The sequence below is a fragment of the Bos indicus genome, chromosome 11 (assembly GCF_029378745.1).
Source record: "Bos indicus isolate NIAB-ARS_2022 breed Sahiwal x Tharparkar chromosome 11, NIAB-ARS_B.indTharparkar_mat_pri_1.0, whole genome shotgun sequence".
Lineage (NCBI taxonomy): Eukaryota > Metazoa > Chordata > Mammalia > Artiodactyla > Bovidae > Bos > Bos indicus.
The window spans coordinates 48,640,542-48,784,720 of NC_091770.1; the positions used below are offsets into that span (position 1 = coordinate 48,640,542).

Sequence of the window (144,179 nt, forward strand, 5' to 3'; positions counted from 1 at the left end):
CTTCAACACAGGAGACCAGGGTTCTATCCCTGGGTTGGGGAGATCCCTGGAGAAGGAAATGGCAACCCACTCCAGTATTCTTGCCTGGATAATTCCATGGACAGAGGAGCCTGGCAGGCTACAATCCATGGGGTCTCAAGAGTTGGACATAACTTAGTGACTAAACCTAAACCACCACCCATCAATAGTGTATAGATGTCCATCCCAATCTCCCAGTTCATCCCACCACCACCACCCCTTACTTCATCTTTAAAGACACTATCTCTAAACAGAGTCACATTCTGAGGCACTGGGCTTAGGACGTCAACATATGAATTTGGGCAGGGGGGTTTAGCAAAGTTCAATCCATAATCAGAGCCAAAGGATATTTGAACACCACCCTGCATCCTCCCAACCTTGTCTTCCTGTGAAAATCTTCACTAGCTACTTTGTGTGAGTGGAATCTTTTGTAGAAGTCAAATAAAAGGTAAGCCTTGTGTCTGGGGCCATGTGGAGGGGAGGTAGAGCTTGTGGGATCAAGAGCCATGAGAAAGGAGGCTCCAGGGAAACAGAAGGAAACTTGGGACACGCTGTGGACTTCCTAGGGCCTGGAGACCTGGACTAGTATCTGTTTGTATCACTGATCATCTTTCCTTCTGGTTTTCATTGTCAGGAAACTCAGAGTTGTATTGGAGGTCCCTTATAAGAAATGTTCAGGAACTCATGCGGGATTACTCCCCAAGCCTCATCCTACCCTTTGGCCTTGGTTTTCTCTTGCCCCTCTATTGTGAACTTTTATTGTCTTTGTCTATTCAGCACCCCTTCCTTGACAGCACTTTACTCACCTTCATATAGTCCCTACAGAGCTGTCAATCATAGTTTCAGGGCCCCTTTCCTACCCTCGTTACATGCTGACCCAAGTGCCCTAGTCATATGGTCACCAGGATGGTCATGTGACTCAAGATAAACCAATCAGAGAATTACCTGAAATGGATATAGGGAGACAGATGTTCTCTTAGCTATTGGCTAATTTGAAAGGGTAGGAATCTCAGGCTTCTGGGAACTATTTTCCCCACCATCTGGACACAGACTGATTTAGCGTCAGGCCAAGAAGAAGCAAGCAGAACTGAGAGATGGAAGATAAGAGTCTGGACATCATTTGAGCTTCAGGATCTAGCTCGGCTTATAATCAGGTCTGGGGCTTCTCAGGTGGTGCTAGTGGTAAAGAACCCCCCCTGCCAATGCAGGAGGAATAAGAGACATGGGTTTGATCCCTGGTTGGAAATATCCCTTGGAGGAGTGCATGGAAACACAGTCCAGTATTCTTGCCTGGAGAATCCCATGGACAGAGGAGCCTGGCTGTCTACAGTCCATAGGGTTTCAAAGAGTCGGACATGACTGAAACAACTTAGCACACACTCATACACAGCCAGGTCTATCCCTGAATCTACCTGTAATTGGAGTTAATAAATTGTCTCTTTCCCCAACATGCACTGGGATTCAGACTGGAGGTAAAAGTCAGAGTAGCTCTGTTTCTTCTTTCAAGTTCCCGAGACAGCCCTCAGTTAGAGCATGAGACCAAAGGGGCAATGCTTATCTCTGAGTCAGAAACCATAAGGGCAAGTCCAGTTCCAGATCTATGGTCTGGATAGACCTCTGGAGTTAGTTATTAGTTAACAGAGTTTGTGAACTCAAATAGAATACATGCCCACTAGGACTGCAGGGATGTATTTCCAGAAAATCCCCAAGTTTGGCGAACAGTGATCTGTGATTGCTCAAACCCCAGGGCAGTCCAAGCCCTGCAAGGACGCTGAGAAGCATCTAAAGCAGCTTCTGATGGGGAATCCTCCCCTACACTGTACTCAGCAATGGCCTTGGAAAAATCCCTAGACAAGGGGTGTCCTTACAGTTAGTAGGAAGGGGGGCAGTTGGGTTGGCTGGCCTAGATGCTGACTGCTTTGCCTGGGCTGTCCCTGCTTCTGCCCTTTAGAACATGGAGCATTCTAGGAGCTGCTCTGCATGGTTTTGCCTTCTTTTCACCTAATGGAGTGAACACTATATCAGTTAGTGCAGAATACTATGCAAGTCAAGCATTTTTGCATTGTGCAAATCATCAATAGTCCTACTGATTTTTAATTTTTATCTACTTGGCCTGTAAATTACAGAGAAATGTATTAAAATCTCCTACTATAATGACAGATAAGTCAATTTCTTCTTATTATTCTAATTTTTGCTTTTCATTTTTTAATCTTTTTTTTTTTTTTGGCCACTCCTCAAGGCATGTGGGATCTTAGTTCTCCAACCACGGATTGAACTTGCACTCCCTGCATTGATAGCACAAAGTTTTAGTCACCTGGATCATCCAGGAAGTCCCTTGCTTTCCATTTTTTAAAAACAACTACTTTTTAAGAGCAGTTTTAAGTTCACAGCTAAATTGAGCAGAAGGCAATTTATAGAGATTTCCCATATAGCCACTGTCTGCACACATGCACAGTCTCCCCACCATCAATATATCCCACCAGGGTGGTACATTTGTTACAACTGATAAATTTACATTGATGCATCATCATGCAAAGTCCATAGTTTACATTAGTGCAGCTTGGTGTCATATATTCTATGAGTTTGGACTAATGTATGCTATGTATCCACCATTAGAGTCTCATACAGGATTGTTTCACTGTCCTGAAAACCCTCCTTTTATCTCATCACTCCACTGCTTTATAACCCATGGTTCCCTTACTCAAGGTCCAAGTTGGCTTCTGGAGCTCCAGCCCTCACATCTCTATTCCAGTCAGTTGGATGGTGTAAGGGAGGGAGAGACTCTATATCACATAAAGATCCTTTGTGTTCACAGCTCTGCCTTCTCAGCTTCTTCCCTGTCTCTCATCCTCCATGTCCACATCTGGGTGGGCACTGGAAGGTCTGCTTCTTGGAGCTTCATTGCCTTCACGGTTTGCTTCTGCTGGTACAGACTTGAGGTTTAAAGTGTACTTTGGAAGGGAGTGGATTAACTCTCAGAGGTTGTACCAGGCCAGTCTTGGGATTTTTTTTTTTTTTTTGCAATAAAATTCCCTTGAAAAATTAGTAGGCTTCCAGGCTCTTTTAGCTTTCTCTAGGAACCAAGATTGTTTCTTTTAAACCTCAAGACCATCATCTTTCAGTTACTGTCTCTGTTCTCTCCATATTTCTCCCCTTGAAAGACTCCATTTCATTGCCTCCCAGGAACAACTTTCTTGAACTTTTCACTGGAAGGTAATATATGTATATAAAAGCATACAAGTTAGAGTAAACATTTTGACAAATTTTCACAAACTGATCACACCTGTGTGACTGATACTCAACTCAAGAAACAGAACATTATCCATAGTATAAATCTTCCAGTCAGTACGCCCCTCAAGGGCAACCACTATGCTGACTTCTAACATCATAGATTTGTTTGTTTTGCCTATTTTAAAATTATATAAGATTATGTATAAATAGAATAATCCATGTACATTCTTTTTGTGTCTGGGTTCTGTTGTTCAAAGCCCTAAATGTTTGTGGATATCATGTATGTTGTTGTCTGTGGCCATGATTTGTTTATTCTTCTTGTCATATAGCATTCCTCTGTGTGAATATACTGCAAATTATGTATTCCACTGTTGATGGGCATTTTGAGGGTCACCAGCTTGGAGCTAGTACAAATAGTGTTTCTATTCTCATATTTATCTTTTAATGAATTTATGTACATGTTTGTGTTGGGTGTTGTTTCAGTTATCTATTGCTGCGTGACAGTCTGATTTTATTTTATTCTATTTTTGTGGCCATGCTCTGTGGCTTTTTACAGAATTCAACATTCATTTATGATAAAAAAAACTTTCAACAAAGTGGGTATAGAGGGAACCTACCTACACATAAAGGCCATATTTAACAAATCCACAGCCAACATAATGTTAATAATGAAAAGTTGAAAGCATCCTTGCATCCCTGGGATAAATTCCACTTGATCATGGTGTGCTGTGCCACACTAAGTTGCTTTAGTCGTGTCTGACTGTTCGTGACCTGTGGACTGTAGCCAGCCAGGCTCCTCTGTCCATGGGATTCTCCAGGCTAGAATACTGGAGTGGGTTGCCATTCCCTCCTCCAGGGTGATCACGGTGTATGGAACCTTTAATGTTTTGTTGAATTCAGTTGTCTATTATTTTACTGAGGATTTTTGCATCTATATTCACCAGTATATTGGCTAGTAATTTTCCTTTTGTGTGTCTTTTCTGGTTTTGGTATCAGGGTGATGTGGTCCTCATGGAATGAGTTTGGACGAATTCCTTCCTCTACAATTTTCTGAAATAGTTGTAGAAGGATAGAGGTTAATTCTTCTTAAGAAGAATCACAATGTTTTGTAGAATTCACCTGTGAGGTCATCTGGTCTTGGACTTTTGTTTGCTTAGAGATTTTTAAATTGCTGACTCAATTTAATTACTGGTGGAAGAACTGATACTAAAGCTGAAACTCCAGTACTTTGGCCACCTCATGCGAAGAGTTGACTCATTGGAAAAGACCCTGATGCTGGGAGGGATTGGGGGCAGGCAGAGAAGGGGACGACAGAGGATGAGATGGCTGGATGGCATCACCAACTCGATGGACATGAGTTTGAGTGAACTCCAGGAGTTGGTGATGGACAGGGAGGCCTGGCGTGCTACAATTCATGGGGTCACAAAGAGTCAGACACGACTGAGCAACTGAACTGAACTGAACTGAACCTGTCTGTTTATATTTTCTATTTCTTCCAGACTCAGTCTTAGGAGACTGCATATTTCCAAGAATTTATCCATTTCTTATAGTTTGTTCATTTATTGGCATATAATTGTTTATAGTCATCTCACTATATTTTGTATTTCTATACTGTCAGTTTTAACTTCTCCTCTTTTGCTTCTTTATTTTTATTCTCCAGAGACATAAATGGGTTAATGGACAGGGGAACTTACACATCTGACACAAGGCCCTGGAGTGACACCCTACCGTGTGCAACAGACAGAGGTAGCAGTCTTTGTTCTCATTCCAGATTTTATTTATTTGGGCCCTCTCTTTTTTCTTGATAGCTACCTTTTCTTTTTTTTCCCTTGATAGCTACTGTTGGTGGCTCAGGTGGTAAAGAATCTGACTGCAATGTGGGAGATCGGGGTTTGATCCCTGGGTTGGGAAGATAACCTGGAGAAGGGAATGACAACCCACTCCGGTATTCTTCCTTGGAGAATCCCATGGACAGGGGAGCCTGGTGGGTTATAGATAGTCCATAGGATTACAAAGAGTTAGACATGACTGAGTGACTTACACTTTTTTGTTTTATTCTTGATGAGTCTGGCTAAAGGTTTTGCATTTTTTTTCAAAGAAGCAGCTCTTAGTTGCATTGATGCTTTCTATTGTTTTTCAGTCTCTATTTCATTTATTAAGATTTATGCTCTGATATTTATTATTATCTATTTTCTTCTATTCATTTTGGGTGTTGTTTGTTTTTCTTTTTCTAATTCTTTAAGCTGTAAGAGTAGATGATTTAATTGAGGTTTTTCTTGTTTCTTGAGGTAGGGTTGTATGATTATAAAATTCTCTCGTAGAAATGATTTTGCTGCACCCCATAGATTTTGTATTGTTCTGTTTTCATTTTCATTTGTCTCTGTGTATTTTTAAAATGTTCTCTTTGATTTTCTTTAGTGGTTTTCAATTTCTCTTTTTATATTGTTACATTTGCTTTGTGTATTTAAGTGTTCCTATTTAAGGTGCATATATATTTTCCAGTGCTATCTTCTTTTTGTATTAATCCATTTATCATTATATAATGTTTTTCTTTGTCTCTTGTTTTAAATTCTATTTTTTTCTGATGTAAGTATTGTTCCTTCAGTTTTCTTTCTCTTTTTTTTTTTGGCCATGCAGCTTGCAGGATCTTAGTTCCCTGACCAGAGACTGAACCTGGGCCATGGCGGTGGAAGCCCAGAATCCTAACTACTATCATCAGGGAACTCCCTCCCCGGTTTCTTTTCATTTCTGTTTACATGAAATACCCTTTTCCAAACCCTAACTTTGATTCTCTATGTATCTTTAGATCTGAAGTGAGTCTCTTGTAGACAGCACATATGTGGGTCTTGTTTTTGTATCCATCCAGCCTCTCTATGTGATTAGAACATTTACATTTAAGCAATTATTGAAATTTACATTTAAAGCAATTATTGATAGCTATTTACGTAGTGCCATTTTGCTAATTGCTTTGGTGGTGTTTTCATAATTCTTTTTTTCTTCTTCTTTTGCTCTCTTTATTTGTGATTTGATAATTTTCTTTTTAAATGGCCTCACAGCTTCTTAGTTCCCCAACCAGGAATCAAACCTGCCTGTTTTTCTAGTTCACCCACCAAGAGTTTTACCTTTCAGAGGTACTGGTTTGACGAAAGAGTCTCTAATCCTACTGTCCAGACCACACAGATTCCAGAACTTGCTCCTACTGCCAGTACACAAGACCTAGGACAATGACACAGCTCTAGGCCCTCAAGGATTGGCAGGTGTCTTCTGGATGAGTTCTAACTTTAGCATTTGCTTAGCCCTGTATTTTGGTTTTCTTATCTTGAACCTCTGTAGATTTCTCTTACTTTCCCTCTACTTTAACTCTATATCTTAAAAGATGTTTGTGAAAATATTGTATCCAGCATTTCTGGGTGGTCTAATTGTCAAGATTTCTCTAGCACTTCTCCTGGGAATGATCACTTTTGATGGCTGCCTGATGACAAATCCAGCTCCAAGTTGACCTGAGCATGTCTAAATCTATCAGGTGATCAGAGCTGAACCAAAAGGCCTATTGCATAACAGATTTTCTTCTTTATAAGGCAGTTGTGGTTGACCATAGAATTTTTTCCCCTGCTGTTACAGCTCATACAAATGATTTGACAATGATGAGTTGCTCACAGAGGGGGGTAATTTTGTACCTTCTTTCCCTACAGGAGACATTTGGCAGCATCCAAAGACATTTTTGGTTGTCACAGTTAAGAAGGGGGTGCTGTTGGCATCCAGTTGTTGCTAAACAACCTATGTTGGCATAAGGTTGTTGCTAAACAACCTATGATATACAGCTCCTAGGCAACAAAGATGATCTGGCCCCAAATGTCAAAAGAAATTTTGGAAAATAACTATAGTGTCTCTTAAAAATCTTCCTATCTCAAGTACAGGATATGACTGCTATTTCTTCTAACTCCTCTGACTTAGATATAAACTTTGAAAATGTTTATTTGTCAAAAAAGGATGAAGGAAAATGAACATTGCTACCATTGACAGACCATCTTTTCTGCTTCAGGCATGGTGTTAAATGTGTTAGATGAAGATAGTACCATTCATTTCATCATTTTCTCCAGTATTCTGGGTCAAAAGTTGACATAAAACTTTCAGATAAAACCATAAGTAGACTGCAATTTTCAAGTAAATTATGCAACTCAAAGCAGAAACAACTTTAGTTAAATTTCTAGGTATGAAAACATGTGGCATTTCTTTTGTAAAATTTTTATTTATTTTTGGCTGTGCTGGGTCTTCATTGCTGCTTGTGGACTTCCTCTAGTTGTGATGAGTGGGGGCTATTCTTCATTGTGGTACTCAGGCTTCTCATTGCAGTGGCTTCTCTTGTCCCCAAGCACAGGCTCTAGGGTGCTCAGGCTTCAGTAGTTGTGGCACATGGGTTTAGTTGCCTCTTGGCATGTGGAATCTTCCCGAACCAGGGATCAAACCCATGTCCTCTGCACTGGCAAGTGGATTCTTAACCACTGGATTGATCACCAGAGAAATCCTACTTGTGGCATTTTAAAGTTTAACTTTGCAAGGTCAACGTATCAGAGTGTGATCAATGTAACCAAATAACTTTCTTCTGACTTTCGGAAAAGCTAGAGATGCAAACACAAGCCTGACTTTGCAGCACTGTGGGTCAGGCTGTGGGTAAGAAACGCTCCTAGGATCACTCTCTGGGCTCCATCTTAGACTCTACCTGTGTCAGCCTGTAAGGTCGTCCTTGCAGGGTCTCCCTTCCGGGGAAGGGAAAATTGAATAATGACTTGAAAATCTGATCGGCAGCATTAAGCCCACTTGACTGGTTAGAAAGAAAATAAGAGAGGGCTTCCCTGGTGGCTCAGTGGTAAAGAATCAGCCTGCCAATGCAGGGACATGGGTTTGATTCCTGGTCCAGAAAGATCCCACATGTCCCGCAGCAACTAAGACCATGTGCTGTGACTACTGAGCCCATGCTCTGGAGCCCAAGAGCCCTAACTACTGAAGCCGTAACTACTGAAGCCTGTGCTCTACAGCAAGAGAAGCCACCACAATGAGAAGCCTGAACACTACAATTAGAAAGCAGCCCCTGTTCGCCACAACTAGAGAAAACCCAGTGCAAACAGCAAAGAAGACCCAGTGTAGCCAAAAATAAATAATCTTTTTTAAAAAAGAAAAAAGAGAATAAATATCCTCACAAATATAGTGCCATTTGACTTGAGGAATCCCACAGGGTTGTCCAGAGAGCAGGGCAGGGGACAGGGATGGAGCAAGCAGGTATGAATAAAAAATGGAATAAAAGTTGTATCTTGATTAGGAAGGACTGTGTAGGTTATACTGAGAATGATTCTGAGAAAGAGTACAGTTACTAACTCAGGATAGTTGGTTTATGTCTTATTTGCTTTGTCTGCTCTCATGTCCTGCTTTCGTTTGAGAAAGGCACAATTAATCAGGAAAAGTTATTGATGGTCTCCGTTATGCTATTGATATGGGGTTAGGAGAGGAGTCATTACACAGTAGAAAGGGTATAAATGCTTCTGAGTGCTGGCTCATGTCATCAAAGTCATCCACACGTCCTCATTGTCTTATAACACTTGGTGGCTTTCATCTTTCCTGGACCTAGAATTGGTGGGATTCATATTTATGTTCTTGGTAGAGACTGCCAGATAGCCTACAGCAGTATCACTCCATTTGATTTTTACTCCCATCAGCAGTAGATGACTGTGCTTGTTCACTCACAACCTGTCAAACTTGGGTGTTGTCACTTTTTTTTAATATTTTTGTCAATTTGATGGTTGAAGATAGCTGCTGATTTTGATCCAGTCTTGTTGGCTCACTTTCCAAGCTTGTGTTCCCACGGTCCTGCCCCTAAAATTACTCCATAGTCTAACTTTTACCTAGTCAAAGGTAAACGTTTGACTCAATCACTGTGTAATTGACTGATTGAGTCTCTATCACTAGAAACTGATCTCAGAGATCAGGACTCTTCTACTTCAAAATTTTCTCTCTTCTTCCAGGGCCTTAAATATTTTGTGGGGGGTAGAGGAAAGTGAAAGTGAGAGTTGTTCAGTCATGTCCGACTCTTGGCGACCCCATGGACTATACAGTCCATGGAATTCTCCAGGCCAGAATACTAGAGTGGGTAGCCCATTCCCTTCTCCAGGGGAGCTTCCCAACCCAGGGATCAAACCCAGGTCCCCCACATTGCAGGTGGATTTCATGCCAGCTGAGCCACAAGGGAAGCCCAAGAATACTGGAGTGGGTAGCCTTTCCCTTCTCCAGCGGATCTTCCTGACCCAGGAACTGAACCAAGGTCTTCTGCATTGCAGGCAGATTCTTTACCAATTGAGCTATCAGGGAAGCCCTATGTGGGCAGCCCCCCAAATCCTTCTTAAAATGAACAACCTTGGGCCAATGTACATGTGGAGGAAGAGTTTACTGTTGGCTCTCGCACGATTGGGAATTCGGTGTGTTCAGCAGATTTGGGATGTGTAACCCCCAAAGACCTTTTAATTGGGAGGTACTCTGCACCCTTCCAGAAAGGTGGGGGCAGCCTGAGTGACCATATTTTCCTGGGAGACCCACCTTTGGCCATAACCAATTAGATCACAAGGAAGAGCTGATCCAAGCTGAGCCAATTAGATTCTCAGGCATTCACAGTAAGAGACACAGAAACAATCTATTGTGTTATATTGTGGGCCACAGGAGTTGTAAGATCATCCAGGGTTGAAGCGGTTCGGGGTAGCATGGTAACCCCAAAACAATGAGTTATTGCAAAGCAGGAGATATCCAAAGCCTGCAGAAAAAATTCTTAACTTTGAAGCAGAGACGAAAGAACTCAGGGAGAGATGGGTTGTGGAGGGGTGGGGGATGGGATTCGAGTCACCAGATTTGAATTCTGACTCCAGCAGGTGTGCTCCCTGAGGTTACTGTGAAAGTGAAAGTGTTAGTCAGTCCTGTGGACTCTCTGTAACCCCATGGACTGTAGCCCACCAGGCTCCACTGTCCATGGGATTCTCCAGCCAAGAATACTGGAGTGGGTGGCTATTCCCTTCTCCAGGGGATCTTCCCAATCCAGGGATTGAACCCAGGTCCCGTACAATGAAGGCAAATTCTTTACCACTGAACCACCAAGGAAGCCTTACAATAAATCCTCTTTGTATGGACCCATCCTGACCAAGACTATGAAACAACTGCCCAAGTCCAGCTCTTTTTGCTCATTTTTCACAGTACTCAAACAACCTTCTGAGAACTGCCCTTGACATCATGACATAGGAATACACACCTACCTAGGTATGTTTGCTCATCATAGGTGTATGATTACTAAGGGGTTACTGAGTAACCTCAAGTGTCTAGCACTATGCTGGGGAAGCTGTTAGGTCAGGGCAGCCCTAACAAGGAGACGTCAGGTTGTAGCTGGAGAGACCATCCTTCGTGCATCCACCCAATACCCAGCCGCGTCCTGGTGACTTGGGGACCTCCCAGGAGGTTGATGAGCCCTCTGGGGAGCAGCCCTAAGGGCCAGTAGGTGTGCCTACAGTCAGGTTGCTCAAAAAACTGTCCTTTGAAAGGGAGGAGTTATTATTCTCGTACTTGGCCGGGCACAGTGACAGGGGGCATCAAGCTTACGGGCCCAGGTAGGATGGAGGAAACAGAGAAACTGACCCACTCTGGGCCATGGACTCTCCAGGTGAAGTCTTTTTTCTCTAAAAAGGAGGACATTGTGCTTCCTTCACAGGAAAAGTTTTAAGACTTTGGCAAGCCAAACTGTGGAAATTAATTTGCCGCTCTCAAAATGCTACTTGAAAGAGCATTGTACCTATCCTGGTGATTGTGTTGAATGTAGTCTTAATTTATTTATTTATGTTTGGACTGGCTGCACAGCTTGTGGGATCTTAATTCCTGAGCCAGGGATCGAACCCAGGCCCCCAGAAATCCTAACCACTGGACTGCCAGTATTTTTCATTTGTGTTATTTGTTTTATTTGTTTCAAGTGCTTCCTTGAAGGTAGAAGCCTGTTGACTAGCTGCAAGTCCAGGCCTACAGGCCCAGCCTGTTCCCCCTTTCTGGAACCACTCCTGACCTGGGATTTAGGGGCCCAGTAATGGCTGATATGAATGGACACATCACATGCCATTAAGTTCTAGATGTGCTACATGCATTATCTGTCTCCATCCTGCAGAAGTCAGCATTACACCCATTCTACTAAGGTAGAGGAGGTCAAATGACCTTCCAAACGTCACACAGCTAGGAGGCTTATCCCTCAGTCCTTGCACTTGACTCACTCACTCTGTTGCCTTGGGAAACCTGCCTGCCCATGTGCTTCCCTCCTGATCCACGACTGCCTCGTGGGCTACCACGGCTGTCATGTGCTCCAAGCATTCAGATTTGAGAAATTCCTTTCCACTCTCTGAATAAACCCATTTGTCTCTTGCCTCCAGGTCTTTGCACATACTGTTCCTTCCTCTTCATTAAGAGTTCACCTGAGGGGCTTCTCTGGTGGCTCAGTGGTAAAAAATCTGCCTGCCAGTGCAGGAGACACAGGTTTGATCACTGATCGGGGGGATCTCACATACCATGGAGCAGCTGAGCCCATGCGTGGGCCACAACTATCGAGCCTGTGCTTGAGCCTGGGAGCTACAATTACTGAAGCCTGTGTGCTCTAGAGCCTGTGGTCTGCAGTGAGAAGCCACCACAATGAGAAGCCCGTGTACAGCAAACAGAGAGTAGCCCCCGCTCTCTGAAACTAGAGAAGAGCTCTCATAGCAACAGACTCAGCACAGCCATAAATAAATAAAGTTATATGTAAGAAAAGAATTTGTTTGAACAACTTTCCCAATTGTCAGGGTCTCAGCTTAGACCATATGCCCTCTGGAGAAGCACTTCTTGAACACTCTGGGTCTGACTTAGTTTACCTACTCTGGGCTCTGCAGCACTTCCCCTATTGTGGGGCTCATTGCTTTGGACTGGAATTGCCTTTTTTTCCCTTAGGCCATACCGGGCAGCATAAGGCATCTTAGTTCGCCAGCCAGGGGGTGGAACCAGGCCCCCTGCATTGGAAGCATGGAATGTTAACCACTGGACAGCCAGGGAAGTCCCTGGAATTGCCTTGTTACATTTCTGTCTACCCTGCAGTTAGCATGAGTGCTGCCTACATTTCCCCCAGGGGTTAGTCTTGCTCTCTAAGTATACTGAGTGGTTAGTACAGTGCCTGGCACATAGGCATCCCATAGGTACTTGCTGGAGAAGGAAATAACCGATGACGGCCTGGCCCTGCCTCCCTTCACCTTCGACCACCTGCAGGCTCTCTGGGTTCCCGCGCGATGAGGATGAGCAATGTTCATTGCTCAACATGGCAATGGGGCCCACTGTTGTTTGGTGCTGACTGCTGACCCAGAGCCTGCCTGCTGCTGTCCAGCCACCCCCGCCCTCAGACCCATCGTTTGTCTGCTGGACTGGATGCGCTTTCTGTGCCCCGCGTCTGCCCCACCTGGAGAGTAGGTCTGGCAGGTAAAAGTCCCTCCTGGGACTCTGGGCGGTATCCGACTGAGTATCCACCTATGGCACCATTCACAGAGATGGACTTAATCCATACATAAACAATCTATATTTGACAATCACAAGAGACTGAAAAGAGGGCAAAGCTACTTTTCACCCATTCTTTGAGAACGGGAATGACAAATAACGGAAATACGAATAACCGATACATTGTGAACTCCCAGCTGAACACAACCCAGGACCAGAGTTTGGGGCTCTCTTGTTAGGCAAAGCTATAACCCTTTAGTTGCTGAGTGTGGGGAGCCCAGGAGAGGGGCCAGAGCTGAGCGAGTGTGGTCTTAAAGTGGAACAGGACAGCAGGTGTATGGCAACCAGTATAGAATAATTTCAATAACTTCACAACCCATAATAGCACCTTGGTGTGTTCTAGCTGAATGTATGTTTCTTCTACCAGTGACCGTGGTCATCAGCAGGATGATACAGAACTGTAGTGATTGGGTTGAATGATTGAAAGGACAGCTTGTCTACTATTGTCTAAAATAGCATCATCCGTGTGCCTCAGCAAATTATTTGTGGTTCAGATGGGGAAATGAACAATCCACTCTGGTGATGTTTCCCTGTGACTTGGGGATTGAGAAACACACTGTGGGAATACAAAAGCTAGTACCGACTCAGCTTCTGCCCAGAACAAGAGTTGACAAGAACTGAGTGTGTGTGTTTGTCTAGATATGTGTCTAGAGATATGTGTCTAGATATGTGTCTAGAGTGTGTGTGTTTGTATGTGTGTGATGTGTGGTCTCTGTGTGTGTGATGTGGGGAGTAATATAAAAGTTTCTAAACTGCCATGGTTGTGGTATGAAGGTGTGGTTGTGTGTACATGGTCCTGCATTCTGGATGGGACTGCGAAGATGGAGTCTGTGGGAAGAAAAGAATGGAGGGAGCCATCTCTTAGCCAAGTGCTTAGAGTGAGTTGTACACCATCATCCCAGGAGGCCGATTGAACAGGAGTCTGGCTGGGACCACCTAGCAACTGACAGCACTCAGTGATGGTCCTCCTGCTTGGGTGGGCTCCCTACCTCTGCAAGAACATTTTGACAAAAAAGGAGAGAAAGGACATCCCAGTTTCCTTTGTAGCTTCTCTACTGTTTCTTGTTAGTATGCTGTTTGTTTGTTTTTTTTTTTTTTCAGTATAGCTTTTTGCCAAAAGAACTTGCCCTAGAGAGCTTATGAGGAAAACTTAAGGCCTTAGTCAGTCTCAGACCACATCAGACAAAGCAAAGCCTTCAGCCCAGAGGAGATTTTCTCCTTTCCCAGCAGTGACAGTAGCACAGGGATTAAAAAGGATTTTGGTCATGGGAGTATCATAATGAACAACCTGTTCTAGGAGCCTGAGGACTCTGATAGATCCGAGGAGAGGCAACAAACACCTTGTCCAAGGTCACTGCACAGCTTCTCTCTGATTGAGTATTGGCAGGGCTGGGGTGGAATTACTGGTCAGCATAGATGATTGGGAGCTTCCCAGGTGGCCCTAGTGGTAAAGAACCTGCCTGCGAAATCAGGAGATACAAGAGACATCAGTTAGATCCCAGGGTGGGGACGATCCCATAGAGGAAGAAATGACAACCTACTCCAGTATTCTCGCCGGGAGAATCCAAGGTAGATTGTTGGAAGAGCAGAGTCTCACTCCGGGCTCCCTGACCCCCAGCTAACAGGATCCTCTAATTCTCTGGCACCTTTAGAATCTCATGGATCATGTGGGGCTGTGACCCAATTGTCATGGTCTCTCCGAGCCCCAGGTGTGAGGGCTTGGACTGTCTTGGTCCTCAGCAAGGGAGCACCATGGGGCCTTGACATAAAAGTCACCAGTAATGACATTTGAGCTTACTGAGGTCCACTTGTAAAATTAGGGGCTTCCCTGGTGGCTCAGACGGTAAAGGATCTGCCCACAATTCAAGAAACCTGGGTGCAATCCCTGGGTTGGGAAGACCCCATGGAGAAGGGAATGGCTACCCACTCCATTACTCTTCTTGCCTGGAGAATTCCATGGACAGAGGAGGCTGGCAGGCTGCAGTCCATGGGGTCACAAAGAGTTGGACACAACTGAGTAACTAACACTTTCACTTGTAGAATTATTTTAAGAAACTAATTGAATGGGCCTCATTCTCCATTTTTGGAAAACCCTTTCCTAAATGATTAACTGATGATATAAAATGAAAATGTTTCCAGCTGGTTGCCGACCACGTTCTCAACCATCTCTCCAGCTCAAAGGTCTTTGATGTCTCCGTAAATGTTCAGGACACAGTTCTCCCAAGTTCACTCTTAGACCATTTGAGGAATAGCCTGATTTTTTAAAAAAATCTTTTTTATCAAGATATAATTTACACACAGTGAAATGCTCAGATCTAACCTATAGAGTTTGATGAGTTTTGACGTATATTTACAGAGTGGAACCATTACACCAATGAAGACATAAAACATTTCTATTTCCTGGAAAATTCCTTCTTGTTCTTTTCCAGTCAATCCAATTCTTCTAACTTCTATCACCATAAACTGTTTTTTTCTTTTTTCTAGTGTCTATTACAGACTGAATGTTTATGTCCCTCCAAAATTAATCTGTTGATGGTATTAGGAGATGAGGTCTTTGGGAAATGATCAGGTCATGAGGGTAGAGCCCTCATGAATGGTCGTGCCCGTATAGAAGGGATCCTGGAGAAATTCCCTCACCCATCCTACTATGTAAGACAGTGAGAGCATGGGAACTCTATGAACCAGGAAGAAAGCCCTCACCAGACACCAAAACTGCTGGTGTTTTGACCTTGGACTTCCCAGCCTCCAAACTATAAGAGATAAAGTTCTGCTGTTTTTAAGTCACCCAGTCTGTGGTATTCTGTTATAGCAGCCCAGACGAATCAAGATTGTCATATAAGTGAAATCAAACAGTACCTAATCTTCTGTGTCTTGTTTCCTTCACTCAGCATAATGTCTATGAGATTCATCTATGTTGTTTAATATATTGGTAATCCTTTTCTTTATATTGCAGAAGAGTTTCCCATTGTGTGTATAGTCCGCAATTTGTTTATCCATTCATCCATTGATGAATCATTGGGTTTTTCCAGCATTTGGCTACCAAGAATAAAGTTGCTATAAACATTTACACAGATTTCTTTGTGTGGGCTGGATATAAGTTTTGTTTATCTAAGGTAAAAGTATCTAGGAGTAGAACTACTGGGCCATAAAGCAGGTGGATATTTAACTTTACAATAAAAATATGGCTTGTTTTTTAGATAACTTTTGTGAAGGGACGTTTAGAAATCAGCTTGCAAAAACCACATCAAAAAAGTCTCTACAAGGAGAAGGTGGTAAGAGAGAGGTCACAGCCTTTATGGAAAATGGCTGTTTTAACCAACTCCCGAATATGCACTAACTTTGGGCTGTACTCAAGAAAATGCTGTTCACATTACTAATGGAAATGGACTAAGTAGAGTGGCAATACTGAGATACACAGAAGGTTATTTGTGCCAAAATGTTGACCAAACCTTTCAGAATTTTGCCTTAAGCCCAACCAATTACAATTTAGCAGGTTGATTTATTGAGAATGTAAACTCTGGAAAGGTCACACTTTGAAAAGCTCATCTGAGTTCTAAATTTTCACTTCTGTAGATTCCGTCTTACTCCAGGAAAGATAAACAAGCTTTTCTGTGATTTGAGGGTTTGGATAACTGGGCCTTCACTGTCTGCCAGATGTACTGTCAACCCTTATTCTATGAGACAGCAGCTCTAGGAAGCTTTTGCATTTGGGGGACTAAACAGGAGAAATGGATCTGACGTTGGCTGGCCCCTTGGGAACTGGAGTAAGGGAAAATGATGGCATCCCACACAGGGGAGTCCTGAACCCCGTGGAGACCCTGCTTCTCTTGCAAGACCTCCAAGCAAACAACTACAGGGTAGCTGGTGAGGTGGGGAGCCAGGAAGTGTGGCCAGAAAAGCTTATACGAGAGGCTGGACTTGTTCTCCCACCTGCAAAGCGGGGCCGTCAGAAGTAGGAAAGTAGAGCATGAAACCACAGTTAGAGAAACCGCAGCATCAGTAGGCTCCTGGGAGGTCTCAGGGGACCAAAACCACGGATACTGCCTTTCCTGGCAATGTTAGTTGTTCTCTGTCATGGGATGAATCATTGTTTACTGTGTTTCAGACCCTTCACGTATTAGAGTTTTATACTTGCATCCTAACTCGTGACTCTGCGGTGGTACACATTAGCATGAAGGAAATATACTTCTGCCTTTGATGTTGGCATAGCCACGTGACCAGTTTTAATCAATGAAGTGTGGGCAAGAGGTACTCACGAGGCCTCAGGAGGCATCAAGGGTCTCTGCTCAACTTCCTGGGCTCCTGCCACTTGCCATGAAAGGAACGTGCCCTGGCAGGGCTAGTCCAAGGAAAATGAGGAAGGTGGATGTAAGCCAATTTGAAGGCTTAATCCGCGCCAGGGAGGTTTGTGGCTTCAAGCAGAGCTTTCCCAGCCAAACTACAGATCTGAGAGAAAAAAATCAATGTTTGTTGTTGTATGCCATTGAGTTTTGTGTGATTTGTTATGCAGAATTATTATAGCATTTGCCGACTGATGCATAACACTAATATTGCTCTCCTCTTCTTTCACAGTAAGGCAAATCCCAGTTTTCATTTGGGCTTCCCTGATGGCTCACACTGTAAAGAAAATGCCTGTGATGCAGGAGACCTAGGTTTGATTCCTGAGTTGGGAAGATTCCCAAGAGAAGGAAATGGCTATCCACTCCAGTATTCTTGTCTGGGGAATCCCATGGACAGACGAGCCTGACAGGCTACAATCTGTGGGGTCACAAAGTTTTCACTGGCTCTTTGGAATAAAGCTAAATACCCCAGCCTTCCTTGCAACTAGATATGGTCATGTAATTGAGTTATGGTCGATGAGATGCTAGTAGAAGTGTTGTGTGGTAGCTTCTGAGACTTTTCTTTGAAGGCCAACGGCATGCAATGGTTATCCCTTTCTGCATCCTGCTCTCTGGAACAAGGATATAATGGCTGGAGCTCCAGCTGATATTTTGGATCCTGAGGAATAAGACCATATCCTTTCTCCTCTGGCACTTTCTTCCCTCTGGCCACCCTCTCTTCTGTCAACTGTCCTAGTTGTTCAGCATCCCTGCCCACTCTATTTTACAAGCATTCTTGTCAAGAAATATAAGAAGATATTTGGCTGATATAAATTAACATATGACATAATTGCAAATAGTTTTCCCCACATTGCCAGGTAGCCAACTCCCAAGTGTGCCTCCCCCACCACTAAGGTGGAAAGCCCCTCCATCATCTGCGGGGTTTTCAGTTGGCAGCAACACACATGTATGGGTGTTTTCCTACAAACTGGTAAATTTGATGAATGCTTAGATGCATCTAACAAATTTCCCCACAATCCATAGAATATGTGCATTAATGAGCCCACTTTATAGATAAGGAAACTGAAGCTCAGTGAGGTTAGGAAACCTACCCAATTCTTATAGAGTGTGAGTGACCCTGGGGCCAGGGTCCCAGCCCAGGTCTCCCAATTCAAAGTCCCACATCCTTTTCCTTATTTTACACACCCATTTATTTCTCAGTATCCCCATGGGGTCTACCGCAGACCTGGAGCAGCGATGTTCAGAAAGGGGGTGAAAAGGAAATGAATGAAAGCTTATCTTTGCCAGGTCACTCAGAGGTCTTTTTTTCTTTAAAAATTTTTTTCCACTTTCTCGTTTATTTATTTAATTTACTTGTGGTTGTGCTGGGTCTTCGTTGCAGCACACGGGGCTCTTCATAGCTGCATCAGGGTTTTCTCTCATTGTGGTGAACGGGGGCTACTCTCCAGTTGTAGAACTCGGGCTTCTCATTGCAGTGGCTTCTCTTGTTGTGGAGCACGGGCTCAAAAGTGTGCGAGCTTCAGTAGTTGAGGCTCCTGGGCTCTAGAGCACAGGCTCAGTAGTTGTGGCACGAGGGCTTTGTTGTCCTGCAGCATGTGGAATCTTCCCGGACCAGGGATCGAACCCATGTCCCCTACATTGCCAGGCAGATTTTTAACCACTGGACCACCAGGGAGGTCCCACGCCTTTTTTCTTCATGTAAGATGAATCAGTCTTCACCACCAGCACACACATGTGTGACAAGAAGGCTCACTCTGGGAGATTCATTTGCAAGATAAGAGTACCCACTGCTCTGTATGGGCACAGTTGGGGGCATAAAATGGGCAGTAGAAAGATGCAGGTGGGGAGAAAGGCACAAGAGGTGTTGCTTGCTCTTCTGAGAGGCAACAAGAGCTGCCTAAACATCTGCTGAGAAGATGGAGAGAAGAGCCTGAGAGGGGAATCCCTTGGGAGAGTTTGAAGGAGATTGAATGTCAAGGAAACTCAGAAACCACAGAAAGAAGGGGAATGTTGGAAAAGGCACAGGCTGGCAAGATGCAGAAACTCTGGAAAAACTAACATCCCTTCACATCATCTGTAACATCTGGCCTCTTTCAAAACGGACTGTAGGTAACTGGATGCTAGACCCTCTGCTTGCACTGTGGCCGCTGCTAGCCCGGGTACTACCAATGCCACCAGACACTGAATGCCTTAGCCATCAGTCCCATCAGAAGGAATTTCCATTACATCGTTCAGCCTGGATTGAAAATATCAAGTGAGGTTCTGATGGGTTGTTCTTAGTTCATGTGTCTTTGCTCCCCCTACCAGAGTTCAAGGGGAGCTTTTTCACCCCTTTGGGCTCCAGAGCCAGACCCTCATGCAAGAGCAGATTCCCCATAATCAGGAAGCAGGCTCAGATGCTACACGAACTATTAATCACCGCACTATAATCCTCTCCAGCACCACATGTCTGGGACAAACCACCGAGGGAGTGCCAGCTTCCACTGCTGTGGACCATGCCTTTGCAAACCTCGGCAGCCAGTTCATTTAAAGCTGCCATCTTTTCCACATTTGCGTTTGCTGGGCTGGTTTGCATTTTATGCAATTGGTTTTAAATCAGTTTTTTCCCCCTTTGCCTAGGAATATTGGCAGAAGTAAACAAGAAGTAAGTGAGAAGATGCCAAAGATGGATGGGATGGGAGCAAGCCATTTACAGGGTCATGGTCGATTTGCCATGACACAGCCTGGCAGGAGATGGGCCTTTAACCATCAGTTTTCCATTAATTCTTGGAACCAGACCCTCTGTGGCACAGTGGTGAGGAAGGAAAGGTTGATTTTTATGCTCAAAAATGTTGGGACTGGGAATTCCCTGGCAGTCCAGTGGTTAGAACTCTGCTTTCACTACTGAGGGAAGGATTCAATCCCTGGTTGGAAAACTAAGATCCCACAAGCTGCATGACATGACTGAAAAAAAAATGTTGAGACTGGAAGGAATCTTAGAGTTATCTAGCCCACTTTTTTTGTCAAGCATTTTTAAAGCCTTGGAATTCACGCTTTAAAATGGTGGTCCCCAGCCTTTTTGGCACCAGGGACAGATTTCGTGAAAGACAATTTTTCCATGGACCAGGGCTGGGTAGGGGGATGGTTTTGGGATGATTCAACCATGTTACATTTATTGTGTACTTTATTTCTAATCTAAAGCTGCCGCTGATCTGAGTGGATGTAGCAGTCCGAGGCCTGGAGGTTGGGGACCCCTGCTTTAAAGGAAATCTTCATGAAAGCCCAAATTCTAAAAATAGATCAAACAGGAAACACTCTGGCTAAAGTGATATTGAAGGCCCAAGGCAGCTAAAGAATCACTGAGTCCACATAGACACAGAAAACAAATATGTGATTACCAAAGAGGAAAACAGTTAGGGTAGGGAATAAATCAACAGTTTGGGATCATCAGATATCAGTCAATTCAGTTGCTCAGTCAGGTCCAACTCTTTGCAATCCCATGGACTGCAGCACACCAGGCTTCCCTGTCCATCACCAACTCCTGGAACCTGCTAAAACTCATTTCTGTTGAGTCGGTGATGCCATCCAACTGTCTCATCCTTTGTCGTCTCCTTTCCTCCTGCCTTCAATCTTTCCCAGCGTCAGGGTCTTTTCCAATGAGTCACTTCTTCCCATCAGGTGGCCAAAGTATTGGAGCTTCAGCTTCAGCATCAGTCCTTCCAATGAACATTCACGATTGATTTCCATTAGGATTGACTGGTTTGATCCCCTTACAGTCCAAGGGACTCTTAAGAGTCTTCTCCAACACCACAGTTCAAAAGCATCAGTTCTTCAGAGCTCAGCTTTCTTCATGGTCCAACTCTCACATCCATACATGGTTACTGGAAAAACCAGAGCTTTGACTAGATGGACCTTTGTTGGCAAAGTAATGTTTCTGCTTTTTAATACATTGTCTAGGTTGGTCATAGCTTTTCTTCCAAGGAGCAAGCATCTTTTAATTTCATCAGATATAAACTATTATATATATAAAACAGATAAGCAACAAGTTCCTACTGTATAGCACAGGGAACTATATTCAATATCTTATAATAACCTATAATGAAAAAATATGTATGTTCATATTCATATATGAATTACTTTGCCATACATCAGATACGAACACAGCTTCATTGCAATTAAAAACCAAAAAATGAATAAATGAAAATGACCATGACCAGGGGCTTCCCTGGTGGTCCTGTAGTTAAGAATCTGCCTACCAATGCAAGGGGCACAGGTTTGATCCCTGCTCAAGATCATGTGAGATCAAATTAAGATCCCACATGCCTCAAAGCAACTGAGACCATGTGCCACAACTACAGAGCCTGCGTCCTGAAACTACTTAAGCCCTTGTGCTCTACAGCCCGTGCTCTGCAACTAGAGAAAGCCTCTACACAGCAACAAAAACCCAACACAGCCAAAAATAAATTTTAAAATTAATAAATAAAATTTTTTAAAAAGAGAGAAAATGAGCAATGCAAAAAAAAAAAAAAAGAACACTAAGTCCAACTCTTGTATTACAGATGAGGAAACTGAGAGCTAAATATGAGAGTGACATTCGTAAGGACACAGAGCCATTTAGTAGCAGACCCAGCTCCCAGACTCAGACCTCTCAGGACTCCTCCTCCAGCCTCATGCAGGTCAAAAAAGAGCTATTTCAACTTAAAATTCTAGAAGACATTGGAGTGCAAGAGGTACATTGCTCAGACCCACTTTAACAGAGGGACAGAGTAGGGCACAGCCTCTCTCCCGTGCTGCTGTAGGCACTAGACTGGGCAGGACTGGGTAGAATTGTTGGTGATGCCCATAGGGAGGTGGGGTGGTTCTGAGGACGTATATCCAGTGGAAACAGCAGTGGTCAGGGTTCTAACAGGAAGCAAATGCATCTCAAACTGAGGAGAGTTTGAAGAAGGACCACATACAAAGATGTGGGCAGTGTGAGGGGCTTCCCAAGTGGCACAGTGGTAAGGAATCTGCCTGCCAATGCAGGAGACATGGGTTTGATCCCTGGGTTGGGAAGATCCCCTGGAGGAGGAAATGGCAATCCACTTCAGTATTCTTGCCTGGGAAATTCCCTGGAAGGAGGAGTCTGGGAGGCCACCGTCCATGGGGTCGCAAAAAAGTCAGACACGACTGAGCAACTAAGCGCACATGGGCAGTATGAAGGGAAACTTACAAGTGGTGAGGAATCCCAGGGTGAGCAGGCTTCATCTCTCCTAGACCTGAAGGCACAAGTGCTGAAGTGGTTAGAATACGGCCACCTGGTCAGAGCTGCAGCCTTTGTTAGGAGAATTAGACAACTCACTGCAAGTTCGAGGAAGCAATAACTTCCTGCTCCCAGTGCCTTCCATTGGCTGAACCTGACCAGAAGGCAGGGCAAAGTAGCCTTGGATGAGCCCATTCACAAAGGTCAGCATTGCAGGACACTGGGCATGGCCGGAGGGTGGGGAGGTGGTCTGGAGGGGCAAGTGGAAGACATCTACCACAGTGTGGTCCGGTGGAAGCACAGCATCCAGTAGACCTTTGCGTGTTCATGAGTACACCCCCCAGGCGCTCCCAGAAATTCTCATGGGGCACAGGCACTTTGCAGGGGAGGATGCTGGCAAGAACTTGAGAAACAAGGTCATGAATGTGACCTCATTTGTACCTACAGGGCCTGAGGAAATTTGCATACTTCATTATGCGAATTTGAGCTGAAGCCCAGCTCCTCTCACGTTGGCAGTAGAGGAACATGTCCTGCTTGCAAGATCAGGTGAGGTCTGTAAAGGTGCATTTTGCCCTTGGAGATTTCCTCATCTCCAGCGCTTGCTACCATGGCAGCCTCAGGGGAGTGTGGCTTCCTCTTTGCTTTTCACATCTGCATTCCTGCAATGTAACTCCCATCCCAGAATATGGGATCTGGGTTAGCTCAGACTCTGCAGGCTAGGGGCACAGTCTCCGATGAGACTGCCTTTGTACCACAAGCAAGCCACAGATTTGCATTGGGATGGGGGTGGAGGCGGTCCTCAAGCCACCCAGATTTCTGAATAACCAGCTAGGTATTTGGGGGATCCCATTACCCGCTCAGGTTGATAATTCACTAGAGTGACTCAGAACTCAGGCAAGTACTAGACTTAACGATTTCAATTTTATTATAAAGGATACAAATCAGGCGGCATTAGTGGTAAAGAACCTGCCTGCCAATGTAGGAGACATATAAGAGATGCAGGTTCAATTCCTGGGTTTGGAATATTCCTTGGAGGAGGGCATGGCAACCCACTCCAGTATTCTTGCCTGGAGAATCCCATGGACAGAGGAGCCTGACCGGCTACAGTCCATGGGGTTGCAAAGAGTTAGACAGGACTGAAGTGACTTAGCGTGCACACACACAAAAATCAGGACCAGCCAACTGAAAAGGCACATAGGGAAAAGTCCAGGAGGGTCCCACACTAGGAGCTCCTGTTTCCTTTCCAGAGTACATCGCCCACCCAGCACATGTATGTGTTCACTAGACAGGACTTCACTCGAGCCTCAGTGTCCTGAGTTTTTCTTGGGGTTTCATTACACAGGCTTGATAAATGGAATCACAAGCCACATAATTAACTCAATCTTTCAGCCCCCCCAACCCCTCTGAACCAATATCACCTGACTCAAGCCCCAGCTCTGTAATCACACAGTTGGTCTCTCTGGCTTGGCCAGAAGCTGAAGCTCTTGGCCAGCCTGAAGCTCTATAGGGCCAATCAGAAGTCACCTCATCAGCATGAACTCAGGTGTGGCCCCAGTGCCCCCTGCAAATAACAAAGATACTCCAATCAGTCAGGAAATGCCAAGAGTTTAGAAACAGCATTCCAGGAGTCCAGGACAAAGACCAGATAAATTATTATACAATGATATCCTATAACATGGTTGTCACAGGCTGAAACATTTACTTTGGGCCTGACTAAAGGCGAGCAGTGAGATGGTTAGGATTTTCCTTGGGTCCCTACCTACCATGATTTCAGTGACGACATAGAGTGCTATGCATGGTTTGGGGAGGATATTCTGAGGCCACATCCAGGATCAACTGGAAGGAGTGATACGATTAAGTGGTATGATTCCACACAAGTCGTGTGGAATTCCCAGGTGGCTCAGTGGTAAAGATCCTCCTGCCAGTGCAGGAGATGCAGGAGACCCGGGTTTGATCCCTGCATCGTGGAAGATCCTCTGGAGGAGGAAATGGCAACCCACTCCAGTATTCTTGCCTGGGAAATCCCACGGACAGAGGAGCCTGGCAGGCTATGGTCCATGGGGTCACAAAGAGTCAACTTAGTGACTGAGCACGCATGCATGCATGCCAACTTTGGCATAGAAGAGGATTGAAAGGGGAAGGCGAGATCATACAGGTACTTGCTAGGGATAAAGGGATAAAAATTTTAAAAGGGAATAGTGAAACTGAAGTCGCTCAGTCGTGTCCAACTCTTTGCAACCCAAAAGCCCCAATAGGGAATAACCTCAGAGTAATAAAAATGATAATACTGTTTGCAAAGACTGCTTGTTAGAACACACAAATCCAATCCCACTTTGGCTCCCATCCTAAGGCCAAGTAGCGGGTACCATGTTTAACTTGTACCACCCAGGAGGTCATATCTTTTAATTTCTCCTCCTTAAAATGTAGCCTTATGAGAGAGAGACTCAGAGAGAGATGGAAGTGCCTCTCCTTCCCACCACATTCTGGTTTCCAAGCTAAGGAATCACTTCTACACCCAAACAGCTCTCCTAGTGGATGTGGGTCCTCTTAAGGAATATCATATCAACCTACTCTGGGCTGATATGCACTAGTTGCCATATAAATTGTTAAGTGAATCAAACACTTCATAGTACTAGTACTAAATCACTTCAGTTCTGTCTGACTCCTTGTGACTCTATGGACCATAGCCCTCTAGGCTCCTATGTCCATGGGATTCTCCAGTCAAGAATACCAGATTGGGTTGCCATTTCCTCCTCCATGGGATCTTCCCGACCCTGGGATCAAACCTGTGTCTCTTACATCCATCTACTGCACTGGCAAGTGGGTTCTTTACCATTAGCACCATCTGGGAAAAGCCCCAAACATTTCTTACAGGTTGGTTAAAAAATTGCTGCTTCCTATTTCTAGAATGTGCTTCTACTATTATTTTATAGCCCTTCCACTAGACCAGGAAGGCTACCTACAATAATTTCCAGAGCCCTGTGCAAAGTAAAAATGCAAGGCTCCTTGTTTAAAAATTATTGAAGGTTTGAAGACAGAGTCACCTGAGTATTAAAGCAAGCATAGGACTCTTCTGAGCACACGCCAGTCTATGAGGCTGCACAAGTCACATGACCACGAAACCAGCCCTGTCTGGGACCCCTCCACACTGCCTCACAATCTCAGGAAAGAACTGATCCTGGCACATCTGGCACCTCCAGGATCTTGTCCAGCTCCACAGCCAGCATCCTTCTGATGAACTGTAGTTGGCAGAATACGTCTCCTGCCTCCCGCCTTGCCACCAATGCAGGAGGAGCAGGGAGTGTGAGCAAGAAATAAATCTGTTTTAAGATACTGATGGAAGGTTGATTGTTACTACAACATAAAATGGTGCATCTTTTTTTTTTTTTAATTCTGGCTGTGCTGGGTCTTCATTGCTGCACAGGCTTTTCCTAGTTGTGGAGAGGGAGGCTACTCTCTAGTTGCAGTGCGTGGGCTTCTCATTAGGGCATCTCCTCTTGTGGAGCATGGGCCCCAGGGTGTGTGGGCTTCTGTAGTTGCAGACATGAGCTCAGTAGTTACTGTTCTGTAGAGCAAGGGCTCAGTAGTTGTGGAGCAGGGGCTCAGTTGCCCCAAGGCATGTGGGATCTTCCTCGACCAGGGATCGAAACGGCGTCCCATGTATTGCAAGATGAATTCTTAACCACTGGACCACCAGGGAAGCCCGCAACCTGGTGCATCCTGACAAATACATACCAATGCTGGATGTTCAGTCTAATCATGTCCAACTCTTTGCAACCATATGGACTGTGGCTCACCAGGCTCCTCTGTGAAATTCCCAACTCAGGGATCAAACCTGAGTTTCATGTGTTTCCTGCATTGGCAGGCAGATTCTGTACCACTGAGCCACCTGGGAAGACCAATATGTATCGATATTCTATAAAGTCTTACATATTTTGACAGTCATCCTGCCCATGTGGGTGTCTCCTTGATGCCCAAACAGGACAAGCCTGCTTGTTTTCCTTGAAGGAACATGACTTGACTCTATTATCAGAAACTCCAAATTACACAGGGCACAACTATATCACCCAATGCTATTTTTAGCATGTGAACTTTTCCAGAAAACCAAGGCAGGTGCTTTGTATCAATGTTCTGACAAAAGAGTAAAATGTACATTTATAAACTCATCATAATAGGTCACCACAAAAATAAAAGGACTTATGTTTTCATTAGATGGCTTTCTTTTTTTTTTTTTAGTGTCTCAAAAATCATTAAAACTTTATTCGCTTCCATTCTTTCGCCATTAACAGAAAACTGGAGAAAGCAAAATGTTATGTGTTTACAAAGATAAATGGCCTCTTTACCCAGAGAAGATCAAAACCTCAAACGACAACGGGGAATATAAAACACCCTCCCCAACATCCCCTGAGCTGACCCATGTCATCTTAGACAAAGCCTTCAGTCCACTGGCCAGGGACCTTGTATATGGCCAATTCAAGATGAGGGCCAAGAAATCAGACCAATCCGTTCCCGTGATAAAAAGTCGAACAGAAGCTACACCAAGGGTCAAGTGCCTGTTTTTACAGGACACAGGAACCAGGCGGCTACTTATAAAAGAAACAAGATTCATTTCAGGCACAACTTTTTTATTATTTTTTCTTTTGTTTTGTTTTGAAATCAGTAAAAGAAACTGGGTCCTATAAGCTGCAGTGATCTAAGCAGCAGCAAGTTTGTGCATTCGTCTTTTTGTTTTTGTTTAAATACGTTTAAATTATCACACTGCTGGCACACCTCATTTGCATGAAATTCTGCACCATACATACTAATTGTAGTAAAGTTACCCACCCCCCACGCCAGGAAAAAAAAAAAAAAAAACTACTCTGGAAGATACTTTTCACTGAAATCTAACCAAACTTCATTAAGTGGACTGTGACAAGATTATAAATGATATGAAAAATAACATTTTAACATTTGGCCATCAACTTAAGGAAATGGTTTGCCTATACAAATTTTGGTAATTTTTAATATATTCTACCCTCATATGGTCCTCAGAATTAAAGCATAATAAACAGAAAAGGAAAAAGAATGCAACTGAGTGCTAAGGCAGAAATCTTGCCAGAAGTAATGAAGGTAGAGTATATACTAAACATCAAGTGCAGAATTTCATAGGGCCAACAAGTTAACAGTCTATATTTTTCTCTTACACAGGCGAAGTGGATTTTGCAATTACCAGTTGCGTTAAATGCACCAAATAAAGCTCCTAAAATTGATACTATAAGGCGCCACCTTAAGTTTTCCAGGCTGCAACTGTGCATAATTTTAAAATGGTTTTCTTAAATTTATTTATTTTTTTAAACATAACACGAGGAAGGTGTTAAAACTGGTGTAATAGCTCAATAGAATAAGTATTCCAGATTTTGGGAGGGATGAAGAGGAAGATATTCAGAACCCTTCACCAGAATTCCCCCAACTTGATCATAGTGGATTAATGATGTGCTTTGTGGATGTGGTTAGTCAATCACACCAGCTTGACGGATCTTTCTTTCTGCACCAAATCCCATTGAGTTATCTGGTATTGTGTGAGGTATTGTGTGAGCAGAAGAAAAGAACAAAGCGCTGAGAAATGCAGCCTCCTCTGGAAGCTCCCAACCCCTTCACCCCCTCCCCACTCCATCCCAGTGAAGAAGAGCACAGAGGTGGATATGATGGGTACATCAACTTTTAAGTAGAGTGTTCAAGATTTAAAAATTAAACATGTTAAGTTGCTTCAGTCGTGTTCAACTCTTTGTGACTTTATGGACTATACTTGCCAGGCTCCTCTGTCCATGGGATTCTCCAGGCAAGAATACTGGAGTGAGTTGCCATTTCCTCTTCCAGGGGATCTTCCCAACCCAGGGATCAAAGCTGTGTCACTTAAATCTCCTGCCTTGGCAAGCATTGGCTCTTTACCACTAGCGCTACCTGGGAAGCCCCCCGCCAAAACTAAACATAGCCAGAGGATTTTTTTTTTAGGGCAGTGAAAATATTTTATATGTTACTCTAATGGTGAATCCGTGTTATCATACATTTGTCAAAGCCCATAGACTATACAGCACAAAGAATGAACCCTGGACTTCCCTGGTAGTACAGTGGTTAAGAATTTGCCTGCCAGTGCAGGGGATGTGGGTTTGATCCCTGGTCTGAGAAGATTCCACATGCCCCAGGCAACTGGGCCTGTGTGCCACAACTACTGAGTCTGTGCTCTAAAGCCTGTGCTCCACAACAAGAGGAGCCACAGTGACGAGAAGCCAGCGCACCACAACTAGAGCGTAGCCCGCTCTGGCCGACGCTAGAGGAAGTCTACACGCGCCAAGGAAAACCCAGCACCACCAAAAATAAATAATCGAAAATTAAAAACAACTACAGCAAGCAAAAAAAAGCCCTTTCCTCATTTACCTTTCTTCAGAGTCCTAAGGAGTGGCAGGTCGTGGGGAGACCTGTTTATGGGAAGCCCAGAAACGGACATACATGGAAACTCTAAAGCCGGGTCACCCAATTGCAAAGGAGGAGAGATGGCCCAGTTCAGCCACAAGGACAAGGCTCAGAGCGCACACGTGGAGCTGAGCAGTGTTCCTTCCTGAATGGCAGAGCTACGGTCACATATAAGAGTATAAATGACTTCAGGCTGCTGACGTGGCTGGGGGTATCCAAGGCAGAGCGCCTGATGCTCTCGGCTCCTCCACTCAGGTGGCTGAGACCGCTGAGTTTTGTGTCTGCCCATGTGAGGTACAAGGGAGAGGTGAGTCCATCCACTTATCATCACCTTTTGCATGGCTTATTTGCTGTTTCAAGAGCACGGCCAAGTAGGTGCCCTGAATGCACACAGGCCTGTCCCTTGCGCTTGATTCATGATGTGGCCTCCGGCAGGATGCAGGTGTGGGGAGTTGGCAGTGGCAAGTCAGAGGTGTGGGAAACTCTCTCCATAGAGATAAACATCTCTTGGCCCACTAGCGTAATTACAGAGATGCTTTGTGTGGAAGAATCTGAGGAAGAAATAATAGCAATAACATTTTGGAAGCAGGAAAGCAAACCAAGGTAGAATAACTGGCTGAACAGCCTTTCGAACCCAATCCCAAGTATGACTTGGAAACAGATAGAGCAAATGTTTCACTCCACAGACTCCTCAGAGGGAGGAAACTGGAGCTGCAGGAACTTCTGGGTCCAGCAAGCAGGAGTTGTGTGGTTAATTGGGTGAGGACTACGAGAAGCACTGTCTGAGGAGTAGTCAGAATATGTAAGTGGGCTTCCCAGGTGGCTCAGTGGTAAAGAACCCGCCTGCCAATGCAGGAGACACAGTTTTGATCTTGGATCGGGACGATCCCCTGGAGAAGGAAATGGCAACCCACTCCAGAATTCTTGCCTGGGAAATCCCACAGAGGAGCCTGGCCGGCTACAGTCCATGGGGTCGCGAAGAGTAGGTCATAACCTAGTGACTAGAACAACAAGAACAAACAACAACAATAAATGTAAATATATGTTTATAGATGCAAACCAAGCTAGGATTATGTAAATTACCTTGCGCTCACCAAAAGCAATGTTTGCGCTTGGTAAACAATCTATGAGTATCTACTGTTAATGTCTTTTCTAGGTCCCTTAAGACCCTTTTGATTCCACTAGGCACATATCCCTCTCTTGCAGTAGAAATCTGGAGTTTCTTTCACTCTCTGCAGAGGGTAACAGAGTGGGTCTCTGGATTGAGGGCCAAAAGACTGAATATGTGGATTGTAGAACAGAATGATGGAGGACTCATGCCATTAATTTATAAATTCAAGGACTTTCAACTCTTCTTGCCACTCAAGGTTCAGAACATGCTGGCAGCCTGACCCACCTTTCAGGAAGGAACCTGGAAGATTTTCCTCTAGGAGTCTGGGCAGCTCTGGGCTATGTGGGAAACTGCCCACCCAGATCTCCTACAATATGGTCAGGCTCCATCCACACAGGCTGGACTGATGAGGAAGTGCCATCTGAGATAGCTCTTGGGAGGTTTTAAGAGGGAAGTTAAAGAGCTGGGGTAGAAGGAATAGTATAACAAATATGCAGACACAGGAAAGGTGAGGCCTTGGAGAAAGGGGGTGAATGGAACTGGGCCAGGGAGCAGGGCAGGAGTAGGGAGAAATGGGAGATGAGGTTGGAAAGGGTGTCTGGGATCAACAGGTGTCTGACAAAGGGATGAGTGAGCAGGAGCAACCGGGTTCATCTGCAAGTCTGTGCTGGTTGTTGCCCTGGGGACCAGATGGAAGAAGGCCCTTAAGACCAAGCTTAGGAGATGAAAGCTATTTTAGTAGATAATAAGGAGCCTGATGAAAAGTTTGCAAACAGGAAAGTGACGTACAGAATTGAGTTAGACTTGAAAGACGAATTAATTTATGAGCCAGATGCTGAGGAAGGCGATGTGGGGCTACACCAAGGTTAACTGGGAAACTCTTGGATGAATCAGTGTCCATATTTAGAGGATGAAGAAGAGATCAGAGTACAAAACAGAAATTGCTCAAAAAGGAATTGAGCCCCTTGGACAGGAAACAAGAACTCTGATGGAATGCAGGAGAAAGGGTTGAGCAAGAGAGAGAGAAAGCAGCTGCCAGCACATCGGATGAAAACAAACACCTTGAACTCGACAGGAGACTTCAAATGTTACTAAACTTTTTTGGCAGTTGTCTCTCCTTTAACCAGCCTAACAAGGAATGCCAGGAAAGACTCATTTCCCTTTTCCACTGATGTGGTCTCTTTTCAGCTTTCCAACTGAAAACAGCCTCGTGGAAGCATTAACTTGTTTGAAGCAGCTTACAAATAGAGGAAGTTTGGGAAGTTGACTTTCCCAGCAAGTGTTTTGTCCTTGGAGATTCTTTTCCCCTCAGCGTTCTGCATGGGACTTCCCTGACAACGTAGGTGATTACTAGGTCCATCCTTCTGTGACGAGAGGTGGCAGTGCCAGCAAAGTAGCCCATGAAGGAAACAGGATCCTCCCCTCCAACTCAGAAGTTGTATTTCCCCACCTGCCTGCAAACTTGAAATTGATCACCTTCTTTTTTCTCTGAATAAAGGCATGGCGGTCTTGGTTACAAGGGCAAATAGTGGTTCGAAAAGGGAAACAAAATGTTCATTACTAACCATTTACACCTTGGTTCATGTAGCAGGGCCCAAAGGAAGGAAGGCGTCCCAGGATAAATAATAATTCATACTGATCACACTTGAGAGTAAATTAAAGACATGCACAGTCATCATCTTGATCCTCAGAGTAACACTGAGGGCCTTGTAGGAGTATCATCTCCCTCTGACAGCTGAGGGAGTCAAGACTCAGAGAAGTTCAGTGACTTGCCCAAGAACACACAGGGAGCTGGCACTGGCAGAGCAGGTGTGGAGGTGGACAGTCTGGGGCACCCTTCCAGGGTTCTGTGAGGTGGCAGGACATCCAGAGGACCTTGGGCACAACACCACCTTCTAGGGTTGAAGCCATATTGTTTGTTTAGTCCCTAATTCATGTCTGACTCTTTGTGACTCCATGGACTGCAGCCCTCCAGTCTGCTCTGTCCATGAGATTTCCCAGGCAACAATACTGGAGTGGATTGCCATTTCCTTCTCCAGGGGATCGTCCTGATCCAGGGATTGAACCTGTGTCTCCTGCATTAGCAGGTGGGTTCTTTACCACTGAGCCACCAGGGAAGCCCTGAAGCCACATTAGGCTCCCATAAATTTCACTCACTGCCAAGGCCTCTTCCTTCTGAGTGAGATAGAAAAAAGGGAAGAAGAGAATCATGGGCAGTAAAACCCAGACCACCCATCAATCCTGAAACCCACATCTCCATTCCAGTTCTTTGTTCCTCTGTGGGAGAAGGTTCTGGAGAGCCAGCCCTACAGTCACTACCCGCTCCAGATTTCCCTCCAAGAGCCAAGATTTCTGCCTGAAAACATGGCCCTTTCTGGGAATTCTGTCCTCCTGACATGTGATCACTTTAGTTCACAGTCCAAGGTCCCTGAGGTGCTCAGAGGTGGGAGTTGACTGCCAGTAGAACAGCCCACCAAGATGGATAAACACGGAGGTGGCTCCAGACATTCTCCAGAAAGGACTTTGCCTCCCAAGCTCAGGTCCTGGATGGACATTCATAGGAACTACATCTGAAGGAGGCAAAAACACGGCCATGACTCTGGATTCAAATAATCCCAAATAAGCTGCCGCTATAACAAACCTTCCCAGGCTTCCCAAGTGGCACTAGTGGTAAAGAACCCGCCTGCCAATGCAGGAGATGTAAAAGACATGCGTTTGATCCCTGGGTCTAGAAGATCTCTTGGAGGAAGGCATGGCAACCCAATCCAGTATTCTTGCCTGGAGAATTCCATGGACAGAGGAGACTGGTGGGCTATAGTCCGTAGTGTCACAAAGAGTTGGACGTGATTGAAAGGACTTAGGCCACACACACATGACAAACCTAGACAGCATAGTGAAAAGCAGAGACAACACTTTGCCGACAAAGGTCCGTCTAGTCAAAGCTATGGTTTTTCCAGTAGTCACGTAGGGATGTGAGAACAGGACCACAAAGAGGGCTGAGTGCCAAAGAATTGATAGTTTTGAACAGTGATGCTGGAGAAGACTCTTGAGAGTCCCTTGGACTTCAAGGAGATCAAACCAGTCAATCCTAAAGGAAATCAACCCTGAATATTCTTTGGAAGGACTGTTGTTGAAGCTGAAGCTCCAATACTTTGGCTACTTGATTCAAAGAACCAATTCATTGGGAAAGACCCTGGTGCTGGGAACGACTGAGGGCAAGAGGAGAAGGGGGCGACAGAGTATGAGATGATTAGATGGCATCATTGACTCAGTGGACATCAGTTTGAGCAAACTCTGGAGATAATGAAGGACAGGGAAGCCTGGTGTGCTGCAGTCCATAGAGTCGCAAAGAGTCAGTCACGATTTAACAACTGAACAACAGCAATGAAGCCAGTGCTACCCTTCCTCAGGATCCCCATGGCAGATCCTTTCAGAGAGGAAAAACCCAGCAAGAACAGCAGATAACTTGCAGAAGCTTTGACCCAATCCAATGTGGAGCTCAGCAAGGCTGCACTCATTGTCAAGGCCACAGGAAGGAAGGAATGAAGGAGGCCAAAGTGTTCTTTGGAGCTGAGTCCCTCTGGGAATTCAAGGAGAGCTCTTAGGCTCCTCCCTGTCCCTCCCCTCATCCCCACTCCCCCAAGGTACACCCTCACTCGACAGTTTGCAAGGGATCACTGGGGTTTATAGGGCCAATGCTGCCCATCTAAGGACCTTGGTTAGAGGACCCAGGACCCATAATAAAACTGGATGATTGCTTCCTCACCCCTTTACCTCAGACCTCAGGGGAAAAATTAGAGACTGGCAAGAGCCCCATCCCCCACCTGGACTCCACCCTTGACTCAGACCATCTCATCAATATATCATTTGGAAATAAATAATCATTAAAAATGTCTAGAATAGGGCTTCTCTGGTGGCTCAGTGGTAAAGAGTCAGCCCGCCAATCCCGGAGATGCAGGTTCAATCCCTGATCTGGGAAGATCCCACATGCCAAGGTAAAACTAAGCCCATGTGCCACAACTGTTGAGCCTGTGCTCTAGAGCCTGGGACCCACAATTCCTGAAGCCCTAGAATCCATGTGCACCACAAAAGCCACCGCACTGAAAAGCCTGTGCACTGCAACAAAGAGTAGCCCCTGCTTGCTACAAACTAGAGAAAGCACACACACAGCAATGAAGACCCAGCACAGCCAAATATAAATGAATGAATGAATAAATGAATACATAAAGAATTGCTTAAAATGACCATGATAGGCATTCATCTGTGACTCATCAGAGTATCTTTCACATCTGAATGCTCTTGATGGCCCAATGAATGCAATTTAATTCAACATAGCACAGTGAAGGGACTATTTGAGTCAGAAAGAGGAATACTGCATGAGCATTCAAAGCAGCAATCGCAGCATCATCAGGAAAACACATACCCACTAGTGGCCATTCAGGCCAGTGTTAAGTTAAAGTTTTGGAAGAACAGGGGAGGCAACCATTCTTTCTGGATAGAGGAGAAAAGTTGGGCACCGGGCTGAGAGAGGAAGAGGTATTTGGTTAGACTTTTGGGCCTCTGCTGGGAAGGGCTTGTGATCAAAGCAGAGAGGTAATGTACTTGTGTGTTTGAGAAAAGGCGAGCACTCTGGAAGGGCGATATAGGACAGATGTGAGTGTTGAGTTAGGGGAGAGAAGGAATGAGCCATCTACCTTGGGCCAGGTAGCCCAGCAACAAGTGGAGCAGGACAGGGAAGGGAGTGTAAGAGAGAGATTAGTAAGCAACAAGGAACACTTGGGCACTGTTATCAGAACAGACCGGTTTCTCCCCTGAGAAATAACATCTATGGTGAGAAGGGCATTGAACCAGGGACTTCCTTGATGGTCCAGCAGCTAAGACTCTGGGCTCCCAGTGCTGGGGGCCTGGGTTTGATCCCTGGTTGGGGAGCTAAATCCCACATACCGCAATGCTGCAACTAAATGCCATAATGAAGACCAAAGATTCCAAATGCTGTAAGACCCGGTGCAGCAAAAGAAAGAAAGATTTAAAAAGAAGAAGTGCATTGAACCAAGAAGACCATTCCTAACTCTGGCACTCATAGCCAAGGGACCTTGGATGAGTGGGTTCCCTCCTGGGTATCAGCTAGCTCCTGTATAGGTGGAAGAAAAGAATGCTTTCCATTGGTGATGCTTGACATCACATCCCTCCTAGAAGAAAGCAGATGGCTCATGAAAGGGGGAAGCTGAGGACAGCTCAGTGAAGGAGTTGTTGACCAGGTGCATGCATGCTAAGTCATTTCAGTCATGTTGCACTCGGTGCGACGCTATGGACTGTAGTCCACCAGGCTCTTCTGTCCATGGGATTCTCTGGGCAAGAATACTGGAGTGGATTGCCATGCCCTCCTCCAAGGGATCTTCCTGACCCAGGGATCAAATCCACGTCTCTTAAGTCTTGGGTGTTGGCAGGTAGGTTCTTTACCACTAGTACCACCTCAGAAGCCCAATTAAGGGAGCCAAAAGGAGACGGTAAAATGCCAGAGACTTGCAACATCTGGAAGCCATTATCACTCCTTGACCTGAAGGGATATGTTGAGAAACTGGAAGCTGGTGTTCTTAATTAATAATGTGCTGATTATGACCTGCAGAGTGCAGAGGCAGAGCCACTTACGTGGGGGTGGGTGGGGGGCGGTGCACAGGACAGAGCTCCCTCAGCATCCGAACTTCCACTTTGAGGAAATGAAACCCATGGGGTCATGTTGATTGAAGGCACCTTTTTTCAATACACCTACACAAAGTAAGTAGAGTCATAAAATTTATTACTGTCAAGATTCTAAGAGCTGGGGGAAGAGGGTGGGGCACAGTGAGCTGGGGGAAGGCCAGTCATCCAACGAAAGGTCATGAGTGAGCAGGACAGACAGAGCAGGGCAGCAAGCACCTGATACTTATACGATAGTGCATGTGGAGGTTACTAAGTTTTCTAGCACTGAACTCTCAGTGGTTATTTTTTAAAATATTTATTTATTTATTTTTGGCTGTGCTGCATGCAGGCTTTTCTCTAGTTGCAGCAAGCAGGGGCTACTCTCTAGTTTCTGTGCACCAAGCTTCTCATTGCGGTGATTCTCTTGTTGGCACACAACTGGCTCTAGGGTGCGACAGCTTTAGAACTTATGGGGCAGGGGCTTAGTTGCTCTGTGGCAAGTGTGAACTTTCCATACCAAGGATCAAACCCGTGTCTCTTACACTGGCAAGTGAATTCTGATCACTGGACCACCAGGGAAGTCCTAAATGGTCATTTTAAAGCTGCCCCTGGGAATCCCTGGCGGTGCAGTGGTTAGGACTCCGCACTTCCACTGCTATGGGTCTGAGTTTGATCCTGCATGCCATGCAGACAAAATTAGTAAGCACACAAGTAAATAAATAAATAAAGCTACCTCATAAAGCAGGAATCCCGAGGGCAGGAATCCTAAACTCAAGTCTATGTAAGAGTTGGACCATAAAGATGGCTGAGTGCTGAAGAATTGATCCTTTCAAACCAGGGTGCTGGAGAAGACTCTTGAGAATCCCTTGGACTTCAAGGAGATCAAACCAGTCAAGCCTAAAGGAAATTAACCCTGAATATTCATTGGAAGGACTGCTGCTGAAGCTGAAGCTCCAATACTTTGGCCACCTGAGGCCAAGAGCCAATTCATTGGAAAAGACCCTGATGCTGGGAAAGATTGAAGGCAGGAGAAGGGGTTGATAAAGGATGAGATGGTTGGATGACATCATTGACTCAATGGACATGAATCTGAGCAAACTCCGGGAGATGTGAAGGACAGGAAAGCCTGGCACACTGCAGTCCATGGGGTGGCAAAGAGTCAGACACGACTGAGCGGCTGAACTAAAATGTCCAGACTCTGAGTGTGAGCAAGATTATCATACTGTAAACTACCCAGGCAGCAACTCAGAAGAAAACAAAAATTGCTTTTCTGACAACATGAAACTATTAGCTGTGAGAGAGGGTCAGCAGGACCAAACCTGTAGCCTTCGATAGAGAATATGGCCACTGACAACTGGGGAAGAATAGGTCAGAGGCCAGAGGCGTGAGCACCCTGACCTGCAGCTCCGTGCCTCTCAGCTGAATACACGCAAAAGCCAGAGAGCAAGGGAGCAGCTGGAGGTGGTCTTCAGGTCTCAGCTTCTCAGAGCAAGGTGGAGACGGGCCTGAAGGAGGTGTGGAAAATGTCTCACACAGGTAGCAGGCTGACAAATGAAATAGCTATGTGTTTATTTTCACGTGTAATAGAGAGAATATAGCTAGCACATCAAAACCATCCATCCATTCACAGCTGTCATTGAGCAGGGAAAAGCTGGAGCAGATCTTTCAGGGATAAAACATTAGATGGTTGAGAGAAAATATTAAGTGATGGTAAGGTAGTACAAAAATATGCCAAAAATCACAGAGGTGGCATTTCTACAACTGAAGTTTGGGAAATTCTGGGCTGGATGATATATAAGATTTCTTCTATCTCTGACTCTGAGTTTCTAAGTGTCTCCATGTACCCATAACTGAGTGCAAGAACTATCTCAGGTAATCTCAGATCAGATCAGATCAGTCGCTCAGTCGTGTCCGACTCTTTGCGACCCCATGAATCGCAGCACACCAGGCCTCCCTGTCCATCTCCAACTCCCGGAGTTCACTCAGACTCACGTCCATCGAGTCAGTGATGCCATCCAGCCATCTCATCCTCTGTCGTCCCCTCCCAGCATCAGAGTCTTTTCCAATGAGTCAACTCTTCGCATGAGGTGGCCAAAGTACTGGAGTTTCAGCTGTAGCATCATTCCTTCCAAAGAAATCCCAGGGCTAGGTTCAGTTAAATGTTATGATCATTTAACAAGGTGGGATGACACTGGGCTTCTAGTGACTTCAATACTCTTTTAAGACTGTTCTTGCTCTTCTTCTCTTTTTTTAAGTTGGAAGATTTTTTAAAAATTTTTATTTATTTGTTTTTGGCTGCGCTGGTTTTTGTTGCTCATGGGCTTTCCCTAGTTGTGGCAAGCGGGGCTACTCTTCCCTGTGGCACACAGGCTTCTCACTGCAAGAGTTTCTCATTACTGTGGCTTCTCTTACTGCAGAGCATGGGCTCTATGAGGTAAGGGCTTCAGTAGTTGAGTCTCCCAGGCTCCAGAGGGTGGACTGAGTGGTGGTCCATGGGCTTAGTTGCCCAGTGGCATGTGGGACCTTTCCAGACAAGGGTTTAAACCTGTGTCCCCTGCACTGGAAGACAGACTCTGAACCACCAGACCACCAGGGAAGTCCATTCTTCCTCTTCTTGAAGGTTAGAAAAGCATAAGACACAGAGGCAGAGAACACACTATGAATACCAAAGAGGAAAGGTAAGGGGTGGGATGAATTGGGAGATTGGGACTGACATATATGCACTATTGATACTACATATAAAGTAGATAACTAATGAGAACCTACTGTGTAGCACAGGGAACTCTACTTGGTGCTCTGGGAAAGAAATCCAAAAAAGAGCAGGTACGTGTAAAGATATAGCTGATTCACTTTGCTGCACAGCAGAAGCTAATACAACGTTGTAAAGCAATTATACACCAGTAAAAATCAATAAAAAAAATAAAATGGGGATAATAACAGTACTCACTGACTAGGGTTGTCATGAGAATCATAACATTTCCCATTACTGTTTTTTAAATTGTTACTATTATTTTTTAAATTGCTATTATTGTTGTAATTAGAATGCCTTCAAAAAAAAGTTGTGTCTATTTATGTGCCCACAAGCATATTTTAAGAGTATTGCCCGATTGCTTCAGAAATAATTATAAAGGAATCAGGAGGAAAAAATAAAGAAAAAACCACAAACCAAAACACATGAACAAGAACATTTACAGCATCATTACTTGTTATAGTCTCCAACTGGAAGCAATCCAAATATCAATCAAGGGGATAAAAAAAATTGTTATATATCCATACTAGGCAGCAATGAAAATGAACACATTTAAGCTGCATGTGGCTATACAGATGAAACCCACCAACCCAACACTGAATGAAAGGAACCAGACACAGAGTCCATACAGTGGGATTTCTTCTGTAAACAGCTCAAAAACAGGCTAGACAAATCTTTGAGGTAGAAATCAGAAGAGTGGCTACCATTGCAGGGAGGAGGGTGAGTGAGGGTGGTGACCACAAGGAGCACGAGGCTTGCTTTGGGAATGCAGGCAACACTCCTCCCCCTGCCTACCTCTCCACCCCCCACAATGACTACTGTTTATTGAGCACTTTCTATGTACCAGGCTCTTACACATTCAGTTCAGTTCAGTCGCTCAGTCGTGTCCGACTCTTTGAGACCCCATGAATTGCAGCACGCCAGGCCTCCCGGTCCATCACCAACTTACGGAGTTCACTCAAACTCACGTCCATCGAGTCAGTGATGCCATCCCATTGCATCCTCTGTTGTCCCCTTCTCCTCCCGCCCCCAATCCCTCCCAGCATCAGTCTTTTCCAATGAGTCAACTCTTCGCATGAGGTGGCCAAGTCTGGAGTTTCAGCTTTAGCATCATTCCTTCCAAAGAACACCCAGGACTGATCTCCTTTAGAATGGACTGGTTGGATCTCCTTGCAGTCTAAGGGACTGTCAAGAGTCTTCTCCAACACATTACAACCCTCCAACAAGCCTACAGAGCTGACATTTGATTTCTGTTCCATTAACGAGGACATGGAGGCAGAGTTACTATCTGCCAGGGTCAGCACGTTCATGTCCGTGTTCCACCATCACAAAGACTACTGTTTATTGAGCATGTACTATGTACCAGGCTGTGTACACACTATTGTTGTTGTTTAGGCTCTAGGTCACGTCTGAATCTTTGTGACATCATAGACTGCAGCCCACAGGCTCCTCTGTCTATGGGATTTCCCAGGCAAGAAAACTGGAGTGGGCTGCCATTTCTTTCTCCAACTCTCTTTCTTGACATGGTGTCTTCACTGAGACAGAATTCATTGAGCTGTACATTTGTGATTTTTGATCTTCTTGATTGGTCTCCTAGTAAAAAATTTTAATTTATATGTATAGAAAATGGAAAAGTTGTGATGTTTCCCTCGTTGATCCTAGTAAAATGGCCACGAAGGATGAATTGTCTCTTTGGGTGGTGTGCCCCTGATGATCAAAGGAACTTTGTGGGAATGGTCTTTGGCTTGGGTCTATGAACCATGTCCCTAGAGGTGATCTGCTTCTTACAAGCATCTGAGAAAACCACCAACCTTCGACCATTTTCAAAGGTTTTAGGGGAACTTCCCTGTGGTCCAGTGGCTAAGACTCAGTGGTATCCATACAGGGGATCCCCAAGCCTCATCCCTGGTCAGGGAACTAGATCTCACATGATGCCACTAAAACAAAAAGATCTGTGCTGCAACCAACACCAATCGCAGCTAAATGAATAAATAAATATTTAAAGATAAATTAAAAAAGGATTTTGGTTCCAAAAAGGATATGATTTCCAGCCCCAAACCTGCATGAGTGTTGGCTTTTGGTTGGAATTCTCTAAGGAAACTTTCTCTTTATTTTGGTTCCACTCTGAAATAAAAGTAGGTGTGTGTGTGTTCAGTCACTTCAGTCATGTCTGACTCTTTGCAACCCGGTGGACTGTAGCTCGCCAGGCTCCTCTGTCCATGGGGATTCTCCAGGCAAGAATACTGAAGTAGGTTGCCACGCCCTCCTGCAGGGGATCTTCCTGACTCAGAGATCAGACCCGGATCTCCTGTGGCTCCTGCATCGCAGGCAGATTCTTTTATTGCTGGACTTACGCTGAGCCACAGGGAAGCTCAAAAGAAGGTATCTTAAGGCTAGTAATTATCTATGGTGAGTATCCCACTGTTTCCCTTGGGAAGTGAGATCTGACTCCATCTGTTGAAATTTCCCCCCTTTGAGGGTTTTGTGTACCCATAAGGAATAGATGGGGAAACAGTGGAAACAGTGTCAGACTTTATTTTTCTGGGCTCCAAAATCACTACAGATGGTGACTGCAGCCATGAAATTAAAAGACGCTTACTCCTTGGAAGGAAAGTTATAACCTAGATAGCATATTGAAAAGCAGAGACATTACTTTGCCAACAAAGGTTCGTCTAGTCAAGGCTATGATTTTTCCTGTGGTCATGTATGGATGTGAGAGTTGGACTGTGAAGAAGGCTGAGCGCCAAAAAATTGATGCTTTTGAACTGTGGTGTTGGAGAAGACTCTTGAGAGTCCCTTGGTCTGTAAGGAGATCCAACCAGTCCATTCTGAAGGAGATCAGCCCTGGGATTTCTTTGGAAGGAATGATGCTAAAGCTGAAACTCCAGTACTTTGGCCACCTGATGCAAAGAGTTAACTCACTGGAAAAGACTCTGATGCTGGGAGGGATTGGGGGCAAGAGGAGAAGGGGACGACAGAGGATGAGATGGCTGGATGGCATCACTGACTTGATGGGCATGAGTTTGAATGAACTCCAGGAGTTGGTGATGGACAGGGAGGCCTGGTGTGCTGCGATTCATGGGGTCGCAAAGAGTAGGACGTGACTGAGCGACTGATCTGATCTGATCTGAAGGATCTCTCATTTAATCTAACAGTTTTGTCTCCATCTCTGATCTACCTGGCCAGAATTAACAGATGGATCCAAGGCAATTCTGACTCCTGCTCATCTCTCTGTAGTCACATTTTTTCATTGTTTCTGCCTCAGAGGGGCAACTCAGCCTTCCTGTAGAAATACGCTTTTGATAGTTTCCTCAGCAGCTTGCGATTTTTGGCAGATTTCTCCAGCAGCTAGCCTGCCATATTGCTGGAGTGCGGCATTCATTTTTTTATCTTCATTTCCCAACAGTCTCTTAGAATCCTTTGCTCATCCTATTTTCTCTTCCTGGATTGATCTTCTTCATTTTCTCCATTTGCTAAGTCCTACTGGAGAGCAAGGAGACCAAACCAGTCAATCCTAAAGGAAATCAACCCTTAATATTCATTGGAGAGACTAATGCTGAAGCTGAAGCTCCAATATTTTGCCAACTGATGTAAAGAGCCAATTCATTGGAAAAGACCCCAATGCTGGGAAGGATTGAGGGCAGGAGGAGAAAGGGGCCACAGAGGATGAGATGGTTGGATGGCATCATCGACTCAGTGAACATGAGTTTGAGCAATCTCTGGGAGATAGTGAAGGACAGGGAAGCCTTTCGAGCTGAAGTCCATGAGGCTGCAAAGAGTCAGACAGGACTGAGCAACTGAATAAGAACAACAGTTGTGGTGGGCAGAAAATTCTAAAACAGCTCCCAAATCCCAAGCCTCTGGTGGACACACACTTTCTCCTGGTTCTTCAATCAAACACTAATCTAGGTTACTGTGAACAGGTTTTCCAAATGTAATTGATGTCACAAGTCAGTTGATCTTAAAATAAGGAGATTATTCTGGGTAGACTTGAATTAATCATATGAGGTTTTTAAAAGCACAAAGTTTCGTTCGACTGGTAACAAAAGAGAAAGTCATGGAGCTCTGCTCTGGCTGGCCTGGAAGAAAGCAAACATCTGTGTTGTGAACTTCCTGCTGCTGCTGCTGCTGCTAAGTCGCTTCAGTCATGTCCGACTCTGTGCGACCCCATAGACGGAAGCCCACCAGGCTCCCCCATCCCTGGGATTCTCCAGGAAGAACACTGGAGTGGGTTGGCATTTCCTTCTCCAATGCATGAAAGTGAAAAGTGAAAGGGAAGTCGCTCAGTCATGTCTGACTCTTAGCCTACCAAGGCTCTGCTGTCCATGGGACCTCCTAGAGGGCCACAAAGCAAGGAACTATGGGCAGCCCCTAGGAGCTGGGGTTGGTTCCTTGGCCAACAGTGAGCAAACAACACAAGGACTGCAAGCCCATAACTATGAGGAAATAAATTGTGCCCCAAAACCAATGAGCTCAAGTGAGGATCCCAAGCCCACATGAGGACTGCAGCCAAGGCCAACACGTTGATTTCAATCACATGAGATCCTAAGCAGAGAATCCAGTCACGCTGTGCCTGAACTTAAACTGGGAGATAGTACGAACTTCCCTGGTGATCCAGTGGTTAAGCCTCTGTGCTGCCAACGCAGGGGACACGGGGTGGATCCCTGTTGGTCAACAAAGATTCTGCATGCCATATGGTGCATAATGTATTCTCCCCACCCTGCCCCAAAATCTGTGAGATAGTAAATTTGTGTTGTTTTAATCTGGTTTATGGTAATTTGTCATACAGTAACAGTAAGCTAATACAGCCCCAAATTAATGTAGCTACCAGTATATTTACCTTTGTTTTCAATGCCACATTCAAGTTTCACCCCTCTAAGAGATGTTCTTGAGCCCTCAGGCAGATCCAGACATGTCTCCTTGGGGCTCCCTTGGTGCTTTGTTCACTGTCTTTCTCTTATATCTCACTGTGTGACCGACTGTGTTTGTTTATGTATTCTCAAGTGTCTTTCTCTTCAGCTAGACCATTTGGTCCAGAAGGTCTTAAAGGTCCTGAAGCAAGGACCAGTGTCTTAGGTGGACTCTGGAGTCTGATGGCCTGGGTTCAAACCCTGATTCTGCTACTTCTTAGCCATGTGATCTTGATGGGTTCTTTCTTTTCCATATGATCTTGGGTAGTTTCTTTCCCTAAGTTTTTCCTTAGACAAGATATCTCTTCCCTCAAAGGAAAGCTGTGAAAATAAAATGCAGCTCAACATCTTGATTAGCATAATACCATATGCTAATAATACTTATGGCACATAACAGGCACTTGGCAAATGTTTGTGCAATGAATATTGGAATGATGGATGGAATGAGGGCCTGCTTGAATCTCAGGGTGTGAAGGCACGTCCCATAGCTTCCAAAAGGATTCAGTCTCTGCAGAACTCTTTCCTCAATAAACTGCCCTCTGCCAACAGTCTCCCCTGATGCTTTTGTACTGTCTCTTTCCCTCCCTTGTTTGTTTTACTCCCTCGTCTCCCTTGATTGTTCACAGGAAACATTCCTAGAAAAACCTCAAGGGACCAACTTCCTTTGTGCTTCAGGGCAGCAGACACAGTCTGTGTTCTGTTGGCTGCAGCTGTGCTCCAGCCTCTGGGGACTGAGGGAAGCAGAGAGTCCCCAGAGGACTTGAATGGGAGTCTAACACAAGGTGAAACCCACCAGGGGTAAAAGGTGAAGACAATCCCTGGGCCAGAACCCCCACGAGGCAGTGGTGGAAGGGGAGGGATTCCTGAGCCCCCAACTCACATACATCCTCAGTCTTGGTTGCTACAGCTTCCTTCCTTCCTTTCTTTCTGGCTGCTTACAAAATAGTCACATCAGCATCATCCCTAGCAGCTTCAAGGATGCCAGTCCCTGGGGAAGGTGCAGCTTCTGTCTTGGTGTTAGATGATAGTCATTTGGCAGGTGAAAATAGAGCGTCTGGAGAGGCCTCTGTTATTGTTGTTGTTCAGTCACTAAGTCGTGTCTGACTCTTTGCAGCTTAACAGACTATAGCACACCAGGCTCCTTTGTCCTCCACTATCTCCAGGAGTTTTTTCAGATTCATGTCTATTGAGACAGTGATGCTATCTAATCATCTTATCCTCTTTTGCCCCCTTCTGCTCCTGCCTTCAATCATCCCCAGCATCAGGGTCTTTTCCAGTGGGTCAGGTCTTTGGCATAAGGTAGCCAAAGTATTGGAGCTTCAGCTTCAGCATCAGTCCTTCCCATGAATATTCAGGGTTGATTTCCTTTAGGATTGACTAGTTTGATCTCCTTGCAGTCCAAGGAACTCTCAAGAGTCTTTTCCAAACCACAATTCGAAAGCATCAATTCAGACTTCGTTATGGTCCAGCTCTCACATCCATACATAACTACTGGAAAAACCATACCCCTGAGACCTCCGTAATTTGAACCAATGACTTCCTTGTTTTTATTTATTGTAAAAAATAACATTTAGTAACATTGAAGTACATTTCTTAAAAAAGGAAGGAAGATTACTCACCATCACCCTTATCCCATAACTGGTTTCTTTTTCCAAGTTATCTTCCCGTTTTGGGCCACATGGAAAAATTTGCATACAAATTTTGTTTGTTTCCATTTAATGTTATGTCTTAAACCTTTTTCAGTGTTGGAATAATCTTCACATTGATCTCTCTCTCTGTTTTTTAACTGAAACTATTCCAGCCAATTTGATTGAAGCGTAATTAATGATTTTTTACCCCTTCAGGACGTTATTCGTTCCCTTGAATCTTTGAAGCTGGCTCTGGGCAACACTGGAAATGAAAGGAAGTTTGTTTTCTAAGCCCATCTGCATGCCTTACAGATCTTCTTTCTTCCCTGCTAGCAATTTTAGCCTGAGTTCTCTCACCAAGGGAGCAATCTGCACTCCATTTCCAACCTGCTCTGAGTCTGTGCCCCCATTCAGCGAGCTATTAAGAAAAATAAGAACCTAGTTCTACTTTTTCTCAACATAAAAGTGATACATGCTCATGTCATCCAATTTGAGAATACATGAAAACAAAAGAAAGTAAAAATCTGTTGTAATCTTGCTAGTCAAGATCAGATGCCACGATTCTTTGTTCCTCTCAAAAATGTTGTTGGCACTTTTGATGCCACTCATCTGTGTTAGGTTTTTTACCTCCCAGAACCTCCTATGCCTTCCAAATTCACCTTAGAAGCTAATTTGTGTTGTAGTGATTACAACTGAATGAGTAAACCCTAGAAAGCGTATTATCCTGAGGCCTTAGGCAGCTGTTGAGGAAAAAAAAAACCAAAACACAAAAAGGTACATAATGCACTAACTGGGGGCACCTAAGTTTGGCTAGTTTAATCACAGTGGAATTCATTGGCTTATAAAACTGCAATATGTAGGGGCAGGATGGACTGCAGGTCTGGTTTGATCAAGTGGCTCAAAAATGTCAAAAAAGAATGGTTTCTTTCTAATCTCTCTCTGTATTTTCTCCACAACATTATTGTCTTCCTAAGGTAAGTTCTTCTTACTTGGAGGCCTTATCAGTAACCTCTAGGACTACACATTGTCTGGTCCTTGTCTAGCAGGGTATGAGAACATCTCTCTCATATGATTTGATAAATTCCCACAGTCTCCTGTGATTGGAACAGTCTGGTTCCTATGGCCAATCCATGAACCAATCCTACTGGCAAGGAGGATGAGAAAAATATGCATGGTTGAAAACAGTAAGTCTTAAACTCTAGTCTCAGGACTCCTTTACACTCACAGAAATTAATGAGGAGCCCAAAGAATCCTTTAAATGGAGATTTTATCTATCAATACTCACCAAATTAGAAAGTAAATTCATCAACACAGAAGAAATACAAAGGATCATGAGCGATTACAACAAATAATTTTATGCCAATAAAACAGATAACCTAGAAGGAATAGACAAATTCCTAGAAATGTACAATCTCCCAAGCCCAAACCAGGAAGAAACAGAAAATATGAACAGCCCAATTCCCAGCAATAAAACTGAATCAGTAATCAAAAGCTACCAACAAGCAAAAGTCTAGGACCAGAAAAAACTTCATGTATGATTTCTACCAAACATTTAGAGAAGAGTTAACACCTATCCTTCTCAAATTATGCAAAAAAATTACAGAGAAGGAATATTTCCAAACTCATTCTATGAGGCCAACATTAGCAAACTGAATTCAGTAATATATATTAAAAGGATCATATATTATGGTGAGGTGAGATTTATCCTAAAGATGCAAGGATGGTTCAATATCCACAAATCAATCAGTGTGATACACCACATTTACAAATTGAAAAATAAAAATCATACAATCATGTCAATAGATGCAGAACAATCTTTTGATAATATTCAACATTGATTTATGATAAAACTGTCGACAAAGATGGTATAGGGGGACCATGAAAGTGAAAGTGAAGTCACTCAGTCGTGTCCGACTCTTTGTGACCCTGTGGACTGTAGCCCACCAGGCTCCTCCGTCCATGGGATTCTCCAGGCAAGAATACTGGAGTGGGTTGTCATTTCCTTCTCCAGGATAGGGGGACCATACTTGAACATAATAAAAACCATGTATGACAAGCCCACAGCTAACACTACACTCACTGGTGAAAGCTAAAAGCATTTCCCCTAAGATGAGGAGTAAAACAAGGATGTTCATTCTAACAATTTTTATTCAATATAGTATTAGGAGTCCTAGCCATGGCAATCACATAAGAAAAAGAAATAAACAGAATCCAGGCTTCCAGTTCAAGATAGCAAAGTGGAAGGACATGTGCTTATCTCCTCCTGTGAGAACACCAAAATTGAAACTAGCTGTTGAATAACCATCAACCGGAGCATGCTGGAACCCACCAAAAAAAAGATACCCCACATTCCAAGACAAAGAAGAAGCTGCGGCGAAATGGTAGGAGGGATGCAATCATGATAAAATCAAATCCCATACCTGCTGGGTGGGAGAACAATAATACAGAGAAGTTCTCCCACTATTGTGAAGGTTCTAAACCCCACATCAGGCTTCCCAGCCTGGGGATCCAACAAAGGGACCGGGAGTCCCCAGGGAATCTGGACTTAAGGGCCAGTGGGATTTGATTATAGGCCTTCCAGAGGACTGAGGGAACAGAAACTCCAGTCTTGGAGGGCACAAACAAAATTTCGCATGCACCAAGACCTAGAGAAGAGGAGCAGTGACCCCACAGGAGACTGAACCAAAACACCTGCTAGTGTTGGAGGGCCTCCTGTGGAGGTGTGGGTTGGCAGGGCCTCACCACAGGGACGGCAGCACTGGAAGATCCTCCTTGGTGTAAACCCTCTTGGAGTTCGCCATTAACCCTACCATAGAGCCTAGGGCTGGGTTGCCTCAGGCCAAACAACTACCAGGGAGGGAGTGCAACCGCATCCATCAGCAGATAATTGGATTAAAGTTTTACTGAGAAAGGCCCTTCCCACCAGAGCAAGACCCAGTTTTTCCCATTGCCAGTCCTTCCCATCAAGAAGCTTACGTAAGTCTCTTAGCCTCATCCATCAGAGGGCAGACAGAAGAAGCAAAAAGAACAGTCTCACAGCAGTTAATACAAAAAACATATTACAGAAAGTTAATCATGATGAAAAAGCAGAAAGTTATGTCCCAGATGAAGGGACAAGATAAAGTCCCAGAAAAACAGCTAAATGAAATGGAGATAGGCAATGTCCCAGAAAAAGAATTCAGAATAAGATAGTGAAGATGATCCAGGATCTCAGGAAAAGATTGGAGGCAAAGATTGAGAAGATGCACGAAATATTTAGCAATGGCCTAGAAGAACTAGAGAACAAGCAAACAGAGATGAATAATACAATACAAGGAATTAATAGCAGAATAACTGGGGCAGAAGGACAGTTAAATGACCTGGAGGACATAAAGGTGGGAATCACTGCCACAGAGCAGAATATAGAAAAAGAATGAAAAGAAATGAAGACAGCCTAGGAGACCTCTGGGACAACGTTAAATGCACCAACACTTGAATTATAGGGGTCCCAGAAGAAGAGAGACAAAGGACCTGAGAAAATATTTGAAGAGATAATAGCTGAAAACTTTCTGAACATGGGAAAGGAAATAGTCAGTCAAGTCCAGGAAGCACAGAGTCCCTGGAAGGATAAACCCAAGAAGGAACACATGGAGACATATAGTCCCCAAACTGACAAAAATTAAAGACAGAGATAAAATATTAAAAACAACAAATAACATACACGGGAACTCCCATCAGGATATCAGCTGATTTCTCAACAGAAACTTTACAAGCCAGAAGGGAATGGCATGATATATTTAAAGTGATAAAAGAGAAGAAAACTACAACCAAGAATACTCTACCCCAGCAAGACTCTCCTTCAGATTTGATGGAGAAATCAAAAGCTATCCAAACAAGCAAAAGTTAAGAGAATTAAGCACCACCAAACCAGCTTTACCATGAATGCTAAAGGAACTTCTCTAGGCAAGAAACACAAGGAAAAGACCTACAGAAAATAAACCCAAAACAATTAAGAAAATGGTAATAGGATCATGTGCGTGTGCTAAGTCACTTCAGTTGTGTCTGACTCTTGGCGACCCTACAGACTGTGGCCTGCCAGGCTCCTCTGTCCATGGGATTCTCCAGGCAAGAATACTGGAGTGGGTTGCCATTTACTTCTCCAAATAGGATCATACATATCAATAATTATATTAAGTGTAAATAGATTTAATGCACCAACCAAAGACATAGACTGGCTGGGTGGATGAAAATATATGCATATATGTACTTCCACTTACAACATCACTCTACTCGACACCCTCCAAAATTGTGTGTAATTATTTTATATTGTTAAGTTAATCATGTTCCTATTATGGCTTGTAACTGTAAATATCTTTTTTGTCTGGCTATTGATTATGAAATTGATAAACATCTTTTACTATTGTGATTATGTAACTATTACTCAATACCATTGTATCATGATCGGTCAACAGAAAAATAATAGAACTCTATATCACCAAAACTAGGATCTAATAGAAAAATCTGCAATCACTTTTTAAAATCCAGATGCATATCAGAATTATCTTGAAATTTTTTGAAAAATACAAATGTTCAGGTATTGCTTTTTTTCTCCAGAGCTCCAAATATGTTTCTAATGAGCAGTCATGTTTAAAAACAACTGGACTATATGATGATCTTTTACTTTTATTTAGTTTGTTTCACTTTTTCTATTTCATATTCAGTGTTCCCATTTCATCTAGTTTATGTTCTCTAGTTTCTCCATCTCTTCTTATTTTTATGTTCTTTCTCAAGTCTTTATCAAGTGTAATAGAAAAGCTTTTATATACTTGTATATATAAATATATATAATATATATATTTTAGAAAACATGAATTTTTGCCTAACTAAAATTTTATGACACTTTGATTCCACTTGTTTGACTTAGTATGAATAGAATTCTATATTTCTAATTATAAAATAGATATGCAACAAGCAACAAAGGCTTACTTTGTAGCATACAGAACTACAGTCAATAACCTATGATGGAAAATAATTTTAAAAATAATATATGTATATTTGTATAACTGAATCATCTTTCTGTGCACCTGAAACATTTTAAGTCAACTATATGTCAATAAAATATATATATATATATATATATTTTAGAAAGAAACAGAATCCAAATTGGAAAGGAAGAAGTTTGCAGATGACATGATACTATACCCAGAAAGTCCTAAAGATGCCGCCCAAAGATACTAGAACTCATCAATGAATTCAGTAAAATTATAGGATACAAAATTAATACACAGAAATCTATTTCATTTCTTTACACTAATGGTGAATTATCAGAAAGAGAAATTAGGAAACAATCCCATTTACAGTCACATTAAAAAGAATAAAATACCTAGGAATAAATCTAACAAAAGAGATTAAAGACCTGTACTTGGAAAACTCTTAAGATTCTTTTGAATATGGAAAGATATACTCACGGCCTAGAACTAATATTGTTAAAGTCTCCATGCTATGCAGAGCAATCTGCAGATTCAACACAATCTCTAACAAAATGCCAATGGCATTTTTCACAGAACTAGAACAAATAATTACAAAATTTATATGGAAACACAAAAGACCCTAAGTATCCAAAACAATCTTGAAAAAGAAAAACAAAGCTGGAGGATTCCAAACTACAAACCTTCAGTAGTCAAACCAGTATTGTACTGGCAAAAAAACAGACACGTAGATCAATGAAACAGAACAGAGAGCTCGGAAATGAGCTCATATTTACATGAGAAATTAATCGACGACAAAGGAGGCAAGCATATACAATGGGGGAAAGAAGCTCTTCAGTAAATGATGTTGGGAAAACTGGACAGCTACATGCACAAGAGCCATACTGAACTATTCTCTCACAACATGCACAAAAGTAAAGTAAAAATGGATTAAAGACTTAAATGTAAGACCTGAAAGTACAGGTAGTATGCTCTTTGGCCTCATAAGTAATATTTTTGGGATATGTCTCCTTAGGCAAGGAGATTGAAAGCAAAAATTAACAAAGGGAACTACATCGAACTAAAGCTTTTGCGTGGCAAATGAAACTACCTACAAAATGAATAGGCCACCTACTGAATGGGAGAAGATATTTCTTCTCCCATTTGTTCACAATATATTCAGTAAGGGTTCAAAACCCAAAATATACAAAGAACTCATACAACTCAACAACCAGAAAACAAACAATATATTAAAAAATGGGCAGAGAATCTGAATAGACATTTTTCCAAAGAAGACATACAGGTAGCCAACAGGCACATGAAAAGAAGTTCCACATTAATAATCATCAGGGAAATGCAAATCAAAACCACAAACAGATATCACCTCAACCCTGCTAGAATCATCAAAAGACAACAAATAACAAGTGTTGGCAAGGATGTTGAAAAAAAGGGAACCCTTGTGCACTGTGGTGGCCACTATGGAAAATAGTATGGTGATTCCTCCAAAAATTAAAAATAGACCCACCATATGATCTAGCAATTCCACTCCTGAGTACTCGTCTAAAGAAAATAAAAATACTAACTCAAAAAGATAGATGCACCCCTATGTTCACTGCAGCATTACTTATAATAGCCAAGATATGGAAGCAACCTTAGTCTCCATCAATAGATAAATTGGTAAAGATGTTTTATATATACATATATATGTACATATAGACAATGGAATACTGCTTAACTGTAAAGAAGAATGGAAGTTTGCCATTTGTAACAGCATATATGGACTTAGAGGGTACTATGCTAAGTGAAATAAGTCAGATAGAAAAAGACAAATACTGTATGATTTAACCTTTAACCTAGATGTGGTATCTAAAAAACAAAACAAATAAACATAACAAAACAGAAACAGAGTTATGGATACAGGGAGCAAACAAGTTTTTGCCAGAGGGGAGAGAAGTGAAGGGGGAAAGAAATAGGTGAGGATGATTAAGAGATACAAATTTTCATTTGCAAAATAAATGAGCGATCATTATGTAAGGTACAGTGTGGGGAATATTGTTGTTCAGTCACTCAGTCCTGTCCAATTCTTTGTGACCCCATGGACTGCAGCACACCAGGCTTCCCTATCCTTCACAATCTCCCTGAGTTTGCTCAAACTCATGTCTATTGAGTCAATGATGCCACCCAACCATCTCATCCTCTGTCTCCCCCTTTTCTTCCTGTCTTCAGTCTTTCTCAGAATCAGGGTCTTTTCCAGTGGGTTGGCTGTTAGCATCAGGTGGCCAAGGTATTGGTGCTTCAGCTTCAGCATCAGTCCTTCCAATGAATATTCAGGGTTGATTTCATTTAGGATTGACTGGTTGGATCTCCTTGCAGTCCAAGGGACTCTCAAGAATCTTCTCCAGCACCACAGTTTGAAAGCATCAATTAATTCTTCAGCGCTCAGCCTTCCTTATAGTCCAACTCTACATCTATACATAACTACAGGAAAAACCATAGCTTTGACTATATGGATCTTTGTTGGCAAAGTAATGTCTCTGCTTTTTAATATGCTGTCTAGGTTGGTCATAGCTTTTTTTCCAAGGAGCAAGGGTCCTTTAATTTCATGACTACCATCACCATCTGCAGTGATTTTGGAGCCCAAGAAAATAGTCTGTCACTGCTTCCATTGTTTCCCTATTTTTTTACCATGAAGTGATGGGACCAGATACCATGATCTTAGTTTTTTGCATGTTGAGTTTAAAGTCAGTAATTATGTAATACCTTTGGTGACAGATTGTAACTGGACTCATCATGGCGATCATTTTGAAATGTATAAAATATTGAGCCACTATATTGTGTAACAGGAACTAACATAGTGTTGTAGGTCAATTAGACTTTAAAAACAAGCAAACAAAAAACAAGCAGGTGCACAGAAAGAGAGATCAGATTTGTGTTACCAAAGGCAGAGAATGGCAGGAGGAGAATTAGATGAGGGCAGTCAAAAAGTACAAACTTCTGGTTATGAAATAAATAAGTATGAGGAATGTAATGTACAACATAAGAATAGTCAACACTACTGTGTATTACACGTGAACATGAGGGAATAACTTTTTTCTATTTCTTTAATTTTGTATCTAGATGAAATGATGGGTGTTTACTAAACTTATAATCATTTCATGATGTATGTACGTCAAATCATGCTGTACCTCTCAAATTTATACAGTGCTGTATGTCAATTATATCTCAATAAAACTGAAAGAAAAAACTAAATTCTTTAAAAATAATAAAATAATTCATAAAAATAATAAAATTGCAAGGAGCTCTACAGGGTTAACAAAAAATCAGAAGAAGTTTTCATGTCCCCCAGCTGCCCTACAAGAGGTTTGCTGTTACAAATGTCACAAAACTTGGATTATGTAGCCTGAAAGTGAATTGTACCTATATATATTAAAGAAAACTGGGGTTGAGGGGGCTTCTCTGGTGGTCCATTGGCTAAAACTTCACACTCCCAATGCAGGGGGCCTGGGTTCAATCGCTGGTGAGGGAACTAGATCCCGCATTCCACATCTAAAACTCAGTGCAGCCAAATAAACATTAAAAAAAAAAAAAAAAAGAACTGAATTGTACTGTGGATTTTTCTGTCTCTTGCAATTCTCTCATTCTGTTTTACACTTTACTAGCATTTGTATGTTACTGGCAATTTTTGAAGATAAGGTGTGAGATGGAAGAGGAGAGTTCTAGGCTGAGCCCTATGGGCAATTCTGATAAATGATGAAGAATTACAATCTTCTGAGTCATTCCACTGCACCATTGCAAAAAAAACGGCTTAAGGAAAAAAAAAAACAACAACTCCTCTTTACAATGAAAACTACCCCACAATGGATTTTACACATGTTGATAATCCAAGTCATCCTAGTGCACTATGCTTCGTTTGAGGCAAACAACTTACAAATGCAGCAACAGCTCCAGCAAAATGGAAAAGCCACTTAACAATAAATTATAGCCATGTGACCCAGAAAGGGCTGAATATTTCTAATGGCTACTGGAATCTCAAAGCAAACAGAGAAAATCTTTCATTTACAAAAAAAAAAAAAAATCAGTGAAAAAGCTCAGGAAGAAAGTGATGGAGTAGGAAACTTACTGCCTGAAAAGGACAAGTTCCAGAGATACAGAAACCTCCTAATTACAGCGTGTAAAATTATAGTGAGTAAAATACGTGGACAGACTCGACACAAGACACTGAAAACTGTCCGTAGCAGGATACATTAATGTATTTATGACTTCTCATATGATCCTAAAAAGGTTTTTATGTAATAAACTGAAAACAACCTCTTCTGTAAAAAAAAATAATAATAATAATAATAAAATTGCATGTTAACATGTTGACAAAAAGGCCAATGTTTTCAAAAACAAAAAGATGGTGAGAAGAATGCTTTTTTTAAAAAAATATATATTTGCAAGTCTCTTTAAGTATGGCTTAATAGAATACAGCTGGATTTTCATATCTGCTTTTGCATTCAATCTGTTACAAGTTGTTTTGGTTAAATTATGTGAAGAAAACCTGCTTCACATTGATACAAAATTGGAAAAGCAAAAAGTACTCTAATAGTCTTTCAGGAATATTATGGATATTCTTCTTTGATAGTACACCAAAACTCTACAGGAGGTTATTTCTTTATTTATATAAATACTGAAAAGCTGTCAAGTTGATGGCAACACAAGTTTTCCAAAATTCCAAATTTCTTTTGAAATCCAGAAGTTTTTCAAGACTGGCAACAAGTAGTCAATTATTTTCCTTGAAGAGACAGGCTTGCTTAGTTCGTTTGCAAGAAAAAGTCTACCAAACACCCAAGTTGAGATAACCATAATCTGTCGGTTGTTTTCTCAAGTACGAATGGAGTTCCATGAAAAAACAAAACAAAAAACCCACCAGCTATTTCAGCTTGCAACTCAAACGATTGCACGAGTGCTTCTTCTTGCACAACCATCACATGTCAGTTTGCAGCAAGTGTTTTATGTGCCATTTCCATGTAAAATATTTACAAGAGAGACTGAGCTTTTAATGAGTTAATCACCTTTTTGTTGCTCCATCCAGAAAATTCTCAAATGTAATTTCTTTTTTCCCACCATGAGTGTGTAGTGATGAAAACACTACTACAGTTGGCTGCCCTTCCTCTGGGAAAGCACCAGAACACCTTTTGCACACCTTTGCTTTCGCACCATCAGTAACAAGGAAAATAATGTCTTAGATGATAATGAAATAATTTTGACTTCAGAGATTCTCTGAAAGGCCACCCCTGAAAGGTCGTCTGAAAGGGACACCCCTGACCAGGGGTCTGTGGACCATACTTTGAGAACCACTGACTTGGACCAATCAGAGCCCAGTCATAGAGCTAAGAGTGGGGCAGGCTTACCTTAACTGTATGTTGCATCACAGAAGGGGGAAGATGAAGTGACTGTTGGAAGCAATCACAGTATGTGCTATGAGAATGACCAAAGTAATGAGCATAAAGTAATGAACAAATTACAAAATCGTGGATGCTGTCCCAGATTCACAAACAGCCCCACCATTTTGCTAGCCAAGGTCCAAAGGCTTTTCTGAGACCAGTATCTGCCTTGAGGTCTTTCCAGGTGGAGCAAAGGTAAACAGACCACCTGCCAATGCAGGAGACTCCATAGACATAAGTTTGATGCCTAGGCCTGGAAGATCCCCTTCAGTAGGATACGGCAACCTGCTCTGGTATTCTTGCCTGGGGAAATCCCATGGGACAGAGGAGCCTGGTGGGCCATAGTCCATTGGGTTGCAAAGAGTCAGACGTGATTGAGCACACACACGTACCTATGAGGCTTTGAGATCCAGTGGCTGATTTTCATCTATTGTTTGGGGATCTCTGTCATAACCCTGAACAGTAACTAATGGTGGTGGGGACTTCCCTGGCCATTCAGTGTTTAAGACTCTACGCTTCCACTTTAGAGTACTTGGTGTTGATTTCCTTGGGGAACTAAGATTTTGCGTGCTCTGCATTGTGGCCAAAAGTAACTAAAGGTGGCCCTGCAGCTTAGTGGAAGGAGTACTAAGAGCACGGCTTGTATTGTTGCACAGAAAGTCAGTCTCTCTCACAGCCTTCCAAGCCAGGGTACTGCTGAGCCTCATGCCAGCCATAAAGGGTATCTGGTTCTTGCCTGCCTCGGGGCAGCTGAAATGTGGAGGTGGGTGGATGAGGTCCCTGCACAGGAGAGGAGAATGGGGGTGATAAGGCCTCACCATGGTTCTGCTGGGCTCCCTGGTGACTCAGTGATAGAGAATCTGCCAACCAATGCAGGATACAGGAATGGCAACCCACTCCAGTATTCTTGCCTGGGAAATCCCATGGACACAGGAGCCTGGATGTCTACAGCCCATGGGGTCACGGTCTGATACAACTGAGTGACTGAATGACTAAACAACAACAATGATAATGCTAGTGGTGGACTGACTGGAAGACCAGCTGTACCCGTTTTAAAAAATACTTTTAAATGAGGTCTGGCTTTATGAATAAAGAATATCTGGGAGAAAAGTGGAAGAGCAGCTGAGGCAGATGAAAGTAGAGTGTCTGATAAGGCAGGCCTCTGCTTATCTCCAAGAGAGAGGGGCTGAGGTACTTAGTATTCTCCTTGCAGCTGTCACTGACCCCAGAGAGCTAGGCCTCGGCTCTGCTAGCCAGCCTTGGCCACCACTCAGGATTCAGATCTCCGGACAGAATAGCCTGGTAGGCTGCAGTCCGTGGGGACTGAGCGACTTCACTTTCACTTTTCACTTTCATGCATTGGAGGAGGAAATGGCAACCCACTCCACTGTTCTTGCCTGGAGAATCCCAGGGACGGGGGAGCCTGGTGGGCTGCGGTCTATGGGGTCGCAGAGAGTAGGACACTACTGAAGCGACTTAGCAGCAGTAGCAGCAGTGATAACTTTTCCTCCAATATTTTAAAAATGCTTACATGTCCTCAACTTTAAATAATCGAGAAACACTTTTAGGACAAAATCCTTTTGAAAGGTGTGAAGGCAGTCTTTCCACGCTTTCCTTTCCAAGTTTTCCCTCTTGATCTTTGTTACCCAAGACCCCACATTTTCCCCCCAGTCCCCTTGCCCCCAGCTGGGGAAGAGGACAGAAAACTCCAAGTCTTGTTTGTAACTGTGCAAACCGTGTGCAAACTGTTGCAAAAAACAAACAAAAAAAAGTGACAAGATTTTCCGTTTAGGCAAATATATTTGGCTCCCTGTCTAGGATCCTGCTTTTCAAAGTGGAACCGAAACCTACATCACAGGAACATGACTGCGATGCCCTGTGTTCGCCAACCCCAAAGGATATTCTGAAACCAGAACAACTTCACCGACCTTACTGAAGAGTCAACAAGTCCTACCGCACACCTGGCTGTATTAAAGAAACAACATATCCGTGCTTTCAAGTCTTTTAATTCCTGAACTTGGGGATTCACGAATATTCACGCTTTTAAAAACTGTATGCCATTTCCTCTCCAGATTCAAGGGGGACTCCAGAGATACGGAAATGAGCGCTCCAAACGCAGGTTCGCATTCATACTCTGCCACTAAAAGATTTAGTGTAACTCACTTCTGCTGAGTCTCAATAACCCATCCGCGAAATTAGTGCTCTCTCACTTTTCTCCAATACTTGGAACAACATAAAACTGTTCAGCAAATTTCCAGATACACTCAGGCAGCTCTCGTTGTTGTCTCCAGGGCCCCAGGAACTCCAATCCAGTGTTGTCTGCGGGTCCATCCTAGAGAATAAAGCACGTGACTCCATAAAGCCCCTTCATTCAGCAGCTCCGCGTCTACGAGTCCTCTGCGCAGTAAAGTCCTATACTCAGTCCAAACACCTTTTGTTCCTTCACCATCTAACCGCGCGCAGGGATCTAGAGGGCTGTGAGTGCCCCAGACCCCGCCAGCGCCAGCACACAGTACGACGCGCGTCCAGCTGGGGGCGCCCGGCTCCCCTAGGCCCGCTGGGTGGGGAGGGTTGCGAGTCCAGGGAGCGAGGCAGCCTCGGGAGCCCTCGCGCGCTCTGATTGGTTCTCGTGTCCTCGTGACTCCAGGCCCCGCCCCACGCCCCTCCTCCGCATCCGAGCCGGGGAGCGCTCGGTCCGGGACTGAATGGGCGCTAGCGCAGCGCTGGGGGCGGGCCGGGGCGCGGGGCCCGGGACTAGAGGCAGGCTGGCGCCCGCTCCCTAATATGCGAAAGAAGGCGGCGGGTGGCGCGGAGCGGCGTCCCCTGAAGCCGCGAACCGAGGCGGTGGCGGCGGCACCTGCCGGCCGAGGTACGTGGCGCAGCCCCCTCCTCGGCGTAACGGGGCCGCTGGCCGGGGGCGGCGGCGGCGATCGGTCCCTGCCCCCGCGTGGCTGGGCCCGGCGGCTCCGCCCCAGCTTCCTACGGGCAGCGCCCAGGGCACGGCTCCCCCAGATGCGCCTGGCGGGGGCGCGGGCTGGGAGTCGTGGCCTCGCGCGCAGCGGACCGGCTGGGTACGCCGCGGCCCGCGCAAGTGTGGACGCGGTGGAGACGGAGGGGTGAACGGCCGGGATGTGCGCTCCAGGCGCGGTGTCCCTTTCCCTTATGTGTTCCGCAGCGACTTGGGGTTTAATTCATTGCTCGAAGCTTCCGAGCCAGAAGAGCCCAGTTAACTCATTTCCCCGGGACAGGATGGAAGGACCCTCGGTGACTAGCAGCTCCGGCGGCTGTCTTTCGCATCCATCGGGAAGGCGTGATGTGCAGTGTCTGCAGGTAGAAATTCGCCAGTGACCTTTCGTGCCCACTCTGTGCGGCCAGCCCTGCGGAAGAGACACGTTTTGTGGTGACCTTTGGTGTTTCCTGAGTTGTAAGGAGTGGCTTGACATGGGCATGGATTTTATATGCTCCTTTAGTGTGTTAAGTAATACAAGATTTTCTGAGAGCATCTTCGAATAGAAAGAAGCTAGGTCCTGCCCAACCCCACAAGAGGTGGGTGACCTTGGCCAACGCTGATCCCCCTGTAAGACTCCATCTCCTGATCTGTAGTGGGAGGCTTGACCTGCAGATGGCCAAGATCCCTTTCAGGCCCCTGGTTCTGTGGTTCTGATGGCAAATGTGTTCACCAATGAAGAGGGTCCTGCAGAATCACTAACTCACTGGAAAGACATTTTATGTCCTCATATCTTAGTTCATGTCTGTGGCCTTTGCTTCATTAAGTATCAGTCTGTTTAAAAGGGAAAATGGTTTTTACCTGCCAGCCCCTTTGGTTTACCTGCTCATCAGGCCAAGCATGGATCTGACTTTGGGATTACAAAGAGGAAGGAGATGTGGCTCCTGCCCTCTGGTGTTAAGCTGAGCCCTGCTGTTGGTAATCTGCTTCCACAGAAGAGAGGAACCTTGGGGAGGAATCCTGTCTGCTGAGTGAAGGGGCACAGAGGCAGAAACTGTCAGGATGGGTTGTGGTTTCATTCACCTAATTCTGAAAGCTTGACAGGTTAGCAGAATGTCTTACATTTCTGGTCGTAGAGCCAGGAATCACCTGAATTCCAGCCAGGGCTTGGACGAGGAGAGACTGATGTAAACTGGCAGAGCCCTGTGACCAGAGTATAGTGAACCTCTTCATAGGTCTGTCTGTTGTCTGAGGGCCGCTATTTCTGTGAGATAAAATGAATCTTGGTTATGATTAGTTGTTGGGTCTTTCTCTAGGTGAGAAAAAAAATGGGTGAGGTGGGAAGGCATGAAGGTGTTTGTGGAAGAGAGAGGGAGAGGGCTGACAGGCATCAATGATAAACATGCACATTAATGACTGCCTATTTTGAAAATGCTTATAATTTTGGCTTAAACTGCCAGATTGTTTCATATTACCATGATAGGTTAGTATTGAATTTTTTGGAATTAATTTATTAGTTTTTATTTGAATACAGTTGGTTTACAATGTCGTGTTAGTTTCTGCTGTACAGCCAAGTGAATCAGTTATATATAAATATGTATTTGTTGTTGTTTAGTCACTAAGTCGTGTTCGACTCTTTTGCATACATGCTAGACTGTAGACTGCCAGGGTCCTCTGTCCATGGGATTTCCCAGGCAAGAATACTGGAGTGGGTTGCCATTTCCTTCTCCAAGGGATCTTCCCAACCGAGGGACTGAACTTACATCTCCTGCATTGCAGGCAGATTCTTTACCGTGGAGCCACTGGGGAAGCCATATATATATATATATATATATATTTTATTTTATTTTTTTTTAGATTCTTTTTCCATATAGGCCATTCATTATACAGTACTGAACAGAGTTCCCTGTGCTATACAGTAGTTCTTCTTGTTTATCTGTTTTATATATAGTAGTGTGTCTATGTCAATCCCAGTCTCCCAAGTAACCCTTCCCTCTTCTTTCCCCCTTGGTAACCATAAGTTTATTTTCTACATCTGTGATTCTATTTCTGTTTTGTAAATAAGTTCATTTGTACTATTTTTTTAGATTCCACATAAAAGCGATATCCTATGATATTTGTCTTTGACTTGCTTCACTCAGTATTACAATCTCTAGGTCCATTTATGTTGCTGTAAATGGCATTATTTTGGTTTTTTCTGGCTGAGTAATAGTGTTGAATTTTAAGACTATGTTCAAGGCAGGATAAGAAAAAACCCTTTGTTCTTTGATGTGTCTCCTCCAGTCCTCCCCTATTTGCCCTGCTGGTCTGTTTGGCAGGAGTTTGTCTAGCAGGTTGGCTCTTGGGAGGTGAAAGAGACAATAGAAGAGGTTTCAAGTCCTCTATGGGAGTTCATCCAGGTGCTGGGGGCAGAAGGGAGAGTCTTGGAAGAAGGGTCACGGCTCCCTTTGCACACTCTTCTAGTTCCTGAGAAGCGGTTTAATCAATTTAATCTGAATTGCCTGTGGAGACGCTCCCAGAGGGCATGCTCTGTGTTTTTGGTTCATCTGGGAAGCCTTGGCAGAATTAAAGCAACTGGAAGTATACACACATTAACAATGGTACGCACTCCCTAACTGCCGAGAAGCAGCAGCAAGGTGCTGGATCAGTATGAGGGGTGTTAGCAAAGGCATCCAGAAGTGGGTGAATCACTGGCTTATTGTGGGAGGAAACCATCACTGTGGATGGTGACATGCAGGCCATTAGGGAGAGAGACCCTGGAGAAGGCAATGGTACCCCACTCCAGTACTCTTGCTTGGAAAATCCCATGGACAGAGGAGCCTGGTAGGCTGCAGTCCATGGGGTTGCTAAGAGTCGGGCACGACTGAGCGACTTCACTTTCACTTTTCCCTTTCATACATTGGAGAAGGAAATGGCAACCCACTCCGGTATTCTTGCCTGGAGAATCCCAGGGACAGAGGAGCCTAGTGGGCTGCTGTCTATGGGGTCGCACAGAGTCGGACACGACTGAAGCGACTTAGCAGCAGCAGCAGCAGGAAGAGAGACCCAGCTTGAGCACATGTGCAGAGGGGGAGCAAGGAAGATGTAGCGAGCAGAAGAAAAATGAGGTTAGAGAGGTACAAGGACATGACCAGGCTTGTCTTACTTAGAAGAGCGTTATCTTGTTTTTCTAAGTATAGCATACATGCTAGGAAAGTAGGCATAAGTGGATTACTGTCCAACAGATTTTACAAATTCAGCATACCATGCTCTCAGATCAAGAAGCAGGAGCACCCGTGGGTCCCCTTTGAGTCACTGCATCCTGGAAGAGAACCCCTGCTGACTCTCGAGCTTGTATCACTGGAATTCTGCAGTGTCTGTCTTCTTTCCTTCGGACTTGGGTTTCTGAGACTCACTCCAGATGCTGCCTCTCGCTGTAGGGTGCTCACTCATTGCTGATTGGGCCTGTGGGTGAAAAATATACTATATCTTTGTCTGTGCACTGTTGATGGACACTTGGGCAGGTGGCAGGTTTGGCTATTACAGTTAGTGATGCCATGACTGTTTTCATACCTGGCTTGTGTGTGTGTGTGTGGGTGCACGCATATTTCTCTTTTTAACAGCTTTTTAAAATATTATATTTATTTAATTTTTTAATTTATTATGGCATTTGGGTTCTGGTTCCCTGGCCAGGGATTGAATCCAGGGCCCCTGCATTGGGAGCATGGAGTCTTGACCACTGGACCATCTGTGTGCTCAGTCGCTCAGTCACTCAGTCGTGTCCAACTCTTTATGGCCCTATAGACTGTAGCCCACCAGGCTCCTCTATCCATAGAATTCTCCAGGAAAGAATTCTAGAGTGGGTTGCCACTTCCTACTCCAGGGTATCTTCAGACCCAGAGATCGAACCTGTGTCTCTTGTATCCCCTATGTTGGCATACAGATTCTTTACCACTAATGCCACCTGGGAAGCCCCTGTATGTGCATTTCTGATGACAGTCTAGGTAGGGGTGAGATTGCTGGGTCATGGGTATGTGTATGTTCAGCTTTGCATGGGTAGTTCCTTACTACTAACTGATTAGCTCAACAATGGCTTTGAACCGGGGAGACCGAGGAAGGACTTGTGCCAGGAGCCACGATGAGTTACCACGTGGCTGTGCGCTATAGATTCTCAGCTAGTGCGGTCACCTCTAGGCCACGGCCGCCCCAGGTCAGGCAGCAGGACAGGCTGACCCTGAGGAGCACTTCAGCTCCATGAGCCTCTGTGGTCAGGGAGTGGTTGTCTCTTCCAGACTGCCACAGACACCCCTGGGAACGTCTCCTTACCTTTTCTAACACTGCACTTTCTCTGCTTTGTTTTTAGTTATGTGACTTGTGTTCCCTGTACCTCTGGGTTTCTACTGAAGAATTCCCCCACGTCCTAGAGGAAAAGCTTATTTCTTGTTTGATCTTTAGAGGCCATGCAAGACATTTTTGTTCCCCTTTAGCGTGTGGAAAAATATACAGAATTAAGTAATATTGGATGGTTCATCACCTCCTTATACCCATGAATTCTTCCCCTTTTCAAGTTTTAAATATCTGGAATTAATGGTTCTGTTTCATGTGATGTGATATGATTAAAGAGGAAAAAATTGATACAAATAACACATTTGAAAAGTCTGTTTTGATGGAATAGGACGTTGTCTTTTGAACATGAAGTCTGCCTTTAAGACGAGGTGTCATTTTCATAATTAAAGGCTTACATGTGTTGAGTTCAAAGCAGAAGCAGTTTTTCTGTTATTCATGTAGTGTTCCTTCTTCTCTAGTCCTTTCTCTCCCCTCAGCTTCTACTTTTATATTCTCTTCTATCTTGTTCTCTATATCATTTCTGCTTTTCACAAACATCTTGTTTTCATTTCCAATCTAGACTCCAGCAGCAAAAGAGGAAGCCAGAGTAGTGGTACTTATTTTTTTTTCAAATAGGGCTACCAATACTCTCTGTGCTTTGCTTGTCATTTTCTGCAATCAAGTCCTTAGTCACCCAGGATTTGGTATCTGGTTTTCTTGTTTATTCTTCCTTTGGAGTGGCTCAGTCCAGTAGAACTATAACCCAAGCCATATATATATAATATCAAAGTTTTGGTTTCCCAGGAAAATTAAAACAAAACAAAACAGGACTAAACTAAACTTGTATGCACCTAAAAATACAGCTCCAAACTATACAAAGTAAAAAGTGACAGAATGACAAAAATAAGTTGACAAATGTGACAACATAATGAGAGATTTTAGCATATCTATTTCAGTAACTGATGGAACAAGCTAACAAAAAACCAGTAAGGGATTAAGAAGCAAAGCAATTAATAAGCTTGATCAAACCAATTAAATAGAATACATAGTTCCAGCAAGTAAAGAGTATACTTTTACAAAAATTGAACATACACCAGGTCATAAAGTAAGTTCTAACATATTTAAAATAACGAGTATCATATTGACCAAGTTCTCTGAATGCAGTGAAGCTAAATTATGTATCAGTTTTAAAATATAATTTAAAAGCATATTTAAAAAGTTAAATTTGAAAGTATTTAGATTTGAATGATCAAGAAGTAATAGCAATGAAAAAAGATATGTCAAAATTTGTAGAATGAATTGTACACCTAAAGCTTGTGGGTTGCAACTAAATAAGGTAGGGGAAATATGTGGTCTTAATGACTCATATTTGCAAGAAAACAGGCAAAAATTAATAACCCAGTCAACTAAATTAAGAAGTTAGGAACTTAGCAATTAAACCCAAGAGATTAGAAGGATTTTTTTTTTAGACAGGTGAATTAATTTTAATAATTTATTTTCATTAAACCAATATGTATAAAATATTATTAAATTAATATAAAAGTTGTTTTTGAGCTATTTTACATTCTTCTGGTCAAACTTAATTCTTCAAAGCCTTGTGTGTATCTTACATGAGAACATATCTCAGTTTGGACGGGCCATATTTGAATTACTCAGCAGCCACATGTGGCTCATGGTATCTTTGCCTCCTATAAACATTGAAGGTATTTATGGTGATAAAGAGGGCATTCAGAGCTAACAGTAAAGGGGTTCAATTATCTGCCAAGTGAATCGAGATTCATGAGAATCTAAGAGTGTTTTGTGGTTTGCAGAGGGTGACTCTTTTTGAAAATCTTATATACTACTCTCTATAACAAACCCACATACTATAAAATATAGGACAGAAATAAAGATAAATGATGTACTGACTCACTATATCCTTACCTGTTTTAGACATATTATATATATATATGTATAGACCATGTTATATACATGTTATATATGTATAAGTATAGGTCATGAGTTGCTGCTTTCTATGCCCCCAGGCACATACATGTTATATTATGTGTATATCGACATATATGTATGTATGTCTTTTAATGTTCACAGACCCATATGAGTTTATCTCGGACTCACGTCCATCGAGTCCGTGATGCCATCCAGCCATCTCATCCTCTGTCGTCCCCTTCTCCTCCTGCCCCCAATCCCTCCCAGCATCAGAGTCTTTTCCAATGAGTCAACTCTTCGCATGAGGTGGCCAAAGTACTGGAGTTTCAGCTCTAGCATCATTCCTTCCAAAGAAATCCCAGGGCTGATCTCCTTCAGAATGGACTGGTTGGATCTCCTTGCAGTCCAAGGGACTCTCAAGAGTCTTCTCCAACACCACAGTTCAAAAGCATCAATTTTTTGGCGCTCAGCCTTTTTCACAGTCCAACTTTCACATCCATACATGACCACAGGAAAAACCATAGCCTTGACTAGACGGACCTTTGTTGGCAAAGTAATGTCTCTGCTTTTGAATATGCTATCTAGGTTGGTCATAACTTTCCTTCCAAGGAGTAAGCGTCTTTTAATTTCATGGCTGCAGTCACCATCTGTAGTGATTTTGGAGCCCAGAAAAATAAAGTCTGACACTGTTTCCACTGTTTCCCCATCTATTTCCCATGAAGTGATGGGACCGGATGCCATGATCTTCGTTTTCTGAATGTTGAGCTTTAAGCCAACTTTTTCACTCTCCACTTTCACTTTCATCAAGAGGCTTTTTAGTTCCTCTTCACTTTCTGCCATAAGGATGGTGTCATCTGCATATCTGAGGTGATTGATATTTCTCCCGGAAATCTTGATTCCAGCTTGTGTTTCTTCCAGTCCAGCATTTCTCATGATGTCCTCTGCATATAAGTTAAATAAGCAGGGTGACAATATACAGCCTCGACGTACTCCTTTTCCTATTTGGAACCAGTCTGTTGTTCCATGTCCAGTTCTAACTGTTGCTTCCTGACCTGCATACAAATTTCTCAAGAGGCAGATCAGGTGGTCTGGTATTCCCATCTCTTTCAGAATTTTCCACAGTTTCTTGTGATCCACACAGTCAAAGGCTTTGGCATAGTCAATAAAGCAGAAATAGATGTTTTTCTGGAACTCTCTTGCTTTTTCCATGATCCAGCGGATGTTGGCAATTTGATCTCTGGTTCCTCTGCCTTTTCTAAAACCAGCTTGAACATCAGGAAGTTCATGGTTCACATATTGCTGAAGCCTGGCTTGGAGAATTTTGAGCATTACTTTACTGGCGTGTGAGATGAGTGCAATTGTGTGGTAGTTTGAGCATTCTTTGGCATTGCCTTTCTTTGGGATTGGAATGAAAACTGACCTTTTCCAGTCCTGTGGCCACTGCTGAGTTTTCCAAATTTGCTGGCATATTGAGTGCAGCACTTTAACAGCATCATCTTTCAGGATTTGAAATAGCTCCACTGGAATTCCATCACCTCCACTAGCTTTGTTTGTAGTGATGCTTTCTAAGGCCCACTTGACTTCACATTCCAGGATGTCTGGCTCTAGGTGAGTGATCACACCATCATGATTATCTGGGTCGTGAAGCTCTTAAGACCACATATTTCCCTTACCTAATTTAGTTGCAACCCGCAAGCTTCAGGTGTACAATTCATTCTACAAATTTTGACATATCTTTTTTCATTGCTCTTACTTGTTGATCATTCAAATCTAAATACTTTCAAATTTAACTTTTCAAATATGTTTTTAGGACATTGAGGCTCAGGGAGGTCAAGAAACTGTAGGGGACAGAGCAGGGATTCAGACTCAGGCAAACTGACCTGGAGGTGGTGGATGAGACAAATGCATCTCTGTCTTTGTAGCACTCTGCACGTTCACACCCCACCCATCAGAAGAGCTCCCATCAAAATTCCTGAGAGAATGATCTGAGGTGGTCCCTGGTCCAAGTTCCTGCATTTCTAGGCACAGTATCCTCACTCTGCCGGGTCTCCATGGCAACTTCCTCACTGGTCCTGCCTCACAATAGGACTTCCCCATCTCCAGTCCTACCTCAAGAGAGGTCTCTCCAAAATCCAGTTCCAGTTTAAATCTCCCTCCCACAGTTGGCTTCTTTTGTCTTAGGATGAAATGCCAACCCACCATGGCATGGTCTGCTTCCTTTTGCAGCCTCTTGGTATGTTGTTCCCTCCAGGGCTGGACCTTCAAACACTCACTTCAGTGCCAAGTGTCCCTGCTCAGGGGCACCTGCTTCCCCAACCCCCACCAAGTCCTATCCATTATTCCTTCCAGAAGTGGGGGGAGGCTTTTCTAAGCTCCTTCCCAAACACACAGTACACCCATGTCCCCCAAATGTAAAATATCTCCTAACACTGCCCTCATATCCAATGTAGAATAAGTTAACAAGAAAAATGAGGAAAATATTAACATTGGTGATGGATCTACTCGTCTAATTTTAAAAATGAGATGAGAGCTCTTTGAAGAAGAGGCTATATCTGTGTTGCTTCTTGCTGTACCCCCAGGCACATACTCCCTGCCTAATTAAAAATGAGGTTATGTGAATGACAGTATGCCTGTTTGGGATTCTGCCCAGGAGCTGGTTTTCCAAATTTTTGGAGCAGAGAGTAAAAGGGACGTGTGATTTAGGCATAAAAGGAAATTGTATGTTTTAGTGATGCCTCTCACAGACCTGAATACATGTTGTCGGTTTTCAAACACGTGTAACTTGTTCTGAGCTTAAAACGACTCAAACAAAACTTTCCTTTGTCTCCTATGGTTTTTCCCTCTCTTTCAGGCTCTCAACAGCCAGGGCCTGTCAACCTTTGGGTTTTTCCCAGTCACTTTTCCTCCAGTTCCTTTTCTGGGGTCGTTATCACTTTCTGATTTGTCATTTTATATGACTATTTTGGTTCTTCTGTTCCTAAGGACAAAAAGTGTTATTGAATATAGTCAGCCCTCCATGTTGACCAACTGCAGATCAAAAATATTCAAAAAGGAACATTTCCTGAAAGTTCCAGAAAACAAAACTTGAGTTTTCTGCGTGCCAGCAGCTATGTACATAGCATTTATGTTGTATTAGGTATTAAAAGTAATCTAGAGCTGATTTAAAATGTATATGGGAAGATGTACGTAGATTATATGCAAATACTGCATCATTTAATATACAAGACTTGAGCATCCATGGATTTTGGTATCCAAGAAGTGGTGGTGGTCCTGGAACCAATTTCCTGTAGATATCAAGGGACCACTATACCAGATTACTACATAAACTGCTTACCGAATCCTCCACCTTCCCTTCCCCACTTAGCAGCTATCTGCTCCCTGAGGAATATTGCTAAGGTCCTATTTGGTGACGTCTGTTCATAATCTCAAAGCATAAGAACCCATACCCTGACTCTTCCTTTGGGAGGTGGGATCTTGGTTATTTTAGAATTTGCACACTCACTCGCCCATTATACTCCAGTTTAGGGAAAGATCCCCATGTTGGAGCTTGTTCATATTGAGTCCCAGAGTTGCTGTTGTTAACTGTTCATTCTACTGACTTTCACTTTTTCCTATTAAGTATTATTTATGCAGCCTGACTACTTGTATTCCCTTTAGATGAAGAGGGAGATCCTCCACTGAAAAGGAAGCTTTTAGATTTTGCTTTATTTGTGGCATTCAGGAGAGTGCCACAGATGTGTTCTGCTGTAGCATCTTCTGCATGTCTAATTTGCTGTCACATGGGGGCCCACTGCCCAAGAGATATTACATAAGATGTTTTGTTAGAGCTTGGAGGGAACCTGGGCAGTTCTCCAGGCAGTTACCTCAGTTTACTCCAGTGTCCTGTCTTATCCCTTCTGGCCTCCTCCTCTTATCCCCCTTTGTTACCCCTACCTCGGCCGTGAAATCATCTCAGTGCATAGTGGAACGGTGGCAGCTGGTGGGGCCTTCTTGCATGCTTTGCTTTTTTTTTTTTCCTATTAGCAGCCTGAATTTGTTATGCAGGTTGGATCTCAGCAGGCTGGGTGCTAAAAGAACAGCCGCTGCCAGCTCAGTCACCAAGTTCTGTGGCCTCTTCCTTCACCACTCTTGTCGGCCCCCGTGTCTCTGTCCCTCTCCGTCTCCCCTGCTCCGTCAGCCCTGGCTGCGGTGGTCATCAGAGCCCCTTGGCCATCCCTCCGGTGGCCTCTTACATCCCTCCTGCCTAAGGACCACTTAGGGTCACCTCCTCCTCTGGGGCCAGTTTGGAGGCCCTCATTCCTTCTTTTCTAAAATTGTTGATGTTTATTTATTTATTTATTTGACTGTGCCAGGTCTCAGGTGCAGCACGAAGGATATTTAGCTGGCATGTGAACTCTTAGTTGCAGCACGTGGGATCTAGTTCCCTGACCAGGGATTGACCCTGGGCCTCCTGCATTGGGAGCACAGAGTCTTAGCCCCTGGACCACCATGGAAGTCTAATGATTCCTTCTTTGCTACATCTTCTCCCACTTTCCCCCAGATCCCCTGTGACCTGGCTGGAGCAGCCATCCCTGGGCATCTTGGCATGCCCGTCCTCCCATCCGGAATACCTGCTGTCTCTCTCCTTTGTGTCTCTGAGGTCCAGTCTATCCTTAAAGGACCCATTTACACTTTGTCTCCTCAAGGAGGCTTCCCTGATTTCATCTAATGTCACTAGTGTTCTGTTGCCTGGGACACCCCAGGCAGTGACATTTCATCTAATGTCACTGCCACGCCTCTGCTTTTTGGCATTTTGAATATTTAGGTATTTTTGTTTTCCCTGGCTGGATTTTTCGTTTCAAGAGAAAGGCTATGTCTTAGTTTTCTTTATATTCCCAGTGCCTGATATATGCTTATTACATGTCTGTTTTAAAGATCATTAGGTGAACAAAGCAAATTATACAACAGTACAGACCAGCCCTCCTCAGCTGGGGCTCTACAAGAGGATTAAGCCCGAATGCTCTAAGGCCACCATGATATTGGGTTGACCAAAAAGTTCAATTGGGATTTCCAATTATATCTTACAGAAAAGCCCAAACAAACTTTTTGGCCAACCCCAATATATTATGAATTAACTTCTCTCCCATGCTTCTGGAGTGATTTGAATTATAGACCATCCTTGAGAAAATTAAAATAGACACTCAATCCTATTGTATAGCATGGAGAACTCTGCTCAATGTTGTGTGGCAGCTGAATGGGAGAGGAGTTTAAGGGAAAATGAATACATGTGTATGTGTGACTGAGGCCCTTTGCTGTTCACCTGAAACTATCGAAACATTGTTAATTGGCTATACTCCAATATAAAATTAAAATTTTTTTAAAAAGGAAAATAGACACATAAATCCTTTTCTGTAGGGCTTAATCTCTAGTGGAACCCAGCCTGAAGATGTCTAGTATAAGTAATATGATCCCAATCCTGATAAAATAGACATATGCCAAGAGGAAAGGCAGATGCAATATAGAGCATAGTGTTAGAGGTGGACATCACTGTGTTGTAGTGTAACAACCAGTGTGTGATTTCAATATGTTCTTTCTGAAGTGTTTAACTTTACGGTAACAGAGTTTAAAAAAGGTTTTTGAATAAGCCAAATTGGAGGTCCTAAACCTGGCTGTGCCTTACTATAAGGCAATGGAGAGTTCAGTTCAGTCGCTCAGTTATGCCCCACTCTTTTGGACCCCATGGGCTGTAGCACACCAGGCTTCCCTGTCTATCACCAACTCCTGGAGCTTACTCAAACTCATGTCCATTGAGTCGGTGGTGCCATCCAACCATCTCATCCTCTGTTGTCCCCTTCTCCTGCCTTTAGTCTTTCCCAGCATCTATTCCAATGAGTCAGTTCTTCGCATCAGGTGGTCAAAGTATTAGAGCTTCAGCTTAATGGAGAGTTAGGGCTTTGTTTTTAAATATAGGTCTACCATGGGAACTACATTTAAAAACAAAATCCCGAGTTTGCCTTGCCTTGTAGTAAGGCACGGCCAGGTTTAGGAGCTCCAGTTTGGCTTATTCACAGTCCATTCCAGTATTCTTGCCTGGAGAATCCCCATGGACAGAGGAGCCTGGTGGACTACAGTCCATAGCGTTGCACAGAGTCAGACACAACTGAAGCGACTTAGCACACACGCACCAGTAGTGAACCAATCCACCAATAGTGGATCCCTGAACTGACCCTTTAGCCATGTCCCTGGAGAGCCAGGCCTCTGAGTGAGGGTGACTAGCTGTCAGACCTCTGAACTTGGGTGTTGCCACTATGCACTTTGTAAATGAAGGGCCGTGTCAAGCAGGCATGATTCGCCGTAAGAGAAACTAGCATAGTAATGGGTACTTATAGAATACTTTCAAAAGCAAATCTAGAGCTAATTTTTCTTAACAGCTAAGAGTGAACATTAGTTGCTGTTCAGTCACTAAATTGTGTCTGACTCTTCATGACCTCATGGACTATAGCACCCCAGGCTCTTCTGTCCTTCAGTACTTTCCGAAATTTGTTCAGATTCATGTCCATTGAGTTGGTGATGCTATCTAACCATCTTATCCTTTACCACCCCTTTCTCCTTTTGCCTTCAGTCTTTCCCATCATCAGGGTCTTTTTCGATGACTCGATGAGTCATCTCTTCAAATCAGATGGCCAAAGTATTGGAGCTTCAGCTTCAGTCCTTCCAGTGAATATTCAGGATTGATTTCCTTTAGGACTGAACATACCCTGGCGTTATTCAAATTAAGTCTGAGACAAGAGTCTCAATGCTTGTTCTGGCTCATCAGCTGTTGCTTCAACCAGCTCTGTTTTGTTTTTTTTTTTTTTTCTCTCTCTGAAGTTTGACCTTACTTGACCTCACACAGAATTTTATCCATATGCTGGGTGCTGAAATCAGTAGATGGGATGAGGAACAGGGTAATTAATTAGTCTCTAAGTATCTCCCATCAAGTTACTTATTAACTACAAAGGGAAAATAGTAACTTGATAGTGGATAAACTTGCCTTACACAACTTTGACCAACTGATTTAACATCAGTGGTATTGGGACAAAGCAATGTCAGGGGTCTCCTGAGGAAACACACCTGGACGGACCAGCACCACTTCTGGGAAATTCCTGCCTGAAATGTGTACCTTGAATCTAATCATGAAGAAATGGACAGATCTCCACTGAGGGACATTCTTCAAAACAACAAGGCTGTACTTTTCAAAAAATGCCAAGGTCACGAAAGATAAAGGAACTGTTTCTGATTAAAGGAGGCTAAAAAGATATGACAGCTGAATGTCACATGCGGTTCTGGACGTGTGTTCCTGTTTTTGCTCTGAAGCCATTATTGGGACTGCTAGAGATTTGGCTGACGTCTTCAGAGTAGAGAATAGTATTAAAACAATAATAATTTCCTGATTTTTATCATCATACTTCGGTGTGTCTGGGAGTGTCCTTTTTAGGAAATACTAAAATATTTAGGGGTGCATGTCACTGTGTCCTCAGCTTACTTTCAAGTGGTTAAAAAATGTAGTATGGATATCATAAAATAGAATCACCAAACCAATGTGGTAGAATGGTAACAAGCAGGTTGTCTGAGCGAGGCAAATTCTTTGTACTCTTTTTGCAGTCTGTTTGTGTGTTTGAGGTTATGTCAAAAAATAAAGTTTAAAAGCTTGAAAACCTCCGGGTCGTGGTGTTGCAGCCACTGTAGCATCAGAGGCCAGGGCTCTTGGTGGCTGTCCTTTCCAGGGTCACTGCTGAAACCATTTCCAGCAACACTGAGCTCTCTTCAGAACTGGTTTTGTAGAAGATGGGTTGGAGACCACTCAGTGTGGCTTCACCTGACAGGAAGTTCTTTCCCTCACTTCCTGTTGCTGTCATCACCACTGCTGTCCCAGAAGGCATCATGCCTGCTGTTCTCCCCTGCGTATCTGGTCAGCCAGCTCCAATCCACACATTTGCCTGGTTGAGACTAGACCTACAGCTGTTCCTGCCAAGGAGACTTCCTAGGCAGAGTGTAACTTCACTTTATCACCCAACCTGCTTTGAACATACTAGCAAACATCTTCAGAAAGGTGACTTGGCCACCATGTAACAGGCAACAGCCAAACAGTTAGGTATTTTCTCTCTTTTTTCTTGAAAAACAGAACCAGTTGCTTTTTTTTTTTTTTTTAAGTTGTTTTTCCCCCTCAGCTTTATTGGGATAGAATTGACATGTAACATGTATAAATCGAAGGTGTACATATTGACTTGATACAGTTATTTGCTGCAAAATAATTACCACCATAGCCTTAGCTTAAACCTCCATTACATCACATAATTATCATCTTTTGTGTGTGTGGGGGGGGCGGGGGTTAAAACACTTAAAATTTATTCTCTTAGCAACTTTCAAGTGTGCAATACACTGTTATTAACTATAACTATCATGCTGTGCAATAGATCCCCAGAACTTACAACTGGGGACTGACACCTCCACATTGCTGCCACTCCCCAGCCCCGGTAACATCCGCTCTACTCTCTGTTTCTGTGAATCCTGCTTTTTTAGAGTTCACCTGTATGTGGGATTCCAGTTGCTCTTTTATTTCCGTGTTGGTGGGTGGGACAGTCATTGGGTTATGTGTATCCCTCTTCCTCACCATACACACACAGAGATTCTTGATGGAAAAAGAATTCCCATCAGTGTTCTCCATGTGCTCTGGACACTGCACAGCCAACCTCATGGAAGAATCTGATCTTCATGTCTGCCTCTTGTTAGGATCTTGCTGAGTTTGGGTTAGTTTTTCTGTGTAGATCTGGCTGCAGGCCGCTGATCAGCACATTCAGGTATTCAGTGGCTCATTGGTTCAACAAATATTTAAGGGCCTTTTACATGCTAGGTACTGTTTCAGGATTTGAGGTGACTGCAGTGAACAACATTGACAGTCCCTTGGAATTTTGTGCTTCAGTGGGGAAAGCAGAAAGTAGGCGAACACGGATGAATCCTGATAAGTGTATGAAGTATTCATCAATTCAGTGAGTAAGTGCCTTTTACATGCTGCTGCTAAGTCATTTCAGTCATGTCTGACTCTGTGCGACCCCATAGACAGCAACCTACCAGGCTCCCCCATCCCTGGGATTCTCCAGGCAAGAACACTGGAGTGGGTTGCCATTTCCTTCTCCAATGCATGAAAGTGAAAAGTGATGCTAGGCACTGTTTTAGAATCTGAGGTTACAGCAATGAACAACATTGACAGTCCCTTCTCTAGGAATCTTATGTTTTAGTGGGGAAAGCAGAAAGTAGGCAAATATGGATGAGTTGTGATGAGTTTATGAAGCAGAAAAGTGAATCAATGGGCTTAGGATGGGAATGCAATGCTACAGAGGGTGATCAAGGAGGCAACTTTTGAATAAAAACCAGGATAAAGATGGTGCAGGAGGGCCATGGATTTGTCCCTGCAAGAGTTGCTGTCTTCTTAACATCTTTGTCACTTCAGTGAAACCTTGAAGGAACAACATCTGAAGTTTCCAGGCATGTTCTCATTTTGGAAAATGTTTATGTAGTCCAAGGGCTCAGACTTAACTTCCTTTAATGCTTTTAAACCTATAGAAAGCAGGCAATTAAATGATAGTCGTCATGTATTCTCATCATTGAAGTATACCAGTTAATTAGAAGTAGATTACAAAGCATACCTCAATCGTCTTGCGAGTGTTTACATCTTGGTAGGTGGTCAAAATTAGAGTGTATAGACTACATATTCGGGCTTCCCAGGTGGCGCTAGTGATAAAGAACCCACCTGCCAATGCAGCAGACATAAGAGACTCAGGTTTGATCTTTGGGTCTGGAAGATCCCCTGGAGGATGGCATGGCAACCCACTCCAGTATTCTTGCCCGGAGAATCCTGTGGATTGCAAAGAGTTGCAAAGAGTTGGACATGACTGAAGCGAATGAGCACACACGCATGCAGACTACTTATTCACAGAGCAACACTTTTATTTTCTATTTAGAAGACAGGTCCTCATAATTTTTACACAGTTTGCAGGCAGATTGGAAATTCTTTAGGCTAAACTCTATTGTTATTCACAGCTGTGCAGACTTGCTGGTGAGCAGTTTCCCAAACAGCCGCACCCATCCTCATACCCTGGAGGGATCTTGCTTAAAAAGCACATTTGGTATTCTCACCTGGTCCTGCCAGGCAGGAAGGTCTGGGGATGAGGTCTGGGAATCTGTGTGTGTTATAGCAGTGAGTGGTTCTCCTGCACTGGTCGGTTGGAGGATCACAGGCTGAGATGGGTGGAGGCACTGAACATTTAAATTGAACGAAGACTAGAAGATATGGGATGATGATTGAGCATGATTGCAGCATCCATGCTCTCACCAGCAGGTTTGTTGTGGTTTTGACCTCATGAGTTAAGTTTCACATTCCTAAAATAGAACTGAGCCACTGCCTACCCAACAGAAATAGGAAAGTCCCATAAAACAGAGGTTTCCCATTCCCACCTTTGCTGGTGGGAGTGCAGTGAGATGATTAAGTTGCATGGATCCAGGAGTGAAAGCAGTCCTTCTCCCCACCAACCCACGCACACCTGTGAACCCCACTTCTGCAGGCTGGTATCTGAATACAGGCCTGTCTGTGCCTGCCAGTTGGTTCCTGTCCCATGAAACAGCTGAGAACAGCACCCCATACCTTGATGAGTTAAGATTTCTTGAGATTATGCAACCCAAACCAAATCTAGAAAATGATTAGATACTGATCTTCAGATTTTGCATTGCTTCATTACCTGAAATACTTCAAAAATACAGCAGTTTTGGGACTTCCCTGGTGGCACAGTGGATAGGAATCTGCCTGCCAGTGCAGGGGACACGGTTTCAATCCCTGGTCCAGGAAGATCCCACATGCATGTGGAGCATCTAAGCCCATGCTCCACAACTACTGGGCCCATGCTCTAGAGTCTGCGGGCTGCAACTTCTGAGTCCTCATGTTGAAACTACTGGAGCCCATGTGCCTAGAGCCTGTGCTCCACAACGAGAGAAGCCACCGCAATGAAAAGCTCGAGCAGGGCAATGGAGAGTAGCCCCCACTCAACACAACTAGCTAAAGCCTGAGTGCAGCACTGAAGACCCAGAGCAGCCGAAAAACAAATAAGTACAAACAACAACAATAACAAATACAGCAGTGTTGAGGTTTTAATATATAGAGAGACTTTATCCCAATGGGTAGTCAGCAGACAATGGAAACACTTTTGATTGTCACAGCTGGGAGAGAGGGGAGGACCAGAGATGCTAGCAGCTTCTAGTGGGTAGAGGCCAGGGATGCTATGAAACAGCCCACAGTGCACAAGACAACCTCCTGCCACCTAAAGCAAGAATTGGTGGTTTAGTTGTTAAGTCGTGTCCGATTCTTTCGACCCCATGCACTGTCCCACCAGGCTTCTCTGTCCTCTGTCCATAATTTCCCAGGCAAGAATACTGGAGTGGGTTACCATTTCCTTTTCCAGGGGATCTTCCCAATCCAAGGATCAAATCCGTGTCTCCTACATTGCCGGCAGATTCTTTACTGACTGAGCCACCAGGGAAGCCGACAGCAAAGAATTACCCGGCCTCAAGTGTCAGCAGTGCTGAGCCAGAGAAACTCTGCAAAAGATCAACTCAGTGTCTTATCTGTGTTATATGTTAGGGTTCAAAATGAGCATTCCTGTTTAAAAAAAAAAAAAAAATTCCACAGCTGAAACTTGTTTGGAATTAGCCTCCTAGCTTGTATGAAGATGGCATTCTGCTTGGTTGGACAAGGGGCACAAGTCACCAAGACTCCATGAGCCCCAGCGAAGACACTGGCTGGTGTGCTCTTGAGCTTTTCCAACTTAACCTACCCCTCCTCCCACAGCTTCCCCTCCCAGTCGGGTCAGGATAGAAGGAAGTTTAGTTTAGAGCTTCATTCTCACCTACTGCTTCTCAGCTTCTGGATCCCAGCCCCGTGGCTTTTGTGACAGTGCCCGTGGGTGGGCTTGGGTAAGACCACACCATGTCTGTGTCTGTGCTGTGTGTCAGGCACCACACCTCTCAACAGCCTCCTTCCCACTACTTTCCCCACACCATTTAGTCACATTCTTGTCATTTCCCTGGACCTTGGGTTTCTGCAAAGTGGGGTCTCAATCCTTCATTTCTCTCTCATTTTTTTTTTTTTTGGCAAAACTGCACAGAATATGGGATCTTAGTTCTCAGGTTAGAGATGGAGGCTGTGCACCCTGCAGTGGAAAGCAGAGTCTTAACCACCGGACCACCAGGGAAGTCCCTCAATCCTTCATTTCATCTCAGTCTCCCCCCAGAGCACATTGGAGGCATTGATGAAATTAGAAGTCATCCTTTTTGTGTGTACAGTGGTGGTTGTCATTGTTCAGTCACTCAGTCACATCCGACTCTTTGTGACCCCATGGACTGCAGCACGCCAGGCTTCCTTTGTCCTTCACCATCTCCCAGAGCTTACTCAAACTCATATCCATTGAGTTGGTGATGCCATCCAACTGTCTCATCCTCTATCAGCCCCTTCTCCTGCCTTCAATGTTTCTCAGCATCGTGATATTTTCCAATGAGTCGACTCTTCACATCAGGTGCCAAAGTATTGGAGCTTCAACTTCAGCAGCAGTCCTTACAATGAATATTCAGGGTTGATTTCCTTTTAAGATTGACTGGTTTGATCTCCTTGCTATCCAAGGGACTCTCCAGAGTCTTCTCCAACACTACAGTTCGAAAGCATCAATTCTTCAGCACTCAGCCTTCTTTATGGTCCAGCTCTCACATCCATACATGACTACTGGAAAAACTATAGGTTTGACTATATGGAACTTTGACAGCAAAGCAATGTCCCTGCTTTTAAATATGCTGTCTAGATTTGTCATAACTTTTCTTCTATGGAGCAAGGGTCTTTTAATTTCATGGCTGCAGTCACCATCTGAAATGATTTTGGAGCCCAAGAAAATAAAGTCTGTCACTGTTTCCATTTTTTCCCCATCTATTTGCGATGAAGTGATGGGACTGGATGCCATGATGTTCGTTTTTTGAATGTTGAGTTTTAAGTCAGCTTAGTGGGGACACTTGTATTACTTTTTTAGGTTGCTGCTACTGCTGCTAAGTCGCTTCAGTCATGTTCGACTCTGTGCAACCCCATAGATGGCAGCCCACCAGGCTCCACAGTCCCTGGGATTCTCCAGGCAAGAACACTGGAGTGGGTTGCCATTTCCTTCTCCAATGCATGAAAATGAAAAGTGAAAGAGAAGTCACTCAGTCGTGTCCGACTCTTAGCAACCCCATGGACTGCAGCCTACCAAGCTCCTCCGGCAGGGTTAAAGCAATTCAAAATGCATTTTGTTTAGGAACTGTTGTACTCCTTTCTTAAATGGTTGACTTTCTGGAGTGTTATGGACTTGAAATTGTCATACAGAGTCACAGATTTTACTGAAGGTGTCCTTATCTGATTTCCAGCAGCATTTTCCTCTTCTCTCCAATCCCTGGAAGGCTCTGCCCTTTGTTCTTCCTCTTGGGGATCTAATCTCTTTAGAGCAGCCTTAATTGTCCCTTTATCCAAACAGTTCCGTGCCCTTATCAAGGCATCGATGGCCCTACTGCTGACTCGGAAATATTCCTTGTCTCCACCCTCCTCACGGGCAGGATTCTCATTCCATGCAGGAAGCAGCCTGAGCAGCATGTGAAACCTTCCTGGCAGCTGGGGGTGGTCACATGAGGCAGTTCTGGCTAAAGGGACAGAACTGGCAGCCTGTCAGGGATTTCCAGGGAAGTTTTTCCTCCCCTGATGGAGGTGCCTTCCCTTCCTCTCTGGTTCATCCCTCATCTCCCTCCAGCCTGGAGTTTGGAGCAGATACTGGTGGGAGCCAGGAACACCAACGGCTTTGAGAGGCCATGCTCCAGCCCCGCTCTGTTTGGGAAGCCCCTGGACTTCCCATTCTGTGAGAAGAAGACACCCCCGGGGACTTCCCTGGGGGTTCAGTGGTTAGGGTTGTGGGCTTCCACTGCAGGGGCACAGGTTCGATCCCTAGTCAGGGAACTAAGATCCCATACGCCTCAAGGTGCAACTAAAAAACAAAAGAAAAAAGATATACTCTTTTAGCTGAAAGCCTTGGCTGAAACTCCAGCTCAGATCCCTCCCCAGGGCTCCAAGCATGGAGTCCATCAGCCTGATGGCCCACAGGCCCTGGGGACTCACATGTCCTTCTTGTGATGTCCCTGACACTCGAGTTCTCTTCCATCCTGCCTGCTCACCGCATCTGACCTACCTCAAGCCCATCTCTTCTGCAGCTGGAAGCCCTTCCTGACCATCTGGCCACCAGCATGGCGGCCAGGGCACAAGGTCTGCTGCTGAGGCCAGCCCTGCCTCAGGCTCGCCACCTCCATCACATCCCTGCTGCCTCCCCAGTGATGCTCGTGCACATATCATGACCCCCTACCACCACACCCGAATAAAATCTTCAAGGTTTCTTCTCGTGATCATCCATGACCATCTGCCATCATCCATACATTGACCCTGCAGACATAATGGCCTATCTTAGGTCAGGTTCTCTAGAAAGTGAAACTGTTAGTTGCTCAGTCGTGTCTGACTCTGCAACCTCATGGACTGTATAGCCCTCCAGGCTTCTCTGTACATGGGGATTCTCCAGGCAGGAATACTGGAGTGGGTTGCCATGTCTTCCTCCAAGGGGATCTTCACCCAGGGATCAAACCCTGGTATCCTGTGCTGCAGGCAGATTCTTTACTGTATGAGTCATGGTTCCCTAGAAACAGAGCCTGAAATAGGAATCATGGTCTCTGCTGTCCCCCCAAGGAGCTTGAATTGCTTGCTCAGAGTGATCCCAGGCCTTTTGTACTCCGTTAGTCATTGCCTGGGGACAGAGCGCACATCCGTGGAGAAGCCGGTGGTTGTGCTCTGTGTCAATACTTGCAGCTGAGATGTGGCGCCAGCCCTGGGATGTCCAGCAAACCCACAGTATTGCCCTTAACTCCTGCCTGTGCCCGTACCCAGGCCATACTTTCTCAGCTGCACCTAGCTTACTTGCTCCCCAAGCTCCCCAGACTTCTGCTTTGCTCTTTCTGCCCACAGGGTGGGTCTCCCCTCCTCAGCCAGCTGCCCCTGCTCCTGCTATAGCTGGGTTTGTTGTCCTTGGCACCAGGGGATGTTTAATCTCTTCACACTTCAGAGCAGCCGTGTCCTCCTGGGGCAGGCTTTGTATCTTGCCTCCTGTCCTCTTTTATCAAGTATCTAAAACACAAACCCCAAGCACAATTCAAGTAATTATCTTCTCTGCTTTCCTGTGGATGGGGGTGACTTGTACCAGTTGAGGTTCACAGGAAAGACGTGAATTGACTTCATCTTGTTGATGAAGTGGCTCAGGGTGTCACTCTCAGACCTGCTGAGAAAGGCTGGCTGGAAGGGTGGGTATTCTGTGGAGCCTGGGGGCACCGGGCGGGGCGGGGTGTGTGGGCATTTCCAGCTGCCTCTGGGATGTCTTGCTCTAGTTATTTATCATCTCAAGTTCCTCATATCATCATGAGTTCAGTTCAGTTCAGTCGCTCGGTTGTGTCCGACTCTTTGCAATCCCATGGACTGCAGCACGCCAGGCCTCCCTGTCCATCAAAAACTCCAGGAGTTCACTCAAACTCATGACCATTGAGTCAGTGATGCTATCCAACCGTCTTATCCTCTGTTGTCTCTTCTTCCCACCTTCAATCTTTCCCAGCATCAGCGTCTTTTGAAATGAGTCAGTTCTTCAAATCAGGTGGCCAAAGTATTGGAGTTTCAGCTTCAGCATCCGTCCTTCCAATGAATATTCAGGACTGATTTCCTTTAGAATGGACTGGTTGGATCTCCTTGCAGTCCAAGGGACTCTCAAGAGTCTTCTTTAACACCACAGTTCAAAAACATCAATTCTATGGCACTCAGCTTTCTTTATAGTCTAACTCTCACATCCATGCATGACTACTGGAAAAGCCATAGCTTTAACTAGACGGACCTTTTTAGCAAAGTAATGTCTCTGCTTTTTATATGCTGTCTAGGTTGGTCATAACTTTTCTTCCAAGGAGCAAGTGTTTTTTAATTTCATGGCTGCAGTCACCATCTGTAGTGATTTTGGAGCCCCCCAAAATAAAATCTGTCACTGTTTCCACTGTTTCCCCATCTATTTGCCATGAAGTGATGGGACCAGATGCCGTGATCTTAGTTTTCTGAATGTTGAGTTTTAAGCCAACTTTTTCACTCTCGTCTTTCACTTTCATCAAGAGGCTCTTTAGTTGTTCTTTGCTTTCTGCCATAAGGGTGGTGTCATCTGCATATCTGAGGTTATTGATATTTCTCCTGGAAATCTTGATTCCAGCTTGTGCTTCATCCAGTCCAGCGTTTCTCATGATGTATTCTGGATATAAGTTAAATAAGCAGGCTGACAGTATACAGCCTTGACATAGTCCTTTCCCGATTTGGAACCAGTCTGTTGTTGTATGTCTAGTTCTAATTGTTGCTTCCTGACCTGCATACCGATTTCTCAGGAGTCAGGTCAGGTGGTCTGGTATTCCCATCTCTTTAAGAATTTTCCACAGTTTATTGTGATCCACACATTCAAAGGCTTTGACATAGTCAATAAAGCAGAAACAGATGTTTTTCTGGAACTCTCTTGCTTTATCAGTGATCCAAAGGATGTTGGCAATTTGATCTCTGGTTCCTCTGCCTTTTCTAAATCCAGCTTGAACATCTGAAAGTTCACGGTTCACGTACTGTTGAAGCCTGGCTTGAAGAAGTTTGAGCATTACTTTACTAGCGTGTGAGATGAGTGCACTTGTGCAATAGTTTGAGTATTCTTTGGCATTGACTTTCTTTGGGATTGAAATGAAAACTGACCTTTTCCAGTCCTGTGGCCATCATCACTAAACTACTAAAGTTGACTTCCATTCCTGTTTCTTTCCGTAACTGGGACCCAAATTGGTCTTGGCCTGCGTCTTTTCGGTGCGGGTCTTCGTGATTTCTTGATCCATGTCTGTCTTCGTCCTGTCTTCTTTCTCACCCGGATGTGCCTCAGGCTACCTTTCCCCTCAAGCACCCAGCATCCTGCCCTGCTGTCCACCGGCAGCCTGGTGAGGCTTCCTTCTGTCCTGCTGTACAGTCCTTCTCAGACACCTCCCACCTAGAAGGGCATGCTCTTTTGGCTGCCATGTTAATATCTAAGCTGTACCTGCTCATCTTCCCAGACCAACCGTGTCCTTTTTATTTACTGCTTCGAGTTTTTGTTTTTAATAATCTTGCTTGTGTGTGCGTGGTCAGTCGCTCCAGTCATGTCCTACCCCTTGCGACCCCATGGGCTATAGCTTGCCAGGCTCCTCTGTTCAAGGGATTCTCCAGGCCAGAATACTGGAGTGGGTTGCCATGCCCTTCTCCAGGAGATCTTCCCAACCCATGGGTCAAACTGGTGTCTTCTGGATGTCCTACTTGCAGGCAGATTCTTTACCACTGAGCCACCCAGAAAGCCTGCCTTTATTGTTAAAAAATAAACAAAAACCCAAAAAACCCTTCACATACAGGTCTACCCACCTATTCCGATACCTCCCCTCCCTAAGCAACCCCCACGTGGAAGGGCATGGATAAAGACGGTTGGAATTCTCAGCCCCCTACTTCTCCATGTGTGACTTTCAGCAGATTAAATTTATCAGGTTAAATGCAGATAGCAGTTCAATGAAGTAGGTGTTTTAGTGATTTAGGATTTAGTGATATCTTGTGTAGGATTATTCCCCCCAATAAAATTAGTGCCCTATTCTTTTAGGGCACTAAATTGCCCTATACAGCAATTGCCTGTATAGTTTATCAACAATTTTTCACATACTGCTTTGCAGCATATGTTGTACTCTTATCTTTTGGTTGGTTAATTCTTAATTTGAAACCGTTAGTGCCAGATCTACAAGTGGACTGAAAGCCTGGACCTTGCCCTAATGTTTCTTCATTGGGGCCTTAATAAGAGTGATTTGCTCATCAAATATATAAACATTTGAGAAGCAGCTATTATATTTTTATATGTGACTGGAAATATGTAATTTTGAAAGCCAGGTCTTTTCTGCATAGAAGGGATTAGTGGAGGCTCTTACCCTGGCAGTCTGAATGAAAGAAGGGAGATATTCATCAGTCCTGGGGTCTTAGCACTTGGAAGGAGTGGGAGAAGCTGCCCGTGAAGGAGATGGACAAGTTGGGAACCAGGAAAGTGCCACAGGGCAGATGGTGGTGGCCTGCCAACCTACGTCCTTGGAGGAATGCCTAAACCTACCATCACCTCTGAAACCTCGTAAGAAATGGAATATTTATTCAGTAAATAGGTATTAGTTGCCTATTATGTGCCTCTTACCATCCTAGGCACTGTGAACTCAGTGGTGAGCAAAGACACACACTTTCTTGGAGTCTGTATTCTAGTGGGGAAGACAAGAGAGACATGTCTATTCAAAAGAAAAAATTATGAGTAACTTGTCTCATGGTAAGTGTTCTAATGGAACCTTCAATTGCTTGCCATCTTCCGCCAAAGAGAACATTTTTAGAAATTCATTTATATGTCTTTGTTGCCACGCGCAGGCTTTTCTCTAGTTGCAGAGAGCAGAGGCTCCTCTCTACTTGCAGTTCATGAGCTTCTCATTGCAGTGGCTTTTCTGGTTGCACACACTCTAGGGTGCACAGGCTTCAGTAGTTGTGGCACGTGGGCTCAGTAGTTGTGGTGCACACAACTTAGTTGCCTCACAACATGTGGAATTATTAACCCACTGGATCATGGGGAAGTCCCAAATAGAACATTAAAGACAAAGGAATTGAGTGGACACAGTGCAGATGGTATAGAGATGAGCATGACTATAAACTCCTGGGTTCTCCAAAGGAGCACCTTAGCCCCACTTAGCTGTATGTCAGCTGTAAGTGTGTGAAGACAACTCAGGTAGGTTGGCCCTCCTTTTGTTGTGTGGCGGAACATGGAATCCAAATGGTCCCTTCTAAGTTGAAAGAAGATATTCCAGCCCAAGTGAAACTTCATATGGGAAATCAAATTCTCCTGGTTTGAATGCATATACCCCAGAACATGACTACACGTATATATACATATGATTTTACAAACCAGCTTTTTTTCTTACAATATCTTTCTGTGTCAATAAATGTAGGCACTGAATACTTTAAGCGAGAGCTTCTCAAACTAAATGTTTATATGAATCCCATGATTCAGCAGGAGTGTGGGGTGGTGAGCAGTTCCGAGATTTCACATGTCTAACCTCTTCTCAGCAGAGGCTGTGGTCACAGATTCTGCTTCATATATCAAGGCTTTAACAGGAGTGTGGGGTGGTGAGGAGTTCCGAGATTTCACGTGTCTAACTTCTTCTCAGCAGAGGCTGTGGTCACAGATTCTGCTTCATATATCAAGGCTTTAACAGCCACGGGGAATGTTCCATATGATTTATACCACAAGTTACCAACAAATTACCTGTTGCTAGGCCATGAAATTAAAAGACGCTTACTCCTTGGAAGGAAAGTTATGACCAACCTAGATAGCATATTCAAAAGCAGAGACATTACTTTGCCAACAAAGGTCCATCTAGTCAAGGCTATGGTTTTTCCAGTGGTCATGTATGGATGCGAGAGCTGGACTGTGAAGAAAGCTGAGTGCCAAAGAAGTGATGCTTCTGAACTGTGGTGTTGGAGAAGACTCTTGAGAATCCCTTGGACTGCAAGGAGATCCAACCAGTCCATTCTGAATGAGATTAGCCCTGGGATTTCTTTGGAAGGACTGATGCTAAAGCTGAAACTCCAGTACTTTGGCCACCTCATGCAAAGAACGACTCATTGGAAAAGACCCTGATGCTGGGAGGGATTGGGGGCAGGAGGAGAAGGAGACGACAGAGGATGAGATGGCTGGATGGCATCACTGACTCAATGGACGTGAGTCTGAGTGAACTCCGGGAGTTGGAGATGGACAGGGAGGCCTGGCGTGCTGCGATTCATGGGGTCGCAAAGAGTTGGACATGACTGAGCGACTGAACTGAATTGAACTGAACTGAGGCATGTTAGAAGGGCTTCCCAGGTGGTGCTTTACTAAAAGGTAAAGAACCTGTTTGCCAATGCAGGAGACCTAAAAGACACAGATTCGATCCCTGGGTTGGAAGATCCCCTGGAGAAGGAAATGGCAACTCACTTCAATATTCTTGCCTGAAGAATCCCATGGACAGAGGAGACTGGTGGGCTACAGTCCATGGGGTCACAAAGAGTTGGACACTACTGAAGTGACTTGGATGGATGCATGCAGGCATGTTAGATAGTTCAGTAGAAATTACAATTTACTCTTTGCTCTTATAATTCCTGTTCACATTCAGTTTTAGTTTGAATCTTAAATATCATTGGGAAAGTACATTTTGGTGGTGGGGAATTTATCATGTTTGATGACAGACTATAGGCATATAACACATTCATTCCATGTGGAATGTTTCTTTCTTTCTTTTTTGGCTGTGCTGGATCTTTGTTGTGGCATGCAGGCTTTTCAAATTTCAGCATTCAGGTTTTCTAGTTGTGGCACATGGGCCTAGTTGCTCCACGTCATGTGGGGTATCACTTCCCAAACCAAGGATCAAACCCGCATCCCCTCTGTTGGAAGCCAGATTCTTGACCACTGGACCTCCAGGGATATCCCTGGAATGTTTCTTAAGGTCCTATTCTGTGCCAGGTCCTACCCCTGCACCTCAGTCATCCAGGCAAAAGGGTAGAGGAAACCTAAAATGTACACAGGAAATTTCAGTTCATAATGGTAAACAGAGATAGGGGAGTGCCCAGGGGTGATTATGGTATTTAAAACGAGCTTCACAGAGAAGGAGAGGGTTTAAGGATGAAGGAGCTTCCCTGGTGGCTCAGACAATAAAGAATCTGCCTGCAATGTGGAAGATCCAGGTTCGATCCCTGATTCGGGAAGATCCACTGAAGAAGGGAATGGCAACCCACTCCAGTATTCTTGCCTGGAGAATCCCATGGACAGAAGTGCCTGGTGGGCAGCAGTCCACAGGGTTGCAGAGTCGGACATGACTGAGTGAGTAGCACTTCCACTTTTGCAAGGAGAAAATGGTGCAGAGAATGGGGACCGGGACCCTGGAGTCCTGTGCCTTGCATGGGGGAGTTGATGATTGCAGAGGTGGGAATGGAGGTGTGATTCCAAGGCACCCAATGTGGTCTGCAGACTGAGTGAAGGAGTAGCTGGGCCGTCACGGTGGGGAGGAGAGACCTGTGAAGGAAGCTGGGCATTTGGCTCAGAGGATAAAGCGTCTGCCTGCAATGCAGGAGACCTGGGTTCGAACCCTGGGTTGGGAAGATCCCCTGGAGAAGGAAATGGCAACTCACTCCAGTATTCTTACCTGGAGAATCCCATGGACAGAGGAGCCTACAGTCCATGGGGTCGCAAAGAGTAGGACACGACTGAGCGACTTCACTTTCACTTTCAGGAGAGAGAGCCTGACCAGAAACTGACAGGGCAAGCACAGAAGGGGCTTCCAGAAGATGCTGCCTGTCCAGAGACCCCAGGAAGGAACATGGACAGGATTTAAGAAAGGCTTCTGATGGGGTTGGATTGGAAAGCTGTGGCCAGAAACCAGAGTGCCTAAAGGATGCAGGTTACCTAAACCCTCAACCATTGGGGTGGAAGCCTGGAAGGCAAGGGCAGGGGCCAGCGACCAGGGGGCCACTGTCACCCTGTGCCGAAGCTTGTACTTGTCACAGAACTAGAGGTGCCATCCCCTCTGTTGGGTAGAAACCTAGGATGCTGGCAGCCCCAGCTGCTGCTGGAGTTACCTTTGGGCAACTCCATCTCTTCTGCTCCTATGTCATGGAGTCAGGGAAAAGAAAGGGCTGCCGCCCCCTGTCCTTGCCTTCCAAGCTTCCACCTAGATGGTCCACAGTCACGACTCAGCAGGAAGCCGGGTGGCACAGTGGAGAGTCTGGGAATGCAGTTTGCAGGTTTCAGTCTCAGTTGCAGAGAGGATGAGAAAGAGGAGTGGGAGAGTAGAGGCCAGAGCCCACAGCCCTGTCCAGGGTGCCAGCCAAAGGCAAGGGCAGAATCCAGATTCTAATAGCGCTGTCTGCTTTGTTCTCGAGGGGTCCACTCAGGCGTGAAGTGTCATTCTGGTCATAAAAACACAGGCATCATAGAAACTTCCACTTTATAAATGTCTTGATCATAAGCAGCCCCTTGGGACCCTCTGCTTGGCTGACTGTGTGTCCAAGTGATCACAGAGTTATGGTGGTTGAAAACCTTTCACGGTCTCAGTTGATCTCATTTCTCCTTTAAAAAGAATTCAATAGATTCTTCAGCAGAAGTTTGCTCATGAAGCCCTTGGCATGTTTTTTTTTTTTTTAATATTCAAATGGAGTGAAGCAGGTCTATGAAAATTCTTACATTCTAGTGCTGCACGGTTAGAATTGGGGAGAGTATTAATGGTAGCAAAACATCAGTACTTGAATGTCAGTTTCAGAAGTTTTTTTCAAAGAAAATGTCACAACACTAATGGGGGAAATGAATAATGAGATGTTACTTCTTCCTGCTACAAGACTAAGTATAGTAAAGATATGATTTCCTAAATTAATATATAAACATACCATAATGCTATAGGTGCCTGTACTAGTTGAGATTTAAGTAACAGTTGCTTAAATGAGACAGAAGTTTATTTCTGTCATGCAAGAGTCCAGAGACAGGTGGTCCAAGGTGGATTGGTGGCTCTGTCCGTAGGGGTGGTCCAAAGACCCAGGTCTCTTCTCTCTCATTGCTCCTCCATCTCTTGGGTGGTGTGCTGTGTGGTCCAGAGCGGCTCATCAGGTGTCAGTATTTCAGCCATCAGGAAGAGGGATAAAAGAGAGAGGGGAGTACACCAAGAGATGCACCCTCAAGTTGTACAAGTCACTTCTGCTTGTTTCCCACTGACTAGAACTTAGCCATGAGACTGTACTGAGCCCCTAGGGAGGCTGGGAAATGTAGTCTTTATTCTGGGAGGCCATGTGCCCAGCTAAAAATCCAGAGTTCTGTTCAACTGAGAGGAGGGGGAAAACTGATATGGGGGAGATGTTTTGATGTCTACTACAATACCCATTAGAATATTACTTAAAAATTGAGAATCTGAGAATAAAATTAATTCAAAAAATTATGTGCCTGAGAACATATATATTTTTTAAAGAAAAACTTCTTTTAAAATTAGCATGTTTTCTTTTTTCCTTAGTGTAACCCTCTTCCTCTGTGTACATTCCTTTTCTTTTTTATGTACACTTTCTTTTTAAATTTTTATGGTAGAAAATTTCAAATATCATTGAGAATTGTACAGTGAACCCTGTGTACCCATTGCCTAGATTCAATAGCAATTTAAGGTTCATCTTGTTTCAGCTATTCCCACACACACTTATCCCCTTCCTGTTTTTTGAAGCGGTTTTCAGGTCTCCTGTTTGTCTGTAAATAGTTCCATATGTATCTCTAAAAGGTAAAGGCTCAAAAAAAAAAAAATTAGACCTAATTTGGGGATAGTTGTAGAGTCACATGCAGTTGTAAGATATAACTCAGATTACTCCTTTCCCCCGTAGTGGTGTGTGTCTGTGTGTGCTCAGTCGTGTCCAACTCTTTCTGACCCTATGGACGGTAGCCCTCCAGGCTCCTCTGTCCATGGGATTTCCCAAGCAAGAATGGATTGGAGCGTGTTGCCACTTGCTGCTCCTGGAGATCTTCCCAATCCAGGAATCAGACCCACGTCTCCTACATCCCCTGCGTTGGCAGGCATATTCTTTACCAGAGAGCCACCTGGGAAGCCCTTCCCCCTAATGGCAGCAAAACTGTAGGCTATTGAAGCTGGGATATTGGCAGGCATATAGTCAAGAAACAGAATATTTCTATCCCCACATGGACCCCTCATGTTGCCTTCCCACAGCCACTTCCACCTTTCCTTCCCGTACTCCTGACCACTACTGATCCGTTTACATTTCTGTAATTTTGTCATTTCAAGAACATTATGTAAATCGAATCCTATAGTGCGTACCTTTTAGTGTTGGCTCAGCTCGAGATTCGTCCAGTTACTGTGTCTATCAATCCGTCACTCCTCTTTCTGGCTGAGTAGTATTACATGGTACGGCCGTACAACATCAAGGCTCCTTAGGGAATTCCTGGTGGTCCAGTGGTTAGGACTCTGTGCTTTCACTGCTGAGGCCCCAGGTTCAATCCCTGGTCAGGGAACTAAAATTCTGCAAGCCACACAATGTGCCTCCCAACCCCACCCCTGCGAAAAAAGTTTCTTTAAAAGCATCATCTACCAAACTTACTTGCCTCTTCCCCTCCTCCTCCCTCTCCTCTCTTCACAGCAATGCCAAGTGACCACAGCCGCATGAAACTGAGAAGGGATTGCTCACGGCCCTCCCTGCAATGGTACACCAGAGCTCAGAACAAGATGCGAAGACCCAACTTGTTGCTAAAAGACATCCTCAAGTAAGACTGGGGCCTCGGGCCACAAGATGCCTCTGATTTGGGCAGAACTGGGAGAAAAATTCAGTGAGAGCCCCTTGGCCACACTTGGTCACGGTCGTTTAAAGGCATGTCTGAGTCAGGGTTCAGAGCACATGTGCCCCAGGTGCCTGCATCAGGTCGTCCTTGGTGGCAGTGCAGTGCTGGCCTAGGGGTCTCCAGGCCCTGCAGCTTCCAGGTCACAGCCCTTCCCACTGCTGTCCAACAAAAGAGGGCTTCCCCTTCGCCATTTCCAGTGAGTCTAAAAATGCGGTTAATTAAAATTCCCTACAGGCATTTGAATAACATTTAACATTAAACACTAAAAAGCATGAGAAGTATGTTCCAGCCAGGTTACCCTTCCATCCTAATAAGAGATGTGAGTGTGAGCATGCGCATTCAGTCATGTGACTGACTCTTTGCAAACCCATGGACTGTAGCCCTTCAGGCTCCTCTGTCCTTGGGATTTTCTTGGCAAGAGTACTGGAGTGGGTTGCCATTCCCTCTTCCAGGGGATCTTCCCAACCCAGGAATTGAACCCAGGGCTCCTGCCTGCAGGAAGATTCTTTACCACTGAGGCACCTGGGAAGTCATTAATAAGAGAAAGAATTGTTAAAGGGGGGATCTTGTTGGTTTTATTTGATACCAGCGAAACCAGGTGGTAAATTACCCTTTTTTTTTCATGTCTCTGGGTAGAAATCCAACCCTGAAATCTAGTCTCTCACCTCATTTTACTAATTTGGGAAGGAGATGGGTAGAAAAGAAAGTGTATATCAATAAACATCTCCTTTTATCATCAGTTCTGTTCAGTCGCTCAGTCGTGTCCGACTCTTTGCGACCCCATGAATCGCAGCACGCCAGGCCTCCCTGTCCATCACCAACTCCTGGAGTTCACTCAGACTCACGTCCATCGAGTCCGTGATGCCATCCAGCCATCTCATCCTCTGTCGTCCCCTTCTCCTCCTGCCCCCAATCCCTCCCAGCATCAGAGTCTTTTCCAATGAGTCAACTCTTCGCATGAGGTGGCCAAAGTACTGGAGTTTCAGCTTTAGCATCAGTCCTTCCAAAGAAATCCCAGGGCTAATCTCCTTCAGAATGGACTGGTTGGATCTCCTTGTAGTCCAAGGGACTCTCAAAAGTCTTCTCCAACACCACAGTTCAAAAGCATCAATTCTTTGGCACTCAGCTTTCTTCACATTCCAACTTTCACATCCATACATGACCACAGGAAAAACCATAGCCTTGACTAGACGGACCTTTGTTGGCAAAGTAATGTCTCTGCTTTTGAATATGCTATCTAGGTTGGTCATAACTTTCCTTCCAAGGAGTAAGCATCTTTTAATTTCATGGCTGCAGTCACCATGATTATCAAGGCTTCCACATGCCTGGCCCTGTGCTGGGTACTGGCCAAGTGGGAGATAGACCTAGGACCAGAACCCCATACAATGTGGATGGGACAGACTCACAGCCAGGAATTACAGTGCAGCAAAATCAGTGCTGTAGACACTGAACCTGCTATTAACCTTTTCTTCTTTCCTTTTTTTTTTTTTGTCCATGCTGCATGACTTACGGGATCTTAGTTCCCCTGATCCCCTGCATTGGAAGCTTCAAGTCCTAACCACTGGACTGCTAGGAAATTCCCCCCTTTTTTTCTTTTCTAATCAAAATAAGGGAATTATTAATGCACTCAATATAATATCTTTACTGAGGGCTGAAGAAAGGAATAGGTAATAACTGCCTTCACAAGATTCGAAACCGATCTGAATCTCTGCTGCCCACGCTTCCTCTTTCCACTTGAGGATGACTGCTATCACCAGTCTTGTGTGTGTAACAGATACTCTGTGTGTGTATTTCCCTCCCCACACCTTCAGTTTTTTACACAAATGGTTGCATCCCACTCACTTACCCCTTTTTACACAAATGGGTGCATCCCACTCACTCATTTTTACACAAATGAGTCACCCCGCTCACTTTTACACAAATGGTTGCATCCCACTCACTTCTGTATTTGATCCCACAGAAGAATTAAGATACTTGTTCAGGTTTCATGGTGGACTCTGTTGAAATGAGAATCAAGAAGTCTTTTTTTTAATTTGTTTTTAAATTGGAGGAAAATTGCTTTACAATGTCGTGTTGGTTTCTGCCATACAATAGTGCAAATCAGCCATAATTATACGTATATCACCTCCCACTTCCTAGTGATACTTTCTTGCATCATAATCCTCAGATACTAGGAAATATTTCACACTATTGTGTACAGTATACTATGCTAGATGCTGTATTTTTTAAACTGTCCCTTTCTTTAAAAAATAGATTATTTTCCCCTTAAGGTTATTCCTTCACTTTGTTTTTTCAATAGCACAAATTATTTAAAGGAGTGTTTCTTAAACTTGATTTAAATTTTTTTAACCTTTACTTTGTCAGTAACCCTTGGGGAGCTTAGTAAAACGAGATTTCTTAGGACTTCCCTGGCAGTCCAGCAGTTAGGACTCGTCATTTCACGGCCTGGCCCCAAGTTCAGTCCCTGGCTGGGGAACTAAAATCTCATAAGCCTCATGGCCTGGCCAAAAAGAATGAGATTTCTAGAACCAGGACTAAACTCAGTTCTTTTCTCCCAGTGTGTGTGTGTGTGTGTGTGTGTGTGTGTGTGTGTGTGTGTGTGTGTGTGTGTGTGTTTTAAACTGTGGAATAGTTTTAATTTATCAGTCTTTAAAAAAAAATTTATCAGAGTTTTAAAAATTGTTTTCACAGGTGGTCTTCAAGGTGACTGGTGATACTGCCTTAGTTCATTCTGTCTCGTTTCTGGGTATAATTTTTTAGAAGAATAATAAGTAGATTATTTATTTTGTTTTCTTTTTGTATGGAAGAGCTCACAGTATTTTCTCCCAGTTTTTTTTATTATGGTAAAATATCTTAGAATTACGGTCCTAACCATTTCTAAGTGTACAGTTTCATCGGCATTGTACACATTCACACTGTTAGACATCGCACTGTCCACCTCCACAACTCTGGATCCTTTGTACCCATTAAACACTACCCCCTCCTCCGCTTCCTCTAGCCCCTGGCAACCAACATTTTAGGTTCTGTTTCTGTAATTTTGACTAGGTGCATCTCATGTAAGTGGAATCTTACAGAATTTGAAGGGCTATTTTAGAGTAGCAAACAAAGCTGAGATTCTGTAGCTCAAAATTCAGTATTTTCTTTGAAGTCCAATAATCTTTATTGTGATTCAGATTTTACTGTGGTGCCTTTGCAGAAGAAAATTTTTTACTTGTTTATAACAAAGACAGTCATAAGTGACTCATTTATCTTGTTAGGAAAATAAGAAATGCCGCCCTACGAGGTCATCATAAAGGCTGTACTTTCTTGCCACGCGTCAGACAAACTCAATTTGGATTAGGTTTTCAGTTATTTCACATGTTCTCTCTTGATTATTCCATGACAGCATCATTGTGCCTCATTAATCTTTTTTCTAGGTGTACCCTGCTTCTTTTTGGAGTGTGGATCCTTTTTTATATCCTCAAGCTAAATCATACTACTGAAGAATGTGACATGAAAAGAATGCCTTACATGGATCCCGATCGCATAAAGGTTAGCTATTCTATCAGTGTGGTTTAAATTAGAATATTTCCAAGTGTATACTGAAATAGTAATATCGTCTCTAAAGTGTTATAAGTAAATGTTCATGAAAGTTATAAGCAGAAGGGAAATCATTTAACCTTTGCACTTCAAAGCACCCACCTTGCCCTCATTGTTCTTCCTTCATTCACTGAAGTCATGGGGTGAGGTTTTGAGCACCAGGGATGGGTTTTGTGGAAGACAGTTTTTCCATGGCCTGGGGTGGGAATGGGGATAGTTTTGGGATGATTCAAGCATATTACATTGATAATATCACTGCTGATCTGACAGAGGCGGAGCTCAAGCAGTAAGGCGAGCAGTGGGAAGCGTCTGTAAATAGAAATGAAGCTTTGTTTGCTTGCCAGCTGCTTACCTCTGGCAGTGTGGCCCAGTTCTAACAGATCATGGACTGGTATTGGCCTATGGCCTGGGGGTTCGTGAAGTTAATATGCTGTGATCCTATCAACATAAATGTTCTTAAAGCAGATCAGAAAGAAATTCTTTTCCTATTGTTTGTCATTTCTGTGTTTAATTTTTTTGTTTTAATGATTTCACATTGTATTTCAGGATTTTTCCTTCAATGTGTATTTAATTTTTTAATCAATTGTCATATTAAATGGTAATTCCACTGATTGAGTTGCAAATTATCTGATAATGTTCAGCCCTGGACAAAAGATGAGATGATTTTAAGTAAAGTAGCATGGTATTAATGATGACTGACACATATGGGTGCTTTACATATATTATCTTTATAAATTAAATTATATTTAATTGTCATGCAGTGTTCTTTGCATCTTACAGATGAAGTCTAAGGTTACCTGAGTGCTCAAGTCAGGGCTTGGACCCAGCAGTGTGTTTTCAGAGTGCAGACTCCTGATGACTCTGCTCCTTGCCCGGGTAGAGTGTCCACAAAGAAGAAGCCAGAAGTTATAGGTAGTGTGATGCAGAGAGCAGAGAGCTTCAACTTTGACCTGGTTTCAAATCTAAATGCTACTCAATTACAGTAGACCTTGGGCAAGTGACTTAATTGTTTGGTGTGCATGCCTGCTAAGTTGCTTCAGTCATGTCCAACTCTTTGTGACCCCTTGGACCATTGCAGCCCGCCAGGCTTCTCTGTCCATGGGATTCTCCAGGCAAGAATACGGGAATCGGCTGCCATGCCCTCCTCCAGGGGATCTTCCCAACCCAGAGATTGAACCCCAGAGTCCCCATTTTCTCAGCTGTGGGGCACTGATAACATCATCTGTGAAATGGAGTAATCAGAGTCTAGTAAGATAACAGGCACAGAGCCCCTTTTCCAGTTCTGGTTTTTACTCATGTGTTTCTAATCTGTATATGCTTGGAAATGCCTCATATTTTTTTGTGGGACAAACAGGTATAAACACATACGTGAAAAGAGCGTAGTTAATAAATGCACACATGGCTTGTGGAGAACCCTTGTGTCTCAGGAGTCTTGCTAATCACGGGGCCTTTCTTTCCTGCTGTTTCTGTCCTCAGACATTTGCCGACTCCATTCATCCCGGCAGCATGACTTGGTTCCTGCCAGTCTCTTCAGCCCCTGTGTCAGCCCTGCCTGTATCAGGCACAAAAAAACCCTTTAATCCACAATTAAGTTGTAGATCTTCTAAGGAGAAAAGCCTATTCAAATTCCCCACCCGATTTTTATCTGGGTTATTTGTCTTTTTATTACTGAGCTGTATTAAATTCCAGAGGAAGGAGAGAGGTTACATGAACCGCAGTGCAGCGTCTCCTCTTTGAACTCCAGATTGTACAGAAAATCCATGATTAAGTTTTAACAGGCAATTCTTTGAGGACTTAACAGTAATATGCGTGTGTGTGTGTGCCAAGTCTCTTCAGTCGTGTCCGACTCTACGACCCTATGGACTGTATCCTGCCAGGTTCCTCTGTCCATGGGATTATCCAGGCAAGGATACTGGAATGGATTGCCATGTTCTCCTCCAGGGGATCTTCCCAACCCAGAAATCGCATCTTTAACGTCTCAGGCATTGGTGGGCAGGTCATTTACCACTATCGCCACCTAGGAAGCCCCTACAGTAATATACATTATATTTAATATTCCTTTGAGGAATAAGACAGATGCCTCCTCTTTGACTTCATAATTCCCAGTAGACAGGAAAAAAGCTCTCCCTCCTCTTCCCTCTAAGCCATGCAACATGAATTCCCCCTTTAGGCTGGTGGGGCCAGTTTTAAACTGAAGTTCACTGTTGAACCAGTAACAGCCTCTCATGGTTGCTAATGCCCTGCCCCAGTTGGCTTCAGTAAGGATTCCTGACTAGTCCTTGAGCAGAGGTGGAGGGGGCGGGGTACCTAATGGGCAGGGTCAGCTTCCCAAGCCCCACTGCCTGCTGGAGAAGGGATGATGACACCGATGAAGAAGGGACAGGAAATGGAGACGCAGGAGGCAGCCCAAGGGGCCAGCCACATCAACCCAGTTCTGAAAGACTTCTAAAAGATCATTATCTTTTCCAATTAGAAAGTGCCCCATAATTGTGTGGAAAGGAGAAGGAATGGGGATGTGGTTGTGTAAGTCAAATGGGTTTGTTCAAGTCTCAGTTTGGAAATTAATAAAGTAAGAAAGTGAAAACCTGCTCTAATCATGGTGAGATGAGGGGTGTCTTTTATTCTATTACTTGACACTTTTAAAAACGTTAGCGCTGTTGACTCTGTCAAAATGCCCTACTTCTCACAGTGGTCATGACTGTACCACAAAGCATGTGTCTCAGTGAGTATGGCCAAGGAGAGAAATAGCAAGAGTTACATGCTGCTAAGGATGTCGGGTGGGGAATAGCAGAATATGAGACTGAAAGGAGACAGGACCAGAGCATGAAAAACCTTGAATTCCATTCTTGTTGTTCAGTCTCTCAGTCCTGTCTGACTCTTTGTGACCCCATGGACTTCAGTGTGCCAGGCTTCCCTGACCGTCAGTATTTCCCAGTGTTTGCTCAAACTCATGTCCATTGCGTTGATGATGCCAGCCAACTATCTCATCCTCTGTTGCCCCCTTCTTCTCCTGCCCTCAATCTTTCCCAACATCAGGGTCTTTTCCAGTGAGCTGGCTCTTCACCTCAGGTGGCCAAAGTATTAGAGCTTCAGCTTCAGCCATCAGTCTTTCCAATGAATATTCAGGTTGATTTCCTTTAGGATTGATTGGTTTGATCTCCTTGCTGTCCAAGGGACTCTCACGAGTCTTCTCCAGCACCACAGTTCGAAAACACCCATTCTTCAGCCCTCAGCCTTCTTTATGGTCCAACTCTCACATCCATGCATGACTATGGGAAAAACCATAGCTTTGACTAGACTCTGAGCAGCTCCTAAATTTAATATCTGGTCCCACATCACTAAGCAGGAAGAGAAACCCTCTAAGTCCCCATTACAGAGGAAGTGGATGGGAAACTGGCTGGTGTGAATGGCTGGGAGGTGTTGTGAATGGCTGGGAGGTGGTGTGAACGGCTGGGAGGTAGTATTCAGTATGAGCTCCCTACAGAGAAATCTCTGTGTCCAGGCTTTGGTGGAGACTGACCCATCCTACCAAGAGCCCTTGGAAGAATCTGATGATTATGGTTGTATATCAGCAGAAGATCTCAGAGTCATGTGGGTGGGGCCCTGTTAGCTTTGTTGACGACATTCAGCAGCTTGCAAGGCCAGCAGCCCTGTTGGACTCTGAACATCCGGTTACATTCTGCCAGTGTGAGTACAGCAGAAGTGTGTAAAAACATCTGGCCAAGTGTTTGCTGTGGGTTTTGTATTTTCTATTTAAAGATGTCCCTTAATATGCAGCTTGTGCAAAAAGACTGACGGTGGTCTCTGCAGGGTTGCTACGACAGTTTGAGTGTAGTGCAGGTGCCAAGTCGCACTTAAGAGATATTTGAAGAGAGACAAGGTCATAGTCACATCAATTTAGGTTGGGGCCACATGGTAGCACCATTTTGAGCTTGGCCTTCTCTTGGGAACTAAAGACCACACATCATCACCCTGAGGGCTGCATTCTGGGCTGTTCATCAAGGCCAAGTTTATATCTTTGCTCTGACTCCATAGACCCACACTCACATATCTAAAGTAAGCAGAGTATTCCCTGGTGGTCCAGTGGTTAGGACTCCATGATTCCACTGCAGAGGGCCTGGGTTTGATCCCTTGACAGGAAACTAAGATCTTAAATGCCACACAGTGCAGCCAAAAAATAAATAAAAAATGAAGTAAGCAGAGTAACCCTGGGCTGAGTTTTGAATCAGTCCAGGCATTCACACCTCCAAACTGATCCTTCTCTCCCTGGTGTCCTTATTTTTCCCTTGACCATCCTTCAGTAGTCTCATAGAGGTGAGGAAACTGAAGCCTAGACCTTGGGCTAATGCTTTAACCAAGTTTACACTACGATAGCAGGGAGATCCAACCAGTCAATCCTAAAGGAAATCAGTCCTGAATATTCATTGGAAGGACTGATGCTGAAGCTGAAGCTCCAATTCTTTGGCCACCTGATGTGAAGAGCTAACTCACTGGAAAAGACCCTGATGCTGGGGAAGACTGAGATCAAGAGAAGGGGGCGACAGAGGATGAGATGATTGGATGGCATCACTTACATGAGTTTGAGCAAATTCAGGGAGATGGTAAAGGACAGGGAAGCCTGGCATGCTTCAAAGAGTCGAACACAACTCAGCAACTAAGCAACAACACTGTGATAAAGAGATCTGGAACTGGGTCTAGATCCAGATTGTCTGATTGTTTTCTTCCTAACAGTGTCTTTTGGTAAAGTATACATGCCATAAGACTTACTCCTTCTCCTTTTAAGCACCCAGTTGGAAGAGTGTTACTGATATTGGATATTTCTCCCGGCAGTCTTGATTCCAGCTTGTGCTTCATTCAGCCCAGCATTTCTCATGATGTACTCTGCATATAAGTTAAATAAGCAGGGTGACAATATACAGCCTTCACGTACTCCTTTCCCAATTTGGAACCAGTTCATTGTTCCATGTCTGGTTCTAACTGTTGCTTCTTGACCTGTGTACAGATTTCTTAGGAGGCAGGTCTGGTATTCCCATCTCTTGAAGAATTTTCCACAGTTTGTTGTGACCCATACAAAGGCTTTGACATAGTCAATAAAGCAGAAGTAGATATTTTTATGGAATTCTGTGCTTTTTCAATGATCCAGTGGATGTTGGCAATTTGATCTCTGGTTCCTCTGCCTTTTCTAAATCCAGCTTGAACATCTGGAAGTTCACAGTTTATGTACTGTTGAAGCCTAGCTTGGAGAATTTTGAGCATTACTTTGCTAGCATGTGAAATGAGTGCACTTGTGTGGTAGTTTGAATGTTCTTTAACATTGGAATGAAAACTGACCTTTTCCAGTCCTGTGGCCACTGCTGAGTTTTCCAAATTTGCTGGCATATTGAGTGTAGCACTTTCACAGCATCATCTCTTAGGATTTGAAATAGCTCAACTGGAATTCCATCACCTCCGCTAGCTTTATTCGTAGTGATGCTAAGGCCCACCTGACTTCACATTCCAGGATGTCTGGCTCTAGGTAAGTGATCACACCATCGTGGTAATCTGAGTCATTAAAGTTGACTCCCTGATGCCGGGAGGGATTGGAGGCAGGAGGAGAAGGGGATGACAGAGGCTGAGATGGCTGGATGGTATCACCGACTCGATGGACATGAGTTTGGGTAAACTCCGGGAGTTGGTGATGGACAGGGAGGCCTGGCGTGCTGCGATTCATGGAGTCACAAAGAATCAGACACGACTGAGCAACTGAACTGAACTGAAGGTCTTTTTTGTATAGTTCTTCTGTGTATTCTTGCCACCTCTTCTTTTTTTTTTTAATTTAAATTTATTTATTTTAATTGGAGGCTAATTACTTTACAATATTGTATTGGTTTTGCCATACATCAACATGAATCCGCCACAGGTGTACACGTGTCCCAATCCTGAACCCCCCTCCCACCCCCCTCCCCGTACCATCCCTCTGGGTCATCCCAGTGCACCAGCGCCAAGCATCCTGTATCCTGCATCGAACCTGGACTGGTGATTCGTTAATATCTTCTGCTTCTGTTAGGTCCGTACCATTTCTGTCCTTTATTGTACCCATCTTTGCATGAAATGTTCCCTTGGTATCTCTAATTTTTTTGAAGAGATCTCTAGTCTTTCCCATTCTGTTGTTTTTCTATATTTGTTTGCATTGATCGCTGAGGAAGGCTTTCTTATCTCTCCTTGTTATTTTTTGGAACTCTGCATTCAAATGGGTCTATTTTTTCTTTTCTCCTTTGCTTTTCACTTCTCTTCTTTTCTCAGCTATTTGTAAGGCCTCCTCACACAACCATTTTGCCTTTTTGCATTTCTTTTTCTTGGGAATGGTCCTGTACAATGCCACGAACCTCTATCCATAGTTCTTCAGGCACTCTGTCTGTCAGACCTAATCCCTTGAATCTATTTGTCACTGTCACTGTATGATTGTAAGGGATTTGATTTAGGTCATACCTGAATGGTCTAGTGATTTTCCCTATTTTCTTCAATTTAAGTCTGAATTTTGCAATAAGGAGTTCATGATCTGAGCCACAGTCAGCTCCCAGTCTTGTTTTTGCTGACTGTGTAGAGCTTCTCCATCTTTGGCTACAAAGAATGTAATCTGATTCCAGTATTGACCATCTGGTGATGTCCATGTGTAGAGTCTTCTCTTGTTTTGTTGGAAGAGGGTGTTTGCTATGACCAGTGCATTCTCTTGGCAAAACTCTATTAGCCTTTGCCCTGCTTCATTTTGTACTCCAAGGCCAAATTTGCCTGTTACTCCAGGTGTCTCTTGACTTCCTACTTTTGCATTCCAGTCCATATGATGAAAAGGGCATCTTTTCTGAGTGTTAGTTCTAGAAGGAGCATCTAGTAAGTTTATAGTTATACCTCCATCACCACAATCCCATTGAGAACATTTCATCACATGTTAATTGCCTCTCACCCCTTCTGTGGCCAGTCCCTACCCTCAACTACCAGCCCCAGGCAACCACTGGGTGGTTGAGATTTTATCATGCTACTCTCTCTGTGACTTGGTTATTCAGATTTTTCTGCCTTTAACCAGGTAAAAGCTATAGACAGCTAACCCATGGGAGTTAAGCCAGAGTTTACAAACATGGAAGTGAAAGTTTCATAACGTAACCCATACCTTTGGTTCATGTGGTCTGTGGCCGAGTTGGGTTCCTACACATTTCCGGTCAGCTCCAGACCTCAGACCCCCCTCCAACCCAAATGCTGTTCCCTGTCCTGGGTTTAAATCGATAAATAAAACATTGCCTTTTACTCAGAATTATGCCACTTACCTATATCTCTGAGAAGGACTGTCCTAAAAATTATGGGGTAGAACTGAACATGGAGATTCTACTGAAGAAAATTCATTTTTTAATACCCCTCTGTGGATTCTCACTTTGTGGTTTTCCATGGCAAATGGCTATGTCATTGACAACTGAAGCTGCCTGATGTCTATTTATTCTCAGTCATGGGCAGTCATCAAACTCAGCCTGGAAGTCTTTCAGAAACTGAATCTCCTGTGTCCCTGTGTCGATTCAGGAGCAAAGGGGCTTCCTCTGTCTTTGAGAGAGTCCATAGTCCTCTGTTTGGCGGTGGTCCTCACTCAGAATGGATGTCAGCCAGACTCACCGTGTCCTTCCTCACCAGCCTGCTCTGGCTCCCAGCTTTGGCACTGTCTGCAGCAGAGAAGAGGAAGGTTGTGATGCTTCCTGTCTGGACTACAGCTCTGCAAGGCGAGCTGTCCTCCCCGGGCATTTTTCTTCTGAGGTTTGAAGCCGGGAAGAGGAAGGAGGGAGGCTGACCGTGTCACTGGGATGGATTCATTGCACCTGCTATGAATGAGGGACAGGAAGCGTCACCATCATAAGATATAAAAGATATAAATGATGTGCTCTTTCCAGTACTAATAACTTTTTGAAACTGTGATTTTAAAAATAGGGAGGGGGTTCTGCTATATTCAGAGAATTGTTGTTTCTACAAAAGTATTATCATGCAGAAACGAGACAGGACTTTGAGAAAAAAACATAGTTGAGGCAAACATTTAGAACTGTATACAGCAATAATAATCCTCGAAATAGTACTGACACAGTTCAATGACACGTGTAACATGGGGTATTTTACAACATGTTTCAACAAATTGAAACAAAAAAGGAAAAGGGATTGCTGTTGTTTGGCTATTTCCAGTGGCACTGAGAACACTGTCACTGGGATGGATTTATTGCACCTGCTATGAATGAGGAACAGGAGGGGTCACCATCAGAAGGTGCTCTCCTCAAGGTCTAGAAAATTCACTTTGAAGCCTGAGATGGGACTCTCTGCCAGAATGGAAATTTCACTCCTTTCAAATTAAAGAGAAAATCCGGCGGCCAGAAGAGTCATGCTCCGGTCTCCGACTCCATCACCTAACCTCTCTTTCCGGTCCTGAGTCAGTCATGAGGCTTCCGTCTCCTAGTACTTTTCCGATGTTCTTTTTTATCCCAGGAGATTTGTAAAACAAGATGCTCGGGATATGCTTCCGTAGTGAGGAGTTAGACCTTTTGTCCTCTAAAAACTGTTATTAATAACCCTCAGGCCTGGGGTCTAGAGACAAGTGTGTACAGCACATGTGGTCCCTGTGCGTGCCCTGCCCGTGCAGTCCGGTGTTAAGTGCCAGTGGTTGCAGAGTGTCACTGAACTTGGAGGCCTGGTCATGGTGAAGCCTCCATTCAGGGTCTTCTTGGGTCACAGCTGGCTTCTTGCTTGGCTTTCTCACTGATTCCTTGCAAAGATGCCAGTTCAAACTCTTGCTCTCAATGGTGATTGTCAGCTGCTCTCTGTGGGCAGAGGCTAGGATCATAGGAGCCTGGGAGGCGATCAGACTAGGTGACCTGCCAGCTCAGTTGTGTCCTTCTGGGTGAACCACCCTGAGCCCACAAAGTGAAGATAGGACAGTCTTGCCAGCTGTCCTAGATGTCATGCTGGTGACCTGAGACTGTGACCATATCTGCAGCGTTGTCCGAGGCTCCAAGAACATCACTTCCCTTCTCCAGGCGTGGGGCCAGATCCTCAAGACATAAAAGATATAAATGATGTGCTCTTTCCAGTACTAATAACTTTTTGAAACTGTGATTTTAAAAATAGGGAGGGGGTTCTGCTATATTCAGAGAATTGTTGTTTCTACAAAAATTTTATCATGTAAAAATCAGACAGGACTTTGAGGAAAAAACATAATTGAGGCAAACATTTAGAACTGTATGCTGCTGCTGCTGCTAAGTCACTTTAGTCGTGTCTGACTCTGTGCGACCCCATAGACGGCAGCCCACCAGGCTCCCCCATCCCTAGGATTCTCCAGGCAAGAACACTGGAGTGGGTTGCCATTTCCTTCTCCAATGCATGAAAGTGAAAAGTGAAAGTGAAGTCGCTCAGTCGTGTCCAACTCTTAGCGAGCCCATAGACTGCAGCCTACCAGGCTCCTCCGTCCATGGGATTTTCCAGGTAAGAGTACTGGAGTGGGGTGCCATTGCCTTCTCCGTTAGAACTGTATACAGCAATAATAATCCTCGTAATAGTACTGACACGGTTCAAAAGACATGTTCAATACTAAAAATAAATATCCCAGCAAATAGAGGACCACACACCCACACACACACACACATACACACACACACGCACATACAGTTTGATGGAAGGAGGGATAAGGCAAGGCCAAGGCTGTGGTATGTAGTGATGAGGACGTAGAGCACAGCAATGAAGGAGAACTTCCTGCCAGACGGTCCCAAGGCAGCATTTGGCCAGACTGAGCCAAAGGGCAGACTGTGGGATGAGTGGCCATTTATTCCATGTTTGTCTGTGTCCCGCTGCCTTCAGCCAGGCTAGTGAACTTGGCCTTCAGCAGTCATTTCTTGTTGATGCAAAACATTAACATTGCAGTGAAAATTGTATACAAAACCAAGGCAGTTTTTTGTTGACAGGACAAAGTTGCAGGTTACACCTAGTTTCCATTCCAGGCTGTGAAGATCGTTACCCTAACTGATAATCCTGTTTTCATCCCACTAGACAGGAACCTGAAACAGGAAATCTTTTTTTTTTTTTCTCTCTCTCTCTCTTTTGGCTATGCTATACAGCATGTGGGATCTTAGTTCCCCAACCAGAAACTAAACCCGGGCCCCCTGCACTGGGAGCGTGGAGTCTTAACCACTGGACCACCAGAGAAGTCCCTGGGAATCTTTTTTCTTTTAAACTGTGGTTTAAAAAAACACCATAAAATTTAAATTTAATTTAAAATTTACCGTATTTATTATTTTTAAATGTAGTTTAGTCCTGTTAAATATATTCACACTGGAACATTTCCATCTTGCTAAACTGAAACTATCCACCCCCCCAGCCCATAGTAATCACCGGTCTGTTCTTTGTATTTCTGTGAATTTGACTACATTAGATACTCTCTATAAGTGGAGTTCTACAGTACTTGTCTTTTTGTAACTGGCTTATTTAGATGAGTATATCTTTGAGTTTCATCTGTGTTATATAGCATGTGTCAGGATGTTATGAACCATGAAATCTTCTGAGAAGATTTTTTTAAAATGATATCTTAAACACCTTTTTGAAACCCGGATTTATTTGAATGATCTAAGCCGGAAGGGTGGGAGGTGAGGGCCTTCCTGTTTCACTCATGCAATGAAACATCTTAATTGAGTTTATCTCCTTTTCATGTGGTTCTCCTAGATTTTCCTCTCAAACATCTAGCATAAATTGACTCTTTTTTAAGTATTTTTAAAAGTTTATTTATTTTTGGCTTTGCTGGATCTTTGTTGCTGCACATGGGCTCTCTCTACCATAGAGAGTGGGGACTTCTCTCTAGTTGCCATGCGAGAGCTTCTCATTGCGGTGGTTTCTCTTGTTACAGAGCACAGGCTCTAGGCACATGGGCTTCAGTAGTTACAGCGCTTAGGCTCCATAGTTGTAGCTCATGGGCTCTAGAGCATGGGCTCAGTAGTCGTGGCTCACATGCTTCATTGCCCCTTGACAAGTGAAATTTTCCTGGACTAGGGATCAAACCCTCATCTCCTGCATTGGCAGGAGGATTCTTAACCACTGGGCCACCAGGAAAGGCCCATCAATTGACTCTTAAATACAGTTGTTTTGTGTTACAAGTCAGTCATCCACAAGGGAGCCATGTCCAACAGCAGGGGGCTCAGTGTCACTGTCAGAGTGCACTTCTAATGCCTGAAGCCTTTGACACGCAGGTCTGTGTGCTTCATTCCAGAGAGCCCAGCAGTACGCCCAGCAAGTCCTGCAGAAGGAGTGCCGGCCCCAGTTTGCCAAGAGGTCGATGGCACAGCTCTTTGGGAGCAGGTACAGCTTGGACCTGCCACCGTTCGTCACGAAGGTCCCCGCAGAGAGTGAGGCCGAGTACAAGTACGACCCTCCTTTCGGATTCCGCAAGTTCTCTGGGAAAGTCCAGACCCTCTTGGAACTCTTGCCAGAGCATGACTTTCCTGAACACTTGAGAGCCAAGAGCTGCAAGCATTGTGTGGTCATCGGAAGTGGCGGGATCCTCCACGGACTGGAGCTGGGCCATGCCCTGAACCAGTTTGATGTCGTGATACGGTACGGTGGCTTGAAGACCAGCCTCTGTCCTCTAGGCTGTAGCTCACTGCCGTGGGTCAGGGCAGCACCACAAACGGGAAGCACCCAGAACAACCCCACATGTCCCTGCTTTCCGGGGACTCATGTTTTGAGAAGTTGAAACAAAGACATGAAATGATTGGATGCTCCAAACTGTGCGGTACTGACCCTCATTTTGGTAAAAACCTTTTCAGTGGAGTTGAGGGTTGGAAAGATGGGTAGATTCAGATAAGCCAGCAAAGGAGGAAGGCTGTGCTAGGCAGGGCCCGGAGGAGGGTGTGGGGAAGGGGGACATACTTGAGTCAGGGGACACCTGGCTTCTAGGAGTGGGACTTGGGGTGGGTGGACCTGGGAGGTGGCCCTGGCTGGGACCAGAAAACACACAGAAGCATTTAAACACCAGACCCCTGGAGGAGGGCTTGGCAGCCCACTCCAGTATTCTTACCTGGAGAATCCCATGGACAGAGGAGCCTGGTGGACAACAATCCATAGGGTTGCAAAGAATCAACTATGGCTGAAGCAACTAATCACGCTCACTACAGGCAATAGGCAGTCACCCTGAATTACAGGGTGATAGCAATTACATTGCTGATAGTTTGACAGTCATGTTAGGAAACACCAGGATTTCCAGTCTGAGGTCTAAGGTATTAGTGGAACCACTGGGATAGTTGAGGAAAATCTCTAGCTAGTGACGAAGGATGACAAGATCCATCTCAGACATTTTGAGCCTGAAAGTGGTGATATGTCCACATAATGCCTTTGTCACCAATAGCTGTGATTTTGGGCAAGTTTCCTTTCTGTCCTGTGCCTTGATTTCCTCATCTGTAAATGGAGGCCATAATGGCACAGAGCTCATAGGGTTACTGTGAAGACAAAATGAGTTAACAGGTGTAAAGCATGTGGAACAGTGTCAGACTTATAGTAGATGCTCAGTGAAAAATGAAAGTGTTAGTTACACAGTCATGTCCGACTCGTTGAGACCACATGGACGGTAGCCCGCCAGGCTACTCTGTCCATGGAGTGGAAGTGTAGAGTCTTAACCACTGGACTGCCAGGGAAGCCCCTCCTTCTCCAAACAAGAACACTAGAGTGCTGTTAGGAGTGATGTTTGGAAAATGTATAGGAAGGAGGAGGAGCTATGGAAGAAAGGGGAGGGGGTATAAGAGGTTTCTAGGAAAGAACCAGACTTTTTTGTAAGGGCCAAGAGAGAGAAGAAACAAAGAACAAGTTTTAAGGCAAAATGTATGAAGTATGGGAGTGGGGTCAGGGCTTCAGGGGTGGGGAAGTTGTTGAGGTGAAGCAGGGTGTAACTGCTTCCTTCCTGTGAGGGCTTCCTGTGTGCCAGATGCTGTCACGGGCTCTGGTGTGTCTCAAGCCTTGGAGAAGCCATCCTGTTAGCTAGTGTCAGAGATGAGGACACGGAGGCACCACAGGGCATGGAGTTCGGACCAGACCCTGACACTCCAAACGCAGAGTGTTGAGGCTTCCAGAACCTCAGCCCCAGCTCTGTGTGAGCAGCTGAGCGATGTGCACAGGCAGCACTGGAGGAGGTAGACGGGACCCTGTGCCCATCTTAACGGTACACGAGTGGGATATGGGAGGAGACAAAGTGAGAAACTGGGGTATACTCTCTGGCCAGGGGAGAGATACTGTGAAAGAGAAGGGCGGCCTTGAGCTGACCTTGAGGAAAGGTGGGATTTGGCTAATGAGACGGCTTCAGCAAAGAATGAGACTCTTCAGGGACTTCCCTGGTGGTCCAGTGGCTGAGACTCTGCACTTCGAATCCGGGGGTCCCAGGTTTGCTCCCTGGTCAGGGAACTAGATCCTACATGTCGCAGCTAAGACCTGGCGCAGCCCAATAAATAAGTAAAAATTAATTAATTAAAAAATTTTAAAAAGAAACAAAAAATGAGAATATTCAGAGCATGTGACAGTGTCTGGCTCACAGGAAGCACCTAGAAACAGCAGTTTCATCGCCTCTCACCCCAACATTGTTCACAGCCCCTAAAAGAAAGATGGGATTTGACCTTGAAGAAAGGGGGGCAGGGAAATCTGGGTGAGGAGCCCTGCCTGGCAGGAGGAGAGTGCAAGAGGGGACAGGGGCTGGCTCGATGACCAGTGGTGGTGGGGCCAGACTGGGAGGCATGGACGTCATGCGTAGGCACGGGAAGCCATGGAGCGCTGGGGACTAAGGATGGAGACTTAGCCGATTGTAACGGAAATCAGTTGACAAATGTTTGGTGGGTAACTTTCAGGTTTAAAGCAGTTCTACAATTAACAGAAAAGTTGCCAGAGTCATACAAAGAACTCCCCTTTTCCCAGATTCCCCAGCTGATAACACTTGATCACACTGGCTTTATAATTTTCTCTCTTTATATTTTGTTATTCTTTTCTGAACCCTTTGAGAGTTAGTTGCAAATTTCAAGCTCCTTCTTTACACCTAAATACTTCAGTGTGCATTTCCTGAGAACAAGGACATTCTGTTATAGAACTACAAGATGATATTCAGAATAAGGAGATTAACACTGATGCAGGAGAGACTTATTTACAATCCTTATTCAGATTTCACCAGTTATTCCAGTAGTGTCCATTATTTAAAAAGAAAGGAGGGGTTTCCCTGGCAGTCCAGTTGTTAAGACTCTACACTTCCACTGCAGGGGACACGGGTTCAGTCCCAGGTTGGGGAACTAAGATCCCACATGCCTCACAGTACAGCCAAAAATTTTTTTTAAATAAAGGAAAAGAAAAAGAATATAACTGGTCCAGGATCATACTCTGCATTTAGTTGTCATGTCTAATAATATCTTTTAATAATCCAGGACTTAGGTATCTGAGATCTAGAAGAGGAAGTAGAAGTAGAATGGAAAAGAAAGCTTTATACAGATGTGATAATACAGGGAAAAGACCAAACAGACTTTTCTTGAGATTTCAAAACTATGTACCTGGGTGAGTGATACTGCTTTAAAAAGAATTCTTAATGTTTCCCCCAGACCGTCCACACTGGCAAAGCCTCCATCGATGTAACAGTGGTCAGTACCCCAAATTCCTGCTTTAATTTAAGACCAGGTTGCACCCTGGTAGCTTAGCCAGTAAAGAATCTGCCTGTCATGCAGGAGACCCTAGTTCAATCTCTCGGTTAGGAAGATCCCCTGGAGAAGGGAATGGCAACCCACTCCAGTATTCTTGCTTGGAGAATACCCTGGACAGAGGAGCCTGATAGGCTATAGTCCATGGGGTTGCAAAGAGTTGGACACAACGGAACGACTTTCACTTCACTTTGCACTTGGGCCCAGTGCCCTCCTTGGGCCCAGCCCTGTCTGTGTAACTATGGTTTGTGTCTGCTTTGCTGCGGTTTCTAGGTTTTCTTTTCTGATTATCTTTTTGAAATTCTGGCAAGGACCACTAATATCCAAGCACAATGGAAAGCTTTCAAGGAAACGTTACTAGTGCCCAGAGAACACACACGGTGTAATGTGTTTAGGTTGGCTTAACATGGCAGGACTGGATGGAATTGCTTGTCATTCATAGATTGGATCCGGGCAGATGTTGCTAGTTCACAGACTGAAGACTTCGCTCATCAACACCTGGAAAGGGTAGAGCTGAGGGATGATGGGGCTGTGATGGGGCTGCTGGAGGGGAGGCACCCTACCCCCAGCCATACCCTCATTCCCAGTCCTTGAAAAATGTGGAAAACATGCTGCAGGAATTTTGCACGTGATTAAGCGGTTAATGTCAGTTTATCTTTGTCCTTTTTACTTTAATAGGTTAAACAACGCACCAGTTGAAGGATATTCAGAGCATGTTGGCAATAAAACCACTATAAGGATGACTTATCCAGAAGGTGCACCTCTGTCTGACCTTGAATATTATTCCAGTGACTTGTTTGTTACTGTTTTATTTAAGAGTGTTGACTTCAACTGGCTTCAGGCAATGGTCAAAAATGAAACCCTGGTAAGCACTAGAAATTCATCCATTGGATGTGCCTTTGTAAAAAGTGAAGGACTCTCTAACTGGAATTATAGGGTTTTTTGGTTTTTTGTTTTTTGTTTAACTTAAAATGATTTTAAGTTAACATTCATGCTTTTGTGTTGTCTTTCAAATAGCTACTCCTTTTGTTGAAGCCCCTCAGAACTCCCCTTGGGAAATTGCTTTCAGAACCCAAGTCACACATGGAAACCGGTATCATTACTTAGTGGAAATGAAAAGCATGGGACCAAAATTGCTATGATTGAGGTTGACCACCCAGCTGATTTACCAGACTTGAATTTACATGGCTTCTGGCTGTTGTCAGAAATTAGACTTATGTGCATGAGTATAAATTATTATCAAGGCTGCTCAGAAGAATATCCATAAATTCTCTGAGGGGTCTTTTCAAAGAGAGTCTCCAAAAGTGCTTTGATTGGTGGTTCTCTTGTTGGAGTCAATTCACAGCGTTTCAAAAGGGCAGATGTGGATGAGATGGCCCTGGCTCTGTATTCCTTTTGTTTTTCTTTACAGTAATTTATCACCCTACTTTATGAGGCCCCCTCCATTATGTTGAAATAAATTTTAGAGGTCAACTTTTAAGGAGTGTGTGTGCATTTATATGCACTTGTACAATCTGGCTGACTGTAAAATTAATAGGACATATCAAACTCTTTAGAGAAGCTTCACATGATGGAGAATTTGTGTCTCCAAAATTTATTGGGGTCCTCTGGATTTCCTCTGGGTAGTTTTTCTAGTTGAAAGATGGAGCACATATGAAATGATTTATAGTCAGACAAGAGATATCACCAGACAGGAAGTGGAGTAAGTGGCTGGGGGCAGGGGCGTGGTGGGGCCTGAGCACAAGTGGGCCTCAAACTGAATCTATTTGCTTGATCTTCCCTGGACGAAATGATGGCTTTGGATCCTGAAAAGACCTACCATCTGAGGCTATTACCTTAAGAACTTCTTTCCCCAAACTGATGAGTTGCTTCTGCAGTTCCTTTCCTTGTCCAGTGCCACCTTCCTGAATCAGATCCTTACCATTGCATGGCTCTGTGATTTTGCCACAGAATGCAGAACACAAACCCATGTGGGGCCACACCCACAGCTTTGCCCTCATTAGCAGGGGCCACATTCTCCCCCTCCTCTGATAACTTGATTAACTCCCCCTAATGATTGCTTGCTCTCTTTCCTTAGCCATTTTGGGTGCGGCTCTTCTTTTGGAAGCAGGTGGCGGAAAAAATCCCACTACAGCCGAAACAGTTCAGGATTTTGAATCCAGTTATTATCAAAGAGACTGCCTTTGATATCCTTCAATACTCAGAGCCTCAGTCGAGGTTCTGGGGCCGCGATAAGGTATTTTTGTCACTGCTGATACCTAACTGTTCCTCTTTGTGTTGGGAAGGAGCCGCCTATACGCCTTTCAGTTAGGCTCAGCTGTAGACCCAGGAGGATCTTCCAGAAATGACACCTCATTGTGTTCCGTGTATGTTTACCTCTCGACATCTTGACCTTAGAGGCTCCCCATTGTTTAATCCTTTCACCCCCAGTGGTTCATCTCTTTAGTATAGTTAGCACTTTGATCACTGAGATGTTATTTAAGGTATTCTTATTCCAGGAATCCATAAAAAGTTACTCCAAGACTCCAGAAAAGTTGTCTACATTTTAGCACTACAGGCCACTTAAGAGAAAATTGACGTTTATCATCACTCTCGAGGACCCTCATGGGCTGCAGTCTGTAGGGTCACAAAGAGTTGGACACGACAGCATGCACATGCACACATACATAGGTGATGGCAAATAGGCAATTTCTGTAGATCAGGGGTCCACAACCTCCAGAATCTAATGCCTGATGATCTGAGGTAGAGCCGGTATAATAATAATAGAAATAAAGTGCACAATAAATGTAACATGCTTGAATCATCCCGAAACCATCCCCAGCCCCCAGGTTCATAGAAAAACTGTCTTCCACAAAACCGGTCCCTGGTGCCAAAAAGCTTGGGGAACCCTGCTCTCGAGCAGTGCTTTTCCATTGCTGCCTGAGTCCCACACCCCAAACATTCCGATTCATCTGTCTGTGCTGTCGTCTGTACACTGGGATTTTCAAAGTTCCCTGGGTAGTTTTGTTTTGCAGCCCACTCTGAGAACCTTTGTGCTGCAGATGGTTCACTGCAGTAGATTCTTTACCTGCAGTCAGCTTGTGTGGCTCTGGTCAGAGATGCCTTTATCACCTGTTTCTTCATAATCTAAAGAACTATCCGTCCTAAGTAGCCTCAGTCATGTCCCACTCTTTGCGACCCCAGGGACTGTAGCCCACCAGGCTCCTCTGTCCATGGGATTCTCCAGGCAAGAATACTGGCATGGGTTGCCATTTCCTTGTCCAGAGGATCTTCCCAACCCAAGGATCGAACCTGCATCTCTTAGGTTTCCTGTACTGGCAGGTGGGTTCTTTACCACTAGGGCCACCTCCTGTGTCTCTAAAGAAAACTTTTGTAAAAGCAGTGGAAATCATTTTTAAATAGAATTTTAAGCAAAGCATTTATATATAAGGGAGAGCAAGGAATTTTTTAATGTGAGGTTCTGCTACCCACACCAGGGGCCTGAGATACCTCCTAGGAGCTGGGACTGATCCATGAGGGAATTTGCAACACTGAACTGGACCCGGAGGGTCCTCATCCAATAGACAGATGAGCAGCTTCCATTTGCCCTTTGAAGCAAATTCTAAATAAAAAGATGATTTAACACAACTTTGTAAATTTTAAATTAAGAATTCTGTGGTTGTTAAGGAAAGTAAGTATCTGAATGTTGTTGTTTAGTTGCTAAGTTGTGTTTGACTCTTTATGATCTCATGGACTGTAGCCTACAGCCTCCCTTTGTCCATGGGATTTCCCAGGAGAGAATACTGGAGTGGGGAGCCATTTCCTTCTCGGGGGGATCTTCAGTAAGAGCTGAATCTGACTCTGGCTCCAGCCTCGGGCTTGGGTACCCAGCTCAGGTGAAACAGTTCACGTGGTGGAAGTGGTTCCCTTCACAGGCCGCCGTTTTCCTCGGGGGCTGTGCCCTCCATCCACGGGGAGCCCAGGAGGGCCATGTGATTCCTGCCATTGCAGAAACATGGTCAAGATCCGTGGTGCCTTTTCCCTCTCAGAGGAAAGCAGCCCCATCCCCTACCAGTGACTGTCAGGTCTCTGGCTCTAGCTGGCTTCCCCTATGCAGAGCACGTGCGGTCCCCCAGAATGTGGGCTTATAATTTTTAACCTGTTGGCATCACTTTTAACAAAACAATTATTCTAAAAAAAGATAACATACTGCAGCAAGACTCTTAAACTAAGTTATAAGAGATTTCACTATAAATATACCTAGATTTCTGTATCTTTTAAATGGCCTGGTTTCTTTATTAGATAGTATTAATAGAGTATTTTTACTTTATTTTACTCCATAGTATTTTTTAAGCACAGGCAAATGCTCATTTGTTGGTTTTCAGGTCGATTTTATTTAAAAAATAACCTTTAAAAATTTAATTACATAAAATATGAAATTGCTAATAGAAAGGGGTATCAGAAACAAAGTTAGTGGGGGGAAATTTATCATAAAAACAATGGAATAAATACTCTCAAAACATTAAGTGAAAGTGAAGTTGCTCAGTCGTGTCCAAGTCTTTGCAACCCCATTGGCTGTAGCCTACCAGGCTCCACCATCCATGGAATTTTCCAGGCAAGAGTACTAGAATGGGTTGCCATTTCCTTCTCCAGGGGATCTTCCTGACCCAGCAATCAAACCTGGGTCTCCCACATTACAGGCAGACGCTTTACCATCTGAGCCACCAGGGAAGATTTTATTAAATCAAAAAGAGAACAATGAGCCAAAAAAGAAATGGGAAAGGAATTTGAACAGACATTCACAAAAGAAATTAATTTAGCCAAGGAATAGATGATAAAATGTTCAATTTCACCAGTAATCAAATAAAAGGGAATTAAAGCTACAATGACATTTTTTGCATGTTTTCTTAGCAGAGATTTAAACGCTTGATAATGTCCTTGTTTGGCAGGAATGTAGGTAGAATTTAAGTTGGCACTTTTTCTGGAGGGTAGTTTGGCAATGTATGTATCAATTTAAAATATGAATAGGGAAATTAGGAAGGACTCTAAAATTTTTATTATAAGGAAATTAGAGATAATCTGCAAGGCTATTCTAGGTGGTTCATCATAGCCAAGGTCAAATAGCCAAGGATTAATATAGCCTATTGAAATTGATGCTTTCTAATTGTAGTGCTAGAGAGGACTCTTGAGAGTCCCTTGGACTGCAAGGAGATCAAACCAGTCAATCCTAAAGGAAATCAACACTGAATATTCATTGGAAGGACTAACGCTGAAGTTCCAATACTTTTGCCACCTGATGGCAAAGAGCTGACTCATTGGAAAAGATAACTGATGCTGGAAAAGAATGAAGACAGGAGGAGAAGGGGACAGTAGAGAATGAGATAGTTAAGATAGCATCACTGACTCAGTAGACTTGAATTTGGCAAACTCCAGGAGATAGTGAATAGAGGAGCACGGTGTGCTGCAGTCCATGGGGTCGAAAGAGCTGGACACAACTTAGCGACTGTGACCGAACAACAACAAATTCTTGACCTGCTGGGTGTGCGCTGGCCGCAGTTGGAGAGGACAGGACACCACCTGAGAGTCCTAAGCCCAAGCCAGAGGCAGGCTTTCTATGGATCAATTTCCCTTGGTTTCTGTTTGCAAACCTGCAAAATGACTGTTGAGTTCCTTTATAATAAGGGAGGCTGACTTGAGAGGTCGACACGGCACACTGGGGACCAGGAAGCGGTTTTTACCGAATGGTGGGCTCCCTGGATGTTTCCGAATCCCACTTTCATCTGTGAACTCTGAAGGGTTCCCTGTTGTCCTGGTTGACAGAAAAGGACAGTTGCTTGTAGAAGCCACAGACTCCGCTCAGATGAATATGTTAGTAGATGCAAAAGAATATCAAATAGTAGATGGGCAGTAGCCTCCAGGAGGGCTCTCTGTATTCCTGTCTGCCACCCTGTGTGTTACCTTTATCTACAAACTGCATTGGAAATTCAGAGAGCACGCTTCCAGGTGTACTAGCGGCAAGATGTCGGACATGAAGAGGGAACTGCGATACAGTCAGAATTCAGAATTGGACATTTGGCATTCTAGCCCAAAGCCAGTAAGGGTACATTTGAGGGGGAAAAAACCCAAATGTGAAAGCCCATAATTTGAGGTTAAAAATGTACTTGCTTGATCAGAGAGTAAGCAGAAATTGACTGAGCAACAGGACATGTGAAAATGACCTAGGGACGTTATTTGCCGGGAAAACAGATGGGGGCCTTAACCTGCAGGTAAGGGGTGAACACAGTCTTCACAGGGCAGGTTCTGAGTCCCCTCTGTTCTCAGGCAGAGGCTGTGTGGAGCCAGGAGCCAGTCAGGACAGGATGGGCTCCAAAATCCATGTCCCAAGAAGGGCTATGGCTACTTATCCCAGAGCAGCCCATGTGGACTTTTCTCATGTAAGAGAGGACATGAGGTTGATTCGCCATTATGGTCATCCTTTGTAGGGCTGGTGGGTGAAGGTTTTAGAAAGAATACCTTTTAGCTTGGTGCTTAAAGGACCTGCCAGGCTGCCTTTCGCTGATATGTTCAAAGAATTTACATCGGGACTTCCTTGGGGGGTCCAGTGGTTAAGACTCCATGCTCCTAATGCAGGGGAAAGTGAAGTTGCTCAGTCGTGTCCGACTCTTTGTGACCCCATGGACTGTAGCCCACCAGGCTCCTCTGTCCATGGGATTTTCCAGGCAATAGTACTGGAGTGGATTGCCATTTCCTTCTCCAGGGGATCTTCCCAACCCAGGGATCGAACCCAGGTCTCCCGCATTGTAGACAGATGTTTTACCATCTAAGCCACCATGGAAGTCCATGCAGGGACCCAGGTTCAATCCCTGGTCAGGGAACTAGATCCTACATGCTGCAACTAAGACCTAGTGCAGCCAAATAAATAAATACTTTAGAAAAGAAGAATTCACATCACAGACCATGTTTTAGAGTCCAGATTCCTGACTTGGATGGCAGGTCAGACTTTAGAATTGGGTGATCTGTAAAATGGTGTGATATATAAAGTTGCAGTCCTGAGTACATATTTGCATTACTTTGCATAGCATGTAGCGAACCTGGAAAGCAATGACTTGTGCTAAGACCTTTTTTCTTTGTCTCTTCTCCTTTGCAGAATGTCCCCACGATTGGTGTCATTGCCGTCGTCTTAGCCACACATCTGTGCGATGAAGTCAGTTTGGCGGGCTTCAGCTACGCCCTCAACCAACCCAGAACCCCTTTGCACTACTTCGACAATCTCTGCATGGCTGCCATGAACTTTCAGACCATGCACAATGTGACCACAGAGACCAATTTCCTTCTGAAGCTGGTCCGAGAGGGCGTGGTGAGAGATCTCAGCGGAGGCATCCATAGTGAATTTTGAACCCAAAAAACCTCACTTGAAAATGCAGCTCCGGGGGACTTCCCTGGCCATCCAGTGGTTAAGACTCTGTGCTTCCAATGCTGGGGGCCCGGGTTCAGTCCCCATTCTGGGAACTAAGATCCCGCATACTGTGAGGCACAGCCAAAAAAGAAAAAAATGCAGCTCTGACCCAGAGGGCTGTTTTTCACAGCCTTCTTGATGAATCTCATCCTGCAAGTACTTTGAAGTGCAGCCAGTGTTTTTTAACTTTTAATTTAAAAAACAAAAGCAACCACAAAAGTTCTGCTTTTCCCACTTTCTCCCCCTATTTATTTGAGGCCAGTGTTTTTGCACAAAATTTTGTAAGTTAATTTTGAGAATGGGAAAGACTTTCCAAAGAGAATTGTATGTCATGATGTTTTATTGTATGGTAAGGAAGTTATTTAATTTGTAAAAGCTCTGTTCCTGTCTACTGCACACAGAATCCCAGGTCATTAAGTGGAAGAAGGGAGGTGACTCCTTTGATGACAGTCCCGAATGCCTGATTCTGGTTCTCTGTTAGTCTATTTGGTGGGACGAATGTCGGACGCACTTTCAGGGTGACATGCTCGGTAGTTAAACCACTGGTTGGGCCAAGCTAGTGCGTGAGGCCTGGGCCACTTGGAGAATTCATGGTCCCTCTCTCTTGATCTGCCTTCCGCCAGAAGTCTTAGAGGAAGCAAGCAGGAGAAATATACTGGAGGCCCCTGGTCAGGGAGGGACACTGAGACACTCTCTGTGTCCTCTGAGTTCTGCAAAGCTGCCTTGGGTGGCAGAAGCCACGATCTTCCCTGCAATTAAGATAACTCTTAGATTTCTGGGAGTTTTTAACTTGCCCTTCCAAACACTTAAGTGTTCATCCAAATTATTCCACAGTCTTCTCTGAGGTGGCTTATAAAAATTAGGACAAAACCTCTGTTCTCCAGAGTCATAGGGGAGTACACTCTTTCTAGGAATGTTTTCCGAAACACTGAAATGAAGTCTTCCCAGTGTTATAAGTTGCCTATTTAAAAAAAATTTTTTCTTGAATGCCTATTTGGCAGTGTGTACCAGGCAGTGTGCCGGTCAAAAAAAAGAATAAAAGCTTTTGAGGAACTCTTACGAGCTAGTTAATTTGAATTTTTTTTTTAAGAAAAGAAGTTTATAAGTGTAGTAAAATGTCCTTCTTGGATGCTGCTGCCGGGCAGGACCTCACCATAGGGACAGAGGAGAGGGGAGGAAGGGACCTCCCGCTACCCCTGCGTCTCTCTCTTCTCCAGCTCCCTGGGTACTGCTGCCCCCTCCCCCTGCAATTCTCATGTCACCCACAGCCCTGGTGCAGCTCTGACCCCCAGCCAAGGCCAGTGGCTCCCACATCTGCCAGCTCCTCGGCCTGGGCCAGGCAAAGAGCTGGATCATAGCCCTGAACAAGTCCCTCAGATCTCCAGGGTCCTGGGGCCAAGCTCAGAAGGGCCCGAGTAGCAAAATAGCATTTCTCTGATTTTGTGTCTTAAAATTTTTCTATGGATTTTGCTTTCTACTCTTTAAGACACATCTCACCCCTTAGATGGTGAGACTTAAGTGCTTCCCTGGTGGCTCCATGGTTAAGAATGCACCTGCCAATGAAAGAGACATAGGTTTGGTCCCGGGTCTGGGAAGATGCCACATGCCTTGGAGCAACTAAGCCCATGTGCCACAACTATTGAGTCTGCACTCTAGAGCCCAGAGCACTGCAAGTACTGAAACCCGCACGCCTAGAGCCCATAAGCGAAGCTACTGCAATGAGAAGCCTGAGCACTGCAACTATGGGGTAGCCCCCACTCGCCTCAGCTAGAGAAAAGCCTGCGATACTGCAAAGACTCAGCAACAGCCACACACACACACACAAAATATATACATATATATATATATATATATATATATTTATTTATTTATTTATTTAATGGTGAGACTTAGCTTTGAATATTGAGACTCAGCATCTGTCCTGTGATTCAGATCGGTCCAGGCCTGCACCACGCATCTCCACCCCATCATCCTCAGGGGCTACTTAGAGAAGACCCCATGGACTGTAGCCACCAGGCTCCTCTATCCATGGAATTCTCCAGGCAAGAATACTGGAGTGGGTTGCCATTTCTCCAGGGAATCTTCCCAACCCAGGGATTGAACCCGCATCTCCTGTGTCTGCTGCAATGGCAAGTGATTCTTTACCTCTGAGCCAGCTGGGAAACTAAAGCAGCCCAGATGTTTATATAAGAAGACAAGAAGCAGCTAGGGCCTAACACTCGGACAGCTTTCCAAGTATTGTGTGCACCACCTTATGGGTGTGTGTGATCTCCTGTGCCCCTGCCTTGCACCAGCGTTGGGAAGCAGTCTGTCCAGCACTTTCCAGCTTTCATTTCAGCGAATGTCAGCCCTGGGTCTGTGCCTCTCAACTTTTCATTTCTAGCAGGCAGTACGTGCTCTAAATCAGTGGTCCCCAACCGTTTAGGCACCAGGGGCTGATTTCGTGGAAGGCAGTTTTTCTATGGATCAGGGGGATGCAAGTGATGGGGAGCAGCCATAAGTATAGATGAAGCTTCACTCAACCACCCGCTGCTCATCTCCTGTGTGCAGCCCAGTTCCTGACAAGCCACGGACTTCTTAAGAGTCCCTTGGACTGCTAGGAGATCAAACCAGTTAATCCTAAAGGAAATCAACCCTGAATATTCACTGGAAGGACTGATGCTGAAGCTGAAGCTCCAATACTTTGACCACCTGATGCAAAGAGCCGACTCATTGGAAAAGACCCTAATGCTGGGAAAGATTGAAGGCAGGAGGAGAAGGGGGCGACAGAGAATGAGATTGTTGGATGGCATCACTGACTCAATGGACATGAGTTTGAGCAAACTCCAGGTGATGGTAAAGGACAGAGAAGCCTGGCAAGCTGCAGTATATGGGATCGCAAAGAGTCAGACACGACTTAGTGACCAAACAACAACAAATGAAGGTCCCTGGGTAGCTGCTTGTGGGACCGACACCCGCTTCCCAGATGCTGACCCTCAAGAAGGACCACATGCTCCGCTCTTGAACTAAAGCACAGACCACCAGGGGAAGGGACTGAGGACACAATGCACTTCTTGCCCTTCCCTGGAGGGCCAGACACCCTGACCCAAATTTCTCAGTCTATTTCTCTTCTTTCCTACATCCCAAGGCCATGCTAGCCTGTTTTTGTGTTCACAGAACAGGGAATTTATCTGTATTTACCTACAACCAAAACACACACACACACACACACATATATATAATTTATAAATGTATATATTTAGCGAAGAAAATCGGTTTTAAAGACAAAGAGGGAATTCCCCAGCTGTCCAGTGGTTAGGACTCGGAACTTTCACTGCCAAGGGTGATAGTTCAATCCTTGGTCGGAAACTAAGATCCTGCAAGCCTTGAGGCATGGCCGAAACAAACAATAAAGACAATGAGTTCATTTAAAATATTGGTTTGTTGTTGTTTAGTCTGCTAAGTCCTGTCTGACTCTTTTTGCGACCCCATGGACTGTAGCCTGCCAGGTTCTTCTGTCCATGGAATTTCTCAGGCAAGAATACTGGAGTGGGTTGCGATTTCCTTCTCCAGGGGATCTTCCCAACCCAGGGATGGAACCCAAGTCTCCTGCATGGGAAGGCAGATTCTTTTTATCACTGAGCCATCTGGGAAGCCCATAAAATGTTGGTTAGGTCCTTGATATGAAATACCTCTCTAAACTACCAGATGGTAACAAATTAGCAGAGATAGAATGTGCAGATAAGAGCAATTAATGACTAAAGTCAAACTCAAAAGTAGTTTCATTTTGTTACCTATAACATATCCAGATATCCTCTCAGGATGACTCATTTGGGGTGGGAAGAAATTGACTATCAGTCCTAAAGCAATGAGAATTTGAGAGTACATCTGGAACTAAGTTATAAACTCTCTAGTGACAGAATTTTATACTTTATTCCATCTATAGCACCCACATAGCTCAATGGGCTTCCCTCATAGCTCAGTCAGTAAAGAATCTGCCTGCAATGCAAGAGACCCGGGTTCAATTCCTGGGTTGGGAAGATTCCCTGGAGAAGGAAATGGCAACCCACTCCAGTATTCTTGCCTGGAGAATCCCATGGGCAGAAGAGCCTGGCAAGTTACAGTCCATGGGGTCTCAAGAGTTGGACATGACTTAGCGACTAAACCGTAGCACCCATAAGAAGACCTTGCCTATTGTAGGCATTAAATATGTTTGATGTTTTAAGATTTTTCTTTCTTTCTTATGGCTGCACTGGATCTTCATTGCTGCACACGGGCTTTCTCTAGCTACAGCTAGCAAAGGCTACTCTTTGTTGTGATGCTCAGGCTTTTCATTGCGGTGGCTTCTCTTGTGGAGTTCTAGGCACGTGGGCTTCAGCAGTTGCAACACGAGGGCTCTAGAGCATAGGCACAGTAGTTGTTGGGCACGGGCTTAGTTGTTCTGAGGCACGTGGAACCTTCCCAGACCAGGAATTGAACCGATGTCCCCTGCACTGTCAAGTGGCCACAGAGAAGTCCAAATACGTTTGATTTTATTTGATATCTTTGATGGAATTTGAAGACAGCTGATGGTTTAAGATTGTTAACGGTGAACTCTTCGGTCTATAAGCTGGGTTAAGGAAGTCTTTTATGCTGAAAAGAAGGGAAATACAGGTGATTAATGAAATAAATGTGGTCACAGTAAGCGCTTTGGGCAGGAAAGAGCTCTCTGCAGGAGGTGCCTTGGCAATAACTTTAAACCAGGCGCCACCCATGCTCTTCTCACCTCAAGCCCTCACACACCTTTCAGTTCTTTTGATCAACCTAACATGTTGGTTCTTTCTGTTGATCAAAGAAGCAGAAATCTTGAGAACAGACTGTGTGAACAAGAGAGCACCTAAAGAAAAATCACAAGAAGTCAACAAGGTTGTACACCGTGGGGGATGGCAAGGACTCTGACCCCCTATCTTAGTGATTAACTGAGATTACTTTCCCTTTTTCCCTTTAAAAACTTCCAGGGCCGAGCATAACATTTGGAGATGGTTTGGGGGGTGGAATTGAGTCCAACATCTCCCCAGACGGCTGGCACTCTAACTAAAAGTAACTTTCCTTTCTACCAACACTTGACTCTGTCTTGCCTATTGATTTTTTAAAATATCTATTTTTGGCTATGCTGGGTCTTTGTTGCTGTTCTTGAACTTTCTCTAGCTGCGGTGAGCAAGGGCTGCTCTTTGTTGTGATGCTCAGACTTCTCACTGTGGTGGCTGTTCTTGTTTTGGAGCATGGGCTCAGTAGTTGTGGAGCACAGGTTAGTTGTCCTGTGGCATGTGGAATCTTCCCAGATCAGGAATTGAACCCGTGTCCCCTGCATTGGTGAGCAGATTCTTTTCCACTGGACCACCAGGGAAGTCCTCATATATTGATTTTTGAGCATCAAACAGCTGGACATGAGTTCTATAATATCACTTTTTCTTTATATAATTATCCTAACGATTTAAATGATATTTTAAAGAACATGTAAAAGCTTATTAGGTCTGTTTAATGGCTGTATCATGTCCATATGTTTTTGAAAACCAATTTATTGCAGAAGTTTCTAAAATAGAAGTTTAATCTGTGTAACTTATCTTTTCAAAGACCCACTGAGAGGTATGTATCACAGTGTGGGTTGGGGTTTCTGACTCTTAACAGGAATTTCTGAATCAAAGGTTCTATGATTTGCAGTCAAGGCAATCTTAATGAGTTTATTGTATGGAAATTGGAAACCAAGATAATACATCTCTATTTTACCTACACATTTCTCTTAAAAAAAAAAAAAAAAACTATATATGGTTTACTCGATAAAGATTATTTTTAAAAGATGATAGTGACTTCCGGTGGTCCAGTGGTTAAGAATCTGCCTTGGAAGGCAGGGGACTTAGGTTTGATTCCTGGTTGGGGAACTAAGATCCCACATGCCATGGGGCAACTAAACCAGCAAGCAACAATTACTGAGTCCACACACCACAACTAGAGAGTCCTTGCACTGCAGTGAAAGATCCTTCATGACATAATGATGATCCGGCATGTCACAAGTAAGACTGGAGGCAGACAAATGAATAAATATATACAAAAAAGAAAATTGCGAAAGATACGACGCATTTTGAACTGGGCAGTCTTTAAAATAATGGTGGACACAGGAATTCCCTGTTTGTCCAGTGGTTAGGACTCAGCGCTTTTACTGCTGGGGCCCAGGCTCAATCCCTGATCAGGAAACTAAAATCCCACAAGTCATGAGGGGCAGCCAAAAAAAAGAAAAACAAACCTGCTTTCTAACTCAGGTCTTGTTCTGGAGCTGCTTCCTCTTTCAGTATAAAGAGTGAGTGAGATTCAGATTACACATGCATACACATACTCCAAACAAGCAAAACTGTAGATTCCAGTGTAAACCAAAAGTCTTGTCCCAAAACAAAAGATTGAGAGGAATGTCCCAGCAGCGGTCTTTTCCTCACTGTCTTGCCCATGGCTCATTTTTGTCACTTTTCTTAGCAAATTTGACCTAAATTTAGGGACACTGTGCACTGTGGTCCTGACGGGTGGGCTGAGGAGAAGTCAGGACAGACCCTCTGTCCTCTTACTAACCTCTCCTGCTCTCACCACCACCACCATGCATGATCTGGAAGCCTAATCAGGAACAGGAAACCATCTGGTTGACCTTTTGCTCTACAGCCAAACATTTCCGGTTCATGCATGCATGCCAGCCTGGAGCCCCCCATCTGGAAGGGGTGGTCAGTCTCAGTTCCAATTACACTGTCCAATTAGCAGATCAAATATCCTGATTTTGACTTTAAACAGTATAATCACCATACTCATTGTTTTATATACTTATTCCTTGTGACCTATTTTTTGTTTTTTAAAAAGTATTTATGGGGCTTCCCGGTGGTGCAGTGGTTAAGAGTCTGCCTGCCAGTGTAGGAGATGCAAGAGATTTGGGTTTGATCCCTGGGTTGGGAAGATCCCCTGGAATAGGAAACAGCAACTGGCTCTAGTAGCTTACCTGGAAAATTCCATGGACAGAGGAGCCTGGTGGGCAAGAGTCCATGGGTTGCAAAGAGTTGGATACAACTGAGTGACTAAGCATACACACACACAAAGTACTGATGCCAAGACATTTGGAGTAACTTTCAGAGAGGGTTCTCCTGACCCTTGCATCTCAGCCTGCAGCTGCTTCAAAGTCTTTCCAGAATTTTCCCCAATCCTCTCTCTATAAAGAGCTCGTCCTGATTTTCTTCCTGTCTTCCCTTTCCTCTGCCCACCCCACCTCCTGTTCACATCCTGTACTGAACATTGATTTAGCATCTCTCCAACTAGAAAGAATCCTTCCTCTTCAGGAAGCTGGCAGAATTGGGCTGACAACTGAGGAGTTTCTGGCCTGGAGTAGGGAGCCAGATTTAAAAACCACAGACTTGTTTCTGTTTGTCAAATGTCAAAACTTCCTGTAGAAACAAAGGACTGTCTGATTTATGTTGTCCAATTTTGGATACTTCTGGAAGAATAAAAAAACAATGTTAAATATCATTTAGCATTGAGATATGAAATAGAAGAAAAGCTAGTTTAGATCATTTTTTATTTCCTTGGCCTTTTTGAAGTCTCTGTGTATGACCTTTGCATAACAAACTTGTGTTGTGGTAACCCTGCAGCTGTCTGGCTTATGCACTAAGGAAATGTAAAACCTCTATTAACACACATTGATACAGCTCTTTTATTTTTATTTTTTGGTGGCAGAGGGAGGGGCGATGCTGCACTGGGTCTTGGTTGCAGTGTGTGGGATTTCTCTAGCTGTGCAATTCAGGCTTAATTGCGCCGAGGCATGTGGGATCTTAGTTCCCTGACCAGGGATCAAACCTGCATCCCCTGCATTGGAAGCCAGATTCTTAACCATTGGACCACCAGGAAAGTTCCCAGCCTTGTTGTATGAGAGGAAGAAGAGGGAAATATTTTGAAGTGTTGATCCTATGGGCCAACAGACCAAAGTTGGTGTGTCCACAAGCAATGGCATGCTTTCACATTATCGTCATTGTCTGGGTCAAGGGTCTGTTGTCTCCATCTCTGGGAGAGGGTCTGACCAAGTCAGAACAAAGGCCATGTTGACTCCTACCTGCTCCAGATGCAGCCCCAAATTCTCCAAAACTTGGGATTGAAACCAAGTTTCAGTTTGTTTGTTTGTTTTTCATACACACTGAAATATACCAGCTCCTAGAATACAAAAGTGAGACCAACAGTGAGGGGTCGTTCTGCCGACTTGATTCTGTGGCTCTGGCTAACCACTCTGGCAGACTGTTCTGTACTGAACACCATTTGGTCAAATGCTGAAAACAGCTGATGCTCTGCTCATGGTTCCAGACAGATGCTCTTGGCTGTATCTTAGTACTCAGTGGGCTGGCCCCTGACGATCCTGTCCTGTGACACCTGGTGCCAGCCATCTCTGCTTTGCCAGCACAGTCACCCTTAGTGCAACAGCCTTCCTAGCACCATGACTGGACCCTGACGGGCAGGCTGCAGAATGGACCCTGGCCTCCCGCCCCACTGTTGAGTCTAGAGGGGAAAGAAACGTTAAAGACCCGAACATGATGACACAGGCAGTAGAGCAGAGGAGAGGGCATTGTGGAGAATGTAGGGGATGCCCAGGGAGTCAGCCTGAGACCAAAGGGGTCGGTGGGGGAGAGGGGAAGAGCCAGGAAACAGAGCAAACAGACTGATGGAGGTGGCACCGCACGACCAGCTTTATCAGAACAAAGCCAAAAGGCAAGCATCGATAGACTCAGGCTCAAGCTTCCAGAGGCAGGAAGCCCTGTGGGCCAGGGTAGGATGAATATCAGGGTGAGATGGAACCACCAGAGGGTATTCGTGGTGTGTTCAACCTGCTTCAGTTTATACTGAAGCATATCTTAGAGGCTGGCTGCAGGTAGAAGGATAATGGAGGTGGGTTGGGTGGGGAACCCTGAAACAGAAAGGATGGGAAAAACCGAGAAAGGTGATTTCACTGCTGGTAAGACTGAAAAGTAGGTGGTGCTGGAGAGTTGGGTCTGGTGAGTAACTCGGCCCTACTTTGGCCGTGACACCCCTGTATGCTTTGGGACAAACTACATCCTTTTCTGGGTTTCTCATCTGTTAAATATGTTCAGGCTGGATTTAGAAAAGGCAGAGGAGCCAGAGATCAAATTGCCAACATCCATTGGATCATAGAAAAAGCAAGAGAACTTCAGAAAAACATCTACCTCTGCTTCATTGACTATGCTAAAGACTTTGACTGTGGATCACAACACACTGTGGAAAATTCTTAAATAGATGGGAATACCAGACCACTTTACCTGCCTCCTGAGAAACCTGTATGCAGGTCAAGAACCAACAGTTAGAACCAGACATGGAACAATGGACTGGTTCCAAATTGGGAAAGGAGTATGTCAAGGCTGCATCTTGTCACCCTGCTTATTTAACTATTATGCAGAGTACACATCATGCGAAATGTCAGCCTGGATGAAGCATAAGCTGGAATCAAGATTGGTGGGAGAAATATCAATAACTTCAGATATGCAGATGACACCACCCTTAGGCAAAAAGCAAAGAGGAACTGAAGAGCCTCTTGATGAGAGTGAAAGAGGAGAGTGAAAAATCTGGCTTAAAACTCAACACTCAAAAAACTAAAATCATGGAATCTGGTCCCATCATTTCATGGCAAATAGATGGGGAAACAACGGAAACAGTGACAGACTTAATTCTCTTGGGCTCCAAAGTCACTGCAGATGGTGACTGCAGCCATGAAATCAAAAGACGCTTGCTCCTTAGAAGAAAAGCTATGACCAAGCTAGACAGCATATTAAAAAGCAGAAACATTGCTGACAAAGGTCCGTCTAGTCAAACCTATGGTTTTTCCAGTCATCATGTATGGATGTGAGAGTTGGACCATAAAGAAGGCTGAGCGCCGAAGAAAGGATGCTTTTGAACTGTGGCATTGGAGGAGACTCTTGAGAGATCCTTGGACTGCAAGGAGATCAAACCAGTCAATCCTAAAGGAAGTCAGTCCTGAATATTCATTGGAAGGACTGATGCTGAATCTGAAGCTCCAGTACTTTGGTCACCTGATGCAAAGAACTGACTCCTGGAAAAGACCCTGATGCAGGGGATGATTGAAGGCAGGAGAAGGCAACAACAGAGGATGAGATGGTTGGATGGCATCACCGACTTGATGGACACGAGTTTGAGCAAGCTCCGGGAGCTAGTGATGGACAGGGAAGCCTGGCGTGCTGCAGTTGGACATGACTGAGCAACTGAACAACAAAAAAGAGGGCATGGGGAGGGCGGGTTGTGGGGAGGGCATGGGGAGGGAGGGTTGTGGGGAGGGCATGGGGAGGGAGGGTTGTGGGGAGGGCAGCACACATTAATTTCCCTTTGAAAGTGTTAGTCGCTCAGTCACTTCCAGTGCTTTGCAACTCCACGGATTGTAGCCTGGAAGAAATTGTGGGTGGTTGCTCAGTTGCGTCCAACTCTTTGTGACACCATGGATGGTAGCCTCCGAGGCTCCTCGGTCCATGGAATTTTTCAGGTAAGAATACTGCAGTGGCTTTCCATTTTCCTTCTCCAGGGGATCCTCTCAATCCAGGGCTTGAACCTGTGTCTCCTCCTGCCTTGGCAGGCGGATTCTTTACCACTGCACCACCTTGGAAGCCCAACAGGGAGAAAATCCCAACACTAAAAGGAGTGGCTGGTAGAATGGGCCGCAGCGCCACCTCGCCACCTTGTGTCTATATGGTGTATGGCAGCTCTCAGAGCACTGGGCTTCCAGAGCAGGGAGTCGGCCCCTTTCCTGTGCAGGTCAGGCCTCTTCTTCAGCTGGGGTTACTTCCCTCCTTCCTGGTTGGCCCCCTTCCTGTGCAGGTCAGGCCTCTTCTTCAGCTGGGGTTACTTCCCTCCTTCCTGCACTATCTCTGACCACTTCTCCTTGGGTTCACCTTCCCCCTTCCAAGTCTCTGCTCTTGATCTTCTCTTCTTTTCCCCTTCGATTGTAATCTCTTCCTGAGAAATCATCCTCTCTCACAGGTCACACTGGCTCTCTTTTCTCCCACACCCAGGTCTGCAGTGGGGCCTCCCCATCAAGTCTTCAGAGCCACAGCCTAGCATGTCTGTCTCCTGCTGGATATTACCTCCTCCCCAGCTAGTCTGGATCTCAGACTCCAAATGCAGAAAATTCCAGGGCTCTTCCACTAAACGACTCAGTTTAGGCAACTGATAGGCAACATCTCACAGGTAACAAATTCCTGGCAGCTCCGATGGTAAAGAATCTGCCTCCAATGCAGGAAACCTGGGTTCAATCCCTGGATCGGGACAATCCCCTGGAGAAGGGAATGGCAACCCACTCCAGTATTCTTGCCTGGGAAATTCCGTGCACAGAGGAGCCTGGTGGGCTACAGTCCGTGGGGTCACAAGAGTCAGACGCGACTTAGCAACTAAACAGCAACATCTGTAGCATTATCTAATATTCTAATTATCTAATATTATCTAATAGGGAAGTGTGCTACTCAAGATCATGATCTTATAATGCTTAGTCAAAAGTAGCAGAGACCTTTGATCTATGACAAAGCAATTTCAATCCTGGGTATATAATTTAATTGCTGATAAATTCTCACACAGGTCCAAAAAGGAAACATGTATAAAAATGTATATCATTTATACATTTGTATATCATTTATAAACATGTATAAAAATATGTATCATAGCATGTTGGTGGATGCAATCTAGGTGTCCACCCTGGAGGAGCAGATGGGTCCAGTGTGGTCCATGTACACCCCACGAAGTACCACATAGCAGTTAGAGGCAACCAGACCTGATGTAGATGCTACAAGATGGATCTAACTTCAAATCAAAGAGCTGAGCACAAAAAGCAAAGAACGAGACCTTTGTCAATCCAATGGGCAAAATGGAAAGCACTGGAAATATTTTAAACAGAGGGGCTTGAACACAAAGCATTAGTGATAAAGGGGTTGGATTGCTATAGGAACAAAGTGGAGGTTAAAGCTACTTACAGATTCATGCCTGCAGGAAGCAAGAGCAACAGTGTTACAAGAACCACCACCACTGCCCCCTGGAGAGCTGCTCCCAGTAGCTCCCCCACCCCACCAAAAAGCTTTTCCCATCTTCCCCTTCTAGTCTCCCTCCATTGCCTCCCGTCATCACCAGAACCTCACAGGTAGAAAGGCAGGAGAGTCAGGGACTACGGTTTTTGGATTTCCAGACCCTGCAGTGGAGATGATGGTCTTGACAAGCAATCAGGAGACAATGCACGTGACCCAGCATAGCCCACCTCTTTGCTCCTCAGCATCCATGATTGATTGATTTAGTTGCTAAGTCATGTCCGACTCTTGCGAGTTCATGGACTGTAGCCTGCCAGGCTCCTCTATCTGTGGAATTTCCCAGGCAAGAATACTGGAGTTGGTTGCCATTTCCTTCTCTAGGGCATCTTCCTGACCCAGAAATCACACCTGGATCTCCTGCATTGCAGGCAGATTCTTTACCAACAGAGCTATGAAGGAAGCCCAGTACAACCCATATTTAAACTTCTGAGTGGCAGTGATCATGACACCCTGACAGCAGGAGGCAACCATCATCACACTTTTGTGGACACACTCACTCTGTCCACAAAATATTAGAAACCAGTTTCCCCTAGTCACTGCCTCCATCTCTGGGCAACGTTAATTTCTCTTCTAGTTCAATCACCAATCCGACCTGAATTATCTGTTACCTAGAAACAATCCTGGAGGGGCTTCCCTGGTGGTCTAGTGGCTAACTCCCCATGCAGGGGGCCTGGGTTCAATCCCTGGTTGGGAAACTAGATCCCACATGCCACAACTAAGAGTTTACAGGCTGCAACTAAAGATCCAGCATGCCACAAGGAAGGTAGAATGTCTAGCATGCCCCAGCTACGACCTAGCACAGTCAAATACATTAGTTAATTTTTAAAAATTTAAAGTACATGGATGCTCATTGTATTATAAAGAAAAAAAGAAACAATACTGTTATGCTGATATCATCATTTCTTATTTTAGGCACATTTTTAAAATTAATGTGTTTATTAAAAAATTTTTTTTGTTTGGTTGCCCTGGGTCTTCGTTGCTGTGTGTGGGCTCCTCTCCAGTTGTGGTGTACAGGCTTCTTGCTGCAGAGCACAGGCTCTAGGCGCATGGGTTCAGTGCTGAGGTTGTTGTTCAGTCAGTCCTGTCCAACTCTTTGCTATCCTATGGACTGCAGCACACCAGGTTTCCCTGTCCTTCACTATCTCCTGGAGTTTGCTCAAACTCTTATCCACTGAATCAGTGATGCCATCCAACCATCTCATCCTCTGTCTTCCTTTTCTCCTCCTGCCTTCAATCTTTCCCAGCATCGGGGTCTTTTCCAATGAGTCCCTCTTTGCATCAGGTGGCCAAAGTATTGGAACTTCAGCTTCAGCATCAATCTTTCAAATTAATATTCAGGGTTGATTTCCTTTAGGATTGGCTGGTTTAATCTACTTGCTGTTCAAGGGACTCTCCAGAGTCTTCTAGCACCACAGTTCAAAAGCATCAGTTCTTCAGCACTCAGCCCTCTTTATGGTCCAATTCTCACATCTGTACATGACTACTGGAAAAACCAGAGCTATGACTATACAGACTTTTGTCGGCCAAGTGATGTCTCTGTGTTTTAGTATGCTGTCAAGTTTTGTCATAGCTTTTTTCCAGGGAGCAAGCATCTTTTAATTTCGTGGCTGCAGTCACCGTCCACAGTGAATTTGGAGCCCAAGAAAATAAAGTCTGTCACTATTTCCATTGTTTTCCCATCTATTTGCAGTGAAGCGATGGGACTGGATGCCATGATCTTAATTTTTTGAATGTTGAGTTTTAAGCCAGCTTTTCCACTCTGCTCTTTCACCTTCATCAAGAGGCTCTTCAGTTCCTCTTTGCTTTCTGCCATTGGGGTGGTGTCATCTGCTTATCTAAGATTGTTGATATTTCTCCTGGCAATCTTGATTCCAGCTGAGTTTCACCTGGCATTTCCCATGATGTTCTCTGAATATAAGTTAAATAAACAGGGTGACCATATACAGCCTTGATGTACTCCTTTCCCAATTTGGAACCAGTCCATTGTTCCATGTCTGGTTCTAACTGTTGCTTCTTGTCCTGGTTTCTCAGGAGGCAGGTAAAGTGGTCTGGTATTCTACTTAAGAATAGTACTTAAGTAGAATAGTCTACTTAAGAATTTTCCATAGTGTGTTGTGATCTATACAGTCAAAGTCTTTAACATAGTCAATGAAGCAGAAATAGATATTTTTCTGGAGTTCTATTGCTTTTTCTGTGACCCAATGGATGTTGGCAGTTTGATCTCTGGTTCATCTGCCTTTTCTAAAACCAGCTTGAACATCTGGAATTTCTCAGTTCACATACTGTTGAAGCCTAGCTTGAAGGATTTTGAGCATTAACCTTCTAGGATGTGAAATGAGTGCAATTGTGCAGTAATCTGAACATTCTTTGGCATTAATCTTCTTTCGGATTGGAATGAAAACTGGCTTTTTCCAGTCCTGTGGCCACTACTGAGTTTTCCAAATTTGTTGGCATATTGAGTGCAGCACTTTCACAGCATCATATTTCAGGGTTTGAAATAGCTCAACTGGAATTCCATCACCTCCACTAGCTTTGTTCGTTGTAATGTTTCCTAAGGCCCATTTGACTTGACACTCTAGGATGTGTGTCTTTAGGTGAGTGATCACACCACTATGGTTATCTGGGTCATTAAGGCCTTTTTTATATAGTTCTTCTGTGTATTCTTGCCACTTCTTAATATCTTCTGCTTCTGTTAGGTCCATACCATTTCTGTCCTTTATTGTGCCCCTCTTTGCATGAAATATTCCCTTGGTATCTCTAATTTTCTTGAAGTGATCTCTAGTCTTTTCCATTCTATTTTTTTCCTCTATTTCTTTGCGTTGATCACTTAAGGCTTTCTTACCTCTCTTTGCCAGTCTTTGGAACTCTGTGTTCAGATGGGTCTATCTTTCCTTTTCTCCTTTGCCTTTCACTTCTCTTCTTTTCTCAGCTATTTGAAAGGGCTTCTCAGATAAGCATTTTGCCTTTCTTTATCTTGGGGATGATTTTGATCACAGCCTCCTATACAATGTTACAAACCTCCATCCCTAGTTCTTCTGGCACTCTATCAGGTCTCATCCCTTGAATTTATTTGTCACTTTGACTGTATAATCATAAGGAATTTGATTTAGGTCATACCTGAATGACCGAGCAGTTTTCCTTACTTTCTTCAATTTAAGTCTGAATTTTGCAATAAGGAATTCAAGATCTGAGCCACAGTCAGCTCCCTGTCTTGTTTTTGCTGACTATATAGAGCTTCTCCATCTTTGGCTGCAAAGAATATAATCAATCTGATTTCAGTATTGACCGTCTGGTGATGTGCATGTGTAGAATCTTCTCTTGTGTTGTTGGAGGAGGGTGTTTGCTATGACCAGTGTGTTCTCTTCCCAAAACCCTGTTAGACTTTGCCCTGCTTATTTTGTACTTGAAGGCCAAATTTTCCTGTTACTTCATGTATCTCTTGACTTGCTACTTTTGCATTCCAGTTTCCTATGATGAAAAGGATATCTTTTTTTTTTTGGTGTTAGTTCTAGAAGGTCTTGTAGGTCTTCGTAGAACCATTAAACTTCAGTTTCTTTAGCATTAGTGGTTGGGGCATAGACTTGGATTACTCTGATGTTGAATGTTTTGTCTTGGGAATGAACTGAGATCATTCTGTTACATTTAAGGCTGCACCCAAGTACTGCATTTTGGACTCTTATGTTGACTATGATGGCTACTCCATTTCTTCTAAGGGATTCTTGCCCACAGTAGTAGATACAATGATCACCTGAATTAAATTCACCCATTCCCATCCATTTTAGTTCACTAATTCCAAAAATGTTGATGTTCACTCTTGCCATCTCCTGTTTGACCATTTCCAGTGTACCTTGATTCATGGACCTAATATTCCAGGATCCTGTGCAATATTGTTCTTTACAACACTGGACTTTACTTTCACCACCAGACACATCTACAGCTGGGTATCATTTAGGCTTTGGCTTAGCCTCTTCATTCCTTCTGGAGCTATTTCTCTGCTCTTCTCCAATAGTATATTGGACACCTACTGACCTGGGGATTCATCTTTCAGTGTCATACCTTTTGCCTTTTCATACTGTTACTGGGTTCTCAAGGCAAGAATGCTGTTCATCAACTATATCTCAATATCTTTAAAAAAGAATCCTGAAGACATACATTTGAAGGGAAAATTGGACTTGAAGTAAATGTATAAAAAAAATAATAGATGTTTAAAAAAAAAAAAAAGAAACCCCTTCCCTATTTGTGCTGAGCACCAAGGCAGTGGGGCAGGTGGGGGTGCAGACAAGCTCTCATTCACTGATATAAAGGTTAGTGAAGTGTGAGCCATTCCCCAGGAACCTCAGTGCAGACCCTGGAAACCCAGGCCCCAGAGATCATCCAGCACTGTGGTTAACAGTGTAGCCTCTGGAAGAAACAACTCAAGTCCAACCTGTACAGCCTCCTAGACGTGTGGCTTTGAGCAAGTTCCTGACCTCCCATGGTCTCGTGCTTTTGAACTGTGAAGCTGGAAAAGACTCTAGAGAGTCCCTTGGACAGCAAGGAGATCAAACCAGTCAATCCTAAAGGAAATCAACCCTGAATATTCATTGGAAGGACTGATGCTGAAGCTGAAGCTCCATTACTTAGGCCACCCAATGTGAAGAACCAACTCAGTGGAAAAGACCCTGATGCTAGGAAAGATTGAGGGCAGGAGGAGAAGGGGATGACAGATAGCGTCACCAACTCAATAGACATGAGTTTGAGTAAACTCCGGGAGATGGTGAAGGACAGGAAACCTGGAGTGCTGCAGTCCTTAGGATCATAAAGAGTTGGACAGGACTGAGTGACTGATAACAACAACATCTGGAATAGAAGATGGAATGAGATCATTTGCATAAAGTGCTCCATAAATATTAGCTATTAGCATTAATAGCCATCTCTGTGAATTATTTTTTTAAGTCTGACAGTAGACCACAAAGGACTACTTAGATTTTAAATTAATATTCCCTTCATAACATAGAAATTACCTAGTTATCCTCAAGCTGTTATGTTCAGTTTATAAATCTTGTTATTCTGTTTATAAATATGGCAACATGAGTCTAGTGTCTTTCAATTCTATTTGATTAATGATCTGTTAACTTGAGGACACTAAGCTCTTTTGAAAATTCATTTACAAACTTAATTAAATTCCCCTAAACACTTTGAACTGCATTCATAAATTTAATACATTGTATTTTCTTTGTAAACACTTTGGTGGCCTAACAAAGCAAAATATCTCCAAGTAATAAATTATCATGGTGCTTCCCTAGTGGCTCAGATGACAAAGAATCTGCTTGAAGTGTGGGAGACCCAGGTTCAATCCCTGGGTCTGGAAGATCCCATGGAGAAGAGAATGGCTACTTGCTCCAGTATTCTTGCCTGGAGAATTCAGTTCTGCTTTGGTTCTCTAACAAAGCAAAATATCTCCAAGTAACAAATTCTTATAAGCCTAAGAAATAAGATGTATTAATATAGTGAAGCACCAGCTTTCTTTAAAATCTCATAATATTCACAAAAATGGAATCAAATTTTCTTTCCCTTTCCAACTGAAACTCAAAAGTCTAAATACTATTACATATTTAAAATGCATCAGGCTGATCTATCAGTCTTCAATGTGCTAGAATCTCTTAACTATTATAATACTTTAAAGAAACCACGATACAAGGGTTGGGCTTCCCTGGTGGCTCAGTGGTTAGGAATCTGTCTGCAATGCAGGAGACACGGATTTCATCCTTATGTTGGGAAGATCCCCTGGAGAAGGAAACAGCAACCTACTCCAGTATTCTTGCCTGGGAAATCCCATGGACAGAGGAGTCTCGTGGGCTACAATAAATACAAGGGTTACTCCTAAACTTAATAGTTTGATCCTTAGGGTTTACTTTATCTTATCATCTTCATGTTTAAACCTAAACTTTCCCAGGTTGGAAAAGGGCCCTTGAAGAATCGAATGCACTGCTTCCAGCAGGCCAAGGGCACCACCCTCAGGGAACTGGTAACATGGCTGATAGTGTATGGCCAAGTGGTGGATGTTTTTTGGTCAGAACTTCAAGACAGAATTGTGGATCTAGAAGCTACAGAGTCCAAAAGGCTGCAGTTTGGATCCACCAGGCTCTTTGTATATTTTGAGATGACAAGTGTTTGTCACTCAGTCGTGTCCAACTCTTTGTGACCCCATGCACTGTAGCCCGCCAGGCTCCTCTGTCTATGGAATTCTCTAGGCAAGAATACTGGAGTGGGTTGCCATTTCCTTCTCCAGGGGATTTTCCTGACCCAGGGATCAAACCCACATTGCAGGTGGCTTCTTTACCTCCTGAGCCACAAGGGAAGCCCTGAGATGACAAGTAGAGGCCCCCAAGTTCATCCCTTTCAGATAGAAATGGCTTTGCAACCTAGGCTCACTAGGCATTTAACCCTTTACCCAGTTTTCCATAACCTCGTTTTTCACTTTTATTGGCTTAATTGGAACATGAGTTAACATGCTCCATTCCTCATGACCCCTCCATCAGGCTTCTTCTTCTTCTTCTTTTTTAGTATTCATTTGGCTCTGCCAGGTCTGAGTTGTACCACGTGGGCTCTTTAGTTGCAGCATGTGAGACCTAGTTCCCTAACCAGGGATGGAACCCGGGCTCCCTGCATTGGGAGCATGGAGTCTTACCCACTGGTCCACCAAGGAAGTCCCTCCCTCCCCCAGGCTTCTTCAGTTGGATTCAATCAACCTGCTCACCCACTTCCCTGGTGGCTCAAATGTAAAAGTTCTGCAATGCAGAAGTTCAGTTCAGTCCCTCAATTGTGTCTGACTCTTTGTGACCCCATTCCCATGAACTGCAGCATGCCAGGCTTCCCTGTAGTCCACCAACTCCTGGAGCTTGCTCAAACTCATGTCCATAGTGTTCGTGATGCCATCCAACCATCTCATCCTCTGCTGTCCCCTTCTCCTCCTGCCTTCAATCTTCACCAGCATCAGAGTCTTTTCCAATGAGTCAGTTCTTCTCATCAGGTGGCCCAAGTATTGGAGCTTCAGCTTCAGCATCAGTCCTTCCAATGAATATTCAGGACTGATTTCCTTTAGGATTGACTGGTTTGATCTCCTTGCAGTCTAAGGGACTCTCAAAAATCTTCTTCTGCAGTGCAGAAGACCCAGGTTCAACCATGGGTCAGGAAGATCCCCTGGAGAAGGCGATGGCACCCCACTCCAGTACTCTTGCCTGGAAAATCCCATGAACAGAGGAGCCTGGTGGGCTGCAGTCCATGGGGTCGCAAAGAGTCGGACACGACTGAAGCGACTTAGCAGCAGCAGCAGCCAGTATTCTTGCCTGGAGAATTCCATGGACCTAGGAACCTGGCGGGCTACAGTCCATGGGGTTGCAAAGTGTCGGACACAACTGAGGGACTAACAACACAACAGAACCTGCTCACTGATGGAGCCACGTCTTGTTGGCTTCAACTGCAGCAAAAAGGTCACTCAAGTACATAGCATTTTCCCACAGGCACAAGTTGCTGCCCGGCAGAGTTTAGAGGGGCAGGAGTTTTTCCCGAGATAATCATTTACCCTTTGTTCTTAATCTGTTTTCCTCCCTGTATTCAACCTACCTTTCCTGCTTTTATTTTCAGGATCTTGAACAATTTAAGGGAAGTGGTCTAGGGGTTTAGGGATAGGAGAAAGAGGTGGTTTGGGGAGAGTGGTGGTCCAGAGTAGCAGTGCCCACCAGAAGGGACAGAGCCTCAGGTTGGAAGGGTAAGCTGTGTGGGACGTCCGGGGAGCACGTGGGTGTGGGTCCAGGCCCTGGGGCTGCTGATCTTGGCGAGGAAGCAGCAGAAACTCCTGAAGGCTTACATGTGAAGCTCTCACAGTGGCTCCAACACACTGAATATTTCCCTTGCCTCCCCTTCCCCTTTTTTCTTGCATCCCGTTAGGCTCCTGGGTGCTTGCACAGGCCTAGGAAGGAGGAACCCCACCTCCAAAAACAAGTAACAGTGAATGCTTCTTCAGCCCTGGCAAGGTGAAGTCAGATCTAACTTAATTTTTTTTTTTTTAATTGAAGTATAGCTGATTTACAATCTGGTGTCTCTGATGGTAAAGAATCTGCCTGCAGTGGAGGAGACCCGGGTTCAATCCCTAGGTTTGGGAAGATCCCCTGGAGGAGGAAATGGCCACCGACTCCAGTACTCTTGCTTGGAGAATCCCATGGACAAAGGAGCCTAAGGAGCTACAGTCCATGGGGTCGCAAAAAAAAAAAAAAAAATATATATATATATATATATATATTCTCATGTATATATTCTTTCTCCGAGACCTTTTGCTTATGTGTGCATGTGTGTCCAGTCACTAAGTCGTGTCCGACTCTTTGCAACCAGATAGATTGTAGCCCACCAGGCTCCTCTGTGCGTGGAATTCACCATGCAAGAATACTGGGGCGGGTTGCCATTTCCTTCTTCAAGGGATCTTCCCGACCAAGGGATCAAACTTGAGCCTCCTGCACTGCAGCCGGATCTTTACCACTGAGCCACCTGGGGAGTCCCTCTTTTTGCTTATAGGTAATTACAAAATATTGAGTATAGTTCCTTATGCTATACAGTAGGTCCTTGTTGGCTATCTATTTTATATATAGTAATGTGTATATGTTAATCGCAACCTCCTAATTTATCCTTCCCCCACCCCAGGTCTAATTTGATTTTAACGAAATAGGGAAGGGCACTATTTCCAGTATTTGAGTCCTGTGATATTTACATTAAATGATTGTTCCTGGAGTAGGAGGAAGAGCACTGCAGGGTGGGAGTTGAGAATTCTATTCCTGAACCACCAATAGAACAAGAGCACTGCAGGGCAGGTCTGGCTCAGCCATTTGACAGCAACTTACCTCACTTCGCCTGGAAATGGGTTTCACACCTACCAGGGTCCCTTCCAAGCCGGGGTCTGGCCCGCCTGCCCAGTCCAGGGTTTGGAGGCCCTGCAGGTGGTACAGAGTCACTCTCTGTACCGAGGAGCAGCCGGTGCCAGCCCAGCCTGGCCAGCAGAGGGCACTGCCATGCCGTGCAGACTGTTCCTGCCTCAGCCTGCAGGACTGGCAGCTCACCTCTAGGAGGCCCCCAGCCCTCACAGCTGCAGGAAGCAGATGTGCTATCCAGCATCCATCCCCCTTTCAGAGGCGCTGTCTCATCCCCTGGACCGGGTCACTGGGTCTCCACTCAGGCCAGCTTCCAGACTCTCTGGGGGATCCAGGTCACCGCAACCGTGTGACTCCTCTTAACCCCACCATCAATTCCACTCCCATAGTATGCCAGGCCCGCTCGGACCCCTCATGTCACTTAATCTCAAAGAAAGGAGATACAGACCATCACCCTGTGGGGAAACTGACACAGGAGAGGCAAAGTGACTTGCCAAGACCTCATGGAACTGCACTGAAACCCAGACCTCTTTGGATTCCAAAGGCCACGTGATTTCCACAACAGAGTTGAGTCTCCTGAACATGGTCCTGGGGGGTTGGGCTGTTTGGGGGAAGCAGGATGGCGGGGGTTCTAGTTGCCTAGCAGAGGTCTAGAAGGTGCACTGTGCAGGTACAGGCTGGCATAGCTCAAGCTGAGGTTGGCGTCATGTGGAGCACGGACGGGCCTGGAGATCAGATGCCCACTGTAGGCAGCTTGTTTGGGGCAGCCCCGTCAGAAGCAGCTCAGACCCTGTGAGGTGTCTGTCCTTCCCTGAGGCTGAGCAGGGCTCCTGGGAGGCCCTGATGACAGGACAATTAGGGAAATTAAAGGCAGGGGTGGGCAGGGGAGCCCAGGCCACACTCTCACTGTCCTGATCCTGGGTTGGCAACTGATGGCAGCAACAGGCAGTTGGCGCCCACCTTGTCCCCCATCTCCTCCGAGCAAACTGGCTCGGGCCCTTTTCTGTTTCCCTTTCGGAGGTCACCAATGTGACGTCAACCAGCAGCCCAGATTTACCATCAGTGAAAATTCAATTCCCCAAATGGGAAACCCTGTCTGCACAAGAGACTGGGTCAGACGTGCAGGGGTTTTGATGAGGGAAATGAACACATTCACAGCTCAAGGTGACCCAAGGCCAAGGGGATGGGAGACCTGAAGGTGAGGAGAGTGTTGGGGTACCCTGTCTGGCGGGGAGGGCCCGGGAGGACCTAACACCTTGACTGATGATCAGCAGACAGAGCCTTGCGCTGGGAGAGGGGCTGAGCCCAGGCGAAGAGGTGGGAGGAGTGGCCCGGGTTCAGAATCAGGAGAACGTGTGGTGGTGGGGAATGTTCGAAGGCGCTTGTCAGGGATGAAATAGGGAAGGCGGGCAGGGGGCAAGTGTGGGGAGCTACATGTCAGGCTGGGGATGCCACAGGCACATACAGCTGACCAGCACTTCAGGAGGGCAGCAGAGCACCTAAGACTCTGAACCAGACTGCCTGGGTTCAAGTCCCAACCCAGCCAATCACTAGCTGTGTGACCTTGGGTGAGTCATCGGGTTCCTTGGTGTTCTAGTTTCTCACCTAAAATGTTGTTCAAGTATGACGGCTACTGTGAGCATGAAATAAATTCAACTGTGTGCAGCACTTAGCAAATGCCTATTACAGCATATAAATAATAGCAATAGCTATTTGGGCAGCAATACGATGCTCCAGACTCTGAGCTGTTTCCCTATCTTCTACGCTTTAACCTTCACAGGAAACCTCAGAGGTACTATCACCGTACCATGCCTGCACCCATTTTACAGATGGGGAAAGATGGTCACAGTCACAGAGCAGCAAAGTAATGAGCCTGGCTCCACACCCCTGCCCAGAACACTCGGCCCATATCTCCTCATCCCTCCCCCACCTGCCTGGTTCTAGGGACCTTCTAAGCCACCATCTCTTTCCGCTGCCAGAGAAAGGTCCTGGGCCATGGTCTCTGTGGCTCATAGATCCTGGGATTCTGAGCCCAGCTTTGTGGGCCTGAATGCAAGAGTAGGAGAAAAAGTTCAGTTCCCCGCTCCCTTCCGCCCCTCTCCGCCCGCGCCCCACCCCCACCTCCACCCCGCAGACCCCTCCCCAGGTCCATGCCTAGTAGTCTAGGTTTTAGGCTACACATCAGCCGCTCCCTGTTCAAAGCAGGACAGGGGGAAAGGCGTGGAACCCTTAAAACAGTGCTAATGTGTCCCGCGCCTGGGCCCGGCGCGCGCAGACAGAAGTTGTGTACACAGGATTTTAGTATTTCCTCTCCGGCTCCAGCCCCAATTTGAGGGCCTGTAAAAGCTTGAATGGCGTCCAGTGCGGCGTGGTTTGCCTAAGCTCGGCTCCCGGCGCAGAGTCAAAGCAGCCCACACAGGGCTGGGGCGCCCGCGGGGGTCCCTGGGGGGCAGAGGGCGCCCATGCCCGGGCCGCCGAGCCTCCCCCAGCACCCCCCAGCCCCCTCCCCAGCCCTGGTGTGGGGCGCTGATGGCGGGAGGCGAGGGCCGACTGCCTTCGTGACCCACAGCTTCACCGCCCCCCACCCCTCCCACGGTGCCTGGAGGAAGAAATTATGAGCTGGAAACCTCTCTCATTTCATGGGGGTGGGGAGGGCTCCCCGTGACTGAGGGGCTGGTCCAGGCTGTACCCGGGGCGGGGGCGGGGAGCCTTGTCCAATCCCTGCTTTTATATCTGCCCCCAAGCACCTCCACCTTAGTCTGAAATCATTCAGTCTCTTTCCCTCACTGGCTGTGTGTGTCTATACAACTCACTCACCCTCACTGGGCCTCAGTTCCCTCACCTGTGAAAAGGAGCTGGTGTGGCTCCATCTCAGGCTTCTGCCAGCCCCAGCCCCAGCATCTTAGGGTCCCAGGAGATTGTGAGCTGCCTGGGCTGCAGGCTGGGTGCCCGTCTGAGGAAGAGAGGTCTGATCCCCATCCCCAGGGGCTGTGACACTGGGCGGGGGGGTTGGGGGGGTGGGGAGTGTGTCTCATGGCCAGAAAGAGATCCCTGAGGACCCTTCATAGTCAGGGGCCTTCCAGGGGTCACTCGCACCCTGAGCACAGCAATCTGTTGTGGACACAGCCCGGGTCACATGGGTATCTGTGCATGGAGGATTTCAGCTTGTCCTCCACAGTCTCTGCTCTGCAGTTCCCTCTCTCACGTGTGTGATGTTCAGGGCTGCATTTGAGCTGAACAGAACTCATTTGGTGACTTGAACTGACACTTAACGATCTTAGTCTGGGGGTACTCTTTCTACCCCCTTCTGATGCCTATGTCAGAAGCTTTCTCTATCTCCTTTATACTTTAATAAAACTTTATTACACACACACACACACACAAAAACAATCTTAGTCTGTGGAGACACGGGTTCAGTCCCTGGGTGGGGAAGATGCCCTGGACAAGGAAATGGCAATCCACTCCACTATTCTTGCCTGGAAAATCGCATGGACAGAGGGAGCTTGGCGGGCTATGGTCCATGGGGTCACAAAGAGTTGGACATGATTGAGCGACTGAGCACACACACAGTTTCTGCCTTAGGAGCTCCATTTTTAGACGAAGTAAAGAAAGCTTGGAGAAATTAGACAGCTTTCCCCAAATTACTATGTTGATCATGAGTGCTGTTCACTGGCCATTTCCACTCTCTCTTCCAGGCATGTGGTAGGATCACACCTCAGGGGTCCCTCTGTAGTTGGGTGGGGCCATCACTGCAGATGGTGAATGCAACCACGAAATTAAAAGATGCTCCTTGGAAGAAAAACTATGACCAACCTACATAGCATATTAAGAAGCAGAGACATTATTTTGCCAACAAAGGTCCATCTAGTTAAAGCTATGGTTTTTCCAGCAGTCATGTATGGATGTGAGAGTTGGACTGTAAAGAAAGCTGAATGCCAAAGAATTGATGCTTTTGAACTGTGGTGTTGGAGAAGACTCTTGACAGTCCCTTGGACTGAGAGGAGATCCAACCAGTCCATCCTAAAGGAAATCAATCCTGAATATTCATTGAAAGGACTGATGCTGAAGCTGAAGCTCCAATATTTTGGTCACCTGATGTAAAGAGCTGACTCACTGGAAAAGACCCTGATGGTGGGAAAGATTGAAGGCAGGAGGAGAAGGGGATGACAGAGGATGAGATGGTTGGGATGGCATCACTGACTCAATGGACATGAGTTTGAGTAAACTCAAGGAGTTGGTGATGGATAGGGAAGCCTGGCATGCTGCAGTCCATGGGGTCGTCGTAAAGAGTCGGACACGACTGAGCAACTGAACTGACTTATGTGACTGGTCCCAGCCAGTGAGTTGTGAGTTAAAATTATATGAGTCTATTCCAAGTCAAAGTATTCAAATGCCAATTCAGGACCCTCCAGATCTTTCCTCTCTCTCTGTTCCAGCAACCAGCAAGTTCAAAATGGTGGCCATTCATTAGCCTGCATCCCAGTTCAGTTCAGTTCAGTCGCTCAGTTGTGTCCGACTCTTTGCGACCCCATGGACTGCAATGCACCAGGCCTCCCTGCCCATCACCAGCTCCTGGAGTTTACTCAAAATCGTGTCCATCAAGTTGGTGATGCCATCCAACCATCCCATCCTCTGTTCTTCCCTTCTCTTCCTGCCTTCAATCTTTCCCACCATCAGGGTCTTTTCAAATGAGTCAGCTCTTTGCATCAGGTGGCCAAAGTATTGGAGTTTCAGCTTCAACATTAGTCCTTCCAATGAACACTCAGGACTGATCTCCTTTAGGATGGACTGGTTGGATTTCCTTGCATCCCAGAGTGGGGAGAAATAGAACAGAGCTCTGAGTGGATTCATGATGGACTTATAGAATGAACAAGATAAATCTTTGTGTTTAAGCCATTACACTTTTTTTTTTAATGTATCTTTTTTTTTTTTTTTCAATTGTTTTTGGCTGAGCCTTGTAGCATGTGAGGTCTTAGTTCCCGACCAGGGATAGAACCCATGCCTCCTGCATTGGCAGTGGAGAATTTTAACCCCCAGACCTCCAGGCAAGTCCCTAAGCCATTACACTTTTAAGGGCATTTGTTACCACAACCTAACTCATCCTCTCCTGACTGATACAGCCACCAAGTCGGACTTTGGAGGGCCCCTCACTTCAGCATAAGGGCACAATGGACTTGCCAGGAAAGGAGACAAGCCATAGACTTATATGGACAATACAGCCCCCAGAGCATATTGCTACTAGAACTCTCTGCTCCTAGGAAACTGGACTCTGAATGGCAGCAGTCCCCAGGCCCTCTGCACCAGCTCAGCTTGGAAAAGGCCCATGGGGTATTCAGCACCTGTGTCACGTGACCCAGGGAGCCCTCCCCACGCTGCTTAGCACAAGTCACACAGCAGCTGGATCTACTTCTAAGGGCCCCTCTAAGGGGAGATAGGGACAAGCTGGGACCCACTGCAGCGAGTCTCTGGAGTAGAAGTGGGAAGACACAGTGGATTTCACAGTGTCAAGTCCAGGAGTTTCTGCTTTCTTAATAAAAGGGGCCAGATTCCGCTGGTGTGACCTCTCTCTTTTCATCTTTCTGTCTGTTTTGTTTTGAATGTGGGCATGATACCTAGGGTGCTCCCCTGGTGGCTCAGTAGATTAAGAATCCACCTGCAATGGAGGAGACCCCGGTTTGATCCCTGGGTCAGGAAGATTCCCTGGAGAGGGAAATGGTGCTATACCAGTCATCTAAGACCACAAAGAAAAGGCCAGAAGAAACTCTCGTACACTGTTGGTGGGAAAGTAAGTTGGTGCAGCCATTATGGAGAACAGTATGGTGGTTCCTTGAAAAAAAAAAACTAAAAACAGAGTTACCATATGATCCAGTAATCCCATTCCTGGGCAAATATACAGAAAAAAAATGAAAAGGCTAACTTGGAAAGATACATGCACCCCAATGTTCATGGCAGCACTGTTCACAGTAGCCAGGATATGGAAGCAAATTAAGTGTCCATCGACAGGTGAATGGATAAAGACGATATGGTATATATGAGAATACATATTCAAGAGAATATTACTCAACCATAAAAAAAGAATGAAATAATGCCATTTGCAGCAACATGGATGGACATACTAAGTGAACTAAGTCACTCAGACAGAGAAAGACATCATATGATGTCACTTAAATGTGGACTCAATAAAAGGATACAAATGAACTTATATACAAAATGGAAACGGACTCATAGACTTAGAGAACAAGCTTATGGTTACCAAAGGGGAAAGGGAGCAGGGAGGGGTAGTTGGGAATATGGAGTTAACAGTTACACACTACTATATATAAAAATAGATAAACAGCAAGGCCCTACTGTATAGCACAGGGAACTATATTCAATATCTTATAAAAACCTATATTGGAAAAGAATATGAAAAAGACGTAACCATATATTTAACTGAATCACTTTACAGTACACCTTAAGCATTGTAAATCAATTAAACAAATAATTAAGGCCAGAAGAAACCTCAGAATGGTTGAGCTACAACAGCAATGTTATCGCTGATTTCTGATTTCTTTCTCCTGGTTTCTTATTATGAGAAAAAGACCCCCTGTGTGTGCAAACCTCTATAACCAGGGTTCCTGCTCCTTGCAGCCCTGTACCTTCCTATCTGTACAGTTCCTAGCAGGGGAGTTGGAAGAAAGGACTTTTTCTGGTTATCAACCCCTGCGTTCCTCCCCTTTCCTCACCTGAGGTTACATGGCCCCAGATCAATCCAGTCCCCAGAAGTTGTCCCCAGTCAGTTCCGACTGCAACAGGAAGATTTAAGCACCCCACATCCAGGGGTGCCCCTTCACACCCACTCCAGAGTTACCGTCCCCAAAACACAAACCTGAGCATGGCACTACTCTGCCCCAGAGCCTACCGCCTTCTCTCGGACCCTGAGAATGGCACTCAGATGCTCTTCCAGAGCCCTCAAGGTCCTTCCCACCCTAGATTCAGTTTACCTTTGCAGCTTTAAATCCCTTCGCTCCTTACCAGGCACCATCCCCCTCCTAAGCCGCCTCTGCCACCACCACCCTTCCATTCACCTTGGTCTAATGTGCTTTTTCTCTCTTTTGCATTCTTTGTCCACACTTTTGTTATAGCAAGTGCTCTTCCCCTTATAATTACTTGTTTGCAAATCTTTCCTTCCAGAGATTGTGAGCTCTGAGAACAAGGGCCAGTCCTTACTCTATTTGTATGTACCTTAGCTTCCAGAGTGGCTAGTACTCAAAACACAGCCTGTTGAATAAATAAAACCTCAGTGCTTTGGTGATACTTTGGATATTAACTGCGAGCTTCCTCTTTGGGTCTTGTGTGGAGCCACTCTTCAGGTAAACTGTGAAGTTCCCCATTCTGAGGAAAGGGCTTGCTTGGTTTCCTGCTGCTGCTAAGTTGCTTCAGTCGTGTCCGACTCTGTGCAACCCCATAGACAGCAGCCCACCATACTCTCCCGTCCCTGGGATTCTCCAGGCAAGAACAATGGAATGCGTTGCCAGTTCCTTCTCCAATGCATGAAAGTAAAAGTGAAAGTGAAGTCGCTCAGTTGTGTCCAACTCTTAGCAACCCCATGGACTTCAGCCCAACAGGCTCCTCCGTCCATGGGATTTTCCAGGTAAGAGTACTGGAGTGGGGTGCCATTGCCTTCTCTGCTTGGTTTCCTACTAAGCATATTTAATGAGCACCCACCATGTGCTTGTATCAGTTAGCTGTTACTGCAATCATGCTGTGTAACAAACACCCACAAAATCCCAGTGGCATATAACTGTAAGTACTTATTCATCTATGACAAACCTAGACAGCATATTAAAAAGCAGAGGCATTACTCTGCTGACAAAGGTCCGTATAGTCACAGCTATAGTTTTTCCAGTAGTCATGTACTGATGTGAGAGTTGGACAATTAAAAAAAAAAAAAGGCTAAGCACCAAAGAACTGATGCCTTTGAACTATGGTGCTGGAGAAGACTCTTGAGAGTCCCTTGGACAGCAAGGAAATCAAACCAGTCAATCCTAAAGGTAATCAACCCTGAATATTCATTAGAAGGACTGATGCTGAAGCTGAAGCTCCAATACTTTGGCCACCTGAAGGGAAGAGCTGAAAAGACCCTGATACTGGGAAAAACTGAAGGCAGGAGGAGAAGGGGAGGACAGAGGATGAGATTGTTGGATGACATTACCAACTCAATGGATGTGAGTTTGAGCAAACTCTGGGAAATAGTGAAGGATAGGGAAGCCTGGCGTGCTGCAGTCCATGGGGTCACAAAGAGTCAGACATAACTGAGCAACTGAACAACTTATTCATCATTTGTCTTTGAGTAGGCTGGGGGTATCACAAGTTGTTATTCACAAGTTGTTATTCACTTTTCAGACCAGAGGTGAAGAGAGGTAAAGTGACAGTCTA

The 144,179-nt window shown here is 44.6% G+C and overlaps 1 protein-coding gene, 1 long non-coding RNA gene and 1 other non-coding gene across 9 annotated transcripts; 2 read left to right on the plus strand and 1 right to left on the minus strand.

Annotated features, from left to right (window-relative positions):
- The first annotated feature begins 57,965 nt into the window (after positions 1-57,965).
- Positions 57,966-115,798, plus strand: ST3GAL5 (ST3 beta-galactoside alpha-2,3-sialyltransferase 5). Of its 7 annotated transcripts, XM_070798815.1 has the most exons (8): positions 58,027-58,163; positions 58,470-58,624; positions 88,828-88,951; positions 92,443-92,557; positions 103,857-104,200; positions 107,983-108,169; positions 109,382-109,540; positions 114,431-115,798. In XM_070798815.1, the coding sequence occupies exons 3-8, from the start codon at positions 88,830-88,832 to the stop codon at positions 114,677-114,679; spliced, it is 1,176 nt and encodes a 391-aa protein (XP_070654916.1). In that variant the 5' UTR covers positions 58,027-58,163; positions 58,470-58,624; positions 88,828-88,829; the 3' UTR covers positions 114,680-115,798. The 7 variants fall into 7 exon arrangements, with proteins under 7 accessions (XP_070654917.1, XP_070654915.1, XP_070654916.1 ...); XM_070798814.1 differs by lacking the exon at positions 58,470-58,624 and having other exon boundaries at positions 57,970-58,163; XM_019970313.2 differs by lacking the exon at positions 58,027-58,163 and having other exon boundaries at positions 58,297-58,624.
- Positions 59,060-66,473, minus strand: LOC139185781 (uncharacterized). The gene is made up of 3 exons (XR_011569282.1): positions 66,353-66,473; positions 61,486-61,685; positions 59,060-59,505 (listed from the first exon to the last, which is right to left on the minus strand). It is a non-coding gene; the product is annotated as an uncharacterized lncRNA (long non-coding RNA).
- TRNAE-UUC (transfer RNA glutamic acid (anticodon UUC)) lies at positions 88,630-88,702 on the plus strand. Its single transcript has one exon. It is a non-coding gene; the product is annotated as a tRNA-Glu (tRNA).
- Positions 115,799-144,179: the final 28,381 nt, after the last annotated feature.

What these genes read in the sequence shown, in the direction of transcription:
- ST3GAL5 (XM_070798814.1), top strand. Translation starts at nt 58,079, where the DNA reads ATGCGAAAGAAGGCGGCGGGTGGCGCGGAGCGGCGTCCCCTGAAGCCG. An exon ending in TGGATCCCGATCGCATAAAG is followed by an intron (nt 92,558 to 103,856) that starts GTTAGCTATTCT and finishes GCTTCATTCCAG; the next exon opens with AGAGCCCAGCAGTACGCCCA. An exon ending in GGTTCTGGGGCCGCGATAAG is followed by an intron (nt 109,541 to 114,430) that starts GTATTTTTGTCA and finishes TCTCCTTTGCAG; the next exon opens with AATGTCCCCACGATTGGTGT.